The sequence below is a fragment of the Carcharodon carcharias genome, chromosome 31 (assembly GCF_017639515.1).
Source record: "Carcharodon carcharias isolate sCarCar2 chromosome 31, sCarCar2.pri, whole genome shotgun sequence".
Taxonomy (NCBI): domain Eukaryota; kingdom Metazoa; phylum Chordata; class Chondrichthyes; order Lamniformes; family Lamnidae; genus Carcharodon; species Carcharodon carcharias.
In genome coordinates, this window is record NC_054497.1 from 24,111,973 (window position 1) to 24,219,311 (window position 107,339).

Here is a 107,339-nt window from a genome sequence, read left to right on the forward strand (position 1 = left end):
TTATAAAAAAAAATCAGCAATAGCTGGGGGTTGGGGGGTGTGTGAAAAGGCTGTTTGACTGGGCAAGGGAGCGGGGATGAAAATCTCCAGACACACATGCAATAAGAGTTGGCAACCCAGGCGCTGCCTGAGAGCGCAGGGGAGGCAGGTTCAATTGAGGCATTCAAGAGGGAATTGGATTATTATCTGAAATGGAAAAAATTGCAAGTCTAGGGGGAGGAGGCAGGGTGGGGCGGATAGTAGCACCTTTAGAGGGCCTGCACAGACACGACAGGCCGAAAGGCTGATCCTAAGTGTGTATCAAACCGCACCCCCAGCGCAAAGAGAGCCCCCAACCCAGGCCCGGGAGACCTGCTACTGGGACAGGCCCAAGTCGGCACCACTTCCCTCACCCAGCCCGAGTCTGCCCTCTGCTGCCGGCCGCTGGGGCCTAACTCCGCACCAGAAGCCGCCTAAACCGCCCGCCCGCGTCGCCCTGGCAACCGTCCCGGAAGTGAACGGCCGGAGAGCTGCGAGCTGATTGGTGGAGGGCGGGGCCGGGTCGCCTATAAAAAGCGTCACTTCCGGCGCACGCCCTCTTTGCCGCCGAGCTTCCACACGGCGTTGTACCGAGTGAGTGAGTGACTGACTGAGTGAAAAGGGAATCAATCGAGCCCGCTGCACACACCGGGCTTCCGCATTATAATAATAAGCAACATCTTACCGAGTGTCAGAAAGTAGGGGGGGAGGGAGGATCATTGAAAGCGCTTCAGTCACGGAGTGCGGGACGAGTTAGGCCTCAGGCTTTGGGCCTCGGGCCCTCAGCGCTCAGGCGGCCATCAACATGTGGCTGCTTTTACTTACTGATGTCCTCGCTGTGGGGTCCCGGCGGGTGGGGTGGATTTCGAGAGAAGCGTCGGCCCTAGGCCGCAATCACCTGTCAGAGGGGCCACCAGACATGAATGGGGCACCACGTGACCCTGAGTGGTCCTGAGGTCAATTATTCCAAGTCACGTGTCAGTGGAGATGACATAGTTGACAACTGGAGCTGACAACTTACAGGTTGGCATTTATTGCCCATCCCCAGTTGGTGAGCTGCCTTCTTGAACTGCCTGTTGCCACAGAATATGGTGTAGATACGCCCACGGTGCTGTGAGGTAGGGAGTTCCAGGATTTTGACCCAGTGATATAGTTCCAAATCAGGATGCTGTGTGGAGAGGAACTTGGTTCCCGTGCGTCTACTGCCCTTGTGCTTCTAGGAGGTACATATTAACATCAGCACCTTGCCAAGAAGAAGCCTTGGCTTATTTATGGCACCGCTTCTTGCGGATTGTACACATTGTAGTTCTGGTAGACGTTATTTTCAGGCTGTGCCAAGGCACCATGGTCACCAAGCATCTTGGCGGTATGAGTCACACAGACTTGATCTAATTGCTGGTCTGCTGATTTGTTTGTGAGTTGGGGCAACAGTGGAAATGGTTGTACAGAAGCCAAATACTGCAGATGTTAGAAACCTGCAGTAAAGACTGAAGATGCTGGAAATTCTCAGTGCCTGTAGAGAGAAAGGGTTAACATGACCTTTCATCAGAAGCTCCTGATGAGATATTCTGACACTTCAATTGTGGAGTAGTAAATTTGTGTGCCTGTGTTCCATGTTTGGATCTGTTTAATGTGCTGGACTCTTGTCCCTCAGGTTACCCATCGTTGCTTTTAACGGGAAACGTTCACAATGTCCGGAGGTCTCGATGTGCTGCAGATGAAGGAGGAGGATGTCCTCAAATTCCTTGCTGCTTCTACCCACCTGGGCAGCACCAACCTGGACTTCCAAATGGAGCAATATGTCTACAAGAGGAAAAGTGATGGTAGGCACTTGGCAACTGAGTCAAAGAGGGAAGCTTAAAGTACACCCGGAAAGGTTACTTGTCATTATGTAGAGTTAGTGTCCAGTCCAAAGCTGAAGGTCCCAGAAAAACCCATTGTAATCTGTTCCAATCTGGTATTTTAGACAAAATTGGTTGCATTTCCTGTTTTAGTTGGGAACTGTTAAATCACTCCTATTGTGGCTTCTTTAATATTTGGGCTGAAGTTAAGGTATGTCACTGCTGGGGAAAGGAGCTCTTCTATTCAAGCACCTGGTGTTGGTGTCCAGCTCCACTTCAGTAATGTGCTGCGCTGCCGATCTTGGCAGAGATACTAAAGCTGTGATGTCACGTCACTGATAACCCATTACCTCTGGCTGTCCTTAAAATGTACTTGTTTATTTGAACCTGTCTTAATTTTTTTTTGTCTGATTATGTGCCTGTGAAATGCCATGATGCGTTTTAATGGTACTGCAGGTGTACAGCTATCGGACCCCGTATCTGGGATGCTTGGGATCTTCCGGAATTGGGGATTTTACGGATTTTGGGTCCTGCATGATGCCCTGATAAAACATGAAAAAAAGTATAGAAATAAAACTAAAGCTACAAAGTCTTTTACTTACATTTATTGTTTTATCGTTTAAGCTTTTTACTTTACATTTACATCTTCATTTTATTATTTCACATCTCAACTGAAGAAGAGTCCGCTGTTGTACAGACAGAGGCTGCAGGACTTGAAGGCTCAGACTCCGGCTCCGTCTTACCTCCTTTAAACATGTCCTGCAGCTTAAATGGTTTCAAATATGTGGGCTTTTCTTTCCAAAACACCTCTTGTATTTTGTAGACCCACATAATATGCTACTCTGCAATGAAGCTCTTCTCCATCCCCTGAACCAATTCCTCCGTAATGCTTATTCACCTGTTAAAGACACTTTTTCCTGTTCATCCAACACACCATTTTCATTATCATTCTCGTTCTTATTCAGGACCATGTCGCATATTTCACTGTCTGTGAACTGGAGCATCATTGTCAACATTCAGACAATTTTTGACAGCTTCCTTGTCCAATAACTTGGCTTCAGCAAACCTTGCGCATAAATCTGCAATGACTTTTTCCTCAAGACACATGGAAGCCATTAAAATCAGGCTAATTTTCACAATCATCATTTAGGAATATGATGCAGTGGATTGGTCCGATGTTTTTCAAGTGCTTCTGTATTGTGACACCGCTGATGTCATTGAGATCGCAGGGTCCAGGATTTATATGTGCCCTGGCTAACTGTGCGTGCAAAGTATATTAACGCCACAAATTATGCCATCCGTTTATCAAAATATCCTGGGGTGCATTGGCCCAGGCCTTTGCAGCACTCCAGTGTGCATCTTTAACAATTCACTAAATCCCAAGCCTCTATTGCATGTAGTGAACATTTTGTGTGTGGATTCAGCCTTGTACCTTGTGTATATATAAAAGCAAGCATTTTTTCCACTTCTCATGCCTGGCTTCACTTGCTGGTTGTACTGTAGACTGTTGCAGCCAGCAATGCCCTTTAGGGAAGAAAATCTCAGCAGGCTGAGGAGAGTTTATTCTGACAGTCTGGCCTCAATTTGAACTCTGGCCCATTAAAACCACACAGGTTCCCCAATTCCTTTGCTTTTTTTTTCATTCACAGGATGTGGGCGTTCTTGGTGCGATCAGCATTATTGACGGCTTCTCATCAGGCCATTTCAGAGGGCCGTGGGCCACATTGCTGTTGGTCTGGAGTCACATGTAGGCCATACTGGGTAGGGACAGCAGATTTCTTTCCCTAAAGGGCATTAGTGAACCAGGTGGGTTTCAGTGGCAATCCAGTAGTTTCATAGTCATTACTGAGACTGGCTTTTTATTCCAGAATTATCTAATGAACTAAATTTAAATTCTCCGGCTGCAGCCGTGGCATTTGGATTCGTGTCTTTGGATCTTTAGCCCAGGCCTCTGGATAACTAATTCATTATTTTACTATAGCTTAAATTAGAAGGCTTAATGACTCATTTTCTTTTGATGAGAATGTTAGTTGTGAGCTTGCTATGTTATCTCGCAAGTGGTAGTAAGGGTGTCCTGTCTACAGGAGCCACTTGTTTGGTGAGGTGTTAAGGGGGGTGAAATTTCAGCACATTGATTGGTACTGCATAGTGCACTGAGAAAGACAGAGCTATATTTTTATCTCAGACCATGTTATGTCAAAGCTGTATGCCTCTCTGTTGAGGTAGCATGCTCCAGTCCCAAGAGGAAGATTCAGGTCCTGGAGACTGTGCAGAGAAGGGCTGAGGGACTGATATGCACCATTGGGAAATTGACCAGGAAAAAATTGGCGTCAGCCTCCGAGGGATGTGGAGTGATTCTATTTTTCATTTTCTTTCTGCACATTCTTAAAACTCAGTGCTGAGGTCAGTCCCTGGCCAATGAACTCTGGGTGTCGGAGGTGTGCTATAGTAAATTGGCAGGAGTTTCGCTAACACCACTAGAGTCTGACTTAATGAGTGGGGTTTGATAGTAGTTCCTGCTACACCTGTACTGCCTGGTATTCCCTTGCACTGGAGAATGTCCAGGTTTCTGTGCACTAACCTAGAAATAATTGAAGTGGATGGATTTGGGTTAGAAAGAGGCAAACTGTTATCTTGTGCAGCCTTGTTATGTGGTTGGAGTTTAAGGCTCTAAGTAATGATTCAATGTTATCCAAAGAATCTTCTTCACCCTCCTCATCCCTGCCCCGGAATTGCACTGTCCTGTACAATGCAATCTGTTTGGCTAATTAGGTTGGTTCATGAGTTGTCTCCAGCCTCCGCTGTCTGTTGCCGATAGTGGTGGTGGAGCATTTTCCTCCCTTCCTGTGAGGTTTCTCCTCTTGGGCTTCCCCAGCTCTGGGCTGTTTTTAGTTGGAGAGGAAGGAAGAATTTGCATTGATAAAGTGCATGACACATTCCCCAGGATGTCCAAAAGTGCTTTACAACCAATCAGTCTTGAAATCAAACTCTGTGCTCTTAGCCCTGGGGGGATAAACTCAAACTCTGGAATTCTCTCCCTAAACCTCACTACATCTTTCTCCTTACACCTATCTCTGTGACCTTACTTGTCTTAATAACCCCATGTGGGTTCAGTGTCAAACTCTTTGATGTGGCTCGTTGAGGTGTATTGGGCCACCACTATGTTAAAAGTGTGATTATAAATGCAAGTTGTTTGTAGGGTATCCAACCTTTTCGTAGAATCTTGCAGCCCAAGAGGCCATTTGGCCCATTGCCCTATTGCCCTGTATTGGGCTGTTTGAAAGAGTTGTCTAATGAATTCCACCCTGTGTTCTTTCCCTGTCACCCTGTAAATCTTTGAGTATCCAATTCCGTTTTCTGGATACTCGAGGTGCTCCAGAGACATTGGAGAGGTCGGGGGAAAGAGGGGATTATATAGAACACTGGATACTAAACCCAGGATTAATTTTGATCCCCTACTTTATACGTTTGTGTTTTGTTCTTTATACTCATATACGTTTGTATGTTTTGTTTATTAACAGGTATCTATATCATCAACCTGAAGAAGACATGGGAGAAGTTGCTGCTCGCAGCTCGTGCCATTGTCTCTATCGAGAACCCAGCTGACGTCTGCGTCATCTCCTCCAGACCGTTTGGGCAGGTGTGTGCAGAAGAAATGACCTGTCTGCTCTGTATTCTCCATCGGCCGCTGTTATCATTGTGCCATTTTATGTCTCGTAGAACTGCACGTTATTAAAACCTGGGGGTTAGGGCTGATACCTTGGCCAGTGATCTCTCAGGTGTCGGAAATGTGCTACATTAATGCTGGCAGGTTTTTCGCTAACACCACAAGGGTCGGTATGACTCGATGAGTGGGGTTTGATAGTAATCCTTGTCACAATTTATCTCAAACTAGACTCAGTTTAATTAACGTTGATGCATCAGTATTACTGCGGAGTACCACTTATCATTTAGCTGGAAGTTTTTGGAAGCTGAGAATGGAAACGTTAGAAGGAGATTAAGACTGAAAGGGGATCTGAGAGATTTGCTTTGTTTTAAAATCCCTGCAGAAGTTTGAACACTGAAACCATGTTGGGAGTTATACACGTGTGTTGTCTGCTCTGGGAGGCACTCAGCTGTAGCAGAGCTGTGTATGAAGGCTCGGCTGAGTTACCAATAAGTTCCTTTAACATTTGTTTACCATGATTGCCTCTGCTCCCTCAGCGTGCTGTCCTGAAGTTTGCTGCTGCCACTGGCGCCACCCCCATTGCTGGAAGGTTTACCCCAGGTACATTCACCAATCAGATCCAGGCCGCCTTCAGGGAGCCCCGTCTGTTGGTGGTGACAGACCCTCGACAGGATCATCAGCCCTTAACTGAAGCATCATACGTTAACATCCCCACCATTGCCATGTGCAACACTGACTCGCCCCTGCGTTACGTGGATATCGCAGTCCCATGCAACAACAAGGTACAGCTGTCTAACTGAATTCATCCGATGTTGTTTAATTGTTGTGACTTTAACTTTATTCTGAAGTTTCCGTTTTCTTTCTCCTCTCTTGATCCTCTAAATAGACGGGTAAGTTTCCTGTTCTTGGGCCTTTGCTGCCATGAAGTGTATGTTAGAACCATCCACTTTCTTTATTCATCCAATTAATCTGAACAGTGGATGGAGTGGCCAGGATGGAGAGCCTGTTCTTGGGGACTCGAACATACGAAATAGGAACAGGAGTAGACCATTCAGCCCATCGAGCCTGCTCTGCCATTCAGTAAGATCATGGCTGATCTGTTTTTATTACTAATTCCACATTCCCATCTACCCCTGATAACCTTTGATTCCCTTGCCTAACAAGAATCTGTCTACCTCCTTAAAGATATTCAATGACCCTGCCTCCTGAAACAGCCTCAAAGTCACACAATCCTCAGAAAAAAATTCTTCTCATCTGTCCTAAAAGGACAATCCCTAATTTCAAAACACTGCCCTCTAGTTCTGGACTCACCCACAAGTGGAAACACGTCCCATGTCCCCCTTTTCAGTACCATTCAGGACTTGGTACATTTCAATCAAGTCACCCCTCACTCTTCTAAACTCTGGTGGAAACAAGCCCAGCCTGCCTAACCTTTCCTCATAAGACAACCCACTCAATCCAGGTATTAACCTAGTAAACTGCCTCTAATGCATTAACATCCTTCATTAAATAAAGAGACCAAAACTCCACAGAGTATTCGAGATGCGGTGTCACCAATGCCTTGTATAACTGAAGCGTAACATCCTTTTATGTTCAAAGGGTTGTTATAAAGGGTAGCATTCCATTAGCCTTCTTGATTACTTGCTGTTCCTGCATACTGACTTTTTGAGTCATACACAAGAACACCGAGATCCCCTGCACCTCTGAATTCTGTAGTCGTTCTCCATTTAAGTAATATGCTTTTTTTATTCTTCCTAACTTTTCATTTCCCCACATTGTACTCCATCTGCCAGATTTTTGCCCACTCAATCAACCTATCTATATCCATCTGCAACCTCCTTATGTTCTCTTCACAACATACTTTCCTACTTACCTTTGTATCATCTGTAAATTTAGCTACCATGGCTTTGCTGCCCTCATCCATGTCAATGTATAAATTGTAAAATGTTGAGGCCCCAGTACAGACCTCTACGGGACTCCACTCTTTGCATCCCGCCAATCAGAAAAAGACCCATTTACGCATACTCTGTTTTCTCCCAGCCAGCCAATCTTCTCTCCGTGCTAATACGTTACCCCCTACACCAGGAGCTTTTATTTTCCGCAATAACCTTTGATCTGGCACCTTATCGAATGCATTCTGGAAATCCAAGTACAGCACATCTACAGGCTTCCCTTTATCCACGGTGCAAAGAACTCCAATAAGTTGGTTAAACATGATTTCCCTTTCACAAAACCATGCTGACTCTTCCCAATTACCGTGAGTTTTTCTAAGTGCCCAACTATAACCTGTTTATTGATCGATTCTAGCACCTTCCCCATGACAGCCATCAGGCTAACTGGTCTGTAGTTTCCTGTTTTCTGCCTCCCTCCCTTCTTGAATAGAGAGGTTATATTTGTTACTTTCCAGTCTGCTGGAACATTTCCAGACTCTAACGATTTTGGGGAAAATTAACAGTGCATCTATGACCTTGTTAGCCACCTTTTTTAAGAGCCTTGGATGAAGTCCATCAAGACTTGGAGACTTGTCAGCCTGTAGCTCCAGCAGTTTGCTCAGTGCCGCTTCCCTAGTGATTGTAATTTCACCAAGTTCCCCTCTCCCTTCCACCACTTGATTTACGGCTATTCCTGGAATGATTTTTGTATCCTCTATAGTGAAGACAGAAGCAAAATATTTGGTCGTTTCATCTGCCATTTTGTTATTATCGATTATTAACACCCCATTCTCACTCTCTAGAGGACCAACACTCACTTTACTTAGTGTTTTTCTTTTTAAATACCTGAAGAAGCTCTTGCTATCCGTTCTTACATTTCCAGCTAGCTTCCTCTCATTTTCCAGTTCTTTCTTCTGATTAACCATTTAGTCATTTTTTGCCATTCTTTATATTCTGACCATTCGTCTGACCTGCCACTCACCTTTGTGCAGTTAGATGCTTTTTCATTAAGTTTGATGCTTTCTTTACTACTTTAGTTAATCACAGATGGTGGTTCCTCCCCTTAGAATATTTCTTTATAGAAGGAATATACTTACTCATCTGAAATATCCCCTTAAATGTCCCCCACTGTTCCTCTATTGATTATCCTCTAGCTTAGTACCCAGTTCACTTCAGCTAGCTCAGCTCTCTTGCCCATGTAGTTGCCCTTTTTTAAGTTTAAAACATTAGCCTTAGACCCACAGTTTTCTCTTTCAAACTGGATGTAAAATTCAATGATATTGTGGTCGCTGTTACTTCAGGGTGTCTTTACTCTGAGGTCACAGAGAGTTCCTCATTCTGCTAAGGATGCTGCTCCAGACTAGTCAATGCCAAGAGAACAAAAACAGTTTCACTTGTCAAGTGCTTTGTTCCAGTATGAGATTTTGAGAGGGACTAAATCCTGAATTGCTTCAAAATGAGATGGCAGTTAACAAATGGGAGCAAAGTTGAGCTCAGTTTGAAGAGCTCGAAGAGTGGCCACTCTAATACCTCATTTCACTAGGGATCTGGAGACTAGTTTAATACTATATCTAGTTGTAAAGAAATTTAATTGGAATCAGCTAAAGCATCTTTCAGAAAGGCAGATCATGTCTGACACTCAGGTGAAGTATGTGGTGGCTGGGGAAAGGTGTATGTGGACTTTCAGAACATTTTTGTCAAGATGCCACATTGGGGACTATAAAAGGAAATAGAATTAGGGAGAGGGTCAGAAATCTGATTAAAACCTGGTCTCTCCCAATTTCTTGGTAGTGGTGGGTTTGCAATATATGAATGCACATTGCTAGAACTTGGAGCTGAGGCCAGTCAGTGGCCGATGAACTCTGAGAGTAGGAAATGTGCGACATTATTCTGCAGGAATCTCTAACACTGCTCGAGTCTCTGGCTCAAGTGAGTAAGGTCTGGTAGTAAAGCCTGCTACATTGCCAGTGTAATGCTGACGGGTTCAGAAGCAAGCAATTAACTGAGAAACCCTGACTGTTTAGGACTGCTCTGAACTGGTAGAATGAATAAATAAATAAATGGGTGTCATCATTTGTATTCTGGAATTGTTTCAATAGGGTATTTCAAACAACTCTTGGAATTATGATAGTTTATGATCTTAATCTTTTAGATGAGTCGGTTGAGATTTACTTCGATAGAATATCTAACAAGGGGGGTGGGGTGAAGTGGAGCTAAACAGGATTTTGTGTTGCAACAGTATTTACATTTCATGGCTTTGTGGTGTTCTGCGTTTGTATATAATTTCTTTGTAATGTGAGGGTTCAGGTGTTGCTCACTGCTGCCCTCTTTCAAGGATCACATGAATGGAGCAGGAGGGCTTCTGATAGCTGTGGGACAGCACTGCCCCCGTGAGTTCTTGTCATCTGGTGACGTTGGTACTCATTGAGATGACATTGTCCATCCCTCGTAGCAAGCAGCATTTGGGCATACCCAATGAGTTGCTGTTACAAAGCACTGCTGACAGTTCTGTTTGCATTGTAGATCAAGGCAGATAAAGGCAGGTTGAAACGGTTAATGATACCATATTAAAGAGATGCAGTCAAATCCACTGCAAATGATGTGTTGGGTTTTGTAACCTTGTGTCTTTGCATGCAGTTCAGAAGACTCTAGAACTTATCTCAAATGCTGTTAGGATTTCAATCTCTCATTGCAGGTTTAAAGGATGGGAGCTGATGAACATAACTGTTTGTCTTGTCTGTTAGGGTGCCCACTCCATTGGTCTGATGTGGTGGATGCTTGCCCGGGAAGTTCTGCGTATGCGTGGTACCATTAGCCGCGAACATCCATGGGAGGTGATGCCTGATCTGTACTTCTACAGGGATCCTGATGAGGTGTGTTTGATAAATAGCTGATTAACTTGCTATTGAAAGTTTTAGTTGGGTTGCCATGCGTTCTGGTAAACTACCTCTGAAATCTTCTTGTTCCTGGAGGTCTTTGTGTAGTGGTTTTAATTTTTTAATTTCAAAATTGAGGCTTACTGGAATTATTTTGTTGGGAGAGAATCAGATTTGGTTGCGTGATTATGTCACTGATGCACTACTCCGGCACCCAGCTAAGATTGTCTTTGTAGGTGTAGGCATCTTTCCGTTGGATTGATGAATGACTTGTGGCTGTTGCTTGCCTTATAACTGTTTTTACCAATCCTGTTGTAGATTGAGAAGGAGGAACAAGCTGCTGCAGAGAAGGCTGCTGGTAAGGAGGAGTACCAGGGAGAGTGGACTGCTCCTGTTGCAGAGTTCGTTCAACCTGAGGTTACCGACTGGCCTGAGGGGGTGCAGGTCCCTTCTGTGCCCATCCAGCAGTTTGCAGCTGCAACTGGTAAAAACCTGGCTGAGACACTGGAGGCAGCAAGTCCATACGCGAAGCCAGCAACGTTCACTGCTGAAACAGCTACAAGTGAGTTTAGGGATAAACAGCATTTTCTGAATGATTGAGGTCAGAGATGGAAGGTTGTGTTGGGGGAGGGCAGGGGTGGAGGTGACCTTTAAAGAGCTTTAGTTTTTTCTGTCTCCCCTCACCCGTGTGGTTAACATTTCCTTCTGGTGTATAGTTCCACTTACTGTGCAACATTCAAGAGACTTCCGAACCTCATCTTCCACTTAATATCTGCTCACACGTTGTGATCATCACAAGGGTTTTGATCTCCATTTCCAGACAAGCACAAAAGATTATTGTTGGAAAATGTTGACTGATTTCTGAGTTACCAAAGCTTTAATCTGTGCTAATGAGTATCCCATTTCCAGCTTGTCAGCAATAGGAGTTTTCAGATTCGGGTGGGTGTATGATATTTCACTATATCACAAAGGGCAGAATTCACCATTGCTGGTAGATTTTGTGGATTGCAAAATTAAACTTGTCCAGCATTTCTACCACGCCAGAATTCAGCCGCCAGAGACAGTCCAGTGCAGGATCCTGTGACCTGCCATAGTCCAGGACAGAGTCTGGTAGCCCAGTGAAAACTGTTTTTAACAAAAATGAAACTGGCTGAACGCAATATTTGGTAGGAGGATTATACAGTTCAAGTTTCAAGGTCTGCAATTTCTGGTTTGCTGAAGTATCCGGGAAACATGCAAATAGCTATTTGTGGAGAGGGAAAATGGGGATGACAATTTAGCAACAAAGTGCAAGCTGGAGTAGGGGATACCCACTGCCAAAAATGAAATGCTTATGGAATAAACTTACAATTCTGAATCCTTTCCATGATAAACCCTTGTGAAGGTGCTCGAGTTGGAGTGTTTGAGTTGGACTCATCATTTGATTACATTAGCACTATAGGATCCAGTATTGGCTCCCTCTCCTCGTGACTGAGGATCTTCTGAGTGCAGGATTTCTCTAATGCTTTTCCCTCTCTTTCTTTTAACAGAGGACTGGAGTGCTCAGCCTGCTGCTGAAGACTGGTCTGCTGCTCCCACTGCACAGGCTCCAGAATGGGGTGGTGCTACCGCTGATTGGTCCTAAGACTGGGTCGGAATTGGCCAGAAAACTCACCTGCCTGTCTGCATTTGGTTGAAAAGGAAATAAAATGATTTGTTTTTAAACATTCTTGTTTGGTGTAATAAATTTAATCTTTCCTTTGATTCCAGTACTAAAGGAAAAACAATTGGAGCTCTGTTCCAGCTAGTTTTTACTCTTGTGTTGCACCCGATCGGATGTTGAGGTTGCTGTTTTCCTGGGCAGCTGATACCCCCTCTCAAATGATGGGCACAAACTGACTGAGGTAGAGTCTGCTGTAATTGAGAAACTGACTCGGAACCATTCCCCACAATCGGGCTCTTCAGCCTTGGTTTGTGAGGCTGGGCCTGCCACATTTGGGCTTGGTGATAGGGCTGTGTGGTGTTAGTGCAGGAAACAGTTTCTGCTCTGTGAGAGCAGCCTTTGACTGGAACATCTTGTTATCCCTGAGCATTTATAAAGTAGGAGGATAACTACAGTAGTAAATTAGGGACATGAGTTTCTTTGTCAAGAAGCAATATTAATTATTCATTAAAGGGATGTAGGAGCTACTTGTAAGGCCAGCATTTATTGCCCTTGAGAAGGTGTTGGTGAGCCGCTGCAGTTCATGTGGTGTAGCGGTGCTGTAAGGGAGGGAGTTTCAGGATTTTGACAGTGACAAAACGGTGATATATTTCCAAGCCAGGCTTGGACAAATTTCCATGACCCTTGAGCTAGCTGGTAGAGGTCACATGTTTGATGAGTTGCTGATGGTGCATCTTGCGGATGGCTAGTTTCTTAAGGAAAAGTAAATGCTAAGATCTTCTGAGTCTTCTGTTTCAGGATGGAAGGTTATCTCAGGGCATTGCTTCATGAACTCTATATCTTGTACAAAATCTGGGACCGGTTCTTACCCACTAAGAATAGTTGTAAATTAACGTGCCAATTGCAATATATCTGCATATTGCATCCTACATCGAGAAATGCAAAGAGCCCTACTTAAGAACAGTCTCCATTACACTAACAGATGGTGTGGGGACTGAGTCAAAAGATCATTCATTGACATAACATGTACCAGACATATATCTTTGCAGCACTGAACTGAAATACTATTGCATGCAAATGCAACCTATTACATTGTCCAGAAATGTTGCTTCTTGGCTGCAGGTGTAAGCACTGATGTCACTAACTCACAGTTGCTGTTGTCAAACAGTCCTCCCAGTGCTGTAGGATCTGATGGCTGTGAAACTTGGTGTGCACCAGGGAGTAATTCTAGGCCCTCCCTGATTTGTGATGTTGCTGGTACTAACAGGCCAAGCTTGCTGAACATTGTTGAAAATTCTGCACTAGGTGGAACCTCTCCTCGATTTTTCAAAGTTAAGGGCTCTCTTGGCCTTGGCTGATTAATTGTATGAAGCATTGAGACATTTAATTGGGAAAGTGCTGTGCAAATATTTAATGGACAGAAGTAAAAATACCTGTGACATCATAACTCAATTGTATTGGGAATGATGCAACTGTAGACGGATCTGCATCTGGCTAATGCAGGACCAAACTGGTTGAAATTTCAAATGCGCTCTCCAATAGTATTTTTGGCTCCATTAACTCAATGTGCAGCCCAAATGGCCATTGCCAGGGCTTTAATTCTTCTTTCCCAGCTCTGATCTTAGCTTCTGAAACCAAGCATTGTGTGCCCTCTTTGGTACATTGTCCAACTGCTCATTCTTCCATTTGATCCTAGATTATCAACAGGATCTACCTGTGGGTGATCCCAATTCTGTACCTGGGGGTGTGCACATTCCTGATTTTAATCTCTCCAACATTGATGACAGTGCTTTCAGCTGCCAGCGTACTAAGCTCTGGAATTCTCTCCCTAAAGCTGCCTACCTCTTTACTCCTTTTAAGATGCTACTCAAAAGCCAACCTCTTCGATTAACCTTTTACTCGTTTGTTCTAATATCTCCCATGGTTCAGTGCCAAATTTTGTTTGATGATACCAGTGTGATGGACCTTCAGCCATTTACTACGACAAAGTTGCTTTATAAATGCAAGTTATTGTTGCAGTGGGTGTCACTATCCCTCCCATCCTAATGGCAACTGAAGGCCATGGTGAACTGAATTGAACTGAACCTGGGAATTTCTGTATAGTGCAAGGCCACACTGAGCTTTTGCCTAACTGTGATCTTGACAAACTGTGTTCACTCCTATGATCAAAGTGGGGCCTGCTAGGTAAGAAAGATCCATAGAGTGCCTGATATTGAATCATACAAACCAGGTCTTGTTGCATTTGGACATGGGCTGCTTCAGTATCTGAGGAGCCGTGAATGGTGCTGAACATTGTGCAATCATCAATGAACATCTCCACTTCTGACCTTATGATGGAAGCTCCTCGGAGCCTGCTTCTTTGTATACCAACTTCATCTCACTGCGTCCCCATCAACATTAAAGAAATTCTGCAAATCCTGCTTCAGCTAGTTGAACTCACCTGAACTATAGCTCCTCTGTGAAGGAATCCTCACTGGACTCTTTCTGGATTCTGGCAATGACATGAACTGATATCCATATCTGTGGTGCTTTTTAATTATTCATTGTTGTAAAATCACCTCTTTTCGTATCTTCTTATTGCATTTTTGTGTGAGTATGAAACAGTGACCATTTCCTGGGATTGAATGTTCGAATAAACTATACTGATTTAATCCTAAAGAGAATTTGCTGCGAGTCATTTTAAAAAATGACCTCACAAACAAAGTTTTGCGAAACACACCACACCTATTTCAAATAAAACGCCTAGGCTTATGGACAGATGGCAAGAAAATAAAGGAGTTCCATTTTGCCTCCCTCCCCTGTCCATAACCTTCCTCTAGCTCCACAAATCTCCAAGATATCTGCACTCATCTAATTCTCACTGCTTGAACATCTCTGATTTTGACTGCTCCACCATTGGTGGCTGTTCCTTAAGCTGCCAAGGCTCTAAGCTCTGAAATTCCCTCCGTAAACTGTCTCTCCCTTTAAAATACTCCTTATAGCCTACCTTGGGATTCACATTCCTCTTCCTCTGCCCCCACACAACTGTACTACAAATCATCTAACTGCAGACATAAGGCCAGTAAATGGCCTTCTCTTTGCTTCAACCTTAACTCCATCAGCTTCACCATTCCTTACCTCACTGCTCCCTCATGCCTCAAAAAATGAACAATTGAGGAGTAGCCCTCTTTCCTATCCCAGGTTGACTGCTCAAAAAAGACTGAAGTCCACAAGGATTGGACTAAAGGTGAGTAAATGAAGTTGAGGTATAAGCACACAAAGGATAGTAAGAATCTGGAACACTCCCAGAAAAGTTGTTGAGGTTGGGATTCAAAATTGAGATTGACCCTGAGGGTTTAAGGGTTATGGGACTAAAGTGGGTAGATGAAGTTAAGATACAGAATGGTGGAATGGACTCAAGGGCTGAATGACCTCCTGTTCTTATGTTACTTAAAAGAACCATACCAACCAGAAAAGGTTAAAGATTGAGCCCCTGCTCTGTGCTGAGATAGCTATCTCAGCTAGCCCAATGGAATGGATGAAGCAATTACCCTCAATACCCTTCCATTAGGGAAGAGGAATATTGGCCAGGCCAGGGTTTCTCCACCTGATTGGCTTTCAGCAAATCCAGGTGAGAGACTGGAGCTTGGCTGTGATGGCCCATGTGGTTAGATAGCTCGGGTGATCTGGTGGCTACTTAGACAGAAGGGGATCCCAGCCACAAATTTAGAACCTGTTGAAGGCAATTTGGAGAGTGAGAGAGGGGGAAGCAGAAATGGTGGGTTTTTAGACAACAAAACATTAGTTCAGAATTTGATCATCATTTACAATTTTATCTCTTTGTTACACACAATGTCACATCAAGAAAAAAAATTACAGTTATGGCAATAACAGTCAGATAACAACTGACAGAACAGGACGCCTCACGGGCAAATCACTGGTGTTTGCTCTTTTGTGAACAATCCCTCTTGAACAGATCAGATATCTCCTGTATTTCAGGTACCAGGGTTAATGGGCAATAGGTTTCTCAAGCCTACATTCCTGTCTAAACAGATGAGGTTTTGCTCCAATATGTAAATTTGTTGGTTTACCTGTTTTGATAGATAACAGAAGTACAGTGACACCATCGCTCATCCAGGGTTCAAACGCCCGAGGTCCTGACACCAGTTCATTTAGAGGGTAAAAGGTGGATTAAGGCAGCCCAATAGATCCCTGCTATTAAGCACTAGAATGATTTTTTCAAACACGTGATAAAAATGGGTTAGTAGTTTCCATATCACCAGGGTTAGAAAGCAGGAGTCTCCCAAAGACTACAAACTTACCTTCTATTTTACTGGGACACAAAAACCTATTAGAAATGATCATGGAGTGATACAGCACAGGAGGCTATTTGGCCCATTGTGCCTGTGCTGGCTCTTTGAAAAAGTTAATCCTGCTTTTCCCCCTGCAATTTTTTCCCTTCAATTATTTATCCAATTGCATTTTGAAATTACTGATTAAAATTACTTCCAGCTCCCTGTCAGGCAGTGCTGTCCAGATCACTACAACTCTGTATAAAAATGTCTCCTTGTCTGCCATTAGCGCTTTCGCCAATTAATTAAGATCTGTCTCTGGTTCACGACTCTTCTGCCACCGGGAATAGTTTCTCCTTTATAAAGCCCTCTATTAAATCACAGAAGAGATTCTCGGTTAACAGAATTTAACAGGCTGAAGCTGCAGTCATTCAAATCCTGAGATTTAATCCTTTACAATTCTCAAGAACTGTCTAATAAATTATTCTAACATTCTAAGACACACACACACACATACATGACTGTATAACACTTGCCTCCACCTGGGGGTGCGGAGGGGACAGGAAAGGATGGAGGGCGTTAACTGTCAACGGGTTAAAATGCTGCAGTGACTTTACTGTGCATCTGGATTTTAAACTTGTCAAAGTTAAATATTTAGGACAGGGGCGAAGTGGAGTAGGCAGGGATTTAACAGTTAATTTAGCAGATTAAAGATTTAAACCTCTTTAAAAAAAAACTTCAGTTGGAGAGTGGGGCGGACTCCTGTGATGTTAATTCCGAGTGACCTGCTTCATGGTAGGGAAGGTTGGGTTGCAAAAAGTCAATCATGAAGCAGGGCTGGGAGAAAACACACTCCATCGCTGTGGGACCAAATCGCTCAGGTTCTCCGCAATTGGAATCCCTGACGTTGAAATGGTCAAAGTTTAGTGCAAATTAAGGAAGCAGAAAACAGACAATTTAGCCAACCGCTCCCTCCACATCATCTCAGCGAAAGGCCAGTGTCGGAGAGGCGTAATCCAGCAACTCACTCCGGATTCTCGTCAATCTGGACACTCAAAATTTGACTCAATCCCACAAGGAATATCCCAGCCTGGAATCCCACAAGTGATACTCTTGCAACTTGCACAGAATTTCTATATTATGCAGGGGCTGATGTAAAACACAACAGGGAGTATCCCAGTTGTGATGCAGGCAAGGGAGTGAGGGAAGATATCCAACAGCAGATTTTCTATCATTTACATTCAGGTCATCACTGAGATGCGTGTGAAATTCGTACATGTGGAAAGCACTCAGCTGTCAGTATAGATTCTGTCCACCTCCTCGCTATGGGAGACTCGGCGAGGCACCTACAGGTGGCAACTGCATTCCGAATATCATGGGTTGTCTGACAGCCTCCAAATAGGCAACAGCTAATAAGTCCCCAACCAATCTTGATTGAAGAGAGGATGTATCGCTTACATCATTACTCTCAGTGAATTCTAAATGGTTACTACATATAGGAGCAAGTCACTGGGCTGAATCTGATAGTAAACCAGCTGGAATCTTGCCCACAGGCAGCTGCAGCAGTAAACGGACCCGGCCTCCTCCCCGTCACCTTTTGGAAGGGAGACAGACAGCAAAATAATCGGAGGTAGAATCAGCAGGGACAGAGCAACCTCCTTCCTTACCTTTTCTCCATCATTGAATATTCTCAAGGCACTCGATAGTTTGGTTATTTACTGAGCAGGAGGGAACTGGAGGTCCCATCATCCAGAGCTGTAAACCAGCTTGAGAATAAGCTGGCAAGGCGTCTGACTGTCCAGGGATTTTGAACTGTGGGTCACTCAGGAACTTCTCAAGACTCGAGCGAGTCAGTGCTTGAACCACACTAGCCCGAATTGCAGTGGTATCTGCTGGAAGTGAGTTAGTGTGTGGATGGTTGCTGACAGAAGAGTAATGCAACCACGACCCACATCCCACTTAGCTTGGTTGGTTGGGTGGGTCAGCCTACAGGATGCTGGGGGGGGAGCTTATTCTAAAAAAATATCCCCCTATCTTCACCTGCACAAGAGCTCATGGTGTTGGGGGTCATATATTACTATGGATAGAGGATTGGCTAACAAACAGGAAAATGGGTCATTTTCAGATTGGCAAACTGACTAGTAGAGTGCCACAGCTACCAATGTTGGAGCCTTAACTATTTACAATCTATATCAATGACTGTATTGGAGTCAAATTTGCTGATGATATAAAGATAGATAGAAAAGCAAGTTGTGAGGATACAAAGAGACTACAAAGGATATAAATATGTTAAGTGAGTGGGCAAAAATTTAGCAGATGGAGTAGCATGAGTGAAAATGTGAGACTGTCCACTTTGGCAGGAATAACAGAAAAGCAGAATATTATTTAAAAGGGGAAACACTGCAGAATTCTACAGTACAGAGGGATCTGGGTGTTCTTGCACCTGAATCACAAAACGTTACCATTCAGGTATAGTAAATAATTAGGAAGGCAAATGGAATGTTGGCTTTTATTGCAAAGGGGATGGAGGATAAAAGTAGGGAAGTCTTGTTACATCTGCACAAGGCATTGGTGAGACCGCATCTAGAGTACTATGCAGTTTTGGTCTCCTTATTTAAGGATGGACATACTTGCATGGGAGACAGTTCAGAGAAGGTTCACTAGGCTAATTCCTGGGATGAAGGGGTTATCATATTAAAGGTTGAAAAGGTTGGACCTATACTCATTGGGGGAAGCAAGGTAGGAAAGTGCAGTTTAGGCCACAATCAGTGTGATCTTATTGGATGGCAGCGCAGGCTCCTGCTCCTATTTCTTATGACCTGTCATGTGAATAAAGGTCTTTAAATGTGAAGGAGTTTTTAATGTGTAAAAAGCTGCTCCCAGTTGGAAATCAGCAGCCAAGGCCAAACCTCAGCAGCCTTTCTCCACACACTTGAGTAGGGAACACAGTCTCAACTCACCAAAAGTGACTGAAGTTAGCCAGGCCAGAGGCTGCAGGTCAGCCCCAGAGTAACAGTACCCCAAACCCAGGCCACATACCATAGCACAGAAGTTCCACAGCCAGCAAATCTGGAGAAATGAAAGTTAGTTCAGAAATTAGCTGCTTTTAGAAAACTAACTCCACACTACCCACCCCTCAAAAAAAAAAGACAAATTGCCAGTTAAATTCAAGTTTGCATGTTTATATATATTAGAAGTTCTCTGCTTGTCCCTGACAGACGCCTCATTCAGGTTGGCGGGTCTGGGTTCCATGGCTTCAGTAGGGGAGAATGCCTTTTTTCACCTGAGAATGCTGGCAAGTTAGTTGAACTGGTGGGGCATTGCAGCTCAGCACTGCCTGGTCTTCAGTGTACAGTGGCTGTTGTTTATCTGTCCCCACTTCCTCCCTCAGGCCAAGAGCCCGCTGTCAGCTCCGAGCGCTGGAATATCCAAAAACTCAGAGAGCAGAAACTTTGGGGGAAAAAAATTAAACCAGCAGAGCCAGTTTGTGCTTACTGTAAGGTGGTGGTGCTCAGATCTGCTGCTCTCTGTGGTGTATAAGTCACTCCACCATATTTATAGATGTAAAACACTTGCACATAACCCAGGTGGGAAATGTTAATGTAACAGTCTGGGAGATGTCTCAACACTCTCTCGTTTGTTTCTTGAAGACAGGTGGAAGAGATGCAAGATTTGGTTTAAAGAGCCCCAATATCCTTTAGTCAGACAATGATAAAGGACATCACCCATTTCCCTCCCTGTGTCTGATGTGACCTGCAATGCACTAAATCTCGCCATCTGTCCTCATGGCCCCAGTTCAGTGATGTGACCTTTAACAACTCCAGCATTTCCAATAGAGACTCTGGGGGAATTTGAAGCAACATTATTTTTAAGAAGGGGTGGACAAAATAAGTTCCTTAATCCCACAGGGTGGAGTTTAAAGGGGGATGAGAAGCTTGAAGGCTCCCCCTTCCCTGCACTCCTCCCCTCCCTTGAAGGCGCCAACTTAGAGTACTGTGTTCCAGGTGGCATTCAGCCTCTGGTACCTCACCCAAACGTGGGGAGGGGAGAGCTCACAAGCTATTCAACCACAGAATGTTACAGACCAGTCCAATGTTGTCCTTCATATACATATGCACTCTGGCTCAGTCCAAGGGCAGGACCCAAATTTATTCTTCCACTCTTTATTGCATAGGACGCAGAGCTGACAGCAGCACTGCTCCAGCCGAGATCAACTGACGCGGCAGTGACACTGAAAACCAAGCCGCCTCGACTCAGTCTCAAAACCTGGGGCACAGCTTTAACCAACTTGGGAAAAGCCTCGAGCTCGAACTCCAATTTCAGAGAAGGGCAGATGCTTTAAGCTGGCAGCAACATAGTTTAATGCTTCACCTGTGGGGGAGAATGTTAATCACCACACTGTACAATCTCAGGGCTTTTGTCAAGAAATGCAACTGCTTGGGTGCAAGTTAATTAAAGGCCCCCATCACATTACACCAAGAATCCCAAACATTGCAGGTGTATATCACAACATGAATTAAGAAGCCCCTGACACCCACTACGTGATCCTTCCATCCCCGAAGTTTGGCCAGAAGGAATCCCCACAGTTACTGGTGGCCATTCAGCCAGTACAGTCCACGTGGCATAGACTGCCACAGAATAGAAAGGGTTGAATTACATTATAAGTTGATCCTGGGCTGCCAAAGATCTTCTCGAAGTAGCTTGTACAGGTCTTGCGACAAACCAATTTTTTACTTTGCCCCTGCCAATCAGTAATTTCTGATCTGCAGAATTGTTAATTATGTGATAATAATCAAGTCCTGTTTTGAGGGTATTCCGGTCAAAGACTGACCTGCCTGAGGATGGGTTAGATATCATGACCTTGTGAGACTGATTTACAGCCCTCTTAGCACCTCAAATTTTGCCCACTAGGTTAAGGTACCTCCCCACTCCCTCAAAACCATCACCCCTACCTTTCCTGTCCTTCATTCCAATGTCTCACCATCTTCTGTACATAAGGCCCACTGGGTATTGGATAAATAGAACATTAAAAAACAGTCACTTGGCTTGAACTCCTGACAGATCTTCAGCCTTACTCCTTACACAGCCTTGGGCCCCATACTTCACTCCCATTGGCCTCAGGCTCTGCCAGCCTTGCTTCCTTGGCCCCAGGCCTCACTCCCCCAGGCCCCAGATTTCACTCTCTTGCTCCCCCTTGCCTCACTCCCCCTAGCCCCAGGCTTCCTCTCTGCTCGGTTCCACTCCCATGGGACCCATGGCTGCTCTATACACATTTTTGTGATAAAAACTGTGCTTTTTTGAATGACCCCTTGCTTTGGAATCCCATTTAACCATTTCGATTAGTCTTTTAAACCATTGAACTGTTCCTCAGGCATGGCTGAAGTCATCCCAGTTAGCGGATAAGCTAACGGACCCGTCAGACTCGGTCGGGTTCAATTAGGTCCCATTTGCAAATCAATTCAACTCAGTAAATTTTTCCCTTTTCCACAGTGTTCTGGGTCAGAAGTGTTATAAACTTAACAAAAGGAAAACACCCTCAGTCATGTACCCAGCAAGAGGCCTCCTAATTGGTGGAGGCAACTAGACCAATTGGGAAACTTCAGTCCAACAAATCCCATGTGATGCTGTCCACTGCGACCTTGCGGAGGATTCAGAAGTCATTATGATTTCCGTTGGACCTTTGAAGAGTCTCCCTGGCTTTGGTTGCCATCTGGGGAAGAGGAGAAAGTGGGAATATTAACAATGGGCAGAGTGTTCAATACTTTTGTTATGGTTAAGTATCATAGATTCATATAGCATAGGCGGGCATTTAGCCCAGTATACTTGTGCTGGCTTCTGAAGGAGTTATCCAGTTAGTCCCATTCCCCTACTCTTTTCCAATACTCCTCCATTTTTTGTTTCCCTTTTGTAAAATAAGATAAGAGGAAAGCATAAAGCCCCTGGAGCCTGCTCTGCCATTCAATAAGATTCTGGCAGATGATCTACGTCAATATTTCTCTGCCCTATCCTGGATTCCCTCAGAACCCAAAAATCTATCTCTGTCCTGAATATACCCAATGACTGAGCCTCTAGGGTAGAGAATTCCAAGGATTCATAAGCCTCTGAGTGAAGAAATTTCTCATCTCCATCCCAAATGTGAGATTATGATCCCTAATTCTAGATTCCCCCAGAAAGGGGAAACAAACTCTGTGTCTACTATGTTAAGCCCTCTCAGAACCTAGTATGTTTCTAATTATATTATCTCTCATTTTTATAAACTCCGGTGAACTTAGGCTCAATTTACTCAATCTCTCCTCATAGGAAAACTCTTTCATGCCAGCAATCAATCTAGTGAACCTTCACTGCACCTCCTTTACGCAAATCTTTCCACAGGCATGGAGTCCAAAACTGTACATAAATTGGTTTCACCAAAGCTCAACATAACTGCTACAAGACTTGCTTACTCTTATATGCCAACCCCCTTGTAATAAAGGCTAACATATCATTTGCCTTCCTAACTGCTTGATGTACCTGCTTGTTAACTTTTAAAGATTTATCCGATTCCCTTTTGAAGGTTACTATTGAATCTGCTGCCATCTCCCGTTCGGGCAGCACTTTCCAGAACTCATTGGGCAAAAATTACCCATCTCTCTCCTAACTTTTTTGCCAATTATCTTAAATCTGTGTCCTCTGCCCCCTATATACTCTATCAAAATCCCTCAATTTCAAACCTCTACTAAAACTTCCCTTAACTTTTTCTGCTAAGGAAAGTAATCCCAGCTTCTCCAGTCTTTCGACATAACTGAAGTCCTTCATCCCTGGCCCCATTCTGGTAAATCTCTCCAAGGCCTTGACATCCTGCCTTAAGTGTGATGCTCCGAACTGCACACACTCCTCCAGTACAGGTCTAACCATATTTTCTAAAGATTCCGCAAAACCTCCTTGCTAATGCATTCTATGCCTCTATTTATGAAGCTCCTTTTTATTTTAAACAGATGTCTAAATTTTTCCTGTCCCCTTCAAAGATCTATTTGCAAACCCTAGGCCTCACTGTCCCTGCACCACTTTAAAATCTAGTTTATATTGCCTTGTCTCTTTATGCTTTCCAAAGTGCATCACTTCATACAGCGTAGTCCATTTCAGAACAGTTTGCTTAACACCAGTTTCACAATGTAATGACTGATGACAGGACTTATGCAGCATCTAAATTCCTGCAACTCACTCCCTAACAGCACTGTGGGTGTACCGACGCCACATGGGCTACGGTGGTCCAAGGCAGTGGCTCACCACCACCTTCTCAAGGGCAATTAGAGATGGCAATAAATGCTGGCCTAGCCAGTTACGCCCACATCTCATGAATGAATTTAAAAAAGCGTCAAAGGGTATCAAATATAGCAGTGATTGCACTGCATTAAACAGCTAGAAGCTCCGGGTTCAAATCTCACTACGGCAATTTGTGGAACTAACTTCAATAACTCATTTTAGTTCCAGTTTAATATATTCACTACTGCTTTTGTATTCCCACATTATATGAATGACCCTTTATGCCTTCTGAAATAGCCCAGCAAATCAGCCAGTTCACTACTACTAGGGATGGGTGTTAAATGTCCCATATCCTGAGTACAAGTATAAAGCTCACATTATCAGATTTTGGTATCTGACTGTTGGTGAAAGGTTGTTTCTGTTGCTCAGCATTATTGGCTGCCCAACTCTGTCCATTGGATTGTGGGTGTTGGCCCCGGGGCTGTATCAATACTTGCTGGGAGTCTCCAGGCACTCTTGTGATGCAGCAGTTCACAGAGTAGTTTTTGGGTAAGATGCTAATTCTAATGCAGTTCTTGGTACAATGGTTGAGAAACTTAAAGTCATCATTCTCCACCAACCACATTGCAGTGAAACCCAAATACTAGACTGAAAGGAATAATTCTGGAGACTTGATCCATAACTTGTTTATCAAACAGCAGATACTGCTGCATTGGCCCAATAAAACACTCAAAATCACCATGCATGGCATGTGTACAAACAGAATGGTACCTGTGTAGGCCTGTTGTAAGTGGGCTGGCACACTTGATCGGGAAAGCTGTGTAGAACCAGACTGCAAACCTTTCAAAATACCTGTCAGGAAGAGGGAGAAAATTGAGAGGTTGAACAGCCCATCCATCTCCTTTTTAGGAGAGCCAAGCTTCCATACCTTGCTAGCACAGGTCTTCAGGGAGTGATAAACCTTTAGAATCAGAGAATCATACAGCACTGAAGGCCGTGCAAAGCATTAAGCCTGGTGCCATCTCTTTGAAAGAGCTACAAATTAGTCCCAATCTCCTCCTTTTTCCCCCAAAGTCATGCAAATTTCTCCTTTTCAAGTATTAATCTAATTCCCTTTTGTAAGTTATTATTAAATCTAATTCTACCACCTGGTCAGCAGTGCATTTTAGATCATCAGAACTTATTGCAAAAAAACAAATTCCGTCCCCCCTGGTCTTTTGCCAAAAAGCCCATGTCCTTACGTTACCAACTGTCCTGCCAGGGCAAACAGTTTCTCCTTATTCTTGCTAGCAAAACTTCTCTTGATTTTGAACATGTGTATTAAATCTCCTCTCATCTTTTCTAATCTTAAGGATTACAATCCTAGCTTCTCCAGTCTCTTCACTTCACTGAACTCCCTCATCCTAGTACCATTCTAGTAAATTTCCTCAGGAGCTCTCCGAAGGCTTGGCCATCCCTTCAAAACTGAACACAATACTCCAGCTGAGGCACAAGCAGCAACTTACAAAGGTTTACAATACAAAACCAAGGAAGTTATGCCAGGTCTCTACGAAGCCGAGCACCTTCTATAATATTTTTAAAGCCTTAACTTGCCTTGCCACCTTCAAACATCTGTTTATGTGAACCCCCAAGTCTCTGTTCTTCAACCATTTAAACTGTTTTAAAGCCATTAAAGAGGATTGCTTCCTCTCATTCTTCTTACCAAAATGCATCACTTTACAGAGTGAGGCCAATAACCATTTTTACATTCCATCATCTTCGAGTTTGCTCATTTCACCAGTCCATGTCCTCCTGAAATCTGCTACAAATCTCGTCACTATTTTTTTTATATATTCCTGAGTTTTGTGCCATCAGAAAGCTTTGAAATTATGCCTTGTCTAGTCTAGGTTATTAATATCTCTCAAAAATAGTAGTGGTTCTGATATTTACTCCAGGAGGGGGCTACTATATACTTCCCTCTAGTCTGCAAACTAACCATTCACCGTGACTCTGCTTTCTAGTCCCTTAACCAATTTTATACCCATGCTGCCACTGCCCATTTTACTCAATGGGCTTCACTTTTGCTAATGATTCTATTATTTGGTGATTTTATCAAAGTCTATATATACACCATCAGTTACCCTCGCCAACCCTCTCTGTTACTTCATCAAGAACTCAAACTGCAATAAACGTAGCAACCTTCTAAACACCAGGCATAAAGAATGGTTGTAGTTATTGGTTAAACATAGTTTATAAATTGTTAGCACGTTCCCATCTACACCCCAAGTTAGTTCAGGAAGTAAACCCATTGCACAATGTGCTTGTGAGCCTTAAATCCCCAGTTTGTATTCAGTTTGTTGATCTCCATTAACAAGATGGTTGGGTCTTCAACCAGAGATGAGGGGGTGGTGGGGAGGCTAGCCCCTGTAACATTAACCCAGGATCACACTGGAAAGCCTCAAGTGTCAACCATGGGTCTGTGGGTAGCACTCTCACCTGAGTCAGAAGGTTGAGAGTTCAAGTTCCACTATGCAGCATGAACCCAAAATCTGGAATTTCAATGCAGTACTGAGGGAATGTTGCACTGTCAGAGATGCTGTCTGTCAGATGAGACATCAGATTGGGCCCTGTCTGCTCTCTTGGGTGGATGGAGAAGATCCCATGGCACTACTTTGAAGAGGAGGAAGTTCTCTCCGGTGTCCTGGCCAACTCTGGACCCTCACCCAAAACCTAAAACAGGTTACTCAATTCATTTATTTAATTATCTCTGCTACTGAAGGTGAGCAGAGGTAATGTTTTCACCTCTGTTTGTTTGTCTGTAAACAATAAATCTCAAAAACTAATGTGCACATTTCAATGAAACTTGGTACACAGATAGGGTGTGCTACAAGGAAGAGCTGATTAGATTTTGGCAAAGATGCAGATCTGGTTCCTGGAATTCTTTTAAAGGATCCGTTAATGTTGGGCGAATTGGCTTTTTTAAAGAAAGTTTTGGTTGCATTATTTAGATTGTTGCTGATTGTTTTAGAATGTTGTGGATTATCTCAGTCGTCAAAATGTGAGCAGAGTTTTCAGAGCAGGTTGTTGGATGTGGATGGGTTGAAGCCTCCAGTGTGAGATGAAGCTCTTAATAAAAAAATTATTAATTCAGCTTGTAGTTACAGAGACTCAAGAGCTGTGTAATTGTAATAACGTTGAGTTAACAGAATGTCAAGGAAGTATGCGGTCTTTTGAGTGAGCTCTTCACTTTTTGCTGCTTGTGGGAGCTTGCTGTGTACAGACTGGCTGCCATGTCCCTACATTACAACACTGACTACACTTCAAAATGTTCGTTCATTGGTTGCAAAGTGCTTTGGAACATGGTAAGACTGTGAGAAGCTCTGTATAAATGCAAATCTTTCTTAATGTCAGGTGAGTGGGATTGGCTCTGATGGCCCCATAGTCGAATAGCCTGTTACTATGCACTGTCTAGGCCACTCAGTATATTGGGCACCGATAGAACCCGCACCCAGTGTGCGTCACTGCTTTCGGGAGGAAACTGAGTGAAGGGAACTTTAACTTTGTTGGAAGAAGCGAGAGACTTGATCCTGAAACTGGGATGTCGCTGACGTAATATATAAATAGCAAACCATCGGGAACAAAATGGCAATACTTTCACAGTTTTTAGGATGCTTTTACAAGCATGCTAACAGCATTTTTTGATGGTTTTATGATTATTTTGAGGTAACTGGGCTTCCACATCATTCAGGCCCCAGGAGGACTGGTGGAAGTAGTTTTGTACAAATTTGCATGTCACGCTTGTATCCTTTTGTCAGTCTGTCAGACTCTTCCTACAAGGGTACTGTATAGGGGGTACTGCTCTCAGACTGTATGCTTGCAAGCTGCTGCCCAGGAAACACCCTCCACCCCTTCCCTGAACCTCCAAAAGAAGATGCCTCCTTCTCGGTGACTACTAGCTCAGTCCAGCCCAATTCAGAAATGGGGTGTAGCAGGTCAGTGGATCTGCATCCTCCCATTCCATGACATTGAGCACAGGCCAGTGAGCAGTGTGCCTCAGCACATTGACAATGAAAACCCTCCGGTCAGTCTTTGTTATGAAGACAGCCGACTTGATACTGCTCACTGTTGAAAGGTGAGTAAGCCCAGTGTAAATAAACATTCAGCTTATCAAACTTTCCATCATTCTATCATGGACTACCCACAACCCCTCGCCTGCTCCCTTCAGCACCTAGTTTGGGAAACAAGGAATTTTCACAATTCTTGTTTATCAGAAAAGTGAAACAAGACTCTTAATCTGAGAGTGTAGTGGAAGTAGATTCAATTGTGGTTTTCAAAAGGGAATTGGATGATTATCTGAAGAGAAAAGATGTGCAGGGCTAAGGGGAAAAGACAGGGGGAGTGGGACTAACTGGGTTGCTCTTGCAGAGAGCTGGTACAAAGACGACAGGCCAAATGGCCTTCTTCTGTACCGGAACCATTCTATGAGCCTCAACTCTCCCTTCCCAATACATATTAATTCATTTCCTTTCAGAATGGGTTGATTGAAACCAAATCATTACCTTTTATGTTTGTTCCACATCTACCACAGTCCTGGTGGGTGAGAGTTTTATTTCCCACACTGTGCTCCCACTCCCCACACTGTACTGAGGCTATCTGGAGCCTTCAGACATCATCCCAGATTTTACAAGCATATATTAATTCACAGAGTGTGGGCTAGTTGGCATTTATTGTCCATCTCTAACTGCCCTTGAGATGGTGGTGGTGAGCCACCTTTGTGATCTGCTACATTCCGTATGGTAAACAGCCTCCCACAGTCTTGTTGGGGAGGACTTTACTCAGTAATGGTGACACATTGGGATGATGGGGAGATGGTGGTGCAGTGGTGATGCCTCTGGACTAGTAATCCAGAGACCCAGGCTAATGATCTGGGGGCATGGGTTTAAATCCCACCACAGCAGCTAGTGGAATTTAAATTCAAGTAATAAATCTGGAATTCTAAAGCTAGTCCCAGTAATGGTGGCCGTGACAATTATCTCCGATTGCTGTAAAAACCCATCTAGTTCACTAATGTCCTTTCGGGAAGGCCATCTGACATCCTTACCCAGTCTGGCCTCCATGCAACTCGAGGCCCACAGCAATGTGGTTGATTCTTAAGTGCCCTCTGAAATGGCCTAGCAAGCCATCCAGATCAAGGGCAATTAGGGATGGGCAACAAATGCTGCCCTTGTCAGCAACGCCAACATCCCATGAATGAATATGTAAAAAACTTGGAGGCGATACCATTCCTACTCATTTGCTGCCCTTGACCTTCTAGTGGCTGAAGGTTGCAGGTTTAGGATGCCAATGTTTACTGTAGGAACCCAACGAAGATGAGGCAACATTGGGTATGGAACAGCAAGCCAACAGCTGAACCTGTCATCCAGCAAACTCTTTTTTAAAACCCATTGCTTTCTCTCTTCAGAACCTTCTCCGAGCCAAGCACCATGACTATCTATTCAAGAGTGGACAGATGACTTAGAACAGGGCAGGAGAGCCGCTCAGGCACCTCGCCACCTGCACGACAATGTCTGATCTCAGTGTCCCTATGGCTCATCCACGAGTCTGTGACAGGTTCCCTGCATCCCCAAAACCAGGACCCCTCATCCCTCCAATCCCGAGGACTTACTTTGCGTTAAGTTGTGCTGGAACGTGACTGAGGTAGATCCAGTAGGCGCAGTGGTGGAGACATCTGATTCTGAAGCGAAGCTGAGCAGGTTGAGCGGGAGCTGGAAGGGCAGGGAAACGGGAACAAGACCGCCCAACATGCTGAACGCTGCTGCTGAGTTCAGAGACGCTGACGTAGCGTTCAGATTCGTTACATTCAGGGGCGATGTCATTAGAGTCAGAGGTGACGTGTTTGCCAATAAGGTCGATCCAGCAGTTGCCTGGAACAACAACAACAACTTGTACTTATGTAGTAAAACGTCCCAAGGTGCTTCACAGGAGCATTATCAAACAAAATGTGACACACACACATCGGAAGATACCAGGGTAACTGGCCAAAAGCTTGGTCAAAAATGTAGGTTTTAAGGAGCATCCTGAAGGAGGAGAGAGAGAGGCAGAGATTTTAGGAAGGGAAGTCCAGAGCTTAGGGTCTTGGAAGCTGAAGGCACAGTTGCTAATGTGGGTTGATTAAAACCAGGGATGCTCAAGAGGCAGGATTGCAAGAGTGTGGATATCAGGGAGAGTTTTGGGGCTGGAGATGATTACAGAGGTAGGGAGGGTGAGGCTATGGAGAGATTTGATTTTAAAATTCTCAGCCTTGTTTTCAAGATGTTGCTTGATCTGGAGCCAACACAGATCAGCGAGCACAGGGATGTTAGGGGAATAGGACATGGTGCGAGTTGAGGCAGCACAATTTTGGATGACCTCCTGTTAACAAAGGATAGAATATGGGAGATTGGCTAGGAGTTTGTTGGCATAGTCAAGTCAAGAGGTAAGAAAGGCATGCACGAGGGTCTCAGCAGCAGATGAGCTGAGGCAGGTAATATTCCATGAGTGGAAGTACACAGTCCCAGTGCTGCCATGGTGTGTAGTCGGAAGCTTATCTTGGGGTCAAAGATAATGCCAAGGTTGCAAACAGTCTGCTTCAGCCTCAAGGTGATTACCAGGGAAGGTAATGTAGTCAGTGGCTAGGGAACAGAGTTTGTGGCAAGAACCAAAGTCAATGGCTTCAGTCTTCTCATTGTTTATTTGGAGGAAATTTCTGCTCATCCAGTATTGGATATCAGATAAATAGTCTGAAGATTTAGAGACAGTGGGGTTAGGTCAAGAAAGGCAGTGGCGAGGTAGAACTTGGTGCCGTCAGCGTATATGTGAAAACTAACACTGTGCTTTCAGATGATGGTGCCAAGGAATAGCATGTAGCTGTAAAAAAAAAATTGGTGGTCAAGTACAGATCCTCGAGGACACACACAGACACACACACACACAGACACACACACACACAGACACACACGAGGCAATGGTACTCGAGTCAGAACAGAAATCATTGCCGGTGATTCTAGGTATTCTCTGCATAGATAACAATGGAACCAGGTGGGTGCAGTCCCACCCAGCTAGGTGAGGGTGGAGAAGTGGATGGTGTGATCAACCACATCAAAAGCAGCAAATTAAGGCCAACTGCAGAGCCTTCAGGGTATGACATAAGTATGAATCGGTGTCACACAAGACAAAAATGGAATGGAAAATTGTGGAGAGAAAAGAAATCGCATAACCAAAATAATTTTTAAAAAATACTTAAAAAGTGAAAGCAATTTTTCTGTGAAAGGGAGACACCCTGTCTCCTCAATTCAATTTCTCACTCTGTTGCTGGGTTTATCAGTGAACCGCCTATTAACAGGGCTACAGTCCAGCCAATCTGTGGCAGTCACTGGGAGAAGCATAACAACTATCCAGTATTCAGCCCAGGAGTAACTCTGCTCCTGGTCCTCTCTCCCCCACCAAGTGGGAAAGTTTGCTGTTGATTGCGCAGCGATCAGATCCATTCACAATTCCTCAGATAATGAAGCAGTATGTGGTTGCATACAGCAAGGCCTGGGCAATATTCAGGTTTGGGGTAATAAGTGGCAAGTAATGGTTATGCCACACAAATGCCAGGCAATGACCATCTCCAACAAGAGGCAGTCTAGCACCTCCCCATGACATTCAATGGCATTTTCATTGTTGAATCCACCATCAACATCCTGGGGATCACTGAAATTTTATGGACAAGCCATAAAATGCTGTTAAGAGTAAGAGTAGGTCAGAGGCTGGGAATTCTGTGGTGAATAATTCACTTACTGACTCCCCAAAGCCTGTCCATCTACAAGGCACAAGTCAGGAATGTGATGGAATACTCTCCACTTGCCTGGATGAGTGCAGCTCCAACAACACTGAAGAAGTTCAACACCATCCAGGGCAAAGCAGCCCAGTTGATCGGCAATTCGTCAACCAACATTAACTCCCTCCACCACCGATGCACAGCGGTTGCTGCGAGTACTATTTTACAAGGTGCACGGCAGCAACTCATGAAGACTTTTTCAACAGCACATTCCAAACATGGAACCTCTTATCACCTAGAAGGGCACGGGCAGCAGACACATTGGAACATCACCGCCTACGATTTTCCCTCCAAGTCCCATGCCACCCTAACCTGGTATTATATCGTTGTTTCTTTATTGTTGTGGATCAAAGTCCTGAAACTCCCTCTGTAACAGTACTGTGGGTGTACCTGCACCACATGGACTGCAACAATTCAAGAAGGCAACTTACCACTAGCTTCTCAAAGGCAATGCAGGATGGGCAATAAATGCTGGCTTTGTCTGCACATCTCATGAATGAATACATTTGAAAATCATGTTTGTGGGGTCTTTCTGAGTGAAAACTTCCTGCTGTGTTACCTGCAAAAGTGATGATGTCTTGAATGTGTCTAATGACGACATTTCATTGGTTGTAAATGCTTTGGGCTGTCTTGAGGGTGTTGGGGAGTACCATTTAATGAAAATCTTTATTTGTGTCCCTAAGGTTGATGAACAAGAATATCTCCAGCCAGTACATGCAATACACCCAATGTATTAATTAAATGCGCAGTGCGGGTTACTGGTACACCCTCCTAAGACCAATTAGGAACAGAGAAGGGATCTTCTAATACTATAGAACCAAAGGTTACAACAGCCTTATAAAACTCTACTTAGTGAGGAGCAATTCAACAATCATCAAATGTTGGAAATTATGCATTTGCACCTCTTGTACAGTGCTTCTCTGTCCAGCTCTCTTTGTTGTTCTGGGGACCTATACTCAATGTGGCGCAGCACTGAGGTTCACAAACAGTAGAGAGACCAGAGAAGAGGATCAGGGATTTAGTTGATACAGTCCACGCCTTGAGGCACTGCACCAAGAGGAAGACAAAGGATTTAAAAATAACTGGCCAGGTTGCTATCAACCTGCCTCTGATTCTGCTGGGAAGTTGATGCATGTGTATCAAGAAATGACATTAAACACTTGGCTGTGATGCCTATCGGGGTCTAATAGTCCACACATACCATCAGGCTCAGATTGATGAACGGTCACCGGGGTCAGGTAGTGGAGATTGCTTGGCCACATCTCATTGAATCAAGATAATTGTTGTTTTGGAAAATGCAGCTATGGTCATGGCATTGTGGGAAGGAACGAGAGTCGAGATTTTGCCCCGAGAGGAAAGTTCTCACATGAGGGGTTTGGGGCAGAATGTAGGGTTCAGGAGGCAAAGCACACAATAGCCTATCGAAGTTCTCTGCGAAAAACTCCACCCTTTTTGTGCCTTTCCCTTCCCAAAGCCAAATTATTGTTCCTGAGGTTTGGTGTCCAAAACTAAACATAACATAGAAAAATTGAAACAGGGCAATCAATCCACTTACAGTAATGCATATGGCATCTAACCAAGACTCTGAGCAAGTGGAGCATCACTTTCCCACTTTCCTATTCCAGCCCGCTTGAGATAGACCTGTTTTCCCAGTCTATTAAAACATGGGAACGTAGAGAGCAACAATTTCAGCAAGTAGTTACCTGGATACCAGTTGATGATCCTGAGCCAGAGGGGGGCCTGTGTAGGGAGGGCAGCATTTTTATAGCAACCTGAGCACCACTTCCCGGCCCCCCACTCACATTAGTCCTACTGACAGTTCCGCTAGGGCTGCTCCTATTAGCAGCTGAATTGCTGAGAGACCCAGTCCGACTGACAGAGACATTCGGGCTCGTGGTGCTGCGGTTTGTGGTGCCGATGCCCACTGCCCCAGCGACGCTGCTCCTACCGACAGTTCCACTGCTCCTGACGGGCGCCCCGCTCACGCTCAAGCTGCCACGGCTGACAGTTCCGGCTGTGGTGCTTCTGCCAAGAGTCCCAGCACCCAGCGGGCTGGCCAGTTTCTGAGGCACTGAGGTTTTTTTTACAAGAGCTGCTGACTGCTGCTGACTGGCGGTCGATCCGGAAGGCGACTGCCTGCTGCCGGATGGGCTGCCAGAGTGTTTACCGCTGCTTTGCCTGCTGGCTGGAGTCCCGGTCAGACTACTTGACCCCGTCGACACATTCTGGTTCACGGTGCTTGAAGGGGCTGTGGGCTTGAGTGGGCCAGCCATGGAGAAGGGAGGTTTAAAGCCTTGGGCCGAGGTGCTCGAGGGCACTGTGGCTTTGGGCGTGTAATCGCTAGAGGTAGACGGGCTGGAACTGGTCCGAGACACTGCAGTGTGAGAAACCTGGGTGCTGCTGGTGGCCGAGGGAGAAAAGGACGTCGGGTAGGCAGTCGACTTCTCTGACAACTGTGGCATATGACTGGGGAGCAGGTGCTGTGGACAGGCGTTCAACTTTACTACCGGATTTTGGTGCGTTTTGCCGGCAGAAATTTGGGGGTGTGACACAAGGCTGTTGAGGTGCATGCTGGACTGGGATTGCTGTTTGGCGGATTGGGCCTGTGACTGGCTCAGCCTCTGCAATCCTGGCTGGTGCTGCTTGGCCGTGCAAGTCACTGGGGGGGGTTTGGGTGTTTGGGACGAAGGTGTGGTGTAGCCGGCGATCAAGCTGGTCATCCCTGGTCGGGACCCTTCCTGGGATTTCTTGGTGCCCGAACTGTGGCCAAATAAATGACTGAAGGTCAAAGGGACAGGAGAAAGCGTGGGCACTTTCGGAGACGGCATGCCTGGTTTCGGAGACGGCGTGGCTGCTTTTGGGGACGGCGTGCCTGCTCTCGGAGATGGCACGACTGCTTTCGGCTGGGGCGCAGTTGCTTTCGGTGACGGCGTGGCTGACTTTGGGGAAAAGGAGGCTGCTTTTGGGGAAAGAACTAGAGGTGTGACCTTGGCTATGACCTTTTTATCTTCCTTCGCCACAGGCTGAGGTCGAGGTGCAGGGGGAACAGAGTTATTTACAATCCTGCCGATCTTGGCCGAATTGTTGAAGACAGACAATGCATCCGACACCGATTCGAGAGAAGGGGGCTTAAGGGACAGATCTTCATCCAGAGAGTCGTCCAGGTAAATAGTTTCCCGGTTTTGATTACAACTGGACCTTGAGATGCTGATAGGCGCGACGTTACTCATAGGCAGCACTTTCGGACCAGTGCTGCCTGCAGTAGTGAGTTTCTGCTCTTTCTTGGGGCTTGAGTCCTATTTAAAGGAAAAGTGAAAAAACAATTAAGAGTGAGGGATTGTAACAATTGTCAGATCACTTCACATCCCACCTAAACAGCAACATCATCTGCCTACACAATAGATAAACGCCAACCCCACCCAGAAAATGGGGGAAAGTGGGGCAGTGGGAGGGAAAAAGAGCAGAGGTGGGGGAGGGGGTGAATTACTTAGGCCTCAGTTTCAGTGACACATTTTGCAGTCATAAACTTGCTCCACAGGCACCAACTGAGACAAGCTATGTTTGGACTGGTCTTCCACTCTGCTCCTGGAATGTAATTAGGAGTCTCAGTCTGTATAGGCAGGGGGCTGGGGCACAACAGATATACTGAGCAAGGACAAAAGAACACAAGGTTTGCCTGCGTTAACACTGCTCCCAAAGCACTGTGTTTCTGATTGGGCACTTTATCTTCCATTCTATTTTCTGGTTGTTACCTAGTTTAAATAAACCAACAATGTTTACTTGAGGGAAAAAGAGGAGAAGAGGAAAGGGAAAGACTCACCTTTACTTTAGGTTTTGGGGCTAATATTACCTTCTTCTTAGCCCTAGGAAAGAAAAGACAGTGAGATAAAGAAATCTTGGCTGCAACAACCTAAGCCTATTGCTGAAAAAAGAGACATATTAAAGCTTTTTGTCTTGCACTCATCAGGACACCCGCAAGAATACCGATATAAGGGGGAAAACAACAATTTACACTGCATGTGAAAAGAGTGCTGATTGATTGGCAAGTGGTGTTGCATGGAGAATGCACCACTGATGGTGACTGTCAGTAAACTGTGAAGCATTGCTTGAAATTTAAACCTGGCAGCTTGATCCTGATTGGTCAAGGCATTGCCCTGAAAAATGAGTCACTGTCACTTATTTTGTTTAGCTGAATCAAGCACAATGTGTATACATGTTCTGTCTGCAAAGAATAGGGGCCTGTGTATTAATATATATTGCTTCCAGTACATGCAAATGTACCACACTGTGAGTCCGAATGACAATCTTAAATTGGTTGTCAGTGTAATTCTTAGCACATTGAGGATTATTTAGCAAATGTGGTCCGATTGCAGAATCACATCTAATGTTAGACACTGTTCTTTGAGTTTTGCAAGAATGGGCTGGTTGGGTACGATCTGTACCCTGCCCTTTAAGAACAGTGGCTAGGACATGCTGTTTGATACAATCCGCCAGTTTTTGGGACGTACATCCTACGTAGCTCACATCACACTGGCACTGAAATTCATACACCACATTACTCATTTGTGTGATAAAAGGCACTTCTTTTTGGCTTGACTCTACCATCCTGTTACAGGCGAATACCATTCATATTGCTACTGCATTGTAGCAGCATGAAACAGCCAGCTTCACCTGTTGCTCAAATTTTTTGAGATACCTTGCCCTTCCAGGGTAACCTGGAGGTAGACTGGGCACTTTTCAGGGCCAAGAGTGACGGCCTTAGGCCCGTTCATGAGTTTGCATGATATACAGCATGAAATCATCTGATCGGGGAGCCATTATCCCACAGGATGTCTTTGATGTGCCCCATTCCAGCATCAAGCTTGTATGGTGAGCAAATGTCTCAGGCCCTATTTACAAAGTTGCTGATATGTCCAATCTTATAGCGTGTGGAGCTGTAAGAATACCAATCTGTAAATTGACCAGTGAAGGTAGACCGTGGCAGAGAATCCCCTGGCAGATTTCTCAACTAGTATGTCAAGGAAGAGGAGTTCATTTGACTGCTCCATTTCATAGTGAATTTTGAGTGCAGGATGGAGCCCATTAAAACATGTAAGGAAATTGTTATATGCAGCTACGGATTTAAATAAAGCGAACGTATCATTAACATATCGGAAATATGCGAGGGGTAGGTAGTTAGGTGTCATTCCATCAAAGACATGTTTCTCATGGGACCCAACAAAGATATTTGAGAGAGCTGGGCCTAGAGGGGATCTCATGGCAACACCATCTATTTGGGTATACATGATGTCATTAAAACTGAACTCAACTGTGGGAGTTGCCAAGTTCATAAGTTCAATGAATACGGATTCATGCAATGGCGGCGGGTCTAGATTGCCATGGTATAGTGCTGCAGCGCAAATATCTATGGCTTCCTTGGAATAGGCTACTCATGTCAAATGAGCACATGGACACAGCATTGCTATTGATTTGCAAGTCCTGTATGGCTTTTGTAAATATGAAGGAATTCTTCACTGTCTATGTGGAAAACTTGGGCAAAACTGGTTGTAGAAATTCACCCAACCATTGAGACAATTCATGTTGTGAACCACTCACAGATAAGATATAAGATGTAGAGGACATCACTTGTATGTCTTGGGCAGCCCATACGTGGACATAGCAAACCGTGAGGACAAACCTTGTCATATATATCACAGCTATATATATATATATATATATATATATATATATCATATATATCAAGAGCTCATTGCTCTTACACAATTCCAGCAAGCGCTTTTTTTTTTTAGCTTACTTTCAAGCAAGGCTGTCCAGTCATGTCTGTGATACCAAACGACTATTTGCAACCTAAAGGGAGTTGCTTAAAAGGGATTGCAAATTAAAAAATGTAAAATGTACAGCAGCTCAGTCAGCATCCAAAAGAGAAAAGCAAATTATGTTTAGGTGGGTCTTTTGATCAGTTTTGAAGAAGCTCCTTTGCTAAATGACCTGCTGTGCACTTCCAACTCTTATTTCAGATTGGGGGTGTTCCTTTTGTTTCATTATTCGTTCTCAGGGTGTAGCCAGTGCTTGTTCCCCAGCCCATGTTAACAAGATAGCGGTGGTGGATCTCGACCGGGTGGTGTTTACTGGCCACATCACGATATGGGGACTGTAGTCAGGTGGAAGCCAGCATGGATAGGAAAGGAGGCTCCTTCCCTTGAAGCATATTATCGAGCCTGTTGGGATCTTATGATAATCCAACAGCCCCTTTTAATAATTTTTTTCTGGTATCAGCCCACAGATCAGAAAATTTATTGAGCTCTGTTTGCAACAGTAGAATTTGAATTCATGACCTCTGGTCAAGCCCTGTTCTGGGACCCCTGTACTGCTTTACTGGCTAACTTGCTTTTTTGTTGAAGTTCTAGGTATCTCATCATTGAAATAGTTTTGATCGTACACCTTAATCCAATCTGAGGCTTTATATTGAAGTGCTCCATGGAATGACCCATTGGTCACTTGAATGGATGAAACAGCAAATAAAAAGGGAAAAGCCACCCAGGGAGCTGGGTTTGGTTTATCAGTCATAACAAGTTCAAGGTCATCATTCAGAGGCATCTTCTCTCAACCACAGAATAAATACTCGGCTCTGACTGCACCAGTGATCAGGAGCACTAAGATGCTCACTCACTTGGAATGAGATGGAATTAAGGAGAAAAGATATAATTCTGCAAATAAGATATAGAAAGGACAGGCTAAGAGTTAGCCTAATCCCCTGCTTTGTAAAACTCATACATAGTATGCAAATTATTGAGAATTTAATGAACTCAACTTGGCAACAAATAATCTATGGGCTTTAATACAAAGTGCATTTTTATTCTGTAAATTAAGGAGAGCTGCATTTTGCAACATATTGTAATTATTTGTATACTGAAAACATAATTGTGCCATCCTTCTATTATCTTCTACCTTATGTTTATTTCAATGATTTGCTATAACTGTTATGAATTATGATTACGTGTTTTATTTGCATTATCCCAATTAAACACATGCAGTCATGATGATTTTCAATAAACCAAATATCTATCTATTTAATGACCAACAATGGTCAAGGGGTGTTGTGGGAGATGGAAAACAATCAAATGAGAGTTGAAATAAAATGTGGAAGAAACCCCCAAGCACTCAGTGAGCTTGTGCAGTGCATGCTGCCCCAGGAGGACTGTAAGGTTCACCCTTGGTCAGGCTCAGTCAACTGATCTCTGATGGGGCAACTATAATAAGATTACAATTTGTCATCAAGTCCTGGGTCTGGAGTGAGGCCTGCTGGAAGCCCATGATTCGTCAGTGGCAGCACTGCCCCTCGGTCGAATAGCATGTCCCCATTTGCTGTCTAAGCCCATACTTAAAAAAATGACAGGCATTTGGGCGGGAGGAGAATACCAGTGAGGAGATTGAAGCGTTGAAAAAATTAAATAAAATCCCAATTTATTGAGACAATGAGAAGCAGAAGAGCAGTTAACTCCCTGTTGCTGAATGCGAGATAGTTGGGCAATAAAAACAAACTATTTGCGTACTGTGAACATGGGGCACTGCTGCACATCAGGCTGATAAATCAGTAACGCTGGTAGGCAGTGAATGAATAAATCAATGCTATCTTCATCACATGGAATTATTCCCAGTGTTTTCAGGGATTAAGTTCAGAGACTTCATCCTCTTTTCATAGGAAAACTGCAAGGAAATTGGCCTTGATCACAGCTGGATTGAAAAAAAGGTGGACTGTGAAGTGGACTAAAACTGTGCTCCACACAATCAGGAGCTAAATTTTACTTTGGAATTAGACACCCCCAGCCCGTGCAGTTCTTTCCATTCTATTCTCTTCCCGTCAAAGGAATTCTGACTGCCATAGAATCATGCAGCACAGGAGGCAGCCTTTCGACCCATCATGCCTATACTGGCTTTTTAATTGGAGTTATCCAATCCAACAGGTCCCACTCCTCTTTTAAGTATTTATCCAATTCCTTTTGAAAGTTACTATTGAATCTGTCTCCACTAACTTTCTAGATGATAACTTGCTGTAAAAAAACAAAATTCACCTCTGTCCTTTGTGCAAATTATTTAAGATCGATTTACTGATTACTTACTGACTCTTCTTACCAGTTGAAATGGGTTTCTTATTTAACTGATTAAAACCCCTCCTGATTTTGAACACTTCTATTAAATCTCTCCTGAACCTTCTCTGCTCCAAGGCAAACAACCACAAATTCTCTAATTATTCCACATTTTTGAAGTTCCTCATTCCTGATACTATTCTCTGCATCCTCCCCAAGGTCTGTCAGCTTTGCTCCAAAAGCATCCACTCAACAGCCAAACTGGCGTTATTTATTTACCAGACTGTTCAAGGACATGAAATCCCAGCATTTTTTTTTAGTGCAAATGAGTTCAAATATGCTGTTTAACTCTTTGGAACAAAGTTGAATCTTTGTTAAAGTGTGCAACCCTGTGAAATCACTGCAGCATTTGTGGAAAAGAGGGATTTCACCCCTTATCACACTGTCCAGTCACCGTACAATCGCCACAGTCTTGCAGCTTTCAGCATGAATGTGGAAAGAGTCTTCAAATGGCCTGGAAAGTAATGCAGCGCCCAGTGGGGTGCTGGACAAAGCAACCACTTATGTGGGAGCGTCCAGTGGCCATAGCCTGGAAATATGCCATTACATTAGATTTCCATCTGTTTATCTGGCAGTTTCAATTTTAAAAGTTAACATGAAATTGTCATCAAAAATCATGAGTTTGACAAAATGTAAATACATAATACACAATTTTTTTTATATATATATATATATGTATGTGTGTGTATTACCTTCACACATGGGTATGTTATAAGCTTGTCATGGACAAAGAAATAAACAAGTTGCAAAAAAATGTTTTGGATTGGGGGAGAGCAGATTTCAGTAAAATAAGGCAGGATCTGGCCAAGGTAGACTGGGGGCAACTACTTGTGGGGAAATCTACAGAGGAGCAGTGGGGGGGGGGGCGTTCAAAAAGGAAATGGGGAGGATACAGGCTCAACATGTTCCCTCTAGGGTGATAGGAAGGAGTAACAATGGATGACCAGAGATATTCAGGATACGATGAGAAGGAAAAGAGAAGCTTTTAGCTGGTACAAGGGAAGCAAATCAGTGGAGGCATTAGTGGAGTACAGAAAGTGCATGGTGGAGCTTAAGAAAGCAATTAGGAGAGCAAAGAGGGGATATGAGAAAGCTCTGGCTGGTAGAAGTAGGGAAAATCCCAAGATATTCTATAAGTATATCAATGGGAAGAGATTAACCAGGGAAAGAGTAGGGCCCATTAGGGACCAAGGGGGCAATCTATGGATGGAGCCAGAGGACTTCGCTAGAGTGTTGAATGAATACTGCCTGTCCATCTTCACCCAAGAAAATGAGGACGAAGGTATTGAACTCAGGGAGCGAGACTGCGAGGTTCCTGAGCAAGCTGATATAGGGAGACACAAGGTATTAGAGGTGTTGGCAGGCTTAAAAGTGGACAAATCTCCAGGTCCAGATGATTTGTGTCCCAGACTGCTGAGGGAGGCAAGGGAGGAGATTGCAGGGGCTCTGACCCAAATTTTAATTCCTCTCTGGCCATAGGGGAAGTGCCAGAGGACTGGAGAACAGCTAATGTGGTTCCGCTATTTAAGAAGAGCTGTAGAGATAAGCCAGGGAACTACAGGCCAGTGAGTCTCACGTCAGTGGCAGGGAAACTAATAGAGAAAATTCTGAAGGAGGGAATCTATCTCCACTTCCAGAGGCAAGGTTTGATCAGGGATATTCAGCATGGCTTTGTCAGAGGGAGGTCATGCCTAACAAATCTGATTGAATTTTTTGAGGTGACCAGATGTGTAGATGAGTGTAGTGCAGTTGATGTAGTTTATATGGATTTCAGCAAAGCCTTTGACAAGGTCCCACATGGGAGACTTATAAAGGCAGCAAATGCACATGGGATACAGGGTAATTTGATAAGGCGGATTCAAAATTGGCTTAGTTGTAGGAGGCAGAGGATGATGACAGAAGGATGCTTTAGTGACTGGAAGCCAGTGTCCAGTGGTGTACCACAGGGAACTGTGCTGGGTCCCTTATTATTTGTCATTTTTTATAAATGACATAGATGACAATGTGGGGGGTAGGATTAGTAAGTTTCCGGATGACACAAAGATTGGCTGGGTGGTTAACAGTGAGGATAAGTGTCTTGGGCTACAGGAAGGTATAGACGGGATGGTCAAATGGGCAGATAAGTGGCAGGGAATTTAACTCTGAAAAGTGTGAGGTGATACACTTTGGAAAGAGTAATTTGACAAGGAATTATTCAATGAACGGCATGACACTAGGAAGTTCTGAGGAACAAAGGGACCTTGGCGAGTGTGTCCATAAACCTCTGAAGGTGGAGGGGCATGTTAGTGGGGTGGTGAAAAAGGCATACGGGAAACTTGCCTTTATCAATCGAGGCATAGATTACAAAAGTAGGGAGATCATGTTGGAATTGTATAGAACCTTGATGAGGCCACAGCTGGAGTACTGTGTGCAGTTCTGGTCGCCACATTATAGGAAGGATGTGATTGCACTGGAGGGGGTGCAGAGGAATTTCACCAGGATGTTGCCTAGGATGAAACATTTAAGTTATGAAGAGAGGTTGGATAGACTTGGGTTGTTTTCGTTGGAGCAGAGAAGGCTGAGGGGTGACCTGATCGAGGTGTACAAGATTATGAGGGGCATGGACAGGGTGGATAGGGAGCAGCTGTTCCCCTTAGTTGAAGGGTCAGTCACAAAGGGACATAAGTTCAAGGTGAGGGGCAGGAGGTTTAGGGGGGATGTGAGGAAAAACCTGGAAAAGTCTGGAATGCGCTGCCTGGGAGGGTGGTGGAGGTGGGTTGCCTTTAAAAAGTACCTCGATGAGCACTTGGCACGTCATAGCATTCAAGGCTGGTAAATGGGATTAGGTAAGTAGGTCAGGTGTTTCTCACGTGTTGGTGTATACTCGATGGGCCGAAGGGCCTCTTCTGCACTGTGAGATTCTGTCATATGTGAAGTGCCTTGGGATACTTTCTTACATTAAAGATGCTACATAAATGCAAGTTATATTCACATATACATTTCATGACTTGGGACAAGCATGATCAGGTAAAGAGAATTGATAGGAAAATTGACACAGGCACCAACACAGGATCAATCAGTGCTGTGCTGATCTGTAGATGGGTGACCTGCTAACACTCACTTCCAAAGCACTCATATGAACAATTGCTCTGGAAATCTGCATGAGCCTGCAGAACACATTTCAGGAAGGAGCCTGTGCCTCTAGAGGGAGGGAAGGAGGAAAATAAAAGTGGGAAAAAAAACTAATGGCTGTGGTTCTACTCACGGTGTGGCGGTTAGATGATTGTGCACTCTCTTGCTCTCTTTAAGCAGCATCCTGCAACAGAAAAGACACATTCAGTAACATTATTGTTCTTGATTAGGGATAATCAACTATCTTTGGGGGATGGGGTGGTCTGCCCTATGTATCCACGTATCAGAATGTGGGCTGTCAATAGAACTCTAATGTTAAGGAACAGTTGTAGAATAAAATTCCCTATTCCCTGTGTCAATAGCATGCTTTTAATGCTAATTTAAGAATGGTACCCAATTACCTCATAATGACATTAATCTTTTCCATGCCAGTTTTCTCTCAATGGTTCTGAGTGTGCAGTTTCTTTTCTCTATCAGTCCCCATTCACTATGAGCTGGCTCTGAGTGCCCCTCTGGCAGGCTCTATAACAGTTAGAAGCTTTTATTTTGCACTGTTATCTTGAAGATTGCGATCCCGGTGGAGCAATGTTCAAACAGAGACCCCTGACTTCTGTGCCCCAATTTTCTTTACTTCCCATTGTTGCGCATTAAGAGCTGTGGGGGCTGGAGGCCTACAGTTGACAAGGCAGAGAATGTTGCTTTGAGCTAAGCCCTGATGTGGATTTTGGATTTTAAAACTACCTGTCTCTATAAGGAAAAAAAGTCTTATTATTCTCCAAAATGATGAGGTAGACAGGGAGAAAAGTTTCCTACTGGCTGGAGGGGAGGTAATCAGAAGACAGACTTAAAATAACTGGCAAAAGAAATAGAGGGAAGGTGGGAAGATTGGTTTGTTTTATTTAGTGAGTTATGATGATCTGGAACGTGCAGCTTCAAAGGACAGTGGAAGCAGATTCAATGGTAACTTTCAAAAGTGAATTAGATACATACTTGAAAAAGAAATATTTCAGGGATATGGAGAAAGGGGAACAGAATGGGATTATTAGGTCAAAGTGTTTTGTAAAAGTCTATGATTCATTTCAGGTGTTGTCAGCACCTGTGTTTTTAGGCTAAAGGTGGGGCTGGAGTTCCCATGATGCTGCTTCAACCATCTGCCCAAATTTCATGGAAGCAGCAAGTGCAGGATTTGACTTGTATATTTCCTCTTCCTTCACCAACTCACCTGGATGTCCAACTGAGGTGAGCAGGAGCACATCACTTGGGGAACTGCAGACACAAAGTCTAACCAGCAATTCTTTAGCAACTTCTGAGGGGGTGGGGTGGAGAGCTGGAGGTGAGAGTGTTGATGCCTGTGCGCAAGCCGCTATGTCAACAACCCTGTGCCACTACTGTAGCCTCTTAAATAACCTCCTCAGGTATGGTCTGCCACCTCTTAAGGTTCTCAATATGTGACCAAATACTTTTACTGCTGTTCTGATGACACACCATAGGGCATGGATCCTGTTTCTGAAATTGCATGTCCAATGCTGACTTGATTTCACGCTACACATGTTGCCAGTTTTACAAAGCTACCCAGCTCAAGTAGAGGATGCTCAGAAGTTGTAAGTTAAGTGACTGTGAATTATTGAGGCAATATGCTCGCCAATGTACAACACTTTAAACGGGCTAAGCTCGGGGAAGACACTGAGGAGGGTAAGCACTGGCCCAGGTCTTCCTTCTTACAAATGGGCTATTCAAAAGCAGAGGACACTGTGGAGAACTCTCTTCTTCAAAATAGTGCCATGGGATAGTTTACATCCGCCTGAGTGTGCAGACAGGGCCTCAGTTTAACATCTCACCCAAAAGGCAGCACCTCCAACAGTACAGCACTCCCTCAATGCAACACTGGAGTTTCCTAGAATATGAGCTCAAGTCTCTGGAGTGGGACTTGAACCCACAGCTTTGTGACTCAGAAGCTTTGTGACACAGAGTGCTATCCACTGAGCCTTGGCTGATGCAGCTTGAAATGGGATCCATGCACTAAGCACTAGTCAGTGCCCCTTGCTGGAAAGTGCACGGCGAGTGAGGGCAGGATTGAGTAAAGCTGCAATGCTTTTCACAGTCGATTATCCTGCTGACAAGCTGTCTTAGCTTGTGTATGAAGAAGGCTGACTTGGGCAAATGTGCCCATAGCTCAAGGCAGTGCCAACTGGAGAAATGCAGGGATATCTAGCTGGAAAAATGGAAGGATGTCTGGCTGCTGGACTGGGGAACTCCATCTTAAATAATATTTCACCCAGTGGATCTCTTCCAATTTGAGCCAGATTGTGAGGGGCGGAGAGAAGGAACCATGGCGAGCAGATTCAGACCATGTGGAGAGACAGCAGCTTCTCCTCAGTCCTGCCTTGCAGGCTAGGTCAATAGCCTCTGTGCAACTGTTCACAAAGTACACAATTCCTTTTTCCCATCGAATGGTTTTACCTCAGTGGGGGAAGAGACACTACCCCCATGCTCACAGAAATGATCAGCCCTCTGAACAACTGTGCTGCCATTGTAGAAAAGGCCATACTTAAATTGGGGAAAATATGGATGAATAAAACGCAATCAGAAAGGAATACAGTGCTCAATGACTGAAACTAATCTGCAGAAACTCGTCACTGTGCGAATCATTTGTTACTCTTCAAAAGATGTGGAGGAATATAAAAGGCAGCCCATCTTACCGTGCTTGCATCCAGCCTTTGGGCCAGATAGGTTTCACCTCAGTCTCCATAAAAGCCTTCAGATAATCCTCTGCTGACTGTGATTTGTTTTGCTCCAGTTCGTAACATCCCAGTTTTATCTTCACCAGGTTACACAGTAGGTCCCTGATTATGGCAATGATAAACGGAGTGTTGTCAGAGTTTGCACACTTTCTGGGTCAATTATCTTGCACTATTAATTCTCTCCACCCTCTTTATCGCAAGTTCCTACTTTCCTTGCCTGAAGGTGTGGCCTGTGGCTGTTGTACCGATCCAGTGGATTGACAAGTCACCCTCGACACTAAGTGGCAATTCACATGAGAACGTATACGGCCAGCCAGTCACCTAACCTAGCACAGAGTGAGAATGAAATCCAGGATAAAAATAAAAATACCTGGAAAAACTCAGCAGGTCTGACAGCATCTGCGGAGAGGAACACGGTTAACGTTTTGAGTATGAATGGCTCTTCAACAGAACTAAGGAAAAACAGGTGAAATATAAGATGGTTTAAGGAGGGGCGGGGTGGGACAAGCAGAGCTAGATAGGCCAGCGACAGGTGGAGATTGCCAAAAGATGTCACAGACAAAAGGACAGAGAGGTGTTTAAGGTGCTGATATTATCTAAAGAATGTGCTAATAGGGACATTAAGGGTAGAAAGCAGGATGAGCAGGATAGCCCTAGTGAAGCTCAATGCAAACTGGAGGAATAGCACCAAATCTTCCGACAAGGCACTTTACAGCCTTCTGAACTGAATATTGAGTTCAACAATTTTAGATCATGAACTCTCTCCTCCATCCCCACCCCCTTTCTTCCAATAATTTATATAGGTTTTTCTTTACCCAACTATTTCCATTATTTTTAAATGTATTTCCATCCATTGTTTTATCTCTACCTTTTAGCCTATTTCGATCCCTTCCCCCCACCCCACCCCACTAGGGCTATCTGTACCTTGCTCGTCCTGCTTTCTACCCTTAATGTACCTATTAGCACATTCCTTAGATAGTATCAGCACCTTCAACACCTTTGTCCTTATGTCTATGAATTCTTTTGGCAATCTCCACCTATTGCTGGCCTTCTATCCAGCTCTACTTGTCCCACCCCCCACTTAAACCAGCTTATATTTCACCTCTCTTCTATTTTTCCTTAGTTCTGTTGAAGAGTCATATGGACTCAAAACGTTAACTGTGTTCCTCTCCGCAGATGCTGTCAGACCAGCTGAGTTTTTCCAGGTATTTTTATTTTTGTTTTGGATTTCCAGCATCTGCAGTTTTTTGCTTTTATGAAATCCAGGATGTCTATCCTGCTTTAATGCTACCCTGGGAGGTGCCTTTATCCGTTATGGAGTATAACCTCACTTTATATCAACAGGTATCCAGCCAGTTATAGACAAATCTTGTTACCAATTATTAGAGTATAAACCCCTGAATAACATTCTCTCTGATGCCAAACATAGCTGCAACAATTGTAAAGATAGAGAAATCCTTGAAGGCGGCTGAACAAGTGAAAAGCAAGGAAGTTATGTCTTTAAAAATCAACGGTCAGCTGGAGAATTGCATCCAACTCAAGGCATCACATTTGAGGAAGGACATCAAGGCCTTAGGGTGCAGAGAAGATTTACTAACAGAGATAAGGGGCTTCAGTTGTGTAGCGAAACGAGAAAAGCTGGGATTATTCTCCTTAGAGCAGAGGAGGTTATGGAGGAATTAGTAGAGGTACTAATTTATGAATGAATATCCAGCTCTACCTGTCCCACCCCCCCTCCCCACTTAAACCAGCTTATATTTCACCTCTTTTCTATTTTTCCTTAGTTCTGTTGAAGTCATACGGACTCAAAATGTTAACTGTGTTCCTCTCCGCAGATGCTGTCAGACCTGCTGAGTTTTTCCAGGTATTTTTATTCTTGTTTCTAATTTATGAATGAGTTTGATTAAGAATAAGAAGGTAAAAACTGTTTCCGCTGGCAGGAGGATCAGTAACCGGGGACAGAGATTGAAAATAACAGGCATGAGAAGCGCAGGTGGGAGACATGGAGAATTTTCCTTTGTAAACATAGCAGGTTGCTATGATCTGGAATGCAGTACCAAAAAGGATGGTGGAAGCAGATTCAATATTATATTTCAGAACAGAACTGGATATATTCTTGAAAAGAAAAAGTGCAGACACAGGTATGATTGGCCGAATGGTCTGATTCTGCACTGTATGATTTTATAAATTTACAAAAAAGTATATAATATGAAATGAGTTTTTTTACCTAGTCACACTCTGCCAATAACTGTGGTCATCCATAAGGCAGGGTGTCTCATTCTTTTTAACCACTAGCCAATATTGTGACAGTTCTACCATTCTCCCCTGTGGCTCAACTTTACCACATGGTGTGGTACAGAGCTTACAGATCAGAATAATTCATTGGATTGTGTATTAGCTGATTTTAGTGATGTTCTCTTGGGCCTGGGTGCCCAATCATGATCCAGAGGGTCTCTGTTGGAGAGAGTGTTGAGGAGGTCAGGTATATGGGTGGGAAGAGCTGTTACCATAGTTGGAAAACCTTGCTAATGCTCACAGTCCAGCCTCTAATGTGACTCATCGAGTGGCACTGAATGGCTTCTTGCATCCGAAAAACTGTAGCCAGCGACTCTCAGCAGCATCAGAGGAAGAGGCAGTTGGAAAAAAAGTACAAGTGACCAAAAATAGCTAGCAGAAAACTTGAGGCAGAAAATCATAGGCATTCATGAAGTGCTCGTCAGAGAGAAGAAATAAGAAAGAAATTGCATTTATAATAGCGCCTTTCATGACCTCCCAAAACCAATGAAGCATTTTTGAAGTGTAATCACTATTGCAATGTAGGGAACACAGCATGTTCCCAAAAACAGCAATGAGATAATGACCAGATAATCTGTTTTAATGATGTCGATTGGCCAGGACACCAGGGAGAACTCCTTGTGCTTCTTTGAATAGTGCCATGGGGCATTCTGTGCCCACCTGAGGGGCAGTCGTGACCTCAGTGCAACATCTCAGCTGAAGGATGGCACTTCAGGCATTGCAGTACCCCATCAGTACTGCACTGGATTGTCAGCCTGGATTTTTTTGGTCAAGTTGCTGGAGTGGGCCTTGAACCCACAACCTCTTTGGCAGGAAGAATAAAAAAAACTTATTATCTAAATGGTGAGAGATTGAACAGCTCAGATTCAGAGGGATCTGGGTGCCCTAGTGCATGAATCACAGAAGGCTGGTATGCAGATATAGCAAGTAATTAGCTAATAGAATGTTATTGTTTATTGGGAGGGGAATTGATTGCAAAAGTAGTATATTTCAGCTGTACAGGGCATTGGCGAGACCACATCTGGAGTATTGTGTACAGTACTGGTCTCCTTAATTAAGGAAAGATGTAAATGCATTAGAAGCAGGTCAGAGGAGGCTTACCAGACTAATACCTGGAATGGGAGGGTTGTCTTATGAGTAAAGGTTGGACAGGTTAGGATTATATCTACTAAAATTTAGAAGAGTAAGAGGTGACTTGACTGAATCTTTAAGATCCTGAGGTCCCCTGACAGGGTGCATGTGGAGAGGATGCTTCTTCTTGTGGGAGAATCTAGAACAAGGGGTCACTGTTTGAAAATAAGGGTCACTCATTTAAGGCAGAGATGAGGGTTGTGAGTCTTTGGAACTCTCTTCCTGGAAAGGTGGTGGAAATACAGAATCTTTGAATATTTTTAAGGTAGAGCTAGATAGATTCTTGATTAACAAGGGGGTGAAAGGTTATTAGAGATAGGTAGGAATGTGGGGTTGAGGTTACAATCAGGTCAGCCATGATCTTATTGAACGGCGGAGCAGGCTTGAGGGGCCTAGTGGCCTATTCCTGCTCTTCATTCATACGTTCATATGTAACCTTCTGACTCAGAGACAAGAGGGCGACCTAAGGAACCACAGCTGTGGAGTAAAGTTCCACCCACACTGATTTGATAAAATACGTCATAACCCAAATCTCAGAACAGTAACAGCTTCCAACACCATCCTTGCTACCCAGGATGAACAATTTGTTCCAAAGTGTAGGATTTTGTAGCCCATGACCCATAGGGATCGGGTGGATGTTTGGCAGACTGAACCCATTAACAGGAAGCACTTTGTCGTTCCAGATATCTTCCTTCAACGGCTGTAGCTGCACCTTCCTAAACAAAAATGCTCAAGAGTCACTTTCATAACATGGTTATGCAGCTCATCAGTTCCTCTCTACTCCACTGAGTTGAACACATTGTGTCAGCTGCAACAAAAGCACAATTTGCTGAAAATACACTTTTGATCAGTCAGCCTCTGTACTGGGGCTATGGGGAAAGAGCAGGGGCAGTGGGGATAATTGGAGAGTTTTTTCAAAGAGCCAACACTGCCATGATGGGCTGAATGCCCTCCTTCTGTGCTGTATGGTTCTATGATGTTTCTGATGCACGGCACGGCCCTTTACCAAGGGTGTGCATGCTTTGCTTCATGCTGGGGGCAAGATCTGACAAGGCGCCAAGAACAGTAGAGGTGAACAACTCAGAGATATCGGTGATCGAGAGGGAATCCACAAGAGGATCTGTGTAGAAGTGGGAGACTTGTGTTGAATAAGGAGATAAGGCTTTAAACATGGGTTTTACAAATACAAAGACATAGACTCAAAGGAAAAGGGAGAAGAGTGAATGTGCAGAGCAAGAATGACTCAAACAGAAATAATGACAAAGACAAGAGCTTCATTGGTTGGTGTTCATGTAAGAGAATTACCAGCAAGCTAAAAGAGAAAGGTTTTTTAAAAACTGTGCGCAGGAAATGAAGGGTACATACTCAAAATGTTATCTTGTATTTTAGGAACATTAGGAGACCATTGGGTTCCTCCAAGCCTATTCTATCACTCAGTGAGGTCATGGTTCATCTGCACGTCAACTTATCCTTGACCAACACAAACCTACTGATTAAAGCCTTAAAAAATTGAATTGCTCTTCAATGTCAATGTCTTATTAATGACATTGATAAGGTTTAATGCAAATTACATTAAGGTTTAAATGGCAATTACATTGTTAAACAGGTGATGGGTATTTGGACACCAATAACTGGGACACCGGGGGTGGAAGCAGTATTGACTGTTAGCTAAGTTAATAAACTCTCTCCAGCAAAGAAGCTTGCTGTGTCTTAGTTTTAACTTTATCAACCGGCATGGATCCAGTTAACACCCAGCATTGACAGTTCCAGATTTGTGAGAAAAGTATTTGCTGATTTCACTCCTAAATGGTCTAGCTCTAATTTTAAGATTGTATCCCATTGTTCTGGACTCTCTCCTCCAGAGGGGTTCGTGCCTCTGTTCCCACACTATTAAATCCTTTCAGCATTTTAAACACCTTGGTCATATCACCGTTCAATGGTCTGAACTGGCCCTTCAGTTTGTCATATTTGGGGATTTTTGCCCAATTTTCTACACAAAGGAGTTGGAAAATAGTTACATTTAAGTCTAATCGTTTCAAAGCACAGGTGGCGCAGTGGTTAGCGCTGATGCCTCACAGCTCCAGGGGCCTGGGTTCAATTCTGACCTCAGGTGTCCGCATGGGTTTCTGCGGGGTGCTCTGGTTTCCTCCCACCTGGTGAATTGGCTACAGTTAAATCGCCCCTTAGAGGGAGAGAGTGTGTGTGTTAGCACACGCGTGTGTTAGTGTGTGCCCTGTTGATGGACTGGCATCCCATCCTGGTTGTACCCTGCCTAGCGTCCATTGCCTGTCGGGATAGGTTCCGATTCCTTGCAGCCCTGAATTGGATAAACTGGTTCTGGAAAAGTGAGTGTTTCAAAGCAAAATATATTCACCTAAGTGGGAGACTTAGCCTAAATACCCTTTGCGAGTGGGAATAATCAGCCAAGAACTTTGCTTCTTATCCCTATCCACTAACTCCTGCTGCAAACGTATGTGCCACCAGTCCACTCGGAGGCAAGAGTGAGGCTCAGCTCACACCAATGTAATTCAGTCCCATCTTAAAGCATATATTCGGTTTATTTTCAATATAATTTGATTTTTGATTATTTATAGCTGAATAATAAAGCTTAGAACAATTTGGGAAATAAAATTGGTTGGAGTTGGGTTTATCCACAGTGCAGATAGAGCTGGGAGATGCAAAGCTGGGGAACTACACTGTGTCCACTCATTGGTGGATGAAATTACAGCATGCAGAAACAGGAAGTGAGGCTTCTTAGGCAGGAAATGTGTATATTAATATTAAAATAGTGTAGATACATGTTAGTTCACAAAAGGTGGTGAGTAGCCAACCTTAAGAAGAACCTGGTAATTTTTGTAAAAACTCTAAATTTGCACCAAATCAATTAAGTTGGCTAGTAACAATCTCTTTTTTACCACTCCTGCAATCAGCTGTAAATCAGGATATGAAGGACTCGGTTGTGTGTTAGGCATTGTGAATGGGTGAAGAGATAAAATTAAAGGACACAAAGAGAAAAATTAGAATCACTGAACATTAACACCACAGGAGGCAGCCTAGCGTGCCTGTGTCAATGAGATGTCATGTACTTAATATTTAGTACAGAATATCAAAAGGGCAGGTAGCATTTTAGAAAATCTGAATAAACAGACTACTAAATATCACAAACAACCTGTTTTTTTTTCTTGCATACTGTTCAATGACCTTGTCATGGGGTCCAAGTAACTGTTAGTCACAGGGTCCAGCTAATTGTTAGTCATGTGTGAGCTTACACAGTGAGCACCAATAAGCTGTAGGTTGCATCACAACCCAAACTCAATCCTTCTCTCAAACAATATTTACACATGTGCAATCTGGGGAAAGAGAAGTCAGTGTTTCAGTGGTTGGCTGCAGTGCTGCAACCGGGCCAAACTCTCATCAATCAACTTCTCCACGGGTGCTCTAAATCAGGAGATGGCTTTAACAGATAGGGGTTCCAGGTCCAGAATATAGCACTGCCAGAGGGTGTGTTAATCAGTAACTAACAAATAAAGGAAATTAGGAGTAAAACAGATAATAAAAGGAAGAAATAGAATAAGTGAATAAGCACCTTATTACATCCTATAAGGAGGTTGAGTAGATTGGGACTTAATTTCCAGAATTAAGATAGCGAGAGGTGAACTTGGTTGAAACATATACAATTCTTAAGGGGCTTGACCTGGTAAATGCTGGGAAGACGTTTCCCCAAGCTAAGAATCTAGAACATGTGGTTACAGTCTTAGAATAAGGGCTCAGTTATTTAGGACTGAGTAAGGAGAAATTTCTTCACTCAAAGGGTTGTGAATCTTTTGGAATTCTCTACCCAGAGAGCAGTGGATGCTCAGGTATTAAGTATATTCAAAGTAGATATCAACACATCTTTAGGCAAAGGGAATTAAGGAGCATGAGAATAGTGCGGGGAAGGTAGAGTTGAGGTAGGAAATCAGGCATGATTTTATTGAATGGTGCAGCATGTTAGAAAGGCTGAATGGTCAAACTTGCTCCTATTTCTTATGTTCTTAGCTACTGAGGATAAGCTGAGGTATTTTACAGCCGATGATAAAGTTACTGCTGTTAAGTAACAGCTGATTTGTGCAGAGCAAAATCTCTAAACAGCAAATCAACAAATGGCCAATTAATCAGGTAGTGCTGCTTTTAGGATATATGTTGGTCAGGACACAGAGTGCTTCATGTTCTTCTTCAAATAGTGGAATGGGATTGTATATGTCCAGGCAAACAGGGCCTTGGTTTAACTTCTCACCTGAAAGACAGTACTTCTGCCAATGCAGCACTCCCTCAGCACTGCCCTGTCACGTGTGCTCTGTCACGTGTGCTCAGGTTACAAAGCTTGAGCCCACGTACCTACTGACAAAGAGCACAGGGTTTTACCAACTGAGCCAAGCTGACAAAAATTAAAATAAGGAGACAAGACAGAGAAGGCAAAGAAAAAGAGATACTAAAAAGAGATAACAGGTGGAACTAAAGTATTTAATACGATTTTATTTTGAAATCTCAAAAGAGTGGCAGGAAGGACAAAGCTATTTGGCTAATTTAAGGGTCAATAAAGACACTGAGGAAAAACCCAAGGGACAATTTTTAAAAATGCTCCCTGGAGGGATGCCCTCAGCTTGTGAAATTCTTACCTGACGTAATCATTCCAAAGAAACTTTTTCCGTGGTCCCATGACTCTTCGGCCTGGCTTATCGTCATCTTCCTCTTCAGAGGCATTTTTGTCTCGGTCCTCTTCGGACGCCATTCTGAAAAGACACTCAGTATGAGAGGAGGAGCTGGAAACTGACATCTGCCCTTCGCACCCACCAACGGCCCGCCACCGCCCTTTCTCCCTTAGATCTAGAAACAGCTGCTGTTGCTACCCATGCTCTCTAATATCCCCAGGTGCAGATACTGACTGTGACCAATGGCTCTGACCCTCACAGGGAGCAGGACAGGAGTGTGCTGGGCTTGTGCAGTCAGCATGTGCATCTGGCATGCTGCAATGCAATCAAATAAAAATTAAATAGTCCGGAGAGAACCCATGCATCACCCCCGTGCCCCCACCCCATTCCAGTAAATCACCACAGCTCCCTGGCCACAAACTAACACCTGCAATGGCCACATACTAACACTCTGTAACAAACCAGGAGAAAAGGGGTTTAAGGGTCCAGATACACAAATTACATAAGTTACTGCACAGGTACAAAAATGTAACCAAAAAGACTAACAGAATGGTGGCCTTTATCTCAAGGGACTGAAATACAATGGGGAAGAAACTGTGGTTCAGTTGCACAGTGCTTTGGTCACGCCCCATGTGGAAACTGCATTCAGTTCTGGGCACTGAACCAACAGGAAAGTTTTATCAGCCTTGAAGGGGATGCAATACAATTTCACTGGTAAGTATTACATTAACAAAGGTGCATAAACTTGGCTTGTATTCCACTGAGCTTAAAAGATTGTGGAATGATGTAATAGAGGTCTTTAAAATGATAAGATGAATAAAACTGTCTTGTATTCCCTCAAGTAGAGAAGATTGAGGAGTGATCTGATTGTTAAGTTTAAAACGTTAAACGTATTTGATAGGGTAGATACAGAGAAACCACTGGTGGAGGAATCCAGATCAAGTGACAGCGATGTAAAGAAAACAAAAAATTGTAATATTTTTCTTCCGTTAATAACCCTGTTATTCTTGTGTACTGGAAAACAGGCTGTTGGGGGTGTAAATATGGTAGTTGGAGTAAAAGCCAGAGTGACTGCAAGAGTCTAAAACCAACAGTAAGAAGTGGTTTTGAAAACAAAAACAGAATTACCTGGAAAAACTCAGCAGGTCTGGCAGCATCGGCGGAGAAGAAAAGAGTTGACGTTTCGAGTCCTCATGACCCTTTGACAGAACTAGGTAAATCCCAGGAAGGGGTGAAATATAAGCTGGTTTAAGGTGGTGGGGGGAGGGTTGGGTGGGGGGAGAGAAGTGGAGGGGGATGGTGTGGTTGTAGGCAAAAGCGATAGAAGATCATCAAAAGATGTCACAGACAGCAGAACAAAAGAACACATAGGTGTCAAAGTTGGTGATATTATCTAAACGAATGTGCTAATTAAGAATGGATGGTAGGGCACTCAAGGTATAGCTCTAGTGGGGGTGGGGGGAGCATACAAGATTTAAAAATAATGGAAATAGGTGGGAAAAAGAAAAATCTATATAATTTAATGGAAGAAAAACAAAAGGGGAAGAAACAGAAAGGGGGTGGGGATGGAGGAGGGAGGTCAAGACCTGAAGTTGTTGAACTTCAGGTCTTGACCTCCCTCCTCCATCCCCATCCCCACCCCCTTTCTGTTTCTTCCCCTTTCCTTTTGTTTTTTTTCCAATAAATTATATAGATTTTTCTTTTTCCCACCTATTTCCATTATTTTAAAATATTTTTAAATCTTGTATGTTCCCCCCACCCCCACTAGAGCTATACCTTGAGCGCCCTACCATCCATTCTTGATTAGCGCATTCGTTTAGATAATATCACCAACTTTGACACCTATGTGTTCTTTTGTTCTGCTGTCTGTGACATCTTTTGATGATCTGCTTCTATCACTGCTTTTGCCTACAACCACACCACCCCCCTCCACTTCTCTCCCCCCACCCAACCCCACCCCCCCATCACCTTAAACCAGCTTATAATTCACCCCTTCCTGGGATTTACCTAGTTCTGTCGAAGGGTCATGAGGACCCGAAACGTCAACTCTTTTCTTCTCCGCCGATGCTGCCAGACCTGCTGAGTTTTTCCAGGTAATTCTGTTTTTGTTTTGGATTTCCAGCATCTGCAATTTTTTGTTTTTATAGAAGTGGTTTTGATATGTTAACGAACCAAGAGGAACTTCAATCAGAGTTTTACATTAAACAATGACAGCAGTAGTTTTGAACTGAGTTGCTTTCAAAGGGGGATACATGCATGTTGTAAAAATATGTAAGTAAATAAGGTAAAGGTAGGGTAAGTTTATTTTTTTTTAAAAACTTAAGAGCTAAAGTAAAGAAGAGTCTAATCAAGTCTGAGAAGAAAGCATTTCTAAAGAGATTGGTTGAGACAATAGAGAAATCAAAGGGAAGGAATGCATTTAAGGAAATACTGAAGCCTATGTGAGGGGGTAGCTGTTTAAATTTCCCAGAAGACAGCAGGATAGCTGGTCAGACCTCCCATAAGACAGTGTGAAAAGGCCAGACTGGGAGAACCAGTTGCTGTCAGCCTCAGAAGACACCCCAAGAAAAAAGGCACTGTGTGGTTAAAAATTACTGGAATTCTATAGATTTTAAAATCTATAAGGATAGTTGTTGAACAGAAAAGGGGGAGGTCAGCTCTGAGGGTAGTTAAGGTCTTGTGAAACTGTTTTAAAGTGTGAAGCCATTCTTGTGTTTAAGTATAACTGCGATTTTTTACTTTATTCTTTTAATAAACGTTTACTCTACTATAAAATAATCACAAATAGCCAGGGACATCATTCCCTGATTTCAAAATCTCTCCTCATATTATACAAATTACAAAAACTGTTTTGGCAGCTGTTTCAAGTTTCCCTTTGGGATTTGGACAACTCAGCATTTATCATCAGCTGTGCCCTAACTGCAACCTTAAAATTAAACCTATACCATTCAGAAATGAAATCAAGAAACACTTTCGCACGCCAAGGGTAGCAGAAATATGGAACTCGCTCTCCCCCAACGGGCAGTGGATACTGGTGGTCAATTGGAGCTTTCAAAACTGAGACAGATACTGTTGTGTCAGGATAGCAAGGGATATCGAGCACCTGTAGGTAAACTGATTTGATACTGAGTGGCTTACTCCTGTTGCTATGTGACTAAGTGACAGAAAGTGATTGGAAAAAGGTTGCCATCAGAACTTGTGTTAAGAATCTCCATCCTGTATGACACTGAGCTCTCTACTAGGAAATGCAGCACAATTTTACACTTGTATATTTGCTTTTCAACGCTTGTAGAAGTGATTGTTAACATCCTTGGTCCTGGTGCTGTGGGGAGCTCCCAGTGCATATGGCGCTGATTGACATTAACCTCCCCCAAGGTGAAAGGAAATCTCTGCCTGCAATGATTGCCTTTGCCTCACCTGAAGGGCAGGTTTGAAGCCACAACTTGTCAGACTGTGTGTTTGCAGCTTGCTCACCACTGCCTGATCCTTTCTTCACCATGTCCATTCTCTAGCATTACTGAAGTGACATGTGCCCCGGGGTGATTTCCTTCATCCTGCATTCAGGGTTGTCCAGGTCAATGATAATACCTCATCGGCTGCCCCAGCTAATATCTGCTGATTTATCACCAATGATGCCTATTTCCACTTCAACAACATTGCCTCCCTTGGCCCACCTGCAACTGAAACCTTCATCCATGTCTTTGTTAACTCCAGACTTTACTATTCCAATGTTGTCCTGGTCAACCTCCAATCTACCACCTTCCGTAAACGAGCTCATCCAAAACCCTGCTGCCTGAAGTCTAACTCACACCAAGTCCTGTGACCCATCACCCCTGTACATGCTAATTTACATTGATCGCCAGACCCTTAGTCTGGTAATGCCTCAGTTTTAAAATTCCCAACGTTGTTTTCAAATCCTTCCATGCCCTCACTCTTCCCCATTTGTGCATTCTCCATGGCAACGCCTCTACCAATCAGAGTCCATTTGCAAATCAAGCAGCACCCTCTTCTCATGCAGTATAAATTGTTGTTCCTTTTGAGATTTGGTATTCTTGCAAATCTTTCCTGACGAGTGCAAGATGAAAAGCTCTGACAAGATGTCTCTTTTTTCAGCAATACTCAAATTCTACACTATCATTCTCCTCCAGCCCAGCAACCTCTGTGCTCCTCCAATTCTACGTTCTAGCGTAGCTCCGATAGTCATCAACCACCGGCTGCTGTGCCTCTGCTACCTAAACTCTAAACACTAGGATTTCCACCCTATACCCCTTCACCTCTCTCTCTCTCTTCCTCTAGTCTCTTCTTTAAACTCTTTGACCAAGCTTTGGTCACCTGTCCCTGTATCTCCTTATGTGGTTTAGTGTCAAATCTTATCTGATAGATGCTATCATGAAATGACTTGTGACATTTTACTACATTACAGGCACTATATAAATAAAAGTTGTTGCTGCTAGACCAACTTCATCATCTGTTGATCCTGATGACTCAATGCTAAGTGTGGTTTTCTCTAGACAGTTTCACAATTGTCTGTTTGTAATTGGCTATTTGGACAGTGTAGGACTGAGCCCAGAATGATTCCCCTTACAATTTTCCCTGTGGAGAAACATTTGTCTCCCTTTACAGTGCTGTCATATAACACAAAGAACCATAGGTCTGAAGTTGTGCTTTAACAATTTAACAGAGAGCGCTGTAACTCCAGGGTGCTATGTTGATCTAAATTTTAGTACTTTTTTATCTAAAAAGTACAAGAGAAAAATACCTCAGGGCAAGCCAATGAACCCTAGCACATCATTCACCATGACTTTTCTGGTCTAGTACTTGAGTCTGGGAGAGCACTTGGAAGAAAACAATTGGAAAAGAGGGCTGAGGAGTACACATACTTGGCAAACCGGGCCTGCGTATGTGCTTGCAGTTCTTCCTGGTATTTTATCAGCTGAGCTGGCATCACATTTGCCACTGCTTCCTTCAGCTTCTGTGTCGGATCCCGTAACCGCTCGTCCTGGGAAGGCAACACAGGCATTGAGAAAAGAAAATAACTCGCATTTCTACAGCGTCTCTCATAACTTCAGGATGCCCCAAACACTTCAGAGCCAATGAAGTCATTTTGAAGTGTAGTTACTGTTGTAATGTATGAAGTGTGGGAGCCAATTTGTGCACAGCAAGCTCCCACAAATAGCAAAGTAATAATGATCTGTTTTGGTGATGTTGACCGAGGAATAAATATTGGTCAAGATACTGGGGTGAACTCTGTTCTTTTCTGAATAGCACCATGGGATTTTTCATGTTACCTGAGAGGGCAGATGAGGCCTTGGTTTAATCTCTTATTTTAACACAACGTCTCTGACAGTGCAGCAAGTACTGCACTGCAGTGTCAGCCTAGGTTATATGTTCGTCTCTGAATCAACAGCCATCTGACTCAGAAGAAAGAGTGCTACACACTGTGCCATGGAGTAAAATGTTTTACTCTGTGTAATAGTTGATCTCCTTTTGGTGTTGCACACGGAGATCATATGTAGTCATCAAATTTAGCAGGGCCAAGAGATGATAAATGGACCAGGGTGTGCAGACATAATCCATCCCATTTTAAAATCATACACTTTATACTTAGATAGTACTCTTATTTCACTTACAATTAAAGAACAAAACTTATGGTAATTTACAAAGCAGACTTGAGCTATTTGGTGCATCAGAATTTCTTTCCAACATAGCCCAAGTAGCTGGGAGATGCAAACCTTTGGCCCTACAGCACCACCACAGGGGAAGGATGTTATTATAGCATGACAAGTTTACACAGGAAAATTCCACAATGAATGCAGGCATGGGAATTTATAATGGGTAAAGGCAACTTAAGAGCGACATTGAGGGATAGTAAGGTTTTGCAGGTGGGAAGTGCATTTTAAAATTTTGTAGATAACGCTGGGAAGTCCAATTGACAGCCTTTATGGCTTGGGAGCTCCACCTACGTAGCCTGTTAAGTCCTGAGTGAAACATCTCTTCCTCTGCTTGGTTCCTGCATTTGAATTTCACAGATCTAATGGTCAGGAATGGGCTGTTCTGATTGCAACTACTTCACTGATGAAAGAATTCTACATTGATCCATAACTTACATTAAGAGGTAGAAGAGGCAAGATTTGTGCTTCAACATTTTACTAAATGTTGGTGAAATTTTAATTTAGCAGTGGCGCTCAATGTTCTATGTAACCCATCGGGCTCAATATTCAGCAACTGATTGTTGCATGGAGACAGAAAGCTGGCCACCCTTTGTGAAACTGCAACACAGCATAAATCACAGCTACACTCAGCCATTCACCCCCTCCCTAGTACACAGTGGGAGGCGGAAGTGGCTCTTTTTAGCTCCCTAAGACATCTGTGTATTATACGGGCCTCTATAGCCTCCGCTGTGGTTGATGATCAAGGGATTGTATGCACCTGCTGCTGGGACACAGGGCAGCTTAGGACAGATACTCAGCTATGCTCCTTGCTAACAACGCACTGAGAATGAGAAAAAGGAAGGGGTCAGATCTTGGTAAGCTTGAAGTCTCTTTCCTTGACCGCCAGAGGCCAATTAAAACGCCCTTACTGTTGCTTAGACTGAGAGTCATCACCTCAGCAAGACTGGGAATCAAAGCTGGAACCTGCTGGCCAGTATGATTGATATACTATCCTTGCCCCGTTTATATCCCTCTGAGCATTTTAATGGGCCAGAGGTCTACACAAGACAAGTCCCGTGTGTGGAAAGAGAGAACACAAATTCTGTACACTAGCTCTTGAGTTCTTTTTACCTGCTCGTTGAGATGTAGTTTCTTCAGACGTTTCATTAGCGTGTCCTTGCTGCAAGGCAGGAAGGAGGCCAGGAAACCATACACTCCTGAACGCAGTGTCACATTCAACTCCTGCATTTGTAGCTCAATGCTGTGCAGACAGACAGATGGACAGGCAGACGCTACTATTAGCAACAAGTTATCAATGACAAAGCTTACAATATAAACCCCCACCATCACTGCTCTCTCTTCCTTTTGAAAACTGGAACTTGAAAAACATCCTGCAGCCTTGTCACACAATGTCAGTGTGCTGCCATGCACTTTAGGAGATCACATGCACTGAATTTGTCACTTTGAGTGCAAGCAGGGAAGGAGGAAGTCATCATTCAGTCAATGAACAACCTTATATTCATTCTCAGTTTCGCCTATTACCATCTTTTATGCTTTCATCAAAACGGAATAAGACCATTCAGCCCCTCTAGCCTGTTCTGCCATTCAAACAGATCATGCCTAGAGTTTATCCATTGCTTTGGGGATTATACTCCATCCATTTTTCTTACAAAATTGCATAAGCACAGGTCTTATCCTTGATCTTGGAAATCTAAAGAAAGCAGACTACTTACTCCAGAAGGATGGTGTTAATATCCGGGGTGAAGAATTTCTTCTTTCCTTCCCCTTCAGGGACCTTGCTAGCCTGGGTAAACACAGTAACAGTATTAAAGGTACGGCCTTGAATATAATCACACCTGGGTATAAGCGCTCCAAGTCACTCAGTTAGAATAGGGCCTGTCCAGTGAATCATGGTGGAATGTATGTGGAATGATAAACTGTGTATATGCAAGTGTTGTACTGAGTAAAATACAGTTAAGTACATCACTGTAAAATATATAGAACGTTACAACAAAGGTTGTCATTCAGCCCGTTGTGTCTGTGCTGGCTTTCTGAAGGAGCAATTCACCTCGTACCACTTCTCCACCTTTCCCCTGGCCCCGCGCACATTTCTTTTTCAGATAATAATCTAATTCTCTTTTGAATGTCTTGATTGAATTTGCCTTCACCACACTTTCGGGCTACATTCCAGATCCTAACCACTAGCTGTGTGGTCATGTCACACTATCAACCACTAGTCATGTTGCCTTGCTTCTTTTGTCAATTACCTAAACTCTCGATCTGGTTCTCGATCCAAATGCCAATGGGAACAGTTTCTCCCCATCTACTCTGTCCAGGCTTCTCATGATTTCGAATACCTCTATTAAATTTCTTCTCAACCCTCTCTTCACCAAGGAGAACAGTCCTAACTTTGCCATTCTTCCTACATAACTGAAGTTCCTCATCCCTGGAAGCATCCTCAAGAATCTTTTGTGTCTCTTTAATGCCTTCACATCCATCCCAAAGTGTGGTGCTCAAAACTGTATGCAATACTACAGTTGAGGCTGAAACAGTGTTTTATACAGGTTTAACATAACTTCCTTACTTTTGTGCTCGATGTCTCTATTTATAATGCCTGGTACGCTATATGCTTTATTAACTGCTCCCTCAACCTTCAATGATTCAATGTCTTTCAATCATTTATGCAGGTCCCTTTGCTCCCGCACCCACTTTAGAATTGTACCCTTTATTTTATGTTGTCTCTCCGTGTTCTTCCTACCAAAATGAATCACTCCACGCTTCTCTGTATTAAATTTTAACTGCCATTTGTCCACTCATTCCACCAACCATGTCCCTTTGTAGCTCTACACTATCTTCCTCACAGTTCACAATATTTCTAGGTTTAGTATCATCTGCAAATTTTGAAATTGCGCCCCATACACCAAGGCCTAGGTCATTGATATATATCAGGAAGAGCTGGGTCCTAACACTAAACCCTGGGGAACTCCACTACAAATCTCCCTTGAATCTATAAAATAGCCGTTAACCGCTACTCCTTGTTTCTTGTCACTCAGCCAATTTTATTTCCATGTTGCCACTGCTCCCTTTATTCCATGAACTCTAACTTTGCTCATGAGTCCAGTTTTGTAGTTCTTTATCAAATGTCTTTTGGAAGTCCATGTACACCACACCAACAGCATTACCCTCATTAACCCTTTGTTACCTCTTCAAAAAAAAAACTCAAGAGACTTAGTTAAACATGATTTTTAACAAATACAAAGAACAAATTGCCCTTAGCAGCTACAACACTGGCATCTACTCGACAATGAGGAAAATTGCCTAGGTATGTCCTGTCCACAAAAAGCAAGACAAATCCAATTACCACCCCAACAGTCTACTCTTGATTATCAACAAAGTAATGGAAGGTGTCATCGACAGTGCTATCAAGCAGTACTTACACAACAATAACCTGCTCAACTGATGCTCAGCTTAGGTACTGCCAGAGCCACTTGGCTCCTGACCTCATTACAGCCTTGGTCCAAACATGGATAAAAGAGCTCAATTACAGAGGTGAGGTGAGAGTGACTGCCCTTAACATCCAGACAGCATTTGACCAAAAGTGGCATCAAGGAGCCTTGACAAAATTGAAGTTAATGGGAATCAGGGGTAAAACTCTCTATTGGCTAGGGTTATACCTAACACAAAGGAAGATCGCTGTGGGTGTTGGAGGTCAATCATCTCAGCAGTAGGGCATTGCTGCAGGAGTTCCTCAGGATGGTGTCCTAGGCCCAACCATTTTAAGCTGCTTCATCAGTGACCTCCATCATAAGGTCAGAAGTGGGGATGTTCACTGATATTCAACAATATTCACCACCGTTCGCAACTCTTCAGATACTAAAGCATCAGTGTCCACATGCAGAAAAAGCTGGACAACATTCAGGCCTGGACTGATAAGTCATGCCACACAAGTGTCAGGCAATGACCATCTCCAATAAGAAAAAAATCTAACTATCTCTCCTTGACATTCAATAGCATTATCCTCACTGAATCCCCTCTATCAACATTCTGGAGGCTACCATTGACCAGAAACTGAACTGGACTAGCCATATAAATACTGCTGCTAGAACAGGTGAGAGGCTGGGAATTGAGGTGAGTAACTCACCACCTGACTCCTCAAAGCCTGTCCTCCAACTACAAGGCACAAGATGGAATACTCTCCACTTGCCTGGACAAGTTCATCCCCAACAATATTCAAGAAGCTCGACACCATCAAGGACAAAGCAGTCCACTTGATCGGTACCCCATCCTCCAACCTCAACATTCACTCCATTCAACATAAACGTGCAACTGCAGCAGTGTATACTATGTACAAAATGCACTGTAGCAACTCACCAAGGTTCCTTCGAAAGCAGCTTCCAAACCCATGACCTCCACCTCCTTGAAGGACATAGGCAGCAAATGCATGGGAAAACCACCAACTGCAAGTTCCCCTCCAAGCAACAAACCATCCTGACTTGGAACTATATCGCCATCCTTTCATTGCCACTGGATCAAAATCTTGGATCTCCTTTCCAAGCACCTCTGTGATTGCGCCTACACTACATGGACTGCAGCAGTTTAAGGCAATGTCTCACCAGCACTTTCTCAAGGACAATTAGGGATGGGCAACAACGCCCACATCACATAAAGAATAAAAATAATCCATGCTGCCACAGGTATTGCACAGTACATCATTAGAGAACACACACATACACCCCTGTTTTGGGATGTAATGGACAGTATATCACTACAGAATATAATTGGTAAGGTGGTGTCATTATAAAACATATACGAGTAATATATCTCAATTTTTTAATGCAAATCTTTGTGTTAAGATGTTTTGGGAAAGAAATGAGTCTCGCTGGGGCAATTCAGGGCAGGAGCCCTCTCTCACTGTAACCATATCCTGCAAATCCACCTTGGTTTTGGACTTTCTGCATGGGATATTGGAAGCTATTCTGCTGAATCCCTAGAAGCTCTGCCACAAGCTTCAACTGATTTAGCACTTTATGGTTGGAGATAGGAGATCATATTGTCCTTCACACTTTTCCAAGAAAGTCCCAAAGATGTGTCCAAGCTGTGCTTCAGTGACTATAATTGAGTGGTCTCAGTACAGCTTTATAGGACGTCAATACCATGCCATGGACTCTCAATCTTTAAATTTACTATCAACTAATGTTTTCTTAATCTGCAACAGCTGCCCTAAACTTTGATGCTTTGTCCCTCTCTTCTCAGGTGTTGATTCTTGCTGAAGTACAGTTCCATGGTTGACGTCACAGATGGCCATTTTTCATGTGTGTACTAAGCGTTTGTGGACCAATCAACTATGTGAGGCATCATGGAAGATTCCATCCTCATCCAATAACCATACACAGCTGTTTCCCAGCAGCAATGAGGAACAGGTAACCTTGCCTTATTATTTTCCCCAAACCCAGGGTTGTTGAGATGCTGGTGTTAGTATGTTCGAGGTGATGTAGCCAGGTTGAACTAGGGGGTTCATGTAAATTAGGAAAGGAAATTTGGTTGACTATCCAAAAAGGTTTGGTGACATCTGGTAGGGGCAGGGGGAAAGTCTTTTAAAGGTAGTTGATGGGAGTCCTAGATAGAACAGCTGATCATAGTGAATCATCCTGCATAATGACTAGTGGATTTGAGCACATCAGGGGATTGCCTGATCATTCATGAGGAATCACAAAGGAACTTTTCAAAAAGTCTTCCAGGATAGGCTGGTGTCTGGAATTCTTCCTCTCCTAAGAAGTAGGGGGTGAAAAGGTTGGGATGCGAGAAGATCAGGCAAGGGACAGGAGCAAGCATGCACAGGGCTGACAGCCTTTTTCTGTTTCCAACACAAATACTAAACAACTCTGCCCCTTATCTGATTATTGAATCTATACATCCTCGTTTGTTCCAAGAACTTCAGCCAGTCTGCTACACAGCAATTTTGTCAAATGCCTTTTGAAAGCTAAAATACACAACAATGACCACGTAACCATCATCCAAGTCAGTTACATCCACAAAGATCCTCAGTTAATCTGTTAACTATGATCCAACTTTAATAAACCCACAATATGTTGCAATGTTTATTTTTACTCTTATACTTTAATTTGTTCCTTTATTATAAATGCACAACATCATCCTCGCTATGGAAGTCAAGCCAATGGGTCACAGATTGAAGGTTTTGGACAAGAGATACTGGAGTGGGGGGAAACGTGAGGAAGAATACTCTTCCCACTAGTTGGTGGAAGTGGAGATGATCAATAATTTCAAAAGGAAACTGGATAGACACGAGAAAAATAAACTTGCAGGGCTACGAGGATACAGTGGGAGATTGGGGCTGACTGTGTTGCTCTATTGAGAGCCGCATGGACGTAATTGGCCAAATGGCCTCCTTCTGTGCCATGTTGATCCCATGGCAGGTCTCTTATTTTAGCCTTTTTTAAAAAGAGACCTGTCAGCTTTTTTCCCATTTTCGTTCACTGCCCCTGCACTGGAAGAGATCCAAAAGGAAGATGCTGCCAGCGCTTCCATCTAAACATTCTTGATCAGTTCTACCTGCTACTTTGTGAATATTCAAGTCCTTCAGGTTTCTTGCAATCCTTTTATTATTACTCTCTACTTCTCCATAAGTTCAAATACATTGTCTGCAGAGCACTAGGCCTTTCAGACTAGAAGGCTTGGCGTTAATGTTGATTCAGCACTTCTCAGGCAGGCAACTAAGTGGGCTGAGTGTCCACAACTTTTCTGCAGTAAGACAGTGTTGTCTAATGGCAATTGCTGACTAGCCACAGGTGTGAAGACAGCAACACTATTTTAGTCACATGCATTAAATTTCGTTGAAAATGCCTGAGACGCAGCTGTTAAAATAGCAAACAGGAAGCCTGACTTTATTGCATGGTATTTACAGCACAGAAACAGGCCCAAGCTGGCATTTATGTTCCACATGAACCTCCTCTGCCTTGTCCCCCAGCTTCACCTAACTCCATCAACATAACTTTCATTGTTTTTTCCATCCTGTGTTTATGGAGATTCCCCTTAAATGCATCAATCCTATTCAACACAATCACTCCTTCTTGTAGTGAGTTTTACATTTGAATCACGTTCTGGGTAAAGAAGTTTCTTCTGAGTCCCCAACTGGCTTGATTAGTCACCATCTTATATTCATGCTCCCTTGTTCTGGACTCTCCCACAAGTAGAAAATCTTCCCTATCAAACTCTTTCGTAACCTTAAAGGTCTTGATTAGGTCACCCCTTGGTCTTCTCTCTTCTAGAGTAAAGCACCCCAGCTTGTTCAATATTTCTTGTTGGGTATGACTTCTCATTTCTGGATATCATCCTAATAAATCTTTTTTTGTACCATCTCCAGTGCTTCAATATTATTTTTATAATTTGGAGACCAGGACTATTCACAATACTCCCAACTGTGTTCTAACTGAAGTTTCATATAAGTTTAAGATTACTCCTCTACTTCTCAATCCTATCCCTTTGAAAATGAACCACAGTGGTTTGTTCGCTTTCTGTTATGGCCTTATAAATACAGTCACAGAGTTGGGAAGAAAGGAAGTGATAGTAAGCCTTTGTAAATCACTGGTCAGACCTCAGCAAGAATATTGTGCCCAAATCTGGGCACCACACTTTAGGGAGGATATCAAGGCATCAGAGAGGGTACAGATAAGATTTACCAGCATGGAACAAGGGATGAGAGAATTCAGTTACGTAGAGAGACTGGAAAAGCTGGGGTTATTCTCCTCCGAGCAGAGAAAGGCAAGGGGAGATTTAATAGAAGTGCTAATTATGAGGGGTTTTGAGAAGGAGAGATAGAGAGAAAATGTTTTCACCAGCAAAAGGGTTGGTAACCAGGAGGTTTAAGATAATTGGCAAAAAAAAGAGGGTGTGGGAGGAAAATGAGAATTGTCTTTATATAGAGTTATGATAATTTGGAATGTGTTGCCTGAAAGGGTAGTGGCAGTGGAAGCAGAAGCCGATTCAATAGTAAATTTCAAAGGAGAACTGGGTACATACTTAAAAAGGAAAAATTTGCAGGCTAATAGAAAAGTGCAGAGAATGGGACTAACGGCTCTTTCAGAGATTTGGTGCAGACAAGATGGACTGAATGCCCACCTTCTAGGCTATATGATTCTATGACGCACACATTATGCAAACAAATGCACTTTATATGTATACGCGCATACTTCTGCCACCTTTCAGTATCCGAGGCACTTCTAACAATTAAAAAAATACTTGTACACTTTGCTTTTCGTGTTGCCAGTTCAATATGCATAATGCATAAAGAAGGTTAAAATACATACACACACACATAACATGCGTACGAGTTGAGATCGCATGCCCAATGACGGTGTCTACCAATCATAGTTGCTAAAATGAAATGTAATTCATCATGTCAGGATTCCCAATTCACCACATTTGGCTAATGTATTGGACAAAACTGGTCAAAGAAACTATAATAAATTCAGCACGGGTTCCTGTTTCTGATCACAATGCAGTGACACCCTCTGCAAGATTGCACCGGCGGACAGGACTTGTGTCGGTTGTGTTGCAGTGGTACCAATTACAGAGCAGCTGTGCAATGGTCTCTCAAAACAGATCCACTCAATGCCCTGAGTTCACACTGGTTTGCAAAAACATGCTACGGGCTCAGCATGCTACAGTCAGTGCTGTCACTCATTCATCTCAGCATTCTTGCCCCTGAGTCAGTCCACTCCAATGTCCTCCTCCCAGTCAGCCACTATCTGAAGCTGAACCAGATTGTTTGTAGCTTTGGCATCCTATTTGATCCCATGATGAGCTCCCAACCAGTTATCCACTCCATCATCAAGACTGCCTGCTTCCACCTCTAACATCGCTCATCTCCATTCCTACCTTAGCCCATCTACTTATTATAGCCTTATCCATGCCTTATCTCTTGATTGGAATTTCAAAAATGTGCTCAAAATTCCCTCTCCCCCTTTAAGACCCTCCTTAAAATTCATCTCTTTGACCAAGCTTTCAGTCACTTCATTTCATATCCTTTCTTTTACATCTCCATGAAGCACCTTGGAACATCTTTCTATGTTAAAGGCGCTACCATCAAGGTCAGGGGTGGGAGGAGAAAGAATTCCATGATTTTAACTCAGTGACAATGAAGGACCGGCAACAGATGTCCAAGTCAGGAAGGGAAGTTGGAGTGGAACTTGGGAGGTGATGCTGTTCAGCACACAAGGACAGGGTTCATACTATTTCAATAGTGTGCCAATATTCACCATTCAGATCTGCATGTGAACAACATCTGGTGAAGTGCAAGAGGGCTGCGGGCACACCGAGGTGGTATGTGGCGACTCCAAGAAGGCAAAGGGAAAATGAAAAAGGGTCCCTCCAAAAGCCATGTGTGTAAAGGCACTGGGGCACCCAGACCACTCAGACTCTGTACTGTATTAGCTGGCTTACAACTGGCCTCATACCCTTTGAAAGGGAGTGGGACAGGGGAGGGAAGGAAAAATCAAATCAGACAGGGCTCCCACTCCCGATTACTCTCCAATCATTCCTGTTTGAATGGTGGACAGGATTGAGTTCAGCTGTGACAAAATACATGGTTGAACAACTTAAGAAATAAGTGCTTGGGGAAAGACGTGGATGGGTCTATCAAATGCTTACTTCCTAATTTTTGCTTCCCATTTCTCTCCCAATTGAACTGGAATCCCTTTCCCTTACCCCGCTCCCACTCAACACTTTTGACTGCTCCTTCTCCACTTCTTTTGAAAAAAGGTCAAACCAAAGAGTGTTCTGGTCACTGTTCCCTAGATGCTTTACTACCCTTACGTTACTGACCTCAGGAAGAGCAGCATCTTTAGAGCTGAGAATAAATGCTGGAAAACGGAACTTATCTTTCCAAATGCCACTTCATGATTTTCTAATGTACTTACATAGGTTTCGTTGTTTGAATGTACAGCGCATAGTGCCTTAAGATCATGGATCCGTTTCTCAAGCTGGGCAGGTAACCCCACTGGCAACTCAGACACTTGCTTCTGGCTCTGGGCCAGGAAGGTGAAGCTTGAGGACATTGCGGTATTGCTATTTTCCTCAGTTTCAGAGGCTGGGCTTCCGCTTGGCGTCTCCGCCAGCAGCTTATCTATGTCCAGGTCCCCAAGCAACTCCATGGCATTGGCGGCTTCCTGAAGAAGGTCATTCTCGTTGGAGTTCCCTAGAATTGCAAAGACCTGGTCAGAGGCGGTCAGGCTGATTTCGGAACAGCCAGAGTTCTTTGCAGCCTGCTCAGCGACCTGAGAGGAGGGTGGAGGTTTCAAGGTGATTTCCTGCTTCTTCATGGCTTCTTTCTCCTTCTGGAACTTTTTGAGCATTTCAGCCAACGACAAGGCGTCACTGTGATTTTTCCGCTTCTTTTTATGTTTGTCAGCGTTGAGGGCCACCACTCTGAAAGAGAGCAGAGAGATGTTTACGGAGTAGAATAGTGGTTGCGTTAGAGGGCTAATAATCCAGAGAACAAGTTCAAATTCCACCACAGCAATTTGAGAATTTCAATTCAAGCTTTAAAAAGCGGAATTAAAAAGCTTGCATCAGTAAAAGTGACTCACTGGTGTCCTTTAAGGAAGGAAACCTGCCCGGTCTGGCCTACAAGTGACTCCAGTCCCACAGCAATGTGATGGACTCTTAACCTGTCCTGTGAAATAGCAGGACACTCAATTGTATCAAACTGTTTCACCAACTTCTCGGGGGAGCTAGGCTTTGGTAATAAAAACAGAAAATGTTGGAAAAGCTCCGCAGGACTGGCTGCATCTGTGGAGAGAGAAACAGAGTTAATGTTCTGAGCAAGCATGACTCTTCTTCAGAGCTCTGAAGAGTCATATGGACTCAAAACATAATTCTGTTTCTCTCTCCACAGATGCTGCCAGACCTGCTGAGTTTTTCTAGCATTTTCTGTTTATATTTCAGATTTCCAGCATCAGCAGTTTTTTGTTTTTATTTTAGGGTTCGGTAATGACAGCCTGGCCAGCCATGCAACATCCCAAGAATGATTTTTAAAAATAAAATCAGGCAAGATGACATGTCGATAATTCATGGTTTACTGACAAAATCATGGGGGCATGGAGTTATAGAACGAGCAATGTTCTGACAGTGACCTCACTAAGTAATTACCATGAAACACAACTAAGCTCCCAGCTTTTTTCTAGATAGTGAGCTTCACCGTGTATTTATTTTACAATATACAACAGGTTGTCAGACCACAAAACTGGCACTTGAATCAATTTCTCCCGATTGAGAAGGGTGGGTGGGGTGGTGAGGGGATGGACAGATTAGAAAAAAGTAGAAGCTTTTTAAAAAAACGCCAGGCAGATTTGTTGTCCAGCAGCAGAGTGAAGAACATCAACACTTATGATAACCAGAATTGACATGTTATAACTATCAGTGGTTGTCTTCTTGAGAAATGAGAAGCCTGAGGGGTTACCTAATCAGGATCTTCACGATTATGCAGAGACTTGATAGGTTAGATGCAAAGATTTTTCTATTTATGGGGAGTCCAAAACTAGGGGCCATAAATATAAGATAGTTGCTAACAAATACGTTGGGAATTTAGGAGAAACTTCTTTCCTCAAAGAGTGTTAGAATGTGGAACTCACAAGTTGAGGTGAATAAACAGATGCACTTAAGGGGAAATGTGTGACGAAGAAAGGAATAGAAAGTCATGCTGATCGGGTGAGATGAACAGGCTTGTGTGGGGCACAAACTCCGGTCTGGACCAGTTGGACCAAACATTTTATTTCCATGCTGTTCATTCTACTTAACATGGACAGGTTCGGATTAATTCCTGCTCTGGTCACTTTCCATTCAAGCCAGTGACAAGCAACATTTGTAACGTATTTAACCAAAGGGGCTGGGGGATGCTACAGAAACCCCACTTCATTGTCAGCCTCAAGTTGACGTGAAATTTTCAAAGAAAAGAAAACTTGTTTTCAATCTTTCTTTTCAGATGTGTATTCTGCAAACGGTAGAATGGGGTCAAGACCCACACGTGTCCCTGAACTTAAAAAGCGTTATAGTGCTGATATAATGTGTTTCCTGTTTATTTCTGTTTTGCAAATGAAATGTAAACATCTGCTAGAAGAGACCTGCAAAGTACCTGCAGTCAAACTGGTATCTTTAATGCAATGTTACTTTTTAAATTTAATCTTCCCCTGTCATCCCTCTCATGCTAACCCCCTCCCTTTCATTCCTCTCGTATTGCCCTCATCGCATTCTAACCCTTCTTCCTGTGTCATCTCCATCCTGTCATCCACCCACCTTCCAAGCATTCCCCCCACCCCTTTTGTTGCCCACCCACCATGACATTTCCCTCCCATGCCCCTCACCCCACTCATCCCTCCAGTCAGGTTGGGCTCTCATCTTCCAATTCACAAAACATTTACAGTGCAATTAGTATCTTTATTGCAACATCATTTCCTGAAATCCCCATCCCATTCCATTTCCTCATTCCTATGCCATTCTCCTCATATCATCCCCATCCTATCTGTTCTCCCTATGCCATCCCCACCCTCAATTCATACTTCCCATACATTCATCCATGCCTTCTCCCCATCCCTCACTCCACCACCTATGCCCACCCCTCACCCCATACTGTCCCCAACAACCCTTCCCCTGCCAAATGTTCCCGTCCATCCCTCCCCTTTGCAGAGTGCCTTGTGCTTAGTGAGGTTGTTCTGCAAAACTCTGCTGTTCTGTACCTGTGGGGTGGCAGTCGGTTACTTAGATTTTTTTTTAAACTGTTTTTTTAAAAATAACATTCAGGTGCTGAGTGCATCCAGGGACAATCCACAAATAAACCCAACAACAGCCACAACCTCTAAACTGACCAATGAAAACAGTCCAGACAAACAAAAGTTGTGTGTTATTATAGATAATATACTAAAAATTTTACACCCACTGACAGTTTCCCATCTTTTAACCCATATTTCCAGTTGTCCATTACTTTTGTCAACTTTTCCAATATAAATTTCGACGGTAACATTTATAATGCCTATGTAAACTCGTCACACCATAATTACACCCTCCCTGCACTATAACAGCACACAGCCCTTCAGCCTGTACTGCAGAGTGATGCCTCTGTTTCTCTGCTCCCCAAATTGCTGTCAATTTTGCTATTCAACAGTAAATAATATTTATCCAAGTATAATATAAAAATAAGGTCCGTGCCTTTGACTTTAAAATGGGGAATTATTTCTGAACACCCAGGCTCAATTATTCCTTGCTCTCCAGGTCCTGAACTCAATACGAAAGGAGTGGGTTAATAGTAAAGTTCAAAGTCCCATGTACTCAGTTACAGATGCAAAATAACCTTCAGAACAAAAAAAGGGAGGCATTTTGTGCTGTTGCATAATCACTGACTAACAATTACTCTTTGTATTGCTGAAAAACAGACAAGCCATCAAATCTTTTTGTCTTGCACTCATCAGCACAGCCACAAGAATACCAAATTTCAACGAAGCAACAATTCATACTGCATGAAAAAGGGTACTAATTTGTTGGCAGGTCGACTCTGATTGGTCGAGGTGTTGCCATGGGGAGTGCACCAGGGAACTACTGCCCCCCAAACTTTTGCTTAATTCAAAAAAGGCACAATGCCTGGGCATGTTCCTTTTGCCAGCAGAGTTCCAGTCCCTGCATTTGCACAATTACTCTTTGGTTGACCTTGGAATATCCATGAGAAGAATTAGCTTATTAACCTTGGGATGGGCTTACTCACACCTTGTGGCCTTAAAGGGGCAGTTCTCATTATGCAAAGCAGAATAATACACCATGTGCTAAATGGCATAAAACTTTTATCCTTAGCATATTTTAGAAGGACCAGCAAGAAACTTTGTGCTGATAAATTGCAGCGTTTGAGCTGATAATTGCAATAGCAACCCAGCACACTTTGGGGTGCCAAAGATTTGGCTCTTGACAACCTGTGCTAAGCTTAGGTTTGGACATAACCCACAGAACATAAAAACAGAAAATACTGCAAATACTTAGCTAGTCAGGCAGCATCTGTGGAGAGAGAAACAGGGTTAATGGTTCAGGCCTCTGACCTTTCATCAGCACATACCTCATAGAACATACCTATGGTGGCTTCTCAGTGGCTTGGTTTTGAGAACAGTGAAGTATTTTTATGCACTATCAGGCATCCGGTTCACTCATTGTTAACTTCTTCAAGAACCTAAATATCATTTCTCATAAAAATCTCCTCCCTGGCTCAGGAGGAACAAGTCTAACTCCAGCATCTACACTGACTAAGCTGAGTTAACTCAGTACAAGCTAGGAATCAAGATATGGGAAGTTACTGGTCCGTCTGATTTAATATTTAGCAAACAAACTTAGGGCCTAGACAGCTGAAACTATGGCTGCCAATGATATGAAGAAGGAAATTAAGGATACAGAAGAGGCCAGAATTAGAGGAATGCAATGCTTTTGGAGGTTTGTAGAGCTAAAGAGTTTACAAAGAAAGGAAATGGTGAGGCACTGTAGGATGAGAATCTTACATTGGAGGAGTTACCCCCAGAGCTATGGTTCACCCATTGCTAACTTTCTCAAGAACCTACTTAACTCTTATAAAAATCTCATCTCTGGAACAGGAGGGGGAAGCCTAAGGGGGTGATGGATAAAATGGACTAGGTGCGGATTAGGATATGGACAAAGTTTTTGATGAGCTCAAGTTTCTGGAGGGTGGGTAGGTGGGAAGCTGTCCAGTAGAGCACTGGAATAGTCATGGAACAGCACAACACACTGAATGACATCAACAATGTGATGACACCAAACCATCCAATGCAAGATGCATCATTACACAGAATCACCTGCCCTGGAGGACATGGACAGAAAACCCAACATTTTGCCATAAGCAAGACAGGGAAGAGAAAAGACAATAAAGCCCATCCCTCCAGTACATTAAATCTCCCATCTAACTGTATTTTGAATATCTATCTAATCTGCAGTAACAACTTTTCAGTGACTGTGATTAATGACACCTTGTATTCGCTGCCATTCTAGCAACTCAGCATGACCGACTCACCCAGACTCCTTTGAAACCTTCAGCTTCCTTGACTTCTTCTCTTTCAACCCACTTTCGTCCTTCTTTCTTTGTTTTTTCACCACCCTGTCTTCTCCATCTTTTAATTTTTGTCTCTAAAAGGAAAAACATGGCTAGTTTTCTGCTTACTGTCAACTAAGAAAATACATACACACGACATTTTGTCACTTCAAGCCCAAGTTTCACGCAATACCTAATGATGGCATTTCATCAGTACTTCCAAATTTATTACAAAACATCCTTTTTAAAAAGAAAGCAATGGAATTATACAGCATCTCAGGGAGCTTGGTGCATTTTAATCCCTGTGGTAGAACATTGGCAATACAAACGACAGCAAATAACAAGAAGGCGTAAACAGAGGGTTATCACTCAAAGGGGGAAGCTAGGAGATATCTTTCCTAAAAAAAGCTTGTAGGCTCCGGAATGCATTACCAGAAAAAGCTATTAAGGCAGTGACTAGAACACATAAAAGTGAATTGGACAAGTGAACATATATAATGATGTGGTGGACAGGTGGAAAATAGGATTAGATGGCAAAGAGTTGATAACCAGAATAGAAGGCACTTCGGGGCTGTGTTGAGGCAGGGTGGTGGGGGCGTCATAGACACTCATGTCCAGCAGATAGATCAAGTAAACATTACAAAGGACGAGTGCACCAATCCGCTGTGTCACAGAATTACGTGACACAGACATGCATGCACATCTCCAAACTCGACCTGCAAAGTGGAAGTGTGCAGTTCCGAGTAGCGAGTCTGATTAGAGGATTACTAGAAACTGAGGTGGCCCACTCTCATCATTATGCCTGGTGTTGGGGGAAGGGGGGGTCCGTGGTGGTCAGAATAAACATTATTTGGGGTATTTTCCAAGTCACACAATCCACCATGGAATTAAAATCAAACCATGACTTACTTTTGGTGATTTCAGTCTTTTCTTTCCCACCATATCTTCATCTTCAGTGTCGGACGTCTGCCGGAACTGTAAAGTTCCTGTGTTTATGTAAAATCCTCCGTATTTTGTTGTCAGGGAGGCCGGCACCAATTCATCATACTGGAAAATAAATTCAGGTTTCAGCAGAAGCCTTTGCTAATTGCAGCTGTGAGCTGGAATTTTTAGTCTGGGTTAAACAGACAAGTGTGCGGTGTTCAAGTGGTTGGAGCTACCCAGTTTATATTGCTCAGTGTTACTACGACTTAATCTGAAATATATACATTTTTGGTATGTGTGATGATACCCTGTACATGTCAACGGCTGCCTGTGCAGTTCTATAATACATTAAAAATGTCAACACTATGCTACTTCTTCCATTATGAATTCCTATAACACAATCAGAACAGAAACTGCAGAGAAACCAAATCTGATGCTATCAATTTTGCTACTTAATTATAAATAATATCAAACTATAATAAAAAACCAAGGATAGGATATATCTGACATCAAATTGCACTTCAGTCCACTTATTCCTCACTCGTAACCCCACTTCACCTGAAGGCATGCTTGCCCTCAACTCCCTGTGTGCAATGTCACTGATCATAGAATCATACAGCACATGAGTCTGTTCAGCCCATCATGCCTATGCTGGCTCTTTGAAGGAGCTATCCAATTCATCCCATTTCCTGCTCTTTTCCCATAAGCCCAACAATTTTTCCTGTGTCTGAAATTTTGTTTCCAACTTTTACCTCCAGAGCTGTAATCTGTTTTTAGGATATTCTGGAGGAAATGAAAGGCTCTGTATAAATGAAAGCTTTATTTTCCTTTCCTTAATTCACATCATAGCTTGACAAAATGGAACTAAAACCACCCACAGCTCATGGAAATTTACATTGCATGTCCTCCACATTGATGCTATATGGGAACAATGTATCGTGGTAATGTTACTGGACTAGTAATCCAGAGGTCCAGGCGAGTGGTCTGGGGGCACAGGTTCAAATCCCATCACGGCAGCTGGAGGAATATAAATTCAGTTAATTAATAAAAATCTGGAGTTAAACCTAGCCTCAGTAATGGTGACCATGAAGCTATCAGATTGTCATAACAACTCACCTGGTTTAGGGAAGGAAATCTACTGTCCTAACCCAATTTGACCTACATGTTACTCCAGATCCACACAATGTGATGACTCCTTAAGACTCCTCTGAAATGGCTTAGAAAGACACTCAGTTGTACTAAACTGCTATGGAAATGCCTGACCAAGCTGAATGGGCCCCGAAGGTCATATTTGTCAGGCCAAGTCTGCAGCAGATGAAGAAGCAACCAATAAGAGAGAAAGACCTATTTGACTTCATCCTCACCAATCTACCTCTCGCAAGTGCATACATCCATGACGGTGTTGGCAGGAGTGACCACAGCAAAATTCTTGTGGAGATGAAGTCCTGAATTCACACCAATACCATTACTATCATGTGGCACTGCCACCATGCTGAATGAGATAGATTCAGTACAGAACTAGAAGCTCAAAATTGGGCATCCATGAGACAGAACTGTATTCAGTCACAATCTGTAAACTCATGGCCCGGAAAATATCTCACTCCACCATTACCAATAAGCCAGAGGATTAACCCTGGTTCAACGAGGGATTAGGGTTGCATATCAGGAGTAGCACCAGGCACACCTGAAAATGAGGTGATAACCTGGTGAAGCTACAGCACAGGACTACATGCATGTCAAATAGCAGAAGCACCATGCGATAGACAGATCCCACAATCAACAGATCAGTTCTGCAGTCCTGCTACATCTAGTCACAAGCAGTGGTGGACAATTAAACAACAATGATGGGGAGCTCAGCATGCCGGTGAACAAGTCAAGGCTGAAGCACTTGCAGCCATTGCCAGCCAAATGTGCCGAGCGGACGATCCATCTCAGCCTCCTCAAGGTCCCCAACATTACATATGCCATTCTTCAAACAATTCAATTTACTTCATGAGAGATCAAGAAACGGCTGAAGGCACTGGATACCACAAAGGCTATGGGCCTTGGCAACATCCCAGCAACAGTACTGAAGACTTGTGCTCCAGAACTAACTGCGCCCTTAGCCAATATGCTCCAGCAATGCTATAACACTGGCATCTGCTCAACAATGTGGAAAATTGCCCAGGTATGCCCTGCCACAAAAAGCAGGACAAATCCATTCAATTACCACCCCATCAGTTTACTCTCAACTATCAGCAAAATGATGGAAGGTGTCATCGACAGTGCTATCAAGTACTTACATAGCAAAAAACTGCTCTCTGATGCTCAGTTCAGGTTCTGCTAGGGCCACTTGGCTCCTGACCTCATTACAATCCTTGCCCAGATATGAACAAAAAATGTGAATTCAAGAAGTGAGGTGAGAGTGACTGCCCTTGACATCAAGGCAGCATTTGATGGAATGTGGTATCAACGAGCCCAGAAAAATCGAAGCCAGTGGGAATCAGTGGAAGCTCTCCACTGGTTGGGTCATATCTAGCACAAAGGAAGATTGTTGTGTCTGTTGGAGGTCAATCATCTCAGTCCCAGGATATTTCTGCAGGAGTTCCTCAGGGTAGTGTGCTAGGCCCAACCATTTTCAGCTGTTTCATCAATGACCTTGCTTCCATCATAAGGTCAAAAGTGAGGATGTTTGCTGGTGTTTGCACATGATTCATTCACTCAGACTGAAGCCATATGTGTCCATATGCAGCAAGATCTGGACAACATTCAGATTTGGGCTCAGAAGAGACAAGTGACATTTGTGCCACACAAGTGCTAGGCAATGTCCATCTCCAACAAGTGATAATTTAACTATCACCCCATGACATCCAATGGCATTACCACTGCTGAATCCCCCACCATCAACATTCTGGGGGTTACGGTTGACCAGAAACTGAACTGGACCAGCCATATAAATACTGATACTCCAAGAGCAGAAGCTGGGAATTTTCAGGTGAGTGACTTGCGGTGATATTAGCACAATTTAATTTCGTGGCTAGATATGATGGAACAAATAATTTGCATTTCAGTCACACCGGCGTTATTTGATATGGGTTGACTCATGTTTTTCGAAATCCGGAGGAAGTTCAACACTGAAAGCATGAGTACATGTCAATGCAGACTACTGTTTTGTTACTGAATAAGGGAACTATGTACAACAGAATTGTTGATACCACATTTCATCAAATGCTGCCTTGATGTCAAGGGCAGTCACTCTCACCTCACTTCTTGAATTTAGATTTTTTGTTCATATCTGGGCAAAGGTCGTAATGAGCTCAGGAGCCAAGTGGCCCTGGCAGAACCTGAACTGAGCATCAGGGAGCAGGTTTTTGCTATATAAGTACTTGATAGCACTGTTGATGACACCTTCCCGACTTCTCAAATCCTGTCCACCATCTACAAGGCAGAAGTCACCTAAGTCGCCTAGCTTACTGTCAGCACGTTCTAAACCTGGGACTGCTACCACCTTGAAAGACAAGTACAGCAGATGCATGGCAACACCCCCACCTGCAAATTCCCCTCAAAGCCACATAATATCCTGATTTAGAATTAAATTGTTGTTCCTTCATTGTTGCTGGGTCAAAATCCTGGAAGTCCCTCCCGAACAGCACTTTATGACTTTCTACACCACATGGACTACAGTGGTTCAAGAGGCACACATGCACCTTCTTAAGAGAAATTCAGAAGGGGCAACAAGTGCTGGCTTTGTCATTGAAGCTCACATCCTATGAAATCATTTTTTTTTTTAAATGTGGCATGTGCTCAAAAAGTAGCTTCACTTTGGAGCATTTTCCATGTGAACACTAAAACGCTTCATCAGATACAGGTGGCCTTCAGGGATACTATCATCTGCCATTTCTAGAATGAACCAAGTTTAAGAACCATTGAGGAAAGAGGTGGTTTTGGATGATGAGTTCTCAAAATGTGCCACCCCACCCCCCAGAGCGAGATCATCATGGTTGTGAAATTGTTTCCCAGAACTGAAAGGATTCTGTTGTACATAGTTCCCTTATTCAGTAACAAAACAGTTGTCTGCATTGACATGTACTCATGCTTTCAGTGTTGAACTTCCTCCGGATTTCGAAAAACACGAGTCAACCCATATCAACCAACGCCGGTGAGACTGAAATGCAAGTTATTTTTTTCATCATATCTAGCCACGAAATTAAATTGTGCTAATATCACCACACAGTTGCACTATATGTCTGCCAGTGTTCAAACACTAACCACTAAGTTTGCAAACATAACAGTCACAGCAGAGGATATTTTTTGAGGACATGCTGTCGGTGGAGAAACTATGAACACAAATGGAAAATTACCAACTGTGGACTTCTAATAGTCCAGTGCACTAAGCTGGCGGCCGATGGCCCCCTGCCACTTGGAAAATTACCCTCTTAATGTTCAGTATTGCTCACAGTGGTGGCAGGAAACTCTGGCCACAATGTAAATTCACTCCATGGACCTTACAAGTCTTATTAAGATCCTGCTTGTGGATATGGACACTTAGGAAAGAAATCCACGCCTCATGCTGGTAGGTAGAAAATATTACTAAGCACATAAGGGAAGAGAGAAAATACTTTGCTTGAAGAGTGCACTGATAATGGTCAGAATACTAGTCCAAAATGCATGATTTACTTAAGAAAATAAGAAATAGGAAGAGTAGGCCATTCGGCCCAGAGCCTGCTCCCAATTCAATATGATCATGGCTGACCTGACTGTGGCCTTACCTCCACTTCCCTGCCTGCCACCAACCCCCCATAACCCCTGACTCCCTTACCAACAAAAATTCGTTAAACCCAGCCTTAAAATGTACTCAATGATCCAGCCTCCAATGGTCTCTGGGGAAGTGAATTCAAAAAATTAACAACTTTGAGAAAAAAAATTCTCATCTCTGTCATAAATGCGAGGTCCCTTAGTTTTAAACTGTGCCTCCAGTTCTAGATTCCTTGATGAGGGGAAACATACTGTCAGCCTGTCAAACCCTCTCAGGGTCTTATGTTTCAATAAGATCACCTTTCATTCTTCTAAACTCCAATGAGTTGTTAAGACAGAGATGGGTGGAGTGCACTGTCTGCCTCCAGTTTCACTACTCCACAGGTCACAACATATATTTAAATGATTTTTCCAGCTAGCTATAGGGTCAAATATGTGCTTTACCTATTAATCTCAGAATGACCACGCAATGCCAGGCTTCTTCAATAAACAAGAAAATTATTAGTTTATTGTAAAACCAGACTTCTCAAGTTGAAAGGCAAAGCTTATTACATACAGTATGAAATATGGGAGTATAAGCAGCGCTCCTTCTAAAAACCCTAATGCTCACACACACACACAAAAATAAGATAAAATAGAGGTATTCTGCCAAAAGATTAAAAGTCAATGGTTCAAGGGAAAAGAATAAATGGCACAGTTCTTGAAATGGTGTCCAGGTTATACGGTCGGTTTCTCAGCACTGATCTGGGAAATAATCAATGACTCTTATGATACTTTTCAGACGGACTTCATGGAAAACTTGCAGTCAGTCGATTTCAGAACGTAGAGTGACTTCGGAGAAACTTCCTTTCACTTTGTGCTTTGGACTGGGTCTGGAGCTTCAGGAGCTGTTGTCTTCCTTACCCAAGCAGCTGATCCTTCTTGTTTCCTCCAAAGCAAAACATCGTAGCAGCTTTTTAACACAGTTTTCATGGCATCGTTTTTTCGAAAGCCATTAATCGCCTTGTGACCCTCTGGTAAACAGTCCACTGGGGTCAAGGGGTTTCCAGCTTCTTGAAAACTGCTGAATTACCTTTTCTTGTAAAATGCTGCCTTTTCCAGGAACAGCAGCAACCAGAGTTCTTGCATTAACCCTTTAAGGGGCAGTATCGTTTAAAACACATAAATTCTTCTAGAATGTTTAGTCCTTGAAGATGAAACATTTTCCATGATTAAAGTGTTTGTGATAGAGTACAGATCCAACCTGCTCAACCTTTCCTCTTAAGTCAGCCTTGTGAACCTTCTCTGAACTGCTGCTAATGCAAGTACATTCCTCCTGAAGTGAGGAGATCAAAACTGTATACAAGGCTTGAGGTGCGGTCTCTCCATTGTCCTGTATGGTTGCAACAAGACTTCCCTATTTTAAACTCCATTCCCCTTACACAGAATCACCAATTGTTACAGCACAAAAGGAGACCACTCGGCACGTTTAAAATGTCATGCAAACCACCATATCAGCCGCAACTCACTGTGCTTTGCTGTTGGTTCTGCTACTGATTTGTCCCATGGAGTGGCTGGTTAGGTTCTTTACAACACACAAAGTGAAGCTTAGAAACAAGTACTCATTTCTTGCCAAAGGAACAGCAACACAAGTCATCAGAAACCAACACTCACCGCTTCAGAATTGTCAATGAATGGATCTGTGTCATCGTAACCGTACCCCATGTCAATTAAATCCTGCATGCGGTCTTTCCGTCGCTTGTGATTCTTTTGACCCTGCAATTTGCAGAAGTTGTTTAGTTTGTTTCCCTTTTAGGTAAAGGGACAAGAGGACAGATGCAAAATTGCTCATAGAATTATATTGTTGGAGATATATCCTTGTTAGAGGTTTACCTCAAGGCGTATGTTTACAACAAGGACAAAAAGGCAGTCATTTCACGCTGGATTCTTCCACACTAGCAAATATCCTGAACTCTTTTGCGACAGTTTCTTGCCAGTGACCAATATGCAACATTGAAGCACTGTATCATCATAGATATAATTCGGCCAACACCAAAGAGACAAAAACAACACAACTTTTAGAACATAAGAAATAGGAGATGACCATTCGGCCCCTCAAGCATGCCCTGTCATTCAATAAGATCATGGCTGATCTGCCCCAGGCCTCAACTCCTTCAGCTCCTCATAGCCCTCAACTCCCCAATATTTCAAAAATCTACCTACCTCCTCTTTAAACTTTCACTGAACTAGCCTCCACAACTCCAAGGTAGAGAATTCCAGACATTTGCTCAGAGAAGAAATTCCTTCGCATCTGAGTTTTAAATGAATGTCCCCTTATCCTGTAACTATGTCCCCTAGTTCTGGATTCCCCCACTAGTGGAAGCATCTTCTCAACATCTACCCTGTCAAGCCCCCTTAGAATCTTGTACTTTTCAATAAGATCACCCCTCATTCTTCTAAACTCTAATGAATAAAGGCCTAACCTGTTTAACCATTCTTGATAAATCAATCCCTTCATCCCAGGAATCAGCCTAGCGAATCTCTTTTGAACTGCCTTCAATGCCAGCATATCCGTTCTTAAATACAGGGACCAAAACTGTACACAGTACTCCAGGTGCGGCCTCACCAACACCCTGTACAGCTGTAACAAGACTTCCCTATTTTTAAACTCCAACCCCCTAGCAATACAGGCCAAAATTCCATTTGCCTTCTTAATTATTTGCTGCACCTGCATGCTAACTTTTTGTGTTTCATGCACAAGAACACCCAGATCCCTCTGTGCTGCGCTTTTTTGGAGTCTCTCTCCATTTAAATAACAGCCTGCCTTTTGATTTTTCCTAAAAGTGCATGACCTCATACTTTCCTACATTAAACTCCACCTGCCAACTCACTCAAACTGTTTATATCCCCGTGCAGATTCTTTATGTCCTCATCACAACATGCCCTCCCACCTGTTTTTGTATCATCAGCAAATTTGGATACATTACACTCTGCCCCCTCCTCCAAGTTATTAATATATATTAATATATATGGTATAATAAAGGCCCTAGGACTGATCCTTGTGGCACTCCACTAGTTACGTCTTTCCAACCTGAAAAAGACCCATCAATCCCGACTGTCTTCTATGTGTTAACCAATACTCAATCCGTGTTAATACATTTCCTCCAATACCATGAGCTCTTATCTTGCACAATAACCTTTTATGCGGCACCTTACCGAATGCCTTCTGGTATTACATCTACTGGTTCCCCTTTATCAACTCTGCTTGTTATATCCTCAAAGAACTCTAGCAAGTTTGTCAAACATGATTTCCCTTTCACAAAATCATGTTGATTCTGTTTGATTGTGTTAAACTTTTCTAAATGTCCTGCTATTTCTTACTCAATAATGGACTCTAGCATTTACCCAACAATGGATGCTAGGCTGACTGGCCTATGGTTTCCTATTTTTTGTCTCCCTCCCTTCTTGAACAGGGGTGTCACATTAGCGGTTTTCCAATCAACTGGGACCCTCCCGGAATCCAGTGAGTTCTGGAATATTTCGACCTATTTCTGCAGCCACTTCCTTTAAAATCCTTGGGTGCTGGCCATCAGGTCCTGGTGACTTGTCTGCCTTTAGTCCCATTAATTGCTCAAATACTTTGTCCCTCATGTTAGAGACTGTTACAAGATCTTTCCTCCTATTAGCTCCTTGCTTATCTAATATCTTTGGAATGTTTATAGTGTCCTCCACCCTGAAGACCGATGCAAAATGTTGGTTTAAATTATCACGATCAATTATATTGATCACTTTATAGTTTGAATTATCCATCCACATGCGCTTAAGAGCCAAGAGTTTGAATATCAAAGCTGCTACCATTTCAGCTTCATTCTATACCCAGGGATTGAATGTTCGTGGGCACAGGCCTGAGACAGTGCCACGGAAGACTTGGGAAATTAGCTGAGCTGAAACAGCCAGCGTGCAGGATGGCATTTTATTGGGCATGGAGCTATGCTCAGAGGGCTGGAGTGTTTCTGTATCCTGTTCAACACATTATCTTACCATTATCTCATCTACGGTTTTTGGGAGCTTGCTATGCACAATTGGCTGCTATGTTTCCTACATTACAAAAGTGACTACAGTTCAAAAAATACATCACAATGGGTGTAAAGAGCTTTGGGACATCCTGAGTTTGTGAAAGTTCTTCCTTCTTAGGAAGGGCAGAAGTGTTGTGAATGTCAAGATTCTGTTCCATAACTGATGTACCTCCCGTGTGCACTCTTTTGCTTGTGTGCTCTCACAATTGCATCTCTTCACACACACAACACTCACGTATTTTTCCTCAAGTTTCTTTGCTAAAGCTTCCACTTCTTTTCTCTCCTTCTCTTCATTGTTGAAGGGATCATCAGGATTGGCAAAATTTCTCTGTTGAAACAAAAAGAAAAACGTTTTGTCTGAGTGCGTGGGAGAACAGGTTGACAAGTGATATGGGAGAGTTCTCGGTGTCTCAGTTGGGTACCTGCATAGTGAGGTGCTGACTCAAACAGGCTACGGAAGTGCCAGGTCTATGCTGTGTTAGCTGATCTAAATTAGAGCAGAGCTGGTGATGCTATGATTAGCCCAAGTGTCTCTAAGGTAGGAGAATAACAAAAATCAGCCATGTTCCTATGACAGACTGTTAACAAGCAACTCTTCTCCCCGATCCATCTCAATTAAAAGCACATATAGGTGTCAGGAGCACAGGATCGAGCTTATATGTGAGGCTGATCAGATTAGAACAACTCAACATTATCTCGCTAATGACTAGGTGTACAGGATACTGGAGGTCAGTCAGTGAGGCAATGCCTGGTGAATGAGGGAGGAGGGAGTTAATGGCCTTTGGTGGGTGGGGGTTGCAGCGCAGATTCAGCAGAATGATACCAGACTAAAAACGATTAAATTATAAGGCGAGGCCAGGTGTATTCCCTTGAATAGAAGATTAATGGATGATATTATTGAGGTAGATTAAACTATTTGATAGTTTCTCTCTAACTATCCTACTCTCTCTGGTGGGGAAGAGTCCAGAACAAGGGGCATAACCTTAAAATTAAAGCTAGGTTGTTCAGGGGTGATGTCAGGAAGTACTTCTTCACACAAATGAGCCATTGGTGGAAACGGCACCCAGGTAACGAATAACGATCATGATTCAACTGACCTGCCAAACCCTGAATCAAAAGGTCATTGTTGGGAGTTTTTGCCAAAAGTCTGACAATATTGATTTGTTTAATTTAGAGTAAGCCAGCAGCAATCAGCATTCAATATGAATGGGATCCAAAGCAGTTGCTCTGAGAAGCTTCACTATTCAATCAACATACAACATGCCAGAGACTAAGCCAGTCCAATGGAGAGGTAAACAGGGGTGAAGCTCAATGCTGCTGTGCTGCCTCTTGCTAAATGGGACATTTTGCTTCATACATTTATCAGAAGATAACATATTAATCTTTGACTTTTCATCATTCCTGTCCAAAAGTCAAAAACTTGATTCTTAGAGTGGCAGTATGAGTGATAAGAGCAGTTCAAAAAGCATACAATATCCTAGGTTTTATTAATGGGAGCAAAGAACACAAGAGCAGGAAGTCAACTGGAGTATGGCGTCCAGTTCTGGGCACCTTGCTTTAGCAAAGATGTGAAGGCATTGAGAGAGTGCAGAAAGATTCACAAAAATGGTTCCAGAATGAAGAGCTTCAGAAGATAGATTGGAGAAGATGGGACTGTTTTCCTTACAGGAGAGAAAGTTGAGAGGAGATTTGATAGAGATATTCAAAATCATGAAGGGTCTAGACAGAGGGGGCACAGATTTAAAATTATTGGCAGAAGCAGCAATGGTGATATTAGGAAATATTTTTTCATTCAGTGAGTGGATTGGATCTGGAATGCACCGACTGAGAGTGCAGTGGAAGCAGAGTCAATTAAGGTATTCAAAAGAGAATTGGATTATCTGAAAAGGAAGAATGCATGGGGTTAAGGGGAGACTGTGAGCACTCAGTGAATTGCTCATTTGGAGAGCTGGTACAGACACAATGGGCCAAATGGCCATCTTCTGTGTTGTAACAATTCTGTGAAGAACAGCCTGGCTTTGGGATGAGGAAAGGAGAAAAGAAATCAGGGACCATTGTGATGCTGTTCTCTGAGTGGGTGCAGTGAAGGATCACAGCAAAGAAAAAGAGGCTCACTTGTGATGCCTTACATAGTTGAGTAGCTTTCCAGCACTTCATATCTGGGATTACATATGAAAAATGGAACAAAATGGCAAATGGTGCAAATGCAAGCCCATACCCTCAGCTTCCTTGTAATCCCCTGTCCCAATACCCACTTCACTCCCTCAGCTCCCACCCAACCGTGCAGGCCCCCTCCCCTAGTGCCTATGCAACCTGTCCAACAGCCCCACCAGCATCCATGCAACTACACCCCTCCAACGCCCAAGCAACCTCTTCCAGGACACCCGCTTCCAATGACTCATTGATCCATGGAAAAGGGGATGAGTCACTGATGAACAAATTGATCAATCCTCACATTTCACAAACTGGTATGCAATATGGAAATGAAAGCTTCAAACAACAGAAACTGCTGTAATCAAGAGAGAAAAGGCAGGTTCATATTCCCCTCCTTGAAGGGTTACACAATACTTAACCCACAGGCAAATTAACCCAACATATTTTCTGTTTCAAGACAAAAACAGAACTTTGTGGTGCAAAAGCACTGAATAGTTAATACTAAAATGATAAAACTTGCAGCTGTTCCACTGGTGTTAACTCATGGGCTTCCGCATATTTCACTTAAATGTCTCCAATTTTTGTACCTCATCAAACCCATCAGAAACTCACCAACACCTTTATCACTATTAAGTCCCACTCCAAACAGCACAGGAGCTGGGCACCATGCTTAATTTCTGAACTAATGGAAGGTCATTGATCTGAAACATTAACTTCACCTCTCTCTCCAGAGATGGTAGATGACCTGCTGAGCATTTCAGAACTGTCTGGTTCTATTTCAGATTTCCACATGCGCAACATTTTGCTTTCTGCTTAATTTTCCACTGCCACAAAATTGTATCGCTGTACCTCAACAAAGCGCAGAGTAGCCCCATGTAGTTCAGTCCCCGCAAAATAACACAAACACATTAAAACTTGTATATCTGTGTGCACTTCCTGAATCAGCTTTTCCATTATAAGTTCCTGTGTCCACATTTAAAATTGAAATTGCCTATGTAAATATGTCACACTGTAATTACACCCTCCTGCCAGTGGCAGCACAATTGCACACCAGATTTACAACTCAGCCCACACTGCAGAAACATTCCTCAGGTAAAACCAAACCTGCTTCCCAAATTGCCAAACATTTTGCCATTCAACTATATAAAACCAAATATAGAACAGTTTGAAAATACAGGCAGAACATACGGCCTTCATGTTGGACCTGAGTTACACTGAACATCCTGGCCCAATTTATTCCCTGCCCTCCAATTCCATTTTACTCCAAGATTGCAATTACAGCAACATACCCCCACACTCTCAATATTTTGGTTGTCTCTTAATGGTCCCAGAGGTAGCCTAGCAAATTACTCAGTTGCCAGGGGAAATAGGAATGGACAAAACGCAGCCTCACCAGTAATATCCTCATTTTGAGAACAAATTAAACTATTAAAAAGTCAGTCAACGCCTCCAGGAGGAAGATGGGCAAACAATGAACAGGGATGACCGAAGTTTCTGAGATTTACAACTTCTGGACCAGTTCCTGCCTGCAAGAAACCAAAAATCCAAACCAAAGAAACATATTTTGGACCATGGTAAGTTGGAAAACATGAAAAGAAGTTCCCACAGTTATTGCTTGATGGGAGAGAACAGTCTGTGAACAGCAAAGACAGGATTATGAGAATCTTTCTGAGGAACGGACTCAAGATCACCTTCCAATTTCCCTCATGGTTGAATAACAATGTGATATTGAACCAGAAGGTTCTAAATTGGACCCTAGGGATGCAGAATACAGTGATCTCAATCAGCAGGTGCCACAATTAATGAGGGGAGGTGAAAAGAATCAGTGAGACAAAATTTTGCATTTATATAGCACTTTTCTTGACCTCAAAACTCACAAAGCGCTTTACAGCCAATGAAATACTTAAATCACTGCTGTAATCTAGTAATTGACTGGAAAGTTAGCGTGCACTGAAGGTCAGGCTGTGATGCCCTTCACAGTTGAACAGTCAACCAACATTCACTATCTAGTGTCAATGAATCAGTAATTATTGTTTTTGGACCTTGACAATCTTCTTGTTAACTGGCAATTACATTGTACAGCGTTACATAGTTAAAGACAACTGCTTATTAAAACAGGTGAAGGGCACTGGTTCACCCACCAAAATAGTATAAGTGGGTATAGCTGTAACACTCTAGTGTAGAAGGGATTGGAAAAACCTGCTGCACTGAAGAGCTGTCTTGAGAATAAACCAGCTTGAGGTAAAAGACCAGCTTTGGACTCATTCTTCCATGACAAACACTTATTGTGAGTAGCATCTCGGTCCACAGATGAAGAGTAGCCACTTGGGCAAGAGCCTTGGCAGATGCCTTGCTCCTACATAACCGAATCACAGCAAGAATCGGCATTGACTGGAAGGACTGCAATCAAATTGCAAAATGAGTAATAAGTGAGATGTTTGGCTGAGGGGGAAAACAAGTTTGCATTTCAGTAAGAGGTGGCAGTTAATCAAGCAGCCCGCTTGATCCATCCATCACCTTAAACATTCATTCCCTCCGCTACTGACGCACAGTGGCAGCAGTGTGTACTGTATACAAAACCACTGCAGCAACTCACCAAGACTCCTTTAACTACATCTTCCAAACCTGTGACCTCTACCACCTAGAAGGACAAAAGCAGCAAATGCATGGGAATACCAACACCTGAAATAAATGATGGCCAAGCCAGTGACACCCACATCCCATGAAAGAAGAAAGAAAGAAAAAGAATAAATAAGGTGCCATTGAATGCACAAGGTGCTCAAAACATCGAGGATAAAAATTTAACACAAAACAGCACTGAGATTTTCCGCAATGTCACAATGGCACCAGATGTACAAACTTACAACACCTCAGTAAAATGTCAAACAAAGCCTGAGGTGGTACAGGATTGCTCTCCTGTCCCAACAGCAAGAGATCATTGTACTGGATTAAATTCAATGTGTCCCAACATGCAAATTAATTTCATATGCAGAAAGCTAATTCCAGAGTGGGACAAATTCCTTGCTCAACTCATAGTTCAGTTGATTTCAACACAGGTCTTTGGTGTCAGAACACAGTCTACATCATGAGTTGTTTTCAGAACATTAGGAATGAGAGAAGGCCATTCAAACTCTTGATGTTTGCCATTCAATTCAATCATGGTTTATCTGTACCTCAACTCCATTCATCTGCCTTAGCTCCATATCCTTTGTTTTCTGGGTGTTGGATGGCTAACCTGTCTATCCAGGACAAAACCACCAATGATTCAGACTTCTGTTTCTGTGGGTTTTGTTGGCCCTCACCCAGCTGCCAGCCAAAGGCAAGAAATTAGCTTGTTCAGCAGAATCACAACTTCAGGGGAGGCAGGTATCTCACAGAGTGTTCAAAGCAGCAAGCAGATTCACATTTCTTCCAGTCATTTACAAGCCTGACTCTGCTTCAGCCTTCAGGCCTGGACCCTACTGCATATCTTCAGTTCCCAACTATAACATACATGTTGAATATAGAAGGACATAACACAGGGGGAGATGGTGGCATAGTGGTAATGTCACTGGACTAGTAATCCAGAGACCCAGAGTAATGTTCTGACATGGCCACTGATGGAATTTGAATTCAAATTAACAAAAAATCAAGAACCAAAAGCTAGTCTCAATAATGGTGACCATGATCAATCATCATCAATTGTCATAAAAACTCATCTGGTTCACTAATGCCTTTTAGGGAAGGAAATCTGCCATCACGTGACTCCAGGCCTACAGCAATGTGGTTCTGAATCTTAAATATCCTCAAAAGGCCTAGCAAGTCACTCAGTTCCAGGACAACAAATGCTGGCCTGGCCAACGTCACTCACAACCCACAAAAGAATAATAAAAATCAAAAGATACATGGGCTGAACAAGAGATCATTCTATAAAGAAAAACAAACTGCCACAGAGCTGACTCTAAATACTTGCGGCTACTGGGCAGGCAAAGGTGTGGCCATAGGGCTGACCTCAAGTGCAGACAGCACTGCGGATAAAGTGTTAAATGGTTTGAATCATGATAATCCCGGAACATTACTTCACAGTAAATCCTGGAATTAAGAGGAGGAGTTAAATTGGTTTAAAATGTAAATAGTTAATTGGAGAACTTCCTTATTCGAAGAGTGAGAATCGTATCCATTATCATGCCAGGGAAGGCTGTGGGGACAAAAACATCAGGGCTCTATGCAAGGATCAGTGGATGCTGTAACAGGAGAGTTGACATACTGAAGGTCAAACTAACAACCTGTGATACTGTTCCTGAAATTTCAGGTAATGCAGTTGCATTTGTGACTTTATTTCTTACTTGCTTGTTTTGTCCTGTTTGAAGCAGTGAGCCTGACTGGTTAGTATCTGCAGTTTAAGGAACGTGGATTGTTACTGTATTAGAGAAATGAGATGAGTTAGCCACTTAGTCTTTTCTTCATCGTGACTTTTCTCATGTGTTTATGAAAAGTTGGTTATTTACAATTGCAAGCGTGACTCAGTGGGTAGTAGCCTTGCCGGGGTCAAAAATTGTGGCCTTGAGCTTTACTATAAGAATTGGCTGACACCTCAATATGGCCTTGAGGCATTGCTGCACAGTTGGAGGTGCAGGCTTTCAGATGAGACTTTAGACCAAGTGTTGACTGCCTTGTAAAAAATAAGTCCCATTGCATTATTCAAAAAGGAGAGGCAGCTCTTCCTGGTGTCCTGATCAACAGTTATTCCTCAAGCAACAACACCAAACTGATGATTTATTACATTTGCAGACTCTGGGATGTTGCTGTAAAAACAATTGGCAGCCTCATGAAGTGCTTTGGGATGTCCTGAAGTCCTTTAGGATTCTACATAAAAAGCAAGTTTGTTGTTTATCCAAGGCTGGCCAGGTGCACAGGTTACAGACCTGGTAAATAATTGCTCTGTTCATAAACAGAGGCCTGAGCCTTCCTGAATCAGCTGGCAAATTTCAATGACAATTTTAATTCTGCTGTGACATTCCTAGTTTTCAGTGTTCCTGCTTGACAAAGAAAACCGCTGATGAGACAACAACACCAAGCGGAAAGCTCAGCAAATGCTCACAACACAAGAAAAAAGCCTTCGTGAGATTTTCAGTTTGTCGGATATTAAAATATTCCTCGCTCCCTTAGTAAAATGAATCACTTGTAAAAATAAATCGACCACTTCAGTCTCTGCTTACAAAATAATAGCCTCATGCCAGTGCTGTTTTTATTGCTTACTGTGAAGGTACACCCAAGGCCTCCATGAGCTCAAGCAGCATTAAATTCAGATTGGTAGCAGTGTGAGGCGACCATTTTTAAAAAAACACAAAGTGAACACACGTAAACACAGCAACCAAAAACTTTAGTTAATCTCTCCTTGTGCTTATTCCCACCCTTATTCTAGGGGTCGCGGGAGGGGAGGGGATGGAGGGCCAGGGGTCTCGGGTGGGGCAGCATGTCTCCAGGGATTTGGGGGGTTGGGGGGTGTGTGTGTGTGGTGAGAGTGGGTGGTGTCATCTCCGCAAGTTTGGTGGGGAAGTGTCATCTCTGGGGATTTGGAGATGGGGGGGGGTGTCATCTCCGGCGATGGAGGAAGGGGTGTCACCGGTCATTGAGGGGGGGATATCACCAGTGATTGGGGGTGGTGAGCGATGTGACCATAAGACATAGGAGCAGAAATTGGGCCATTCGGCCCATTGAGTTTGCTCTGTCATTCAATCATGACTGATAAGTTTCTCAACCCCATTCTCTCCCCGAAACCTTTGATCCCCTTACCAATCAAGAACCTATCTATCTTGGTCTTAAATACACTCAATGACCGGGCCTCCACAGCCTTCTGTGGCAATGAATTCCACAGATTCACCACTCTCTGGCTAAAGAAGTTTCTCCTCATCTCTGTTCTAAAAGGTCTTCCCTTTACTCTGAGGCTGTGCCCTCGGGTCCTAGTCTCTCCTACTAATGGAAATATCTTCCCCACGGTCTCCCCAGAGATCGGGGTCGTGGGGGGGGGGGGGGGGGGGGGGTGTCTCCGGGTATCGGACTGTTGGGGAGGGGGGGGGGGGTCTCCGGGGATCGGAGTGGGGGGAGGGCTCTGCGGGGATCGGAGTGGGGGGAGGGCTCTGCGGGGATCGGAGTGGGGGGAGGGGTCACTGGGGATCGAGGTGTGGGGGTTCTCCGGGGATTGGAGTGTGGGAGGGCTCTGCAGGGATCGGAATGGGGGGTGGGGGGCTTGGGGATCGGAGTGGGGGGGTCTCTGGGGATCGGGAGGGGGTCTCTGGAGATCGGGGGGGGTAGTCTCTGGGGATCGGGGTGCGTAGTGTCCGGGGTTGGGAGAATGTCTCCGGGATCGGGGGGTAGTCTCCGGGGTTCGGGGGGTGGGGGGGGGGGGGGGGGGGGGGGTAGTCTCCGGGGTTCGGGGGGGGGGGGGTAGTCTCCGGGGTTTGGGGGGGGGGGGAGGCGGCGGTAGTCTCCGGGGTTCGGGGGGGGGGGGGGTAGTCTCCGGGGTTTGGGGGGGGGGGAGGCGGCGGTAGTCTCCGGGGTTCGGGGGGGGGGGGTAGTCTCCGGGGTTTGGGGGGGGGGAGGCGGCGGTAGTCTCCGGGGTTCGGGGGGGGGGGGGGGTAGTCTCCGGGGTTTGGGGGGGGGGGGTGTCGTCTCCGGGGAGAGGGGATTACTGTGGGGTGGGGGTGAGGAAGGTCTATGAGTGGGAGGTCTATGGGGGTGTCTGGTGGGCGGGGGGGGGGGGGTTGTCCCTGGCGGGGACAGAGGAGTTTCTATGGTCGGGGGTCTCTGGGTTGCCAAGAAACACCAGGAGAATCCCAGAGACGGATGCACTGAGCTGCCGTCCCGCGGTGCTTACCTTGGCCTCTCGTAGCAGCTCGTTGTAGTTGTACTCGGTGTGGCTCCGGTCGCTTGGCTCACTCAGCCGCAGGCCGAAGCGTACATTAGCCGGAGTCGAGCCGCTCCGCTCCTCTCGCCTCTTCTTCTTAGTCGTGGCGGTGGGAGGCGCGGGCACGGCGTCGGCAGGCGCGGGCACGGTGTTGAAGGCCACCCTCCGCGGTTCTGTCATGTCTGCGCGGGCCGAGCCTGCCGCGCCAGGCCTGGGGCCGAGGCCGGGGCCAGGGCCGGCTCCAGGCCGTTGTAACGCGATCAAAGCCCCGCTCCCCTCCCCTCACTGAGCCCGCACCAGCGCCGCCATGTTGCACGTCCCGACGTCACGGCAGATGCGCATGCAGCGCGCGTTACGTCATGCTTGTGCGTGCTCACGTCGTCAATGCGTCGTCACGTCTTGTCAGTGTGTGGTTTGGGCACTATGACCTTACGTCATCGCTACGTACGGGCCACTAGCCACATAGATATAAAAACAAAAAAACTGCGGATGCTGGAAATCCAAAACAAAAACAGAATTACCTGGAAAAACTCAGCAGGTCTGGCAGCATCGGCGGAGAAGAAAAGAGTTGACGTTTCGAGTCCTCATGACCCTTCGACAGAACTTGAGTTCGAGTCCAGGAAAGAGCTGAAATATAAGCTGGTTTAAGGTGTGTGTGTGTGGGGGGCGGAGAGATAGAGAGACAGAGAGGTGGAGGGGGTTGGTGTGGTTGTAGCGACAAACAAGCAGTGATAGAAGCAGATCATCAAAAGATGTCAACAACAATAGTACAATAGAACACATAGGTGTTAAAGTTAAAGTTGGTGATATTATCTAAACGAATGTGCTAATTAAGAATGGATGGTAGGGCACTCAAGGTATAGCTCTAGTGGGTTTTTTTTTTTATTTTATATAATGGAAATAGGTGGGAAAAGGAAAATCTTTATAATTTATTGGGAAAAAAAAAAGAGAAGGGGGAAACAGAAAGGGGGTGGGGATGGGGGAGGGGACTCACGACCTAAAGTTGTTGAATTCAATATTCAGTCCGGAAGGCTGTAAAGTCCCTAGTCGGAAGATGAGGTGTTGTTCCTCCAGTTTGCGTTGGGCTTCACTGGAACAATGCAGCAAGCCAAGGACAGACATGTGGGCAAGAGAGCAGGGTGGAGTGTTAAAATGGCAAGCGACAGGGAGGTTTGGGTCATTCTTGCGGACAGACCGCAGGTGTTCTGCAAAGCGGTCGCCCAGTTTACGTTTGGTCTCTCCAATGTAGAGGAGACCACATTGGGAGCAACGAATGCAGTAGACTAAGTTGGGGGAAATGCAAGTGAAATGCTGCTTCACTTGAAAGGAGTGTTTGGGTCCTTGGACGGTGAGGAGAGAGGAAGTGAAGGGGCAGGTGTTGCATCTTTTGCGTGGGCAAGGGGTTGTGCCATAGGAGGGGGTTGAGGAGTAGGGGGTGATGGAGGAGTGGACCAGGGTGTCCCGGAGGGAGCGATCCCTACGGAATGCCGATAAGGGGGGTGAAGGGAAGATGTGTTTGGTAGTGGCATCATGCTGGAGTTGGCGGAAATGGCGGAGGATGATCCTTTGAATGCGGAGGCTGGTGGGGTGATAAGTGAGGACAAGGGGGACCCTATCATGTTTCTGGGAGGGAGGAGAAGGAGTGAGGGCGGATGCGCGGGAGATGGGCCGGACACGGTTGAGGGCCCTGTCAACGACCGTGGGTGGAAAACCTCGGTTAAGGAAGAAGGAGGACATGTCAGAGGAACTGTTTTTGAATGTAGCATCATCGGAACAGATGCGACGGAGGCGAAGGAACTGAGAGAATGGGATGGAGTCCTTACAGGAAGTGGGGTGTGAGGAGCTGTAGTCGAGATAGCTGTGGGTGTCGGTGGGTTTGTAATGGATATTGGTGGACAGTCTATCACCAGAGATTGAGACAGAGAGGTCAAGGAAGGGAAGGGAAGTGTCAGAGATGGACCACGTGAAAATGATGGAGGGGTGGAGATTGGAAGCAAAATTAATAAATTTTTCCAAGTCCTGACGAGAGCATGAAGCAGCACCGAAATAATCATCGATGTACCGGAGAAAGAGTTGTGGAAGGGGGCCGGAGTAGGACTGCAACAAGGAATGTTCCACATACCCCATAAAGAGACAGGCATAGCTGGGGCCCATGCGGGTACCCATAGCCACACCTTTTATTTGGAGGAAGTGAGAGGAGTTGAAGGAGAAATTGTTCAGCGTGAGAACAAGTTCAGCCAGACGGAGGAGAGTAGTGGTGGATGGGGATTGTTCGGGCCTCTGTTCGAGGAAGAAGCTAAGGGCCCTCAGACCATCAAGGGTGGTGCTGTTGTTGTCTGGCGCACTGACCTCTACCACGCGGAGGCTGAGCGTCAACTCGCAGACACTTCCTCCTACCTCTCCCTGGACCATGACCCCACCACTGAACATCAAGCCATTGTTTCCAGGACTGTCACTGACCTCATCTCCTCTGGGGATCTCCCTCCCACAGCTTCCAACCTGATAGTTGCCCAACCTCGGACGGCCCGCTTCTATCTCCTACCCAAAATCCACAAACAGAACTGCCCCGGTAGACCGATCGTCTCAGCTTGCTCCTGCCCCACAGAACTCATTTCTCGTTATCTTGACTCCCTTCTCTCTCCCCTTGTCCAGTCCCTTCCCACCTACATCCGTGATTCCTCTGACACCTTACGTCACATCAACAATTTCCAGTTCCCTGGCCCCTACCGCTTCCTCTTCACCATGGACGTCCAATCCCTCTACACCTCCATCCCCCACCAGGATGGTCTGAGGGCCCTTAGCTTCTTCCTCGAACAGAGGCCCGAACAATCCCCATCCACCACTACTCTCCTCCGTCTGGCTGAACTTGTTCTCACGCTGAACAATTTCTCCTTCAACTCCTCTCACTTCCTCCAAATAAAAGGTGTGGCTATGGGTACCCGCATGGGCCCCAGCTATGCCTGTCTCTTTATGGGGTATGTGGAACATTCCTTGTTGCAGTCCTACTCCGGCCCCCTTCCACAACTCTTTCTCCGGTACATCGATGATTATTTCGGTGCTGCTTCATGCTCTCGTCAGGACTTGGAAAAATTTATTAATTTTGCTTCCAATCTCCACCCCTCCATCATTTTCACGTGGTCCATCTCTGACACTTCCCTTCCCTTCCTTGACCTCTCTGTCTCAATCTCTGGTGATAGACTGTCCACCAATATCCATTACAAACCCACCGACACCCACAGCTATCTCGACTACAGCTCCTCACACCCCACTTCCTGTAAGGACTCCATCCCATTCTCTCAGTTCCTTCGCCTCCGTCGCATCTGTTCCGATGATGCTACATTCAAAAACAGTTCCTCTGACATGTCCTCCTTCTTCCTTAACCGAGGTTTTCCACCCACGGTCGTTGACAGGGCCCTCAACCGTGTCCGGCCCATCTCCCGCGCATCCGCCCTCACTCCTTCTCCTCCCTCCCAGAAACATGATAGGGTCCCCCTTGTCCTCACTTATCACCCCACCAGCCTCCGCATTCAAAGGATCATCCTCCGCCATTTCCGCCAACTCCAGCATGATGCCACTACCAAACACATCTTCCCTTCAGCCCCCTTATCGGCATTCCGTAGGGATCGCTCCCTCCGGGACACCCTGGTCCACTCCTCCATCACCCCCTACTCCTCAACCCCCTCCTATGGCACAACCCCTTGCCCACGCAAAAGATGCAACACCTGCCCCTTCACTTCCTCTCTCCTCACCGTCCAAGGACCCAAACACTCCTTTCAAGTGAAGCAGCATTTCACTTGCATTTCCCCCAACTTAGTCAACTGCATTCGTTGCTCCCAATGTGGTCTCCTCTACATTGGAGAGACCAAACGTAAACTGGGCGACCGCTTTGCAGAACACCTGCGGTCTGTCCGCAAGAATGACCCAAACCTCCCTGTCGCTTGCCATTTTAACACTCCACCCTGCTCTCTTGCCCACATGTCTGTCCTTGGCTTGCTGCATTGTTCCAGTGAAGCCCAACGCAAACTGGAGGAACAACACCTCATCTTCCGACTAGGGACTTTACAGCCTTCCGGACTGAATATTGAATTCAACAACTTTAGGTCGTGAGTCCCCTCCCCCATCCCCACCCCCTTTCTGTTACCCCCTTCTTTTTTTTTCCCAATAAATTATAAAGATTTTCCTTTTCCCACCTATTTCCATTATATAAAATATAAAAAAAAAAACCCACTAGAGCTATACCTTGAGTGCCCTACCATCCATTCTTAATTAGCACATTCGTTTAGATAATATCACCAACTTTAACTTTAACACCTATGTGTTCTATTGTACTATTGTTGTTGACATCTTTTGATGATCTGCTTCTATCACTGCTTGTTTGTCGCTACAACCACACCAACCCCCTCCACCTCTCTGTCTCTCTATCTCTCCGCCCCCCACACACACACACCTTAAACCAGCTTATATTTCAGCTCTTTCCTGGACTCGAACTCAAGTTCTGTCGAAGGGTCATGAGGACTCGAAACGTCAACTCTTTTCTTCTCCGCCGATGCTGCCAGACCTGCTGAGTTTTTCCAGGTAATTCTGTTTTTGTTTTCCACTAGCCACATCACCTGTCAATCATATCTCTGGTGACGTTAAGACTTGGAATCTCATTGTATCCCTTATCCCATACATTCCCCCATGTGAATGCAGCACTAGGTTACATCCTTTACTTTGCCAGGAAGATTTTATATTTTCTTGTTAAAACTATTGAATTTTCGTGCTTTTTACAAATAGAAGGAGGTCCAATTGAGGCATTTCAATCATGAAATGTTTAGACAGAGTAAATAAAGAGAAAAGCAAAAAACTGCGGATGCTGGAAATCCAAAACAAAAATACCTGGAAAAACTCAGCAGGTCTGGCAGCATCTGCTGAGAGGAACATATTTAACGTTTCGAGTCCGTATGACTCTTCAACAGAACTAAGGAAAAATAGAAAAGAGGTGAAATATAAGCTGGTTTAAGTGGCGGGGGGGGGGGGTGTGGGTTGGACAGGTAGAGTTGGATAGGTGGAGATAACCAAAAGATGTCACAGACAAAAGGACAAAGAGATATTGAAGGTGGTGATATTATCTAAGGAATGTGCTAATTAAGGGTAGAAAGCAGGACAAGCAAGGTACAGATAGCCCTAGTGGGGGTGGGGTGGGGTGAAGAGAAGGGATCGAAATAGGCTAAAAGGTAGAGAAAAAACAATGGATGGAAATACATTTAAAAGTAATGGAAATAGGTGGGAAAAGAAAAATCTATATAAATTATTGGAAAAAAGGGGGATCAGAAACGGGGTGGGGATGGAGGAGAGATCCCTTTTTTCCAATAATTTATATAGATTTTTCTTTTCCCACCTATTTCCATTATTTTTAAATGTATTTCCATCCATTGTTTTTTCTCTACCTTTTAGCCTATTTCAATCCCTTCCCTTCACCCCACCCCCACTTGGGCTATCTTGTCCTGCTTTCTACCCTTTATTAGCACATTCCTTAGATAATATCATCACCTTCAACACCTCTTTGTCCTTTTGACTATGACATCTTTTGGCTATCTCCACCTATCATTGGCCCTCTATCCAGCTCTACCTGTCCCACTCACCCCCTCCCCCCCACCCCCCTCTTAAACCAGCTTATATTTTGCCTCTTTTCTATTTTTCCTTAGTTCTGTTGAAGAGTCATACGGACTCGAAACGTTAACTGTGTTCCTCTCCACAGATGCTGCCAGACCTGCTGAGTTTTTCCAGGTATTTTTATTTTTGCTTTAATAAAGAGAATATCTTCCAATAGCTGAAGTGACAATGACCAGAGGGCACAGGTTTCAGGTGATCAGCAAGAGAACCAGAGGCTATATGAGGAGGAAGTTGTTTATGCAAAAGAGGGAGGATGACTGGATTGCTCTTTGAAAAATCTGGCACAGGCTCAAATAACCTCCTATGCTGGACTATAATACATTCTATGATCAGTTTTGAATATTTTGGTTGAGGGATAAATATTGCCCCAGGACACCAGGGGAAATTCCTTTGCTCTTTTTCAAAATCGTGCCATGGGATCTTTTCATTCCACTTGGGAAGTCAGACACAGATCTCTCATCCAAAGACAACACCTTCAACTGTTCAGCACTCCCTCAGTACTGCACTTGAGTTTCATTCTCAATTATGCATTCAAATCTCTGAAGTGGTAATTGAACCCGCAACCTTACAGCTGGGGATGATGACACCCAATGTCACAGTAATAAATGACACAGGAAAGATGTCACATGTATTAACTGTAGTGCCCTAGAATTAGGGCAGATAAGCCCCAGGAGTGTGTTAGTAGGGTGGGGAACTGAGTGACTGCACTGGTCTCAGAAGCAACCCTATTAGTGACCAAAATCTGCCCAATTCATGGCACAAAAGAGGGGCCTAAGCTGGCTGCCTGAAAGAGCAATCAGATTTGTGCAATTTCCTGCCCTTTCCCAGATCCATTAAGTTCTTCTTTTTCAAATATTTATGCACTTTTATTTGATCTTGCTTCTACCAATAGGGTACTCCATGTCCTAGCAGCCTTCTGTATAAAAATAAGATTTCCTACTCTCTGCTTTAGTTCTTTTGGCAGTTTTAAATTTTTACCCTGTAGTTACTGACCACATCATCAATGTACGGTTAGGTCACCTCGTTGTGACCTTGTATCATCACCACACACAGGCCACTAGCCACGTCCCAAGTCAATCATCTCTCTGGTGATGTCATGCCTGGGACTCCCCTTGCCCCCACTGCAATGCCTCTCCCATTTTCACATTTATTCTTTTTTAGGCATGGTTCTAAGAGAAAAAAGAAAGATTTGCATTTCTATAGTGGCTTGCACAACTGCAGGACATCCCAAAGCGCTTTACAGCCAATGAAATACTATTGAAGTGTGATCAATATTGTACTGTAGGACATACAGGACAGTGAATTTGTGCACAGCAAGTTCCCACAAGCCACAATCTGATCATGAGAGTTTCTACAACAGTGACTACACTTCATCCCGAATTCACTGTAAAGTGCTTTGAGATGTCCGGTTGTCATGTAGTCATGTCAGGAAGATGTGATAAATCAAAGAGCAGAGACAAGACAAAAATAAAAGATATTATTACGGGAAATGAAAAACTGACTGTGACCGGAAGGGATAGAGAGTACAAATCTAACAGTAAATCAACAGATGAAACTAGAGGTTATAAAAAGAATAATAGGATAAAACTAAAAGCTCTGTATCTGAATGCATGAAGCATTCAAAACAAAACAGATGAACTGAGAGCGCACATAGAAATAAATAATTACAATTTGATAGACATTACAGAGATATGGCTGCAGGAGGACATGGATTGGGGCATGAATATTGAAAGGTACAGGATATTTAGGAAGGACAGGAGGTGAGGAAAAGGGGGAGGGGCAGCTCTGTTAATTAATTATGGTATTAGCACAATAGGGATGGATGACCTAAGTTCAGGAAACCAGGATGTGAAAACGGTTTGGGCAGAGATAAGAAATGGTGAAGGTAAGAAGTCACTTCTGCGAGTTGTGTACAGCTCTCCTAACAGTAACCACATGGTAGGGTTGAGCATAAAGGAAGAAATAATTGGAGCTTGTCAGAAAGGCACGGCGATAATCATGGGAGATTTTAATTTACATATAGACTGGAAAAGTCAGATGGGCAAAGATAGCCTAGATGAGGAGTTCATTTAATGTTTTCAGGATATTTCCTAGAACAGCATGTTTGGGAGCCAACCAGAGAGCAGGCTATACTACACCTGGTATTATGCAATGAGATAGGAGTAATTAATGATCTCACAGTGAAGGTGCCCCTAGGTAGCAGTGACCATAATATGATTGAATTTTACATTCAGTTTGAGGGAGAGAGGAGTGGGTCTGAGACTAAGTTTTTAAACTTAAATAAGGGCAATTATGAGGGCATGAAAGCAGAGCTGGCTAAAGTAAATTGGCAAATTAGGTTAAGCTTTAGGTCAATAGAGATGCAGTGGCTAATATTTAAGGGGATATTTCAGAATACACAGAATACATACATTCCAACAAGTAAGAAAAAGTCCAAGGGATGGGCACACCATCTGTGGTTAACTAGAAAGGTTAAAGTCAGTATCAAACGTAAAGAAAAACATATAATTATGCAAAAACAGGTAGCAGGTCTAAGCTTGGATAGAATATAATGAACAGCAAAGAATCACCAAAAGACTAATAAGAAGGGAAAAAATAGAGAATGAGAGAAAGCTAGCCAGAAATATAAAAACAGATAATAAGAGATTTTTTAATAAATATTTTTTTAAAAAGATTTAACAAAGTGAGTATTTGTCCTATACAAAGCGAGTCTGGAGAATTGATAATGGAAAAAAGGAGATGGAAGATGAATTGAACAGACATTTTGCATTAGTTTTCACTATAGAGGATATAATTAACATCCCAGAAGCTGCCATAAAGCAGGAAATGGAAGTGGGGAAGGAAGTCAGGAAAACGACAGAGAAGTGGTACTGAGTAAATTGTTGGAGCTGTGGACTGACAAGTGCCCGGTTCCTGATGGACTTCATCCTAGGGCCTTAAAAGAAGTGTCTGGTGAGGTAGCTGATTTCAATTTTCCAAAACTCCCTAGATTCAGGTAATGTCCCATTAGATTGGAAAATAGCAAATGTAACTCCATTATTCAAAAAGGGAGGGAGACAGAAAGCGGGAAACTACAGGCCATTTAGCTTAACATCTGGAAAAACTCAGCAGGTCTGGCAGCATCGGCGGAGAAGAAAAGAGTTGACGTTTCGAGTCCTCATGACCCTTCGACAGAACTATCGAAGTTCTGTCGAAGGGTCATGAGGACTCGAAACGTCAACTCTTTTCTTCTCCGCCGATGCTGCCAGACCTGCTGAGTTTTTCCAGGTAATTCTGTTTTTGTTTTGGATTTCCAGCATCCGCAGTTTTTTGTTTTTATAGCTTAACATCTGTCCTAGGGAAAATATGAAGAAGTTATAGCAGGGCACTTGGATAAGCTCAAGGTAATCAGGCAGAATCAACATGGTTTTGTGAAAGGGAAGTCGTGTTTAACCAAATTATTGGAGTTTTTAGAGGAAGTAACATGTGCTGTGGATAAAGGGGAACCAGCAGATGTACTATACTTAGATTTCCAGAAGGCATTTGATAAAGTTCCACATCAAAGTTCATTGAGGAAAATAAAAGCTCATGGTATGGGGGGGTAACATATTGACATGGATAGAAGATTGGCTGGCTAACAGGAAGCAGAAAGTAGGCATAAATGAGTATTTCTCAGGTTGGCAAGATGTAACGAGTGGTGCACCACAGGGATCAGTGCTGGGGCCTCAACTGTTTACAATTTATATAAATGCCATGGATGAAGGGATTGAAGGGATGGAAGGGATGGTTGCCAAGTTTGCTGATGGCACAAAGATAGGTAGGAAAGTAAGTTGTGAAGAGAACATAAGGAGGCTACAAAGTGACATAGATAGGTTAAGTGAGTGGGCAAAGATCTGGCAAATGGAGTATAATGTGGGCAAATGTGAAATTGTCCATTTTGGCAGGAAGAATAAAAAAGAAGCATTTAATCGAAATGGTGAGAAATTGCAGAGCTCTGAGGTGCAGAGGGAGCATGGTGTCCTAGTGCATGAATCACAAATCGTTAGTATGCAAGTACAGCAAGTAATTAGGAAAACTAATAGAATGTTATCATTTGTTGCAAGGGGAATTGAATACAAAAGTAGGGAGGTTATGCTTCAGTTGTACAGTACACTAGTGAGACCACATTTGGAGTACTGTGCACAGTATTGATCACTTTATTTAAGGGAAAATGTAAATGTGTTGGAAGCAGTTCAGAGAAGGTTTACCAGACTAAATATCTGGAATGGGTGGGTTGTCTTATGAGGAAAGGTTGGACAGGCTGGACTTGTATCCGCTGGAGTTTAGAAGAGTAAGTGGCGACTTGATTGAAACATATAAGATCCTGAGGGGTCTTTCCAGAGTGGATGTGGAAAGAATGTTTCTTCTTGTGGAAAAATCTAGAACGAGGGGTCGCTCATTTAAAACAGAGATGAGGTGAATTTTTGTCTGTCAGAGGGTTGTGAGTCTTTGGAACTCTCTTCCTGAAAAGGTGGTGGAAGCAGAGTCTTTGAATATTTTTAGGGCAGAGGCAGATAGATTCTTGGTAAGCAAGGGGGTGATAGGTTATTGGGGGGAGGTGGGATGCAGGTTTCAGGATACCATCAGATCCTGGCAGAGCAGGCTGAAGGGCCTGAATGGCCTACTCCTGCTCCTCGTTCATATGTTCGTATGTAAAGCGTTATATAAATCCAAGTCTTTATTACTTTTAAGCTATTCAGTGGTATAGTCCGGGAGCGCTGGACACAGCAAAAACTATGGGTCCTCACAACATTCCAGCAATAGTACTGAAGACTTGTACTCCAGAACGAGCCTTGCCCCTAGCCAACTTGTTCCAGTACAGCTACAACACTGGCATCTACCTGCAATGTGGAAAATTCACAGATATGTTCTGTCCACAAAAAGCAGGACAAATCCAATCCGGCTAATTACTGCTCCATTAGTCTACTCTCGATGGTCAGCAAAGTGATGGAAAGTGGGATTAGAATGGGTGGTAAGTTTTTTTCAGCTGGTGCAGGCACGATGGGCTTTTTGGCATCTTGTAGCTATTCTATGGTTCTAAAGTGTCATTGACGGTGCTACCAAGCAGCACTTCCTCAACAATACCCTGCTCACTGGGACTCAGTTTGGGTTCCACCAGGGCCACTCAGCTCCTGACCTCATTACAGCCTTGGTACAAATATGGGCTAAAGAGCTGAACTCAAGAGCTGAGGTGAGATGAGAATAACTGCTCTCAACACCAGGCAGCATTTGACCAAGTGTGGCATCAAGCAGCCTTAGCAAAACTGGAGTCAAAGAGAATCGGGGGAAAATTCTCCACTGGTCAGAGTCATTCCCAACACAAAGGAAGATGGTTGTGGTTGTTGGAGGTTCCGCAGGAGTTCCTCAGGGTAGTTTCTTCGGCCCAACCACCTTCAGCTGCTTCATCTATGACCTTCCTTCCATCATAAGGTCAGGAGTGGGGATGTTTGCTGATGATTGCACAATGTTCAGCACCATTCACGGCTCCTCAGATACTGAGGTAGTCCGTACCCATATGCAGCAAGACCTGGACAACATTCAGGCTTGTGCTGATAAGTGGCAAATAACGGTCGCGCCACACAAGTGCCAGGCAATGACCATCTCCAACAAGAGAGAAACTAACCATCGCCCTAACATTCTAACATTCAATGTCATTACTATCGCTGAAACTCCCACTATCAGAAACCTGGGGGTTACCATTGACCAAAAACTGAACTGGCCAAGTGAAATGAATACTGTGACTACAAGTGCAGGTCAGAGGCTGTGAATTCTGTGGTGGGCAACTCACCTCCTGACTCCCCAAAGCCTGTCCACCATCTACAAGGCACAAGTCAGGAGTGTGATGGAATACTCTCTATTTTCCTGATATGTGCAGATCCGACTGCAATCAGCTTGCTACCATCCAGGACAATGTAGCTCCTTGATTGGTACCGCATCCTCCACCTTCAACATTCACTCCCTCCACCACCGAGGCACATTGGCAGCAGTGCGTGCCATCTACAGGATGTACTGCAGCAGCTCTCCAAGGCTTCTTTGACAGCACCCTCCAAACCTGTGACCTCTACCACCAGAAGGACAAGGGCAGCAGATGCATGTGAACACCAACAGTTGAAAGATCTCCTCCAAGCCACAAACAATCTTGACTTGAAACTATATTGCCATTCCTTCACTGTCGCTGGGTCAAAATCCTGGAACTCTATTCCAAAAAGTCACTGTGGGTGTACCTACACCACATGGACTGCAGTGGTTCAAGAAGGTGGCTCACCACCACCTTCTCAAGGATAGTTAGGGCTGGGCAATAAATGAAGGCCTAGCCAGTGAAGCCCAAATCCTTGAAAGAATAAAATAAAACATCCAGTTATATGAGGAATCAACCATTACAGATGGTTGGAGTCTGCCTCAAACCTACAATCGCCCTATTAATATTTAGTGACTGCACTTTCTGCTGCTGAACCCTCAGTCATACCTTTGTTCCCTCTAGTCTTGACTAATTCCAATGCCATCTTGGCCAGCCTCCCACCTTGAATCCTTCGTAACTTCTAATTTGTACCAAGTTACCTTCATCCAGCTGGTTGATCTACATTGACTTATGGACCAGCAACACCTCAATTTTAAATTTCTTATCCATGTTTTCAAATCCCTTCCATGACCTCACTCCTCCCCATCTCTGAAAACTCTTCCAGGTCCATAACCCCTTGGGATCTCTGCACTCCTCCAATTCTGACCTCTTGAGCATCCCCGATTTTCATCTCTCCACCACTGGTGGCCATGCCTTCAGCTGCTTCGCCCATAAGCTCTGGAATTCCCTCTCTATAAACCTCTCCATCTCTCCTCCTTTAAGAGGCTTCTGAAATTCTACCTCTTTGACCAAGCTTTAGTTACCCTTTCTAACATTGCCTTATACGGGCACAAATATTGTTTGATAACACCCTTGTGAAGTGCCTTGAACATTTTACTAAGTGAATGGTATGAAGAGATATTAATGTGTATAATGTTATTGGAAATGATTTTTTAAAATAGAATTCTACTGGGGGTCTGTGTCTAGATGCATGTTTGTGTGTGTCTTAATTGGATTAAAGCTAGTTAGTCTGGGTGCTTTGATGTACAGTAATTTTGAGATGTTAATTGGGTAAGGTAAAGGGTTAATTTGCATTTGTTGAATAAACCATTCAAGGCTGCAGGTAAAATCTCACACCTAGCTAGAAGAAGCCAAACAATGTGTTTATTTTTTTCAGCTTACTAATGAAATTGGTGCAATGAAAGGGGTTTTATTGTTAGAAGAGTTGAAGTTCAAAAGACCTAGTGATAGAATGGAAAATTTACAGTCAAAGAGAAAGCTAGATATATAAGGAAAGGAGTTTGTGTGTAAGGTGGAGGCATTTAAGACCTAACCAGCCAGTACACCTCCGACCAATTTGCAAAGGAGCCTCATCTGGAATTTGTTCGAAATGTTTTTGAAGATTTATGAATAAAGTATATTTTTGCAAAAAAAAAATGTGCTTTGCCTGGTGTCTATTTAAAGTCTATGGGTTATTGTTGCCTTAGTGGAGATTTACCTGGGGGGTGGGAGGTGATTAATTTGGGGATTTGTTAAGAAGTTATTATCGTAGTAAATTGTAGCCATTGTGAATGTGTTTAATTTGTTGTTAAATCAATAAATGTTTAATTTAGTTTTATATAAAAACCATGAGACTTGGTTGTCTTATTCAAAGTCTTCAACTCAAAATTACAAATTGCAAAAACGGATTATGACAGTTGTTCAAGTTTCCCTCTGATTTGGATTTGAACAACTCAGCCTTTACCAATGGCTGTGTCATAATAATGGTTCTATATAAATGCAAATTATTGTTGTTGATATTACATTGCTTGTCAATTAATCTGAATCAAACTGCAATATATTGCTATAAATTTTTGTCCATTGTTTGACTCTCACCTAGCTGTATTAAACTATAGCACAATTTGGTTACATTAACTTTGGCATGGCCAACACCTGTCAGACAGCGCTGTCAGTCAATAGTATGCTGGAGTACACAGCTGACTATACATTGTTCAAGAATAGCTCCTCAGTCAAGTAGTTAACTTCTCAAAAGAAGGAGTATATTTAGGGGTATGAAGTTCAGATGTTTATGATATTAGGTTTGTCATGGTTTAACCTTACCACAACAGAAGCAAGATAATGTTCTAGTTGGAAATGCTTTTAAAATTACAAAAATGATTGCAATATGCTATTGGCAACACTTACAACCCTGTGATATTTGGAGTCACACATAACACGTAAAATCTGGTGAAGGGAATTGGATATAACCTTAGCGAGAAAAACACTTGCCGTGCTTTTGGGGAACAGCAGAGGAGCGAGCGCCAGCACATGGGCTGAATGTCATCCTTCTGTAATGTGTCATTCATAGAGGCAAAGTAACCATTCAATAATTCTGCTATTATGCTGTCATAACCATAAATTTATCTGGTGCATTCCTTAGTAGATCCATTCAATTTCTATCTTTCCTAATTTTATTCACAGTGTCTATAGAATACTTTACTATGTAATTTTAGATTCTTGATAATTTAACTTCATATTTCCTCTGTCTTCCATTTTTAAACATAAATCTTCCTTCCAAACCCAAGTTCCATTTTTTCAAACACTCCTTTATTATCTACTTATTTAGTGGATGCCCTTTCTTTATTTTAAATCTTGCTCTCACCTCTTTATTCATCCATGATGTTTCACTACTG

The 107,339-nt window shown here is 43.7% G+C and overlaps 2 protein-coding genes and 3 non-coding genes across 9 annotated transcripts; 4 read left to right on the forward strand and 1 right to left on the reverse strand.

Moving 5' to 3' along the window:
• Positions 1-527: 527 nt before the first annotated feature.
• On the forward strand, positions 528-12,037 carry rpsa (ribosomal protein SA). 2 transcript variants are annotated; one of them, XM_041178016.1, is made up of 7 exons: positions 528-612; positions 1,673-1,841; positions 5,381-5,499; positions 6,063-6,308; positions 10,202-10,330; positions 10,652-10,895; positions 11,863-12,037. In XM_041178016.1, exons 2-7 carry the CDS (start codon positions 1,709-1,711, stop codon positions 11,955-11,957), a joined length of 966 nt encoding a protein of 321 aa, XP_041033950.1. In that variant the 5' UTR covers positions 528-612; positions 1,673-1,708; the 3' UTR covers positions 11,958-12,037. The 2 variants fall into 2 exon arrangements, with proteins under 2 accessions (XP_041033950.1, XP_041033951.1); XM_041178017.1 differs by having other exon boundaries at positions 589-616.
• On the forward strand, positions 4,234-4,386 carry LOC121271855. The gene has a single exon (XR_005941773.1). It is a non-coding gene; the product is annotated as a small nucleolar RNA SNORA62/SNORA6 family (small nucleolar RNA).
• On the forward strand, positions 5,581-5,741 carry LOC121271856. Its single transcript, XR_005941774.1, has one exon. It is a non-coding gene; the product is annotated as a small nucleolar RNA SNORA62/SNORA6 family (small nucleolar RNA).
• Positions 9,269-9,421, forward strand: LOC121271858. Its single transcript, XR_005941776.1, has one exon. It is a non-coding gene; the product is annotated as a small nucleolar RNA SNORA62/SNORA6 family (small nucleolar RNA).
• Positions 12,038-15,766: 3,729 nt separating the features above from the next.
• Positions 15,767-93,221, reverse strand: LOC121271655 (ubinuclein-2-like). Of its 4 annotated transcripts, XM_041177767.1 has the most exons (17): positions 92,907-93,220; positions 84,132-84,224; positions 81,495-81,596; positions 75,093-75,230; positions 74,166-74,278; positions 69,031-69,538; positions 60,829-60,899; positions 60,227-60,356; positions 58,325-58,443; positions 53,412-53,525; positions 45,286-45,429; positions 42,720-42,770; positions 35,149-35,191; positions 33,032-34,624; positions 29,133-29,391; positions 24,260-24,340; positions 15,767-21,956 (listed from the first exon to the last, which is right to left on the reverse strand). In XM_041177767.1, the coding sequence occupies exons 1-17, from the start codon at positions 93,114-93,116 to the stop codon at positions 21,907-21,909; spliced, it is 3,819 nt and encodes a 1,272-aa protein (XP_041033701.1). In that variant the 5' UTR covers positions 93,117-93,220; the 3' UTR covers positions 15,767-21,906. The 4 variants fall into 4 exon arrangements, 3 of the variants coding, with proteins under 3 accessions (XP_041033701.1, XP_041033702.1, XP_041033703.1); XM_041177768.1 differs by lacking the exon at positions 81,495-81,596; XM_041177769.1 differs by lacking the exon at positions 45,286-45,429.
• Between the last annotated feature and the right edge of the window lie 14,118 nt (positions 93,222-107,339).

Excerpts from the sequence above, each read along its gene's own strand:
- rpsa (XM_041178016.1), top strand. The coding sequence starts at position 1,709 with ATGTCCGGAGGTCTCGATGTGCTGCAGATGAAGGAGGAGGATGTCCTC. Across the intron at positions 10,331-10,651 it reads TCTACAGGGATCCTGATGAG|ATTGAGAAGGAGGAACAAGC; the intron begins GTGTGTTTGATA and ends ATCCTGTTGTAG. Across the intron at positions 10,896-11,862 it reads CACTGCTGAAACAGCTACAA|AGGACTGGAGTGCTCAGCCT; the intron begins GTGAGTTTAGGG and ends TTCTTTTAACAG.
- LOC121271655 (XM_041177767.1), bottom strand. The coding sequence starts at position 93,116 with ATGACAGAACCGCGGAGGGTGGCCTTCAACACCGTGCCCGCGCCTGCC. Across the intron at positions 84,225-92,906 it reads AGCTGCTACGAGAGGCCAAG|AGAAATTTTGCCAATCCTGA; the intron begins GTAAGCACCGCG and ends TTGTTTCAACAG. Across the intron at positions 35,192-42,719 it reads AATCATCTAACCGCCACACC|GGCTAAGAAGAAGGTAATAT; the intron begins GTGAGTAGAACC and ends TTTCTTTCCTAG.